Here is a 144,179-nt window from a genome sequence, read left to right on the forward strand (position 1 = left end):
AACTAGGCTAACAGGACTCTGGTAATCCGGGCTTTAGCAGACTACCATGGCTTAGTGGAAGCACTGGACCATATTTCCCCATAAGATAGGCTACCAAGGATAGACAACTAGGTTGTCGGATCCCACACATAGCAATACACGTCACACGTACGCATAACATGAAAGTGTGTGCTGTACAACATGGCATCACAACATAACTCAAACTCATATAGATAAAGGTCCAGAAGAGCCACATAGCATTTAATACAAACAGGGGTCACATGACCCATCATTCAGAGCATACAAGCAACGGAAGCATAACATGTCTGAGTACAGACAACTATAAATGAAAAAGGCTGAGAAGCCTGACTATCTACAAGACCCTCCCAAGGTACAAGATCGTAGCTGAGGTAACAAGCTACTCGTCGAAGTCCAAGCGGAACTACTAGTGAGACAGATGTCTCATCTGCAAAACATAAATTTAGCAAACATGAGTACAAAGGTACTCAGCAAGACTTACATCAGATCCTATCATACATGCATTAGTATCAAGAAGGCAATGTGGGGTTTAGTTGCAGCAAGCCAGTTTTGACTCAGTGGCTATCCTGTTCTACGACTACGAGTAAGTTCTTTGAGGTAGGAAAGTGCACACTTGTCCACTAATCACCACATCAATACACTACTATGGATTCATTCCCGTCTCCCTACGAGAAGGAAATTCATAGCACTCACACTTGCCTTGAGCATTTTAGAGTATCCACTTTAAGTTGTCTATGTACCACGTAAGCATCCAAGAAGTCCATAACCGCGGACCCGGATATTCAAATAGATCATGATAACCCTGTAGGGGTGTACTTCTTCACACACGCTCTCGCCACTTACCGCCATGTACACGTCATGTATCTCGGCAACCTTCAAGCGGAAGCCTGGCTAGGTTGTCGGCCACGACCTGACTAACCACGCAAGACTCTAGTCCAGGTTTATAGCCTATTCGGGTTCCATATGTAAGGAGATCCGTCCGGGGTTTCGCTCACTGCCCCAAACGATGTGAGTAGGGTTCCCAAGCCCACCATCCGGGTGCCACTTAGTACACTGTGCCACATGTGCCTAGTCTGTCCCAAGCCCACCCTGCCGGGTGCCACTTGGTATAAAAATAACACTACCTACAAACACCAAAAACTAGTTGTGACTCCTGGAAAGAGATCAAGTTGGTTAATAAGTCGAGAGAGCTTGGAGCGCCCGGAGCCCAATGTGTGGTAGTAGCTAGTCATTGGACAACTTACACAGAACTCAGTTCTTAAGGACGGTCCCAATGAGACAACCCACCATGTACTCCTACATGACCTCTCACCGCTACCTTTACCAAATCGCGTTCACACGCTTAACTCTAAGCATCAGAACATGGCATAACACTCCAATTCATTCCTAATGAATCAGACTTGACACAACTCTAAGCAATAGCAGGCATGGCACGGTTGGAACACAACATGGCTCAATCAACTCCTACACATGCTAGTGGGTTTCAACTATTTACTGTGGCAATGACAGGTCATGCAGAGGAATGGGTTCAACTACCGCAGCATAAAATACCAGTTGAATCATTGTTGTCCTAATGCAATAAAAGAGAGCAGGAGCGAGAGAGCGGGATTGTATCGAAATGAACAAGGGGGTTCTGCTTGCCTGGTAGATCAACAGGGGGGCACTGCTCCTCTGACAGGTACTCTGGAACACTCTCCGGAGCAGGACCTATCAAGGACGGTGTCGATAATCAATTCACAAGCATATGCAACAATATGATGCATGAACATGGCATGTAGATGTGATGTGGTTTGAGCTAATGCAGCTAGCATTCATTTGGATGAATTCCATTTGAACCAAGAATTCAAATGCAACTCCAAGTTAAGTCTTTATAAATGCTATTTATGTGTTTTCACATATACAGTAGGTATAAGTTCATGCATGAAACTAGTACAAATGGATAGTTTGAATGTTTTTGATAATTTTTCATATTTAAATTATTTCAATCTGAGGCACGCTTGAATTTCTATGAATTTTTGAAGTTTATGACAATTTTTGGAATTTCCTGATCCGTTTTAATACCAGAAAAGACAAATTGCGTTAGCATTGCGTCATGTCTGTGTCAACGGGTCAATGCCGCTGACAAGGTCAAACCTAGCGTGTGGGGTCCACACGTCAGTGTCACAATTAACTAACAGGGTTAGTTAACACTAATACTAACCTAACTACAAATTAGCTGGGCGGGGCCTGCACGTCAGTGTCAGGGGGAATTAGCTAAACGGTGATTAGCCCTAAGGTAATCACCTGACCCACGGGGCCCACCTGATGGGCCCGCAAGGTAAAACCGGTCAAACCTGCCGGCGTTTAACTGCCGGCGAGGCCGAACGCGGCGGAGGGGCATGGAAATCACCCTCCGGCGACCATTCGGGCGGCGGAGACCACCTATGCGAAGGCCAGGCTCGCGCCCATCCAATGGGTCACGCGAGAGACCATGGGGTGGTCGGAGCTCGTCGGAGCAGAGCTCACGGCGGCGGCCGGAGCACAACCAAGTGCGGGTGAGGTGCTGCGGTGCACGGGGAAGCGAGCAGAGAGACTCTACGGCCTCCTGGCATCACCAGGAACACGATGACGCGTGCGGTTGCGGGCTGCGATGGCTTGAGCGACGGCGGCAACATGGACGACGGCGAGAATCTACGGCCGTGGTGGGGATCGGGGCTACGGCGCGAGAACGGTGAAACGGAGAGAGGGGAATGGATCAGAGGCTCACATCGATGTTGATGGCGTTGTCAGTGAGCTCGGGGACGAACTGGAGGCGGCAGGGCAGCGAAGACGATCTCCGGTGGACGGAGATGAAGACGACGGCGATGGCGGCCCTCTAGGGAAACGCTGGACTCCCTCCACTTTCACCGTCACCAAGGTGGAACAATGACAACAATTAGGACGAGGGGACTAGGGGCTATCAGGATCCTCGCGCGATTGCCTGCATCCTCGGTGGTGCCCACGCACCCGCCTTAAATCGCATCTTCATGCAGTTTTCTCGTGAGGTGAATGCGGCCCTCCTGAGGCTTGAGGCTATGCGCCCCCTCAGGTGGTCGCAGTATGCCAGCACCTTCGACTCCAAGGATCTCCTTAGGTGCGAGGCCACTGCTGGAGCGCTCCCCATGCTCTGCATGCCCACCCTCAGCAACGCCTCCATCAGCAAGACTCTTATCAATGTCGGTGTTAGTCTCAATGTGCTCTCCGTAGAGACCTTCGAGACGCTTCTGGTGCCATATGATCAGCTCATGCCCACCAGGCCATTCTCTGGGGTGACTGACAACCCTACTGTCCCCCTGGGTCAAGTGAGCCTCCCTGTCACCTTCGGCAAGCGCAAAAACTACCACATCGAGCTCACCAACTTTGACGTGGCCCAAATTGGCCTCTCGTACAATGCCATCCTTGGATAACTTGCCCTCGCCAAGTTCATGGCAGCAACTCATCATGGCTATCACGTCCTCAAGATGCCAGGGTGCGGTGGCACCATCATAGTCGCCTGCGATGAGAAGAATGCAGTTTTCTCCCTTGAGCATGCCTACCGTACCGCAACGGCCAAAAACTCTGATGACGAGGGTGGCATCCAGCCTCCCGAGGCTACCCCCGCTGTCGGTGTCAAAACCGGCGGATCTCGGGTAGGAGGTCCAGAACTGTGCGTCTAAGACTGATGGTAACAGGAGGCGGGGGACACAATGTTTACCCAGGTTCGGGCCCTCTCGATGGAGGTAATACCCTACTTCCTGCTTGATTGATCTTGATGATATGAGTATTAAAGAGTTGATCTACCACGAGATCGTAGAGGCTAAACCCTAGAAGCTAGCCTATGATTATGATTGTTCTTCTCCTATGGACTAAACCCTCCGGTTTATATAGACACCAGAGGGGTCTAGGGTTACACAGAGTCGGTTACAAGGGAGGATATCTACATATCTGAATTGCCAAGCTTGCCTTCCACGCAAAGGAGAGTCCCACCCGGACACGGGACGAAGTCTTTAATCTTGTATCTTCATAGTCCAACAGTCCGGCCAAACTATATTGTCCGGCTGTCCGAGGACCCCCTAATCCATGACTCCCTCAATAGCCCCTGAACCAGGCTTCAATGACGATGAGTCCGGCGCACAGATCGTCTTCGGCATTGCAAGGCGGGTTCTCCTCCAAATCCCAAGTACCTGCCAAAACGAGTAGTGTACGGCTACCCATGAATGTTGTGCTCCTCGGCTTCTGTGCTTCAATAATGGTTATCTTCCACATGTCGAGCGAATGCAAGAAGTCGGGGCATTTTTACATTTGCCACCCTAACCATGTAAGTAAATCATCTATTTAAAGATACGGGGATCCTCAGATCCAGATCACACCATCCTCCCACAGCGAGTATCCATCGGAGCGCGCCCGAAAAAGTCCATCCCATCATGGCCGGTCATCACAGCTCCTCCTCTTGCTCCCGTAGCACTAAGCCAGGCAATTGGGAGAAGTGTTCTGTCCCCCACAGCCAATTAGTAGAATTACAGACCCAGGGGTTTCTCCCTCCTGTGTATATGGTCCCCGTCCGAGCCGGACTAGCCACATATAATGGCGGGGAGCAAGCGAAGAGCTTTCCCAACCCATCTAGGGGGAGCGGGTATGCCTTGTCCCTTACTTATTGAGGGGACTCGAATTTCCAATCCATCCGTTCCTCCATTGGCTCTTGGAGTTCTACGGCCTCCAGCTGCATAACTTTACTCCCGCCTCCATATTACACATCGCCGGCTATGTCGCCTTTTGCGAGCTGTTTCTATGCTGCGAAGCTCATTTCGAGCTATGGAAGAGGCTATTCTGCCTCGTACCCCATACATAGGAGGGGTCAATATATCAAGCGGGCGGAGCCGAAATATGGTGCGTCGCCGGGACCGGATACCTGTCCGGTACTCCGAAGAAGACATCCGAAGACTGGCCTTCAGAGTGGTTTTATATGGAGGACGTCCCCCATCAGGACCCCATTCAGATGGGGCTTCCTGAGTTTAATAATGCCCCTTTGAAGAAACTCCGCAGCTGGCGCCCTCGGAGCCCCTAGGAGGAAGATAATAGACAGGTCCTTTACCTGATGGGCAGGATAAAAACGCTGGCCAAATCAGGACTAACAATAGTCGAGGTTATGTCAAGATGTATAAGCGGGGGGGGGGGGGGGGGGGGGGGGGGGGTGCAGCCACTTCAGTATCGGCGGAAACCCATGTGGCACTTCAATGGAGAAGACGATGTCACCCGCTGCGGTCGTAAAGATCCGGACTCCGCCGTTGCTCTAGTGAAAATACTGTCTGATTTGTAGAAAGGAGAGGAAGAGGAGTTCATCCGCATTAAGCCACGGGATGGATTCTCCATGTACAACCCCCCAAACTGGGTGTGCTGCTACCTTTTACTCCAGACCTTCCCACATTATTCATCATAAATATTTACCTTGCTATTTCATAGCAGGAACTGCGAAAAGCTGTGAGGGAGGTCCACAGCCCGTCTGTACAGCCAAAGGACCCTGACCGGGCCCTCGACCCCGAACTTGAAGAAGATCCGGACATATTTGTGGAGCTCGTCGACAGGACGTTCTATCTGTTAAGCTGCAAGGGTGCCTTGGTGGCCATCATAGCTGATTATCCTGGCCTGCTCCCTGCATCGCGTGTAAGGAAAACCGGAGTCACAACTTCCGAGAAGGATCCCTTTTTTGCACCTCACCCACCGCACACGTATTGCCTCTTACAGGGAAGGCGCTCGGGGCGCCATGCCGAACCCGCGGTGACTCATCAACAAGGGGCACCGAAGCCGGGTAGGCTTAAAAGGAAGGCGGTCAGGACTGAAACGCGGTTGCAGAGGTATGAAAAAAACCCCTGCTCCGTGGTTGTTGTCTTTAAAATATAATAACGTCCATGGTTCCTGGCAGAAAAAACGCTCGCCGGACCTTGTCTAGAGAGCCTGCCCGCCACGCCTCCACCAGCCGGACTCCAGAGCCGGACATAGTGGCAGATGCTAACGTGCGGACAACACCGGATGTTCCTCCTACAGAGGATGCGGATAGGCTATCCGCTACAAATTCCGAAGTGGACAGTGCCATGAATCACAGGCGTCGCCGGGTCGTACTCCGCGACCCTGGTTTCTCCGAAGAGGCGTTCGATGCCTTCAACTCAGGAGATGCGTACATCTGAGCTGCTCAAAATGGCCTTGCCAGAGCCACGGACCAGTATGTAAAGGTTATATAACAAGAAAATCTGATAATTATGTATATCAGTAGCCCCTGATACTTGAAACAGTTGTCACAACTGATTTAAGGATCATTACATGCGTAGGTTCTTACGGAGAAGAATACCTAGTTGTCTCAAGATCTGGAGGAGTGCAAAGCCCAGCTACGGGTCGCAGTTGCCAGAATGGAGGAGTCCAAGAAGGCCCCATCTGGTAATACTTATCCTGATCGAAAAGAATGAAATGACATGTACCAGTTACTATTCGGCACGCATGCAAATCTAACAATAGATTCTGCAGATGATCCCTGAGTGAATCTGAAGATCGTGCGAGGGGATGAGCAACATGCTCAACGACAGCTAGAGGCTGGCGAGCGTGTGCTTACACATGTTAGGCGGGAAAAAAACGATCTCCAAGATGACAATACCCGGCTGGGCATTGAACTGAAAGATGTTCGGGCCCAGCTAGCTGACTCTGTAAAGGAGAATAAGAGGCTTCGACGCGGCATTTTAAGTAAGTGCTTGAACGAACTTGTATACAGTTCGACGAAGAAACCGGCTAACAGAGTTATATCTGTAGGTATGCTGACGGGTCGTCCTGAAGAGGAGATGCCCGGATCTACGGGCGATCTTCTGCAAGAGCTCTCACAACTGCACGGACAAGTTCGGCAGGTGATGCAGGGCATTGCCCAAGCCTTGTGGCCATCTGCCTCCCTGCCAAAAGGCATGGGGGAGCTCGTAGAGATGCTCAAGGGAGCGCGGCGACACTTCCGATTATGGAAGATATCTGCCTGCCGACAAGGTGCAAGGGAAGCCTGGGCCATGGTGAAGACGTGATATACCAAGGCTGACCCGAACCACATGGCCGAGGTCGGACCTGTAGGGTCTGATGGGAAAGTGATCCCCTTTAGTTTGGTATATGACCAGGTAAAATTAGCCGCAAAGTATTCCCAACAGGATTGTAGGCTAGATAGCCTGTTGGATGGTATTGAAGAAGAATTTAGTCGGTCTAAGTGACTATGTACTTCAAGTGACATATTTTGTCCCTAGCCGGATTGTAAATCACTTGTCATGGCGGACCTTTTCGCTTCGACCTCCGGACCCGATAGTCCGGAGTGAATCCGAATACCCGCTCAGTTATGTAAAAACCGGGGTACGCGTGGAAACCAGGCGTAGGGGTCATAAGTGCTTGAACAGACAAGTACGCAACTAGCTATGTTATATTACATGGATAGTAAGAAATATCTTCCAGGGAGAATAGTTCCGTTAAGGGTTCCTTTCCCTGGGTACGCATGCATTAATGTGCATGCCCGAACTGCGAAAAGAGACATAGGATATAAACATCTGGGCGCATTTATTGCAATAAGTAAAAGTCATCTTTTGTTCACCGACCGAATATTCCCTTAAGAACGCTAGCTTTCGGCTTCACCCAATCCGAGGTACACATCCGGCTGACCCGGCAGTGACAATCGTAGAGGTGCTCCACTTATGCCCTAGCCAAATTAATAGGAACATAGGGCATAAACACAAGAGCCAGGCAACCTAGCTTGGCCAAAACGTAAGTCATATTGATGCATATAATGGCGAAGAAAAGGTACATATGGAAAAACGCATATGTGGTAAGCTTGATGCTCAAAGGATAATAGCAAGCTTCTATACGAGAAGCCCCCAGGTATAATGAGGGAGGTGCTCGGGCACCACTTGGAGGCGTGCTTTGACGCGCACCCCCTCAAGCAAGGAGCAGGGCGCGAGGCGCCAGGAGCACGAGAATACAACACCAAGGTGATCGAGGAACTTCATGAAGCGTAAGCCATGCGCACTGAGCGTCACACCGCGAGTTCCGCTCGTGCAGCTGCCGCCCCTGACGCAGGTGGCGAGCTGCGCATCTGCGTCAACATCCCGGGCTTCAATAGGGCCGCTTCGCAGGACCTCTTCTAGCCTTCCTGTGTCGGCCGGAGTGGGAGCTGCCCCTGCAATTACATGTGCATGTCGTTCGGTCCGCTGAATGTCGGCGCCTCGTACAAGCGGCTCGCGTAGCGGGTGATGGATTCTAATGAGGCCCAACGCTCGACGGTGGCGTCTCACGAGGTCCCAGACCCTCGCAAGCCCCCTGGCCCTCATGAGCCTCTCAATCATCCGGAGCCGCCTGGCTCGTGATGGGCGAACCTCCACGACACGCTTCTTCAGCTTCCTCACTGCTTCTGCAACACCGGTGCTAGGTGACTTTTTGGTTTGTTCAATTGAGGGCGCCCCTTGGGCTGTGTTATCCCCAGGATGCATGGGCCCGACCCTGCAGTTGCGCCATTCCGTTCATGTACCCCGAACCAGTTATGCTTTCATAAGTTATTGTGGCTATTAACTCCGCGTCTGATATAACATCACTTCTGGAGTCGCCACCTTGCGGGGTCCCGTCTTGCCAGCTCTCCTCCTGGGCGTCCCATGAGAGGGGGCTACCGGCACGACGCTTGTGCTCGGGTCCATCCTTGCAGCGTCGATAAATCTAAGCGACCGAGCTTTGGCTCACGGGCCGCCCCATGCATGTCACCTCGTTCGGTCCTGATACGTCTCCAATGTATCTATAATTTTTTATTGTTCCATGCTATATTATATTCTGTTTTGGACATTATTGGGCTTTATTATACACTTTTATATTATTTTTGGGACTAACCTATTAACCGGAGGCCCAACCTAGAATTGCTGTTTTTTTTTGCCTATTTTAGGGTTTCACAGAAAAAGAATATCAAACGGAGTCCAAACGGAATGAAACCATCGGGAACGTGATTTTTGGAACGAACATGATCCAGAGGACTTGGACCCTACGTCAAGCAATCAACGAGGAAGGCACGAGGTAGGGGGGCGCGCCTAACCCCCCAGGCGCGCCCTCCACCCTCGTGGGCCCCCTGTTGCCCCACTGACGTACTCCTTCCTCCTATATATATACCTACGTACCCCCAAACTACAAGATATCGAGCCAAAACCCTAATTCCACCGCCGTAACTTTCTGTATCCATGATATCCCATCTTGGGGCCTTTTCCGGAGCTCCGCCGGAGGGGGCATCGTTCACGGAGGGCTTCTACATCAACACCATAGCCTCTCCGATGAAGTGTGAGTAGTTTACTTCAGACCTACGGGAACATAGTTATTAGCTAGATGGCTTATTCTCTCTTTTTGGATCTCAATACAAAGTTCTTGCCCTCTCTTGTGGAGATCTATTCAATGTAATCTTCTTTTGCGGTGTGTTTGTTGAGACCGATGAATTGTGGGTTTATGATCAAGTTTATCTATGAACAATATTTGATTCTTCTCTAAATTATTTTATGTATGATTGGTTATCTTTGCAAGTCTCTTCGAATTATCAGTTTGGTTTGGCCTACTAGATTGATTTTTCTTGCAATGGGAGAAGTGCTTAGCTTTGGGTTCAATCTTGCGGTGTCCTTTCCTAGTGAGAGCAGGGGCAGCAAGGCACGTATTGTATTGTTGCCATCGAGGATAACAAGATGGGGTTTATATCATATTGCATGAGTTTATCCCTCTACATCATGTCATCTTGCTTAAAGCGTTACTCTATTCTTATGAACTTAATACTCTAGATGCATGCTGGATAGCGGTCGATGTGTGGAGTAATAGTAGTAGATGCAGGCAGGAGTCGATCTACTTGTCTCGGACATGATGCCTATATACATGATCATAGCTAGATATTCTCATAACTATGCTCAATTCTGTCAATTGCTCAACAGTAATTTGTTCACCCCCCGTAAATACTTATGCTCTTGAGAGAAGCCACTAGTGAAACCTATGGCCCCTGGGTCTATTTTCCATCAGATTAATCTTCCAACACTTAGTTATTTTTATTGCTCTTTATTTTACTTTGCATATTTATCATAAAAAATACCAAAAATATTATCTTATCATATCTACCAGATCACACTCTCGTAAGTGACCGTGTAGGGATTGACAACCCCTTACCGCGTTGGTTGTGAGGATTTATTTGTTTGTGTGGGTGCGAGGGACTCGTGCGTGGCCTCCTACTGGATTGATACCTTGGTTCTCAAAAACTAAGGGAAATACTTACGCTACTTTGCTCCATCACCCTTTCCTCTTCAAGGGAAAACCAACGCAGTGGTCAAGAGGTAGCAAGAAGGATTTCTGGCACCGTTGCCAGGGAGGTTCGCGCAAGACAAGTCAAGATTTGACTCCCGACAATGAGTCACTTGTGGCACCATTGCAAGTCAAGACATACCAAGTACCCATCACAGACCCTTATCTCCCACATTACATTATTTGCCATTTTCCTCTCGTTTTCCTCTCCCCCACTTCACCCTTGCCGTTTTATTCGCCCTCTCTCTCTCTCTCCATCCTCCCTCTCTTTCTCTATTTGCCTCTTTTTGCCCCTTGCACTTTCTGCCATTATGTCTGAAATCGGGGAAATTATTGTCGATATGGACAATAATAATATCATGAAAAATTCTGATGCTCCTGCTGAAGAACCCCCTATCTTACATAAAAAAAATTCCGTATTGGTAGTGGTAATATTGTTGGAAAAGGAGTTAATCCAAGATTTCTTTACTTGTGTCAGTTCTATGGGTAGTTCTATCCTTCATGAGACAAAAAGGATTTCTATGGGTAGTTCTATCCTTCATAGAACTAGTTGTCTTGCGGACACTATCGCCTTACTTGTAGTTGAACTTGAGAGACAATTTATGCACATGCATCCTTGCATACAAGGGATTTTCTTAGAATCTTCTAATATTGAGCATTCTTCTGTTAAGCGTGCCGCTACTATCTTTTTGTCTCATGAGTTTAGATTCATAATAAAAGAGGACAAAGAAATCTTTGTGCATTATAGGGTGGATGCTTGCCGTCCTCCCATAGAGGCTATCCTTTTTGATCAAGAAGAAATAATGCGTTTTCAATCTCTAGACTATGTTGCTTTCAATGAAAATCTTAGAAAAAGGGTTCCTACCAATGTTCTAGTTGATAGAATTTCTGAACTTAATGATGATTTGGCTATTCGAAATAATGAACTAGGATATTCTCTTGAGTATAGGCTCACAAAGTTCTGTCAAAAGAATGCTTACAATGATGAATTGATTGTGCAATATGAAGGGCCAAAAGAGGAACCTATACCTCCCAAAGTTGATCTTGGGGACTTTTGTGCCATTAAATTTAGCCCTTTTGATTACTTTTGCTTGCCACAAAGAAAACTTGCTACCGAACTTAGAGAATATGAAATGAGTTTTAATGGTCTATCTTATTATTATTGCAATACCTAGATCTATCCTTGCTTTTATGCCTAGCTAGGGGCGTTAAACGATAGCGCTTGTTGGGAGGCAACTCAATTTTATTTTTATTCCTTGATTTTTGCTCCTGTTTAGTAATAAATAATTTATCTAGCCTCTGTTTTGGTTGTGTTTTTTGTGTTTACTTAGTGTTTGTGCCACGTAGAACTGTTGGGAAGACTTGGGGAAAGTCTTTTTAATATTGCTGTAAAAAACAGAAACTTTAGCGCTCACGAGAATTGCTGCCATTTTTATTTGGAAAGTGTTATTTAGTTAATTTTTTTGAAGATGATTCATAGATAAATTCCTCACGTCCAGCAATTTATTTTAGAATTTTTGGGGTTCCAGATATTGTGTTAGCTACAGATTACTACAGACTGTTCTGTTTTTGACAGATTCTGTTTTTCGTGTGTTGTTTGCTTATTTTGATGAATCTATGGATAGTAAAATATTTTATAAACCATAGAGAAGTTGGAATATAGTATGTTTAACACCAATATAAATAAAGAATAAGTTCATTACAGTACCTCGAAGTGGTGTTTTGTTTTCTTTCGCTAACGGAGCTCACGAGATTTTCTACTTTAAGTTTTGTGTTGCGAAGTTTTCAAGTTTTGGGTAAAAGATTTGATGGATGATGGAACAAGGAGTGGAAAGAGCCTAAGCTTGGGGATTCCCATGGCACCCCAAGATAATCTAAGGACACTGAAAAGCCAAAGCTTGGGGATGCCCCGGAAGGCATCCCCTCTTTCGTCTACTTCCATTGGTAACTTTACTTGGAGCTATATTTTTATTCACCACATGATATGTGTTTTTCTTGGAGCGTCTTGTATTATTTGAGTCTTTATTTGTTAGTTTTCCACAATCATCCTTTCTGTACACACATTTTGAGAGAGACACTCATGATTCGGAAATTGTTAGAATACTCTATGTGCTTCACTTATATCTTTTGAGTTATATAGTTTTTGCTCTAGTGCTTCACTTATATCTTTTAGAGCACGTTGGTGGATTTGTTTTATAGAAACTATTGTTCTCTCATGCTTCACTTAGATTATGTTGAGAGTCCTACAAAACAGCATGGTATTTTTCTTTAATTATGTTAGGCATTCAAGATTAATAAAAATTTCTTATGAGTGTTGAATACTATGAGGAGTTTGATACTTGATAATTGTTTTGAGATATGGAGATGGTAATATTAGAGTCATGCTAGTCGAGTAGTTGTGAATTTGAGAAATACTTGTGTTAATGTTTGTGATTCCTGTAGCATGCACGTATGGTGAACCGTTATGTGATGAAGTCGGAGCATGATTTATTTATTGATTGTCTTCCTTATGAGTGGCGGTCGGGGATGAGCGATGGTCTTTTCCAACCAATCTATCCCCCAGGAGCATGCGCGTAATACTTTGCTTTGATAACTTGTAGATTTTTTCAATAAGTATATGAGTTCTTTATGACTAAGGTTGAGTCCATGGATCATACAAACTTTTCTTCCTTCCACCATTGCTAGCCTCTCTAATACCGCGCACCTTTCGCCGGTATCATACACCCACCATATACCTTCCTCAAAACAGCCACCATACCTACCTATCATGGCATTTCCATAGCCATTCCGAGATATATTGCCATGCAACTTTCCACCGTTCCGTTTACTATGACACGCTCCATCATTGTCATACTGCTTTGCATGATCATGTAGTTGACATTGTATTTGTGGCAAAGCCACCGTTTATAATTCTTTCATACATGTCACTCTTGATTCATTGCATATCCCAGTACACCGCCGGAGGCATTCACATAGAGTCATATTTTGTTCTAAGTATTGAGTTGTAATTGTTGAGTTGTAAGTAAATAAAAGAGTGATGATCATCATTTTTAGAGCATTGGAAAGGATGATGGAGACTATGATTCCCCCACAAGTCGGGATGAGACTCCGGACGAAAATAAAGGAGGCCAGAAAAAGGCCCAAATAAAAAAATATGAGAGAAAAAGAGAGAATGCTACTATCCTTTTACCACACTTGTGCTTCAAAGTAGCACCATGATCTTCATGATGGAGAGTCTCCTATATTATCACTTCCATATACTAGTGGGAATTTTTCATTATAGAACTTGGCTTGTATATTCCAATTATGGTCTTCCTCAAAATGCCCTAGGTCTTCATGAGCAAGCGAGTTGGATGCACACCCACTTAGTTCCTTTTGTTGAGCTTTTCATATACATATGGCCCTAGTGCATCCGTTGCATGGCAATCCCTACTCACTCACATTCATATCTATTGATGGGCATCTCCATAGCCCGTTGATATGCCTAGTTGATGTGAGACTATCTTCCCCTTTTTTGTCTCCTCCACAACCACCATTCTATTCCACCTAAAGTGCTATGTCCATGTCTCACGCTCATGTATTGCGTGAAGATTGAAAAAGTTTGAGAACACCAAAAGTATGAAACGATTGCTTGGCTTGTCATCGGGGTTGTGCATGATTTAAATACATTGTGTGGTGAAGATAGAGCATAGCCAGACTATATGATTTTGTAGGGATAACTTTCTTTGGCCATGTTATTTTGAAGAGACATAATTTCTTAGTTAGTATGCTTGAAGTATTATTATTTCTATGTCAATATTGAACTTTTGTCTTGAATCTTTCGGATCTGAATATTCATACCACAATTAAGAAGAATTACATTGAAATTATGCCAAGTAGCATTCCACATCAAAAATTATATTTTTATCATTTACATACTCAAGGACGAGCAGGAATTAAGCTTGGGGATGCTTGATACGTCTCCAACGTATCTATAATTTTTGATTGTTCCATGCTATATTATATTCTGTTTTGGACATTATTGGGCTTTATTATACACTTTTATATTATTTTTGGGACTAACCTATTAATCGGAGGCCTAGCCCAGAATTACTGTTTTTGCCTATTTTAGGGTTTCGCAGAAAAAGAATATCAAACAAAGTCCAAACGGAATGAAACCTTCGGGAACGTGATTTTCGGATCGAACATGATACAGAGGACTTGGACCCTATGTCAAGCAATCAACGAGGAAGGCACGAGGTAGGGGGGCGCGCCTACCCCCCAAGCGCGCCCTCCACCCTCGTGGGCCCCCTGTTGCTCCATCGACGTACTCCTTCCTCCTATATATACCTACATACCCCCAAACTACCAGATATGGAGCCAAAACCCTAATTCCACCGCCGTAACTTTCTGTATCCACGAGATCCCATCTTGGGGCCTTTTCCGGAGCTCCGCCGGAGGGGGCATCGATCACGGAGGGCTTCTACATCAACACCATAGCCTCTTCGATGAAGTTTGAGTAGTTTACTTCAGACCTACGGGTCCATAGTTATTAGCTAGATGGCTTCTTCTCTCTCTTTTTGGATCTCAATACAAAATACTCCCCCTCTCTTGTGGAGATCTATTCGATGTAATCTTCTTTTGTGGTGTGTTTGTTGAGATCGATGAATTGTGGGTTTATGATCAAGTTTATCTATGAACAATATTTGATTCTTCTCTGAATTATTTTATGTATGATTGGTTATCTTTACAAGTCTCTTTGAATTATCAGTTTGGTTTGGCCTACTAGATTGATCTTTCTTGCAATGGGAGAAGTGCTTAGCTTTGGGTTCAATCTTGCGGTGTCCTTTCCTAGTGATAGTAGGGGCAGCAAGGAAAGTATTGTATTGTTGCCATCGAGGATAACAAGATGGGGTTTATATCATATTGCATGAGTTTATCCCTCTACATCATGTCATCTTGCTTAAAGCATTACTCTGTTCTTATGAACTTAATACTCTAGATGCATGCTGGATAGCGGTCGATGTGTGGAGTAATAGTAGTAGATGCAGGCAGGAGTCGATCTACTTGTCTCGGACGTGATGCCTATATACATGATAATACCTAGATATTCTCATAACTATGCTCAATTCTGTCAATTGCTCAACAGTAATTTGTTCACCCCCCGTAAATACTTATGCTCTTGAGAGAAACCACTAGTGAAACCTATGGCCCCGGGTCTATTTTCCATCATATTAATCTTCCAACACTTAGTTATTTTTATTGCCTTTTATTTTACTTTGCATGTTTATCATAAAAAATACCAAACATATTATCTTATCATATCTACCAGATCTCACTCTCGTAAGTGACCGTGTAGGGATTGACAACCCCTTATCGCGTTGGTTGCGAGGTTTTATTTGTTTGTGTAGGTGCAAGGGACTCGTGCGTGGCCTCCTACTGGATTGATACCTTGGTTCTCAAAAACTGAGGGAAATACTTACGCTACTTTGCTGCATCACCCTTTCCTCTTCAAGGGAAAACCAACACAGTGCTCAAGAGGTAGCATGTCCTTTGTGCCTAGTCTTCTCACGGAACAATCATGAGCGGATCAGCAGGCGCACACCGCCCTCATACCTAACGATCAATTAATGGCAGGAACTTCAGGAGATAGGCACTCGAGCGTGTCGCCCCGCTGCCTCAGGAAGGCTGACGTGGATCAGGCAGCGGCCTAATCTGCAGAGGCCTAAGTATAATTAGTTCGTACGCCGCATGTCACCGGACAAAGTCCCTTTCCTTTGCGCTGATACGTCTCCAACGTATCTATAATTTTTTATTGTTCCATGTTGTTACATTATCATTCTTGGTTGTTTTACAATCATTTTATGGCAACTTTATATCATTTTTGGGACTAACTTATTGACATAGTGCCCAATGCCAGTTGTTGTTTTTTGCTTGTTCTTACTTTGCAGAAAATCAATACCGAACGGAGTCCAAACACAACGAAACTTTTTGGATATTATTCTGGACCAGAAGACACCTGTTGGGACAAAGAAGTACGAGAGGAGGGCTCCGAGGGGATCACAACACACCCCAGGAGCGCCCAGGGGGGTTGTGCCCACCTCGATGGCCTCCAGCACCACCTCTTTGCTCTATAAATACACCAATATTCCGGAAATCCTAGGGCAGTCGACGAAAATCAATTTCAGCTGCCGCACGTTCCAGAAACCACAAATCCAATCTAGACTACATCACGGAGGGGTTCATCATCCTCATTGGTGCCTCTCGGATGATGCGTGAGTAGTTCATTGTAGACCTACTGGTCCGTTGTTAGTATCTAGATGGCTTACTCTCCCTCTTTTGATTCTCAATACAATGCTCTCTTGCAGACCTATTTGATGTAACTCTTTTTGTTGTGTGTTTGTTAGGATCCGGTGAACTTTGAGTTTATGACCAAATCTATGTTTTTATCCATGAAAGTTACTTGAGTCTTTTGATCTCTTATATGCATGATTACTTATAGGCTCGTATTTATTCTTTGAATCTTTGGTTTACTTAGGCCGACTAGATAAATTTTTCTTGCCATGGGAAGAGGGGCTTTGTGATGGGATCGATCTTACGATGCTTGATCCCAGTGACAGAAGGGGAACTGACACGTATGTATCGTTGCTATTAAGGATAACAAGATGGGCTCTATTTCTATATAAATAGATCTTGTCTACATCATGCCATCGTTCTTATTGCATTACTCTGTTTCTCCATTACCTTAATACACTAGATGCATGCTAGATAGCAGTGGATGTGTGGAGTAATAGTAGCAGATGCAGGCAGGAGTCGGTCTAATAATCTTGGATGGGATGCCTATATAACGATCATTGCCTGGATACCGTAATGATTATTTGAAGTTCTATTAATTGCCCAACAGTAATTTGTTTACCCACCGTATGCTATTTTTATCGAGAGAAGCCACTAGTGAAATCTACGCCCCCCGGGTCTCTTCTTTATTATATTTGCCTTCACGATCTATTTTTATTTGCTTTTATTATCAGATCTATTAATACAAACATACAAAAATACCTTGCTGCAATTTATTATTATTTATTTTATCTCGTGTTCCCGCGAGATCTATTTATCCAATCTACTACAATTTTACCTATCGTTTTTAGGGCAAATTTTGTTTTTGTCACTCTAGATTTTGCCAATTTTCCTTATACCATTCTAGATTTTGATATTTCACTTTTGCCACTCAGCTTTTGACAAATATCACAATTGCCATTTCGCGGGAAAAGCCAAATAATTTCATTTCATTTTTTGCCATTCTTAGCTTTTGAAATGTATCACAATTGCCACTCTAAAAAATTTCCTTTTGCCACGGGAATGACAGTTGTGATAATTGTCAAAAACTAAGAGCGGTAGAAGTTAAATATCAAAATCTAGAGTGCCATAAGAAAAATTGGCAAAATTTATAGTGGCTAAAACAATTTTGTCCCATCTTATTTACTCATGAGGGATTGACAACCCCTCTCTTACGTCGGGTTGCAAGTATTTGTTCTTTGTGTGCAGGAGCTATTTACATGGTGTTGCGTGGTTCTCCTACTGGTTTGATAAGCTTGGTCTCATCACTGAGGGAAATACCTACCGTAGTTCTGATGCATCATCCCTTCCTCTTTGGGTAAATACCGACGTAGTTCAAGCCGCATCAAAATGAATTTCTGGTGCCATTGCCGGGAAGACATCATCAACATCTACCATGTTCCTAATCACAAATCTCAACTCCTTGCAGCTTACATTATTTGCCATTTGCCTCTTGTTTTCCTCTCCCCCACTTCACAAAAATTTGCCGTTTTATTTGCCATCTTTCTCATTCGTGTTTCTCCTTGAATTTTTTTTCTTAGATTTGTCACCATGAGTGACTTTGGTATGGCAGAAATAGATGATGGCCTAACTCCTAAAATTGGATGATCTGGAATCTGGATGCCAAAACTTTTGTTTGGGGCAAGGGAATGTTATACGAAAAGAATGTATCCAAGAATTTTTTTAATTGTGTTGGAAATTTAAGTCTTCATTATATTCCTATACTTAAGAGGACTAAATCTTATGCGGAAGCTATTTCAGCACTAGTTCTGAAGATTGAAAATAAATTTATCCATACCCATCCTACCTTGCAAAGATTGTTTTTTGAGCTACCCAATATAAAGAATCCCAATGCTAAAAATTGGCTACCCTTGTTCTTATGAATGAATTTGATTACATAATACGAAAATCTACGGAAATTTTTTATTTCTATGGTATGAATCGTGAAAAACCAGTGATAGATGAAATTCTTCATAATAGTGATTATGTGCTAAGACATTTGCTTCAGGATAATCAAATCTTTGATGAGATTCATAAGAAGGAAGTCCTTGTTTTAGATATAATCCAACAAGTTTTCAATGATGTTGACCAACACTATTCTTGGATTATTGCCGCATGTCACCGGACAAAGTCCCTTTCCTTTGCGCTGATATGTCTCCAACGTATCTATAATTTTTTATTGTTCCATGTTGTTACATTATCATTCTTGGTTGTTTTACAATCATTTTATGGCAACTTTATATCATTTTTTGGGACTAACTTATTGACATAGTGCCCAATGCCAGTTGTTGTTTTTTGCTTGTTCTTACTTTGCAGAAAATCAATACCGAACGGAGTCCAAACACAACGAAACTTTTTGGATATTATTCTGGACCAGAAGACACCTGTTGGGACAAAGAAGTACGAGAGGAGGGCTCCGAGGGGATCACAACACACCCCAGGAGCACCCAGGGGGGTTGTGCCCACCTCGATGGCCTCCAGCACCACCTCTTTTCTCTATAAATACCCCAATCTTCCAGAAACCCTAGGGGAGTCGACGAAAATCAATCCCAGCCACCGCAAGTTCCAGAAACCACAGATCCAATCTAGACAACATCACAGAGGGGTTCATCATCCTCATTGGTGCCTCCCCGATGATGTGTGAGTAGTTCATTGTAGACCTAAGAGTCCGTAATTAGTATCTATATGGCTTCCTCTCTCACTTTTGATTCTCAATACAATTGTCTTCTCGAGATCTATTTGATGTAACTCTTTTTGTAGTGTGTTTGTTGGGATCTGATGAACTTTGAGTTTATGATCAGATCTATGTTTTTATCAATGAAAGTTATTTGAGTCTTTTGATCTCTTATATGCATGATTTTATAGCCTCATATTTCTTATCCTAATCTTTGGTTTAGTTAGGACGACTATATCGATGTTTCTAGCCATGGGAAGAGGTGCTTTGTGAAGGGTTCGATCTTACGGTGCTTTATCCATGCGATAGAAGGGGAACCGACATGTATGTATCGTTGAAATTAAGGACAACAAGATGGGGTATATTTCTACATAAATAGATCTTGTCTATATCATGTCATCATTCTTATTGTATTACTCTATTTCTCCATGAACTTAATACACTAGATGCATGCGAGATAGCGGTCGATGTGTGGAGTAATAGTAGTAGATGCAGGCAGGAGTCGGTCTACTAAGTTTGGACGTGATGCCTATATAATGATCATTGCCTGGATATCATCATTATTATTTGATGTTCTATGAATTGCCGAAAAGTAATTTGTTTACCCGCCGTATTCTATTTTTCTTGAGAGAAGCCACTAGTGAAATCTATGGCCCCCGGGTCTCTTCTTTATTATATTTGCCTTTGCGATATATTTTTATTTTCTTTTATTTTCAGATCTATTAATCTAGAAATAAAACAATACCTTGCTGAAATTTATTATTATCTATTTTATCTCGCGTTCCCGTGAGATCTATTTATCCAATCTACTACAAATTTACCTATCTTTTTACTTGTGAGGGATTGACAACCCCTGTCTTACATGGGTTGCAAGTATTTGTTATTTGTGTTCAGGAGCTATTTACGTGGTATTGCATGGTTCTCCTACTGGTTCAATAACCTTGGTCTCATCACTGAGGGAAATAGCTACGGTAGTTGTGCTGCATCATCCCTTCCTCTTTGGGGAAATACTGACATAGTTCAAGCCGCATCAGGCGCCCTCATGAGGCACACCACTCCTTTTTGGGCGAGCCGCTTGCACGTTAAAAGGGGGGCTGTTTAGCATGGCGCCTCGGGAGCCCCTACAGGCTGTCGGACCCTCATCCCCTGCCCTTGTCCTAGGCATCTCGACCTGACATACCAGCGGCGGCTGAGCTCGCTCGAGGGCCGGGTCCTAAGGACTTAGAGCACCTTGGCGAGCAAAGAAACGAGGGGCAAAACTTGCAAGAAAGAACGGGAAGAGGGGCGCAACCCAATCGCACATGCATCGCTTGAAATACTAAAGGACGCCAATCTATTTACGCACCCCTAGTGGGACTTGTCTTGATTCGTTTGAGTGCAAAAGCAGAAGACCAGGCTTCAGGGAAGCCCGCCCCTTGCGACGCAGCAATCTTTCGTGAGCCACAAGCACCCAGAGCTAAGTCATCATCTCCGCGCCGGATGCGAGCTTTACTATTTACACCACACCTCCCTTTTTCGCAATCTCGTCTGGGCGAAAAGCCCCATTTCCCCTCTCGAAGGCCGCTTGCACGTCAAGGGGGACCTTTTGAGCATCGCGCCTCAAGAGCTCTTCTAGACTTCGGGTTGCTCACCTCCTGGCCTTGCACACGGCATCGTGACCTGGCATACCAGTGACGGCAGAGGCTTACCTGGGGAATGGGTCCCGGGGACGCAGAGCACTAAGCTATCGCGAAGAAAAACAGGCTCGAGCCTAAACAAGAAACACAGACATGACATAAAAATAAAATAAGAAGTATTATGACAAGGGCACAAGCGCCACAGTTCCTTATGCGCTTCCACGGGGCCCCTCATGGTTTTGATGGAGGAGACAAAAGAACAAAAGAAACAACCTCCCGGAGGCCACGACTCCTGAGGCGTCGCGGCCATCTTGACGTCACGGCGTGGCAGCTCATCTTAGTCGTCGTCGCTCGAGCTCCCACCGGAGGAAGCATCATCGCCGTTGGAGGCGTCACGACCATCGCCAGGGGCAAGTTTGCCACCAAGGACGTTGCCGCTGCAGTGGCCATTGTCCTCGGAGTAGAGGTGGTCTCCTCCGCTGCTGTCGCTGTCCGGGAACATCCCAGATGTCCGTCGTCCTCCCCGAAGATCTTGACGAAGAGCATCGTCGCCCCGTCGTACTTGAAGTGGAGGGTGTGCCTCCCCTTTATGTCGTGGGTGCGGGCGAACGACTGCCACCCCTGGGTCAGGTGCACATAGCCACAGGGGGTGACCTTGACCTCCGCCCATGAGGACCTGTTGTAGTAGCTGTGAGGCTGCAACCATGGCCCGATGGGTCCTCCCGACGGGAGCTACTCCGCAAAGCATCCCAGGAGTTGGATCTAGGTGCAGGGTGGAATCTCCATCCACACTAAAACTCGCGGGCCATGTCGTCTGAATGGGCCCATGGACGAGGTAGCCGACTGGCCACCGCATGCCTCCCCCTCGGCCTCGGCCACCACAACTTCCGCGGCCGCTTCTGCGGGAGGGTTTCTTCCCACAGCTGCCGGAGTCAGTGCGGACCCACATCAGAGCGCGCTCGCACCCCTGACGAGCCGCCGCGGACGTTGCGGTGGAATTGTGGGTATGGCCGCGCCCCCTCTTGGGCGGCGGTAGGTCCGGCTCTTCCCGCGGCGCCTTGCCCTTCTCAGCGGCGGAGAACCTCCTTACTAGAGCCATGCCTGCCGCGACAGAAGTTTGGGGAAGGAGAAATGAGAAGACGAAGACGGGTTGGGGGCTCTGCTCCCTTAGCCCTCTTATGGGCGATTGAGAAGGCAAACCGGGGTCCCTTCACATTCGGGGCAATGATGGTCTCGCAGCATGCACAAGTAGGCTTTTTGTCAGCCTAGGTAGTTGCTGAGGCGACATGGGGGAGTCGGGGCGTCCGCATCCCGCCGCGTGCCACACGTCGAACCTGGCCCGCAGGCAGTGGGGCCCCGCATCACTTCGCACTCCCTTCGTTGCCTTCACCCCGAAGCCAGGCCGAGCGCGTCATGGGCCCGGGGGCTACTATTGGCATTCTGGGACCGGGGGTACCAATACCCTCTGTCTGTGGCCCAGTGCGTGGCTCCATCGACGACTCAGCTCCAAGGCTTCACGAGTAAGACCCTCGTGAGGGCCCCGCCTTGTGAGGCGAACGACGCCAAGTCCTCCTGAGGAGCAGCCCCTGAGGCTACCTCAAGAGGAGCGGATATCTCTAGGCAAGCATCCCACCTCACGGGGCGTGCGATGACGTGAGCCATGACGACCAAGGCCAATAGGGCACCGGCGGCCGCAGTCCAGGACTGTTTCCTCTTTGGTGCTAAGGAGGCAAGGACGTACGCATGCTCCCAAGAAATCCCCCAAATGTTTCCATTCCTGTGCAACAAGACCAAGACCATCAACTCGGCAAGACGAAGGTCATCACTGAGCCCACCACTGCGTCATGACCAGAAGCTTTGAAGGCGAAGACCACCTTCAGTCAGGATAGGATGTACTCCTATCCCCCTTCATATTGGTCGTTGTGGTATCCCTTCCCGCCTAAGATATGAGGGAAGAGGACCAAGGCCACTATAAATATAGACTAGTCTCCAGCGTGGAGAGGGGATCGGATCCTTGAGCCATTGAGCTATCTCGAGGCAGCTCACACTTGTACTAGTTAATACTCATCCTCCTCGCGAGGCAATCCAAGACAAAGCAGGAATAGGGTTTTACACTGTATGGTGGGTCGAACCTGGGTAAATCACAATGTCCACTTTTTCCCGTTTGCTCGAACCCGATGAGGCCAAGCCATGAGGCTGTGAGCAGGGAGCAGTAGCTTGGCTAGATCCTTCACACACGCCCCAGAGTTCGAACCTTGTTTGGGTCCGCAGAGCCCCGATTCCGATACCCCTGCTGAGCAAGGATGCGCCCCCACCTGCAGGGGAAGGTGCACCCCCAGAAAGGGCTCTCATGGAGGAGGAGGCACCAAAGTCACCCAGCACGAGGGGAGGCGATGCCCCGGAGAACCCGCGAAGCTAGGCCTCCCTAGAGGGCTCCACACCAACCAGGGCGCCGAGCACCGACAGAGCTACCGCGACAAGCACCGAGCACTCGCTGGTGTGCCAGGCGCCAGAAGGCAGCCGCATGTACGTAGACCCCCCGTATGAGGAGTAGCAGCAATCGGTGGCGGAGGGGAACGTCCAACACCCGACAGGGGAGGAGGCCCGTGCGGTCGGTAGTCCTGTCGGTCCTGGGGGGCACTACCCTTGGGCCCTCCCAGCTAGCAGTAATGGAGGAGAAACAGGGGCCAGACGTGTCTTGGGACTTAGCACTCGTGGGGCATAGCGGCCTGCTACGTCCTGGGACTCTGTGCCACACCAGGTCGGCCCTCCTCAACCTTGAGGATGATCTCATGGCTGAGGAGGAGAACCTCCGCCAAGAGCAGGCGCGCCTTGTCGAGGGCTGATGGCAACTGGGCGTGGCCGTCAGCCTGGGACGCCTGCTTGATGAGGAAGTCGCACGGAAGTCCAATGAGCTCATTAATAGAGCAATCCGGGATTCGGTAGAGGCAGCCCGGTGGATGGCGGAGGCGGAACCCACGGATGAGGCCTCCATGGAGTGAGTCGCAGCTCGCGAGGCCCGACTCACCCCTAATGAGGAGGATCTCTCCCGACTGAGAGCATGGTAGTGGTTTGGGCGCTGGACATGGAGATCCGGGAGCGCCAGCTCGTGTTTATGAACACCGAGTAGGAGAAGGAGCGCGAGTGACTGGAGAACCAGGAGCACACCATGGTGGGTGCAGAGCATGCCATGGCGGACACCGAGGCCTCCTACAACGGCCTACTTGATGAGAGCAAGGCGAAGTACAAGGTAGAGACCGACCGGAAGGCCCAAGAGGAAACTAAGCAGAAGACCAAGGCGCTCACCGCCACCCACTCGAAGAACCTAAGGAAACAGGAAGAACGCTTCACGCAAAGGCATGGTGAGCTCGATGCCAATGTCGCAATCCACAAACAGTAGCTTAGTGCATCAGAGGCGGCGATGCGGAACGAGGTGGAGCTCCAAGCTAAGAACCCCGTGAGCTGGAGGATCTCCAAGTGCAAGTGGTGGCGTCAGCGATATGGTGCATAAGGTCTAGGGCGAGGCCATTCGGAAGTATGAGGAGCAACACCAGCGCTCCAAGTGCTTATCGGTGATGTGCCAGGGGCTCCCTGATGACCTCCGTCATGCTGCACCACCGCCTTAGTCTTCTGTCACCAAAGGGGAACCCTTTTGGACTTGCTTTTGGGGCACGTAGGCACAACTATTCCCTTAGCAACGAAGGGGAAACTGTCCTGGCTGCTTAAGCTGGCGCCTGCCTGGACGACGACACTGATGTGATGGGTGGTACCTGCCCCACGTGGCTCCTCGGAAGGCCTCAAGAGAGGGAGCCTCGCGAGGCCTCGTGAGGGAGGCTGTCATGATGGAACACAATCACCTATGGGGCAGTGAGCCCCTTGTGGTTTGGCAAGGGGGAAAGTTACATTGCACAAAGAGTGGAAGCCATGAAGCAGCACAACAGGGGTGACACTAGTGGTTTTAACCCAGGTTTGGGCCACCATGAAGCGTAAAACCCTACTCCTGCTTTGGTGCATTGAGGGAGGAACCTTAGTAGCCATGCAGCGCTCAAGCCCGGGAAGGTCGCCTCGGGGATAGCAGCGACACGCGTACAAGTGTGAGAGGGTCTGAATCCCTTTCTAGTTTGACATGGCCCTCCTTTTATAGGTTAAGGGGTAACCATAGTGGCAAAACAATCATTATCTAGTGATTGGATAGCTATCAATGCTAACTCTGGCAATTAGGACAAAGTGCACTAAATGCACTGCTAGGTGTCATGCTTAGGATGCAGACCGGCAAGCCTGCCGCGCTGCTTAACCATCTCCTGCTTATCTGCCCGACACGTGCTTCACGCCTACACACTACACCCGTGATCTTTTCAAGAAGATGCATCTCCTCAAGCAAAGCACAAAGACGGTGGAATAATATTACCAAGAAATGAAGATTGCCATGATAAGAGCCAATGTCAAGGAAGATGACGAGCAAACTATTGCACGATCCTTGAATGGCCTCAACCACCCAATCAAGTGGATTGCCGACTTCCAACCCTACTCCAACCTCCTTGAGCTAGTTCACCAAGCGACCAAGGCCGAGTGACAAGTGCAAGATAAATTCAAATACGCCAAGTACTCTTCCAAGACCTACGGCTCCTACACTCAAGCTCCCACGACCTTGGCATCTCGTACCTCAACTAGGCCATCACCAAGTACCGGCGACAAGTCAAGTTCCAAGAAAATTATGCCTTCCTTGAATCGTCCTCCGACAAGCAACTACAAATCCCAAACTCCTCATCTTCGGCACCACTGGATGATCTCGTCAAGACAAGTTCTATCAAGTTCTTCACATGTGGTGGCTGAGGACACAAGTCCTTCCAATGCACTAACAAGTGCACAATGATTTTCAATGATCATGGCACATATGACTCCATGATTGAAGAAGAAATGGAAGCCCTTCAGTACATGGCCATGCACCGGCACGTGAATGAAGATGAAGATGATCATGTCTTTTGTGACAACGATTCAAGTCCCTCTCTCGTGGTCTCCAAGGTCTTGACGCTTCAACACCCGAAGAAGAAGACCAACACTGCCACATCTTCCACACCAAGGCCGGCATGAACGGGCATTCCATGGAAGTCATCATCGACGGAGGAAGCTGCCACAATTTTCCAAGTGAAGAGCTATGTTCCAAGCTACAATTGGTCAAGAAGAAGCATCCTCATCTCTACAAAGCCCAATGGCTTAGCAAATCCGGCACTATTCAAGTGGAGCACACACTACTGCAGGATGCTGCTAACGCGACACTACGATCAGAGACCCTTCGACGAAACTGTGTGCGATGCCATAATCGCAAACAGTGGTGTAAAAAACCCGTCAAAAAGGTGCAAAACGTTTGTGATGGAGGATGCATCAAACACGGTTAAGATTTTAGTTGCATGTGCGATGCAGGCCATATGATTCAACTCAATTAACTGTTTGTGACTAGGCAACACAAAAGAAACGGGCAGCCAGATGAAGGTGTGTGCGATGTATAGCATACGGTTCACTCGGATGAACTGTTTGCGATTAGGAAACACAAAAGAAACAGTCATCCATATCAAGGTTTGTGTGATATACGGCATATGGTTCACTCGGATGAACTATTTGCGTTGAGACATGAGAACAGAAACGGTTCAACTTAACAAGATGTCTGTGATACGCGGCAAACAGGTCTGTAATCGGAAACATGTGCGAAGACCGATAACATAACAGATTATTACTGCTAATAAGTTGCGTGTGTTGTGAGCAGATGATTGCTGGTATACAATTGTGAGTGACTGATGAAAACATCACCGACGGGTTCCATTGTTTAGTCCAGGTGCGACGTGATTTTCTTTGTCCGCACAACATCTACGCTTTCTCTACAGAGCATCAACATATATACTTCAAAAGACAGCATTGCATAACCAAATTAAGTATACAATTAGACAAGTGACTACACACATAACATTTCCACATACCAAAGTAAGGAATTACATGCATACTAAAGTAGGAGAAACGAGGATCTAATCATCTACTTATTGTTGCAACTACGCTTGCCATTGCTCTGCTTCTGGCTAGATCCCTGGCCGTTTGGGGGAAGGAGACACTTCCTCATGTCAACGATCTACCTGTACATGTCGTAGCTCGTGTACGCCTCCTTGGCCGCGTACATGATATGAGCTTTGTCGAGTTTCTCCATCCAAGCCGAGTGCCAGGCACGCTTGTCCTTGTTGCACGAATCCTTCATGTCTCTGTAGTAGGGGTCGATGATGGCCTGAGCGAGGTGAACCAGTGAGTCCGTCTCACGCTCCTTACTGCCCCAGATCTTGTACTGGCCCTGGATGTCGACAAGATTATCACAGGCGATGCCCGGATTCTCGAGCGCCTTTACATCGTTAGTGATGTCCACCGTAGAGAACATGTAGTGGGGGCTGTTGAAAAACCTAGCAAAACGCTCGCAAGGACTTGTGGCCAGGCAGTAGTGGTAGACGAGGACGTGGTGGCACATGCACATCTAGACGACGGCGACCTTGGGACAAGACCCGGGACGAATGCGGGTGTACTCGAGGTCAAACCCGACCACCTTTTACTTCTCCTCGGCAAGCAACAACTCCATGATGTGGATGGAGTGCTCCACCCAGACCGGGTCGTTGGTGTACACCACTGAGAGGTCCATGAACCTTCTGTGGGTGTCCATCACAGCACGCATGGTGAACTGCTACTCGTCATCGGCAGCCGCTCGGAGCACCATTGGAGCTACGCAGGATACCCTCTAATAATTTCTCGTGGTGGGTGTGCTTCTTGCAATGGTGTGGCATGATCGAAAGGTTGAAGATACACAAGGGTTAAAGGGACGCTGTAATAAATGAGGGCCGGTCGGCCTGTAATTGTCATGTCTTGTCACGGCGTTCATAGCGGAGGATTCTAGTGCACGCTTGACAACACCACACCGCACGCCTGGGCTCGAAGTGGCGCCAAAGTTATCGTTTGTGAGCCTGTTCCCATGCTACCACGCTATTTACCATGCAAGCTTCCCGCCCGGCTAGTTTGGCCACCCGTCGGCTAGGAGAGGGACAAATCGTGGGCATCTATTGGCAAAAAGCTTTGTAAAAACGAAGTGTGTGGAATGACTTCGGCCATAAGTTTACCCATGGGTGATGAGGTCAAAGTTACACAGAAGGGTGATGATGGACACTCGAATGCGACAATAAATTCTGTGCTCTAAAGTGCACATGGTGGAAGAAACCAACTGTGTGCAATAATGTCAAAGATCGTAGTCAAGTTAGCTATACAGATTGTGTGCTGTGAGATCGACAAGGTAAATAGATTCGAGAATGGTTAATAAAATCTAAGACCATTGCATATTAAGGTCAAAATAGTTCTAGGAATATACGAGTCTCATACGATGCCATTTCAACGATTGTACCACAAAAGCTCAAAATAATACAAGGTTCAAATTCCAGAGTTATATGGCTCAAATTCTAACATTACAACGTTCAAACTGATATTAGAAATGAAATTCAGCTCATCAGCTGCAAATGCTCGCGCTGATCCGCTGAACATGGATATCAGAGATGTTCATACTAATATCACTTCTTCTAAGTCTGGTTTTGAAAACTCACAAGTTTCCCAAAGGGGTCAGCCACTGAGAAGTCATCTATGGGGTTGACATGATGACTTCTGATTACTCTGTCATCTGAAGTTCCAAAATAAATTTCAGCATTTTTGGAGTGTACTCCATTCTGCTGCAGGTGCCGGCGCTGATGAACAAACCATTCATTTTTCCAGAATAAAGGGCAAACCTCATTTCCTTCAGCACCCTTGCTCTGAGAACAAAGAACCTGGCGAATATAATCTCCGGTAAGGTCCCTCGGTAGGAGTTCAAAGTAATTTTTCAGAGATACAGATCTAGGAATTTGACATGATTGTTATATTGTATCACATTATCCACCTCTGGGCCTAATTTTATCTGCAAAAGAAGAAAACATGTTAGTGCCTACATGCAGTTTTGAACATTACTACATGCCTATTTGGTTTGCAGGGTTTTTAAAATGCACTAACTTGCCATCTTCGATCTAACATGATTAACATGGGCATTTGATTAGATTTTAGAAAAATGTAGCCTTCTTCACAAGAGGTTGGAGTGGATGAAAAGTTCCCTAAGAAAAATAGTACACATGAATCCAAAGGAGAAATGCTTATTGATTGTAACCATATGGATCAAGCAACCAATATGGGGGGCATGTATGTACTAAAATCCTCCAAAAGAACCTTCAGCAATCATAGTACATTGTCATTATAAACTTGGAAAAAGGTGTCACAAATTGAACTCCATTATGGTTAACATTTAAGTGGAAAGGAACATCACCTTGATATATAGCTTCTCCAAGCACGGAAAGCATCTCAGGAAACTGACAACTTGCTCTAGATTGGGGCCTATAGATTCTAGTGCCAAGACCTTCACTGTGCGCAGTTTCAGGGTCAAGCTTGTCGGAATCATTTTCTGAATGACAGATGAACAAACATCTTCAAAATTAGAAATAATGTTAGTTTGTAGAAGGAGAGGTAGGAGGCAGTTGTTGTACCTGAACGGGTGTGGATCCAATAACATGTTCGGAGTATTTGTCACACGAGTAGCCCACCACTGTCAATTTCGGCGCAAAAATGACATTGATTCTTGTTGGACCTTCTTGATCAACTACATCTTGTGATGTCTTCCTGCCACACCAGCAACACACATAAATAGTCCGGAGAGTCATGGAGGTGATGTGGAAGGTACTCAACCCATTGATCGCCTGAAGATGAAGGTACTGAAGTGCAGTACAGCCACAGAGCAGGCGCTCCATGTCACCATTTGAGAGGCAGACGGCGACGAGCTCGAGGTGCTTCAGTCGTCGTAGAATAAGAGCGGGCGCGTCATTAAGGGGGGGGGGGGAATGGCAGTTCCTGAACTTGGCGACATGCAGCATGGGCGCGAGGCGGAGTGCGGACAGTGGTAGTGACCGCATATGCCTATCATCAAAAGTGAACTCCTCGAGCTGATCTAGGGCGGGGGATCGGAACCAGTCGTCAAGCTTGGCTCGGTCCTTGTCGTTAGAATGGAGCTTGCCCATTCTAAGGCCTTTGGTTGGGCTAAGGTGACTTCCAAGGATCTTGGAGGATGCATCCAAGCTTTTGCGATAGCCATGGCAGAGCTTGTGGGTGTCAATGATGTCGAGAGCGCTGGATATCCATAGGGGGCACCACCGCCCGGAAAGGACGGTTGTCCGCGCCCATATTTGATTGGGAGGAGGGAGATGATGACTCTCACCATATCATCCGGGAGGCTGCTGATGAAGTCTAGGCCTGCTGGACTCGCTTGGGGTCTAGCGCGCTATGCCTCCACTTGTTGGCAACCCCGTTCTCCACCTCTGGTGTCTCCTTGTCAGCGGCGCTTTCTGATAGAAATGGGAGTACAGGGAATATTTAGTTAAAACAGGGCAATAGAAAAGTTCATTTGTAACAAGAATTTATTAGGTGGGAATATAGTAAGAAAATAGAATAACTATTGGTTGCTTAAATACTACACAATTCATTTGACATTGATGGGGAAGTCAACATGCAGATAGTTGAAAAGAAAACTTACTTCGAACAAAGTCTGGATAGATGATTTTATCAGGTAAGTTAGCATATATCTCATGACCAAGCCCTGTTATGTGCAGTGCAATTTTAGTGCCAGCTTTCAGTACATAAAACTTAGAAATTTCTTTCGAAAAGCCAGTGCCAAAATATTAGTCACCACGTTCATCAAATCTTACACTAGCAACATTTGTAAATCTATGGTTTGTGTGCAGTATGACATCTGTGCAGCCTTGATCTATGTAAAGGGAAATTTTGTGCACTACATAATCCGTTGCATATCAAGGGATGTGCTGCAGAAACTGGTAGAATTGTTAAAGAAAATATGGTAACATTCAAATATGGGCCCAAATTGAAAGAATTGTACAGTAGTTGAAATCAAAGGACAAAAATCTATAATTAAACAGATAGGGTAAACATGATGTCATGGAAATATGAGAGTAATCGGAAGAACAATACATCATTAATCTGCCTAATATTGAAAGAAGAGGGGGGAAATCCCCTTTGACATATATGATGCATGTGGCACATTTTATCCAAATGTAGCAATATTTAGAATATGTTTACGAAAGTAGACCATGCCAACTGATTTAGGGTGAGATTGAACATACCGCACACGTCCTCAAGTTATCTGGTATGGTGAGATGGAATATCTGGTGGAGGTCACAAAGTCCTGGAGTGTCGGTGCACTGCAGATTCTATGAATGAAAGAAAACCCTCAAATCAGCTCGAATAAAAATGAATTCACGGCGATTTCCACCGGGTGAGTAAAGGAGGAAGATGAACTGGGATAAGAGATGAGATAATATCTCATTAAATTATTTACTTTGTCATCCATGAGAAAGAACCCTCAGGACAACAGATTCCCCAACCGAGCGGAGCTGGGCCGACTGCGAGCAGCGTCGAGAAAGTCGATGGCGATAGGTGGCGGCAAGCGGAAGTGGTGAAATGCGGCGGGCTTTGCTGGCAGCTTGGCGGCGGCAGGTGTCGAGCTAAGTGTTTACCACCACGATAGGCGGTGCCATGGCATAGACGCGGAGGAGCTTGTGCAGGTGTGAATGGGGAACATACCGAAGGGATGGCAGGAGGGGTGATGGTTTCTGTGACATGGGGAAGGTGAGGGTTTTCTTTTTTCTTTTTTGAAATGGGTGGTGAGGGTTTTCTGTCCCACAAAGAATTTTGTGGGCGACAGTTTGCTAGAGCGAACCGTTGTGATTGACGCAACAAGCAAAATGGAAGTCATTGCACATGGTTCGAATTTTGGGAACCGTGTGTGATTGACGTACTACCTCAGTCCTGGTTTATTGGTCCCCCTTTGTAATTTTTACCAAATTTTGATCAAATATTTAACATACTCAGACATGGATAATAAGCTTACATGTACATAAGCATAGTTCAACCATAAGTACATACTTCAACCGTCATTAAGCATACTCAAGCGTACATAGTTTGATCCATCCGACATCTCATCTCATATGCTGGCACGATCTTGAAGCTTCTCCAGGTACTCGGCGTACGTGTCGTGCGCCACCCTGCAAGAATACTTCTACTTGAAGGAGTGAACGACATGTCCTCTTGCATGCACCAGAACACTTAGATACGCGTCATGAAGCTTCTGGTTGCAAAATGGGCATCGATAGCCACCGTTCCAGGTCCTAATACGCCTGTTATGCATTCCCGCATAAAGCTCCCTCAATTTTTGCCTCTTGTACCTCCTCTAGACATCTTCATCCTCGCTGTCCACATCATCAGACATCACCTTTACAAATAGTAAAACAAATTTGGCATCAAATCAATGATTACATGCCGTGAAGTAGGATTAGGAATTTATGGCTATTTATTTATACATATCCAGAGATTAGGGTTCGATTTTTAAGCACAGTCGTCTATGTACAGACCAATCTCTAATCAAATAATGGCACAAACATATGCAGGTCATTCAAAATCAATTGTCAAGTCTTGGCTAGGAATTATAAGCATGAACACTAACCCTAGTCGGATTACTAGCAGAAATCATTTGCACAGATGAAACGACTAATCACTTATCACTTGTACCATTCAAACAATCAATACACTACACAGATCTAACGAAACTTACTTTGATTTCATGGATTGGGAGAACATAACCATACGATTTCTATTCCAAAAAGGGGGAGGGAGGAGTAACCAGAGAAACCCTATGATCTATTTCACACATAAATGGGTATAGATGACTAACAAGCTATCCGTCGTCCTCGGAGTCGTCGCCAGAGTGGTCGTCGGAGTCGTCGCCGGAGTGGTCGTCGGAGTCGTTGCCGGAGTGGTTGTCGGAGTTGTCGCCGGAGTCATCACCAGAGTCGGTGTGGAACTCCGCCTCCGGCCATGGAAGCTCGACAACGTCAGGTACACCGATAACTCGCTGGCTGTGACGGCAACGTCTGTCTCCATCTCCATGCCTTGCTCCGGTGCTTTAGCAGCCCCGGCATCGCCACTCCCTCCGATGGGGCACTTTGGTGGCATCCTCATACATTGAAGGCTTTGAGGACTGAGAGCGGCATCGAGGATGCAAGCGGAGTGAGAGGATTGTGTGTGTGTGGCGAGGATGGGGGGTGCGGCCGCTCGGGCACACCATTAATATGGAGTAGTGGGAGTTGCGGGAGAGAGGTGGGCGGCGGTCAAACCGATGGCTCGCCTCCCGGTGAGCCTGCGCACCGAACTGCTGGCATGCCTACCAAAGTTTCACACAGCTACTCGCATGCCTCCCGATGACACTGCACAACGAGCACCTCCGTCAATTCACACACCTGCATGCACGCCTCCCCATCTGCCTGCGTGGCGGACTGCTTGCATGCGTCTCGGCAACTCACACATGCTCACATGGCACACGGTCGCGTGGCGACACGTATATTGTTTTTGTATTTGGATGATTAATGATGCCTCTTTATTGCTTAACCTAAGCACGACACGTATCCATTGTTGGTCTAATGCTCACGGTTTGAATAAATAATCCATTTGGGATATTGGTACCCAATTATTAATAAACTCCTATTTGTTATTAGGTAAAGATTACATCAAAACTGGTCTCAAATTTGACCAAAAAAAGTACAATGCCACTTTGTATTACTGTCCATATGACAACACGATAAGTTTCATGAACTTCAAATAAGTTTTGGACGTACTAGAATTTAAAAATCAAGATTCTCAATGTTTGAAATTTGTTGCATGGGGAGTAAACATGCACCAAGTGAGACACATGTGTTTTTACAATCCATTTAGGTGCACTGTCACGTGTGCATGTAGCTGAAATTTGATTTTTGCACAGTATACCCATAGAAAATCAATCCATTAATGTACTAAAATGTCTTAATGATCTCTGTGATTTTTTGGAAATTAAACGTCCCTCCTTTGGTAACATATGTTTACCGCGGGATAATTAATTTAACATTCATCGTAGTTGCGGTGGATTCGAGGTGTGTGTGGGTGTGTGCGTCTGGGGGTGGCAGGTGGCTCGCAGTACACTACGAGTTGTGAGCCATCGTGTGGGTTAGCCGTTTTGTTAGGCAGGCCGGTGCCATATCAGAGTCGTGAAATCGTTATTTAAAACATTACACAACCCTTTCATACGTACATGTTTTGGCCACATGCAGTCGATGGTTGTCCTGCATGACACTCGATACACGCTGTCGGTGGGAACGACACCTATGGGATCACTGGGATCCCTTCTACGGTCGGCGGGGCACGGGGTCGTGAGAAGAGCGGGTTTAGGAGTTAGCACCCGGATCGTTTACCTAGGTTAGGGCCGCGAGGATACGTAAAACCTTAGTCTTCTGAACTAGCTACGGTGGCTGTGCCGTTCCAAAAAGCCGAATCCCTCTCCTGGTCGCCTCGGGCCTCCTTTTATAGGGAAAAGGGGTCGCCACAGTGGCACATAGGAGGTGGAAAGGCCTATAGTGCGCGAGCTTATGGCACGGCATTACAGGACAAAGCACATTAAATGCGCTATGTAGGTGTCCATTAGCTTTATCAGGGACGGGAACGAGGCCCGTCCCGTCCGTTGCCACTCCGCCTCGCTTCGACACGCGCCCAGGCTAGCGATGCATGCAGCACCATGTAGGCAGGCAAGTAGCTGAGGTGGCGCGGTGGTAGGGCCTTTATGAAGAACTGCATGCCGCCACGCAAGTGCTTGCTGATTTGGCCTGGAAGCTGCATGTTGCCACGCAGGTGCCTGCCCAGCTAGTTGGGCTGGCAGCTGCATGCAAACGCCGGCGGAGTCTTGGCTGGTGCGGGCCTGGCAGTGGCCCAGCTGATGCCCTTGGCAAGGGTCTTGCTGGGGGCCCAGCAAGGGTCTTGCCGTGGTGTTGCTGTCATCCCCGGCAATGGTCTTGCCAGGGGTCTTGTGGATTTCCTTGGCTAGGATCCTGCCGAGGGTCGTTGTCTTCTAATCCTCATCTGATCTTGTGGGTTTATGATCTTGACAAAGATCTGCATGCCACCACGTAGGTGCCTCCCGAGCCCTGGTCCCACGCAGTTGTTGGGCAAGGGTGGCTCGCTCCGCTGGCGTTGGACAAGTTGCCCCGGCAAGGCTCTTGCTGGGGCTGCGGGGGGCCGCCTCGGCAAGGACCTTGCCGAGGGAGTCCACCTCACCCTCTTGCCCTCCTGCGCTTCTGGTCTTGGCATCGCCTTGCTTGTCTTGTGCTTCGGCTTCTCTCCGGCTTCCCTCCTCTGCCCTTCTAAGTGTGGCCACGGCGCGTGGCTCTGACTGTCCGTGCACAAGTAAAGGGGTCAAAAGGAGAGCCCCTACTTTTGTACACCGACAGGAGCCCCCAGGCATGGGGCACACATAAGCGCGACTCATTGTTGGGCTAGTCCCAGAACGGTGCGCGGGTAGGTGGGGCGGATTTTACCGTAGCAACTTCTCGTCCACTATGCTTCCCCACGACCCGCGTTGAACGCGCGACGTGGATGGTCATGCGTGACGTGGGGGTCATGCATGGGGAGGTTCCCGCACGCATGCATCACATCATGGTAAAGAGGCGGCTCGCGCCTTCCCCATATAAGGAGGGAGGCGTAGAGGCACGGCCCATTTACTTGGGTGGACTCGGGTCGCAGTCTTCAAGGCGCCCACGCCCCACGATCACGGGGTGGGGAGCGGCTGCTTCGCCCGTCCCTTCAATGCTGCTTGCTCGACATCTGTCCCTCATGCAGGTGGCAGGAGGTGGAGGCAGGAAACCGGGCCCTCGCTGATTGGGGCAGTGGGCCGGTCTTGATTCCCTGCGCCCCCGATGACCGGATTGGTCGAGTGGGGCGGCCGAGCCTCGAATCCGCCCCTTTATAAGAAGGGGAGGGGCGAAATTCCACATTCTTCCATCATCCGTCTCCTTCCACCTCCGCTTCCTCCTTCCATACGCCATGGCGAGAGGAAGCGCTGGCCCTTCGATGGTGGCGGCGAGGGTTGCTGCTCGTCAGCGCGTTCCTCCTCCCCAAGAGCTCATGGCGGTGGAACCGGCCACGAGAGAAAGGGGGAGGGGCGAGGCCAAGGTCGCCGTGGCGCTCGGGGGAGAGGAGGACGGGCCGGCGCATGGGCCTCGCCTCCGCCAGCGACGCCTCCCCCGACGGAGCGCCATGTCGGGGACCTGCCCCGCGAGTTCTTCATCAGGCTGCACATATACTATGCACGCGTGCATGCATGAACCCCCGTCGTTGGCTTCAAGTGTGGTGTAACATACATATGCATCGTCAACCTAACACTCACTATGTGTGGGGATTTCTTGTTCGAAATCACGGTGCCTCATCAAAGTTGTTCCATTCTTACTCAAAAACACTCCTCTCCATACATATGTTTGGGCCACACGCATGCAGTGGTTGTCTTTGGGGACTAGCTTGCATGATTATTGGCGAGCTAGACCATCTCTGGGGTCACATGGACGGCCATCACTTTCACCAACAACAAGAGAGAGGTTGTACCACCAAGGTGGATTATTCTTGGTCCGCTTTACGATCCATCTTGGTGAGATATGCCTCTCTGGCCTGCCGACTGAAAGTGTGTGTGTGTGGGGGGGGGGGTTGCTACTTCGCACTTTGCTAGGTGAACATCGGTTTGGGGGGGGGATGCATTCATGGCTTAGGATTCCCTTCGTGGCGACACGAGGGGGGGGGCTGCTAGCTACTTCGCACTTTGCTAGGTGAACCTCGGTTGGGGGGCCATGCATTCATAGCTTAGGATTCCCTTCGTGCCGACACGAGGGAAGGAGGGCTGCTATCTACTTCGCACTTTGCTAGGTGAACCTCGGTTGGGGGGGGCATGCATTCCCAGCTTACGATTCCCTTCTTGCCAACACAAGGGAGGGGGCTGCTAGCTACTTCGCACTTTGCTAGGTGAACCTCAGTTGGGGGGAGGGGGCCTACATTCAAAGCTTACGATTCCCTTCCTGCTGACACGAGGGGGGGTGGGGGAAAACAATACCATGTGCTTTGTGCGAGAGGTGCCACATCGAAGTTGCATTTGGTATTTGAAAATCAAACCACCCTTCTGATAAATAAATTTGGGCCACATGCAAGTGTGTTTATGTTCTGACCCTCTCCCGCGACATTTTTTGCCAAATTTATAAAAATTAGACAAGTCGGATGATGCAACAGACACGGTTCACTCAAACTAACCGTGTGCGATGCTGGTGCCCTTGTCACGCACACATCCGCATAGTACATTGGGCTCCACGAGGCCCCCCTCTCAAAAATATTTGCCCGCCTCGAGGGTTTTTCTGTTTCATAACACACGGTTGTTTTCTCTGGACCGTCTGCGATGTTTCTTCTTCCCAATCCTGCCTGCATCCCTAGAAAATATCAACCCACCTCGAGGGTTTTACTGTTTCATAACACACGGTTGTTATCGCCGGACCTTGTGTGATGTTTCTTTCTCCCAATCCCGCATGCATCCCGCGTCATTTCCTCAAACACCCCGCCTCCACACACACACAACACACACACACCAAAACCTCCTTGAGCGTACGCACACACACACACACACACCACCTCCCTCGCTCGAAACCCTAGCAAGACCCCCGCCGCCGCTGCAAGGCCTCCATTCTCAACATCTGCCGGTTTGCCCATGCAGCTTACCCACCGATCTCCATACCCCGGCTGCCCTGAGTTTCTTAGATGACGCCTGCCAAATGCCCCTTTTCCCACAAATCCCAATCCCCATCCCCACACCACACTCTAGAGCGTCGCAGCCTAAACCCGGCTACGCTTCCCCTGGAGCTCGAGGAACGACTGGCCCAAAAGAGGTGTATAGCGGTCTCTTCGCCCGATGTCGCCGAGGAAGCTGACGACCATTACTGGTGGCAGGCACTCAAGAAGTGGGCTAGAGTATACGGGCATGTCTCGGCCACCGGCTACCACATCTAGGTCATCGATAGTGACAGCCTGAGGCAGGCTATATCACAGGTTAAGTGGCCCACCCGCAACCCGTGGAGTTCAACCGCCGTCGATCTCATCCATGGCCCGCCGCTCATCTCCTCTACCTCGCTGTCAACAATTTGCCATTATACATCACCATCGAGCCCCTTTTGTCATTTCTCAAGGACACGTTATGCGATGCTGGCTTGGGATCCACAGCTTACAAGTCAGACCTCATCGACGGCGACCATGAGGAGGGCACCCTCTCCAGCTCTTCCAAGGGGAAAGAGCCCATCTGCTCTACTAAGGGGAAAGAGCCCATCTGCTCTTCCAAGGGGAAAGTGCCTGTCTGCGACATCAGGGAGGGCACCCTACAGCCGTGCTCTTCCAAGGGGAAGGAGCCCATCTGCCACAACATGGAGTGGATTCAGGGTCTGTCCTCTTCCCACAGGAATGAGCCCATCTGTGAAAAGTGAGGAAACCCATGATTTTTTTTGTTGTGCCTTTTCACAGGGGAAACCCATGATTTGTTTTGTCGAGTCCCTTTTGTAGTGTAGTGAGAATATGTCCAGTTTTAATTGCTATATCTTGTTGTTTGCAGTATGACTTGTTTATTTAAGTTGTTCACAATGTTATGCTCTATATGTAAAATTATTTATTGTGCAGTACATTTCATCAATCCAGTTTTAAACATACAGATAGGAATGCATATATTTGCTTGTTGTTAAGCCTGTTATAGCTAGCATATGCCTCTTTTAACATTTTTTGATTGTTTGGTTGTTTGTAGTTAGCATATGTCCTGTTTCAAATGCTATCTTTGGTTGTTCGTAGTATGCCTTGTTTATTCCAGTTATTCACAACATGATGTTCTATATGTGCAAGTATGAACTGTGCAGTTCAATTTCATCAGTCCCTGTTTCAACAATACCACTATGAATGACTACATTTGGTTGCTGCATCTTGTAGTTAACATGCCTTTCCATTTTTATTTAACAATAACTAGTGTACTTACATCGACACAATACCGGTTTGAATGACTATGTTTGCTTCTTGTTAAATGTTAGCCATGTTGCAGTTAGCACAACTTTCCACTTGTTTTGCTTTACCAGCGTGCTTAAACCTGCACACTGAAGCTATCTTTTGGAGATTATTTTGTCTGCCTTGGATAATTTTGGTTGATGTTTGGCCTGTTGTGCTTAACATTCTTCTCGATGTACCTACACAGGACAATTTTGGGAACGACTGCTGTTTTCCATCGAGGTTAGTTTCTTCCCATGGCTTATATCTGCTCATTGTTCAAGATATCGGTAGCTGGTACCATATAGGCCGGCGGCTGATAAGGGACTAATTGGTGAATCGGATTTTTAACTGAATATATGTGCAAGCCATTTATCGTTAGGTTAACTAGGGCCATATGTAATATATCTGAGGCTACATAGCAACATGCACTGTACTTAATGTCTAAATATGCAATCCTAGGCTACATAGCAACAAGGAAGAGTGTGACATTAATGTTCTAATGATGTCTAGATATACGTAGAAGAGTAGCAGCAACAACAACATGGCCCTGTTTGGATACTCAACTTAGCTAGAGGTTAGAGTTAGTTTCTAGCTCATAACTAACCCTGAACTAACTCCATCCAAAGAGTTGTTTGGATGGCAGGGTTAGATTGACAATAAATGCACTAGGAGAACTAGCTCCAATTAGCACCTCTTGGGTTGGATAGTTTTTTGGGTGGGTTATAGATGCAACTAGCTCAAACTAGCCCTCATGTCTAGATATACTTTTGGGCTATTTGAGCCCGAACTTGCTCAAACTAACTGTAACCCATGGATACAGCAACAGTTAATCAGCCGATAATTTGTAAGAATGCACTAAACTCCTTCTGTCCCATAATATAAGATGTTAATTTATCTAATATGTGAGTATATTGGATGTTATAAGATACTCCCTCCGTTCCTAAATATTTATCTTTTTAGAGATTTCAAATGGACTACCACATATGGATGTATATGTACATATTATAAAAGAGTGTTATACTACATCATTATGCAATTGTTGTTTAGCTTCTAATATTAACTTGGTGCTTTTAGGTGCATATGCCATTAGTAAAGATCCATGCTTCGACCCTTTCTGCGTAGGAGGCAATGAGATATCGATGAACCAGCATCAAGTGAGGAAGCTGATAAAGATTGTTAGTAAAATGGGTCCAAAGATGGCTATTAAACTATTTATTTACACTTTATCCAAGACAAGAGCGAACTACAAGATGGTAAGTAAGAACACTGCAACCTTCTTTGTACTGCCCATAATGAGGTGTGTTAGATGACAATGTCTGAATCTTTTTTCCTTTTCAGTGGTTGCCAAAGCAGTTTACTCAAGATTACCTCTAAAACAACATGATTGGTGGGCATGCAAAGGTTAAAGTATTTCTACCAGTACGCGATGATTATCTAGATGTTTTCATGAAGACCGTGAAGGATGGGCAGTCAGCCATCACAATGGGTTGGACTAGAGTCGTGTGTGCCTTCTGCATGGCGGAGGGCACAACATGGGTATTCCGCTTCACCTTGTTCAGCAACCAGAATGTATTTCGCCTCTTTCTTTACCATCTTTAATAGTACAAGTATACAACTGTGGTTCATCATTCTTTATTTGGTTCTTCTGTAATTCTTGAACATATGTACCTATGAATCGAACAATGAATTGGTTGTTTGAACCTGATGGATATGAATAAAGGTGTAGCATACATTCGAATTCAAATTCCAATCCGGTACAATTTGAAATAGCAGCAATTAAATTACGGTGAAATTACGCTCTCTAGGTTGTTACGGCACACACAGTTGGTAAAACATAAACGTTTGCCATATACACCATAATCCGAGACGGTTCACAGAGAGGAAACGTGTGGAAGCATGCACATAGTTGCCGTTTGCAAAGCGTGTGCGATGTCGGACAATATCACAAATAGTGCGGGCAAACTAAACGTTTTTTTTAGTTGCCTTATCGTACACGATTCGCAACCATGAATTGTTTCTGATGAAGTATGCATCGTAAACATTGCACCACATAATAGCGTGTGCGATAGTTGTCGTGTACGATGATTTTATGATGGTCCGACATTTTGTAATCCTGTCCGACACTCGTACAACAATTAGCTAATCTTCTTAACAGTGAACCGTTTGTGATGGGCCGCGCATCATAGACGTACCACCACAGAATAGCGACTGCGATGGCAACGCGAGCAGAAACGAGTAGGAGTACTGTAGGGTCCCTATCCCCGACGGTTTCTGGGTCGTGCGAGAAGGACCTCTTACCTCCCACACTCACTTGGCATTGGTTCCAAATGTCATCGCGGAAAGGGGTTAAAAACCTTTTGTATAGCACCGACGCATACTAGTGACATGGTGCAAGTTTCCTTCAAGATTGGCACCTACGAGGCCACCTTGGAGTGTGATGTGGTTCCAATGTTCGTGTGTCATCTTCTCTTGGGAAGACCTTGGCAATTCAACCGCGACGTCATCCACAATAGAAAAACAAACCACTGTAGCTTCAAGATGAAGGGAAAAGAGTATGTGCTACGACCTATGTCACCAAGCCAAGTGATCACCGACAAGCAAGCATCCACCCATCGTGGATAGACTAGTGAGAAAGTGAACAACCACAAAGAAAATGAGTGCCACAAGCCCAAAATGAGCGAATCTTCACCAAGAGAGAAAAACATAGTCCTCCTAGCCACCAAAAGCTAGATGAGAGAAGTGTGTGAGAACCCATTGAGTGTCATACAATATGTCCTACTATGCAAAGATGAGGTGGCAAGATCTAACCCTTCTAATCCTCTCCCTCTAGTGCTCTCTAACTTGTTGCAGGAATTCACGGATGTCTTCCCCGATGAGCTACCTCTGGGACTACCTCCTCTACCTGGCATTGAACACCAGATCGAACTCATCCCTGGCGCACCTCTTCCGAACAAGGTCCCATACCACATCAACCCCGAAGAAACTAAGGAGATCCAATGGAAAGTACAAAAACTCATCGAAAACGAACATGTAGGTGAAAGCTTAAGCCTTCGTGCTGTCCCGGTCAGTCTTGTGCCAGAAAGAGACGGTAGTTTTCACATGTGTTCCAATTGTAGACTCATCAATTCTATCACCATTCGTTATAGGCATCCCATTCCATGCCTTGATGATATGCTAGATGAGCTTAGCGCCACCATTTTCTCAAAAATTGATCTTAAAAGTAGCTATTATCAAATATGCATACAAGAAGGTGATGAATGGAAAACCGCTTTAAAACTAAATTCTGCTTGTACGAATGGTTAGTTATGCCTATGGGTTTATCGGAAGCTCCCAGTACTTTCTTGTGTGTCATGCATTATGTGCTTCGCCCATCACTACAAAAAAATATACTTCCTTGATGATACGTGTTTGACACATTAGGTCACATTTTCTGTCATGCATGTACGTCCATGACGATTTATGACAGAATCAAGATAGTCATACTTGTGATGTCGTAGAAGTGTTCCATGACATTACCAAAATTATCATCACGGAAGTGTCACATCCATGACGATAAATCACGCGTCATAGAAGTGTTTCCGTCAAGGGTGAGCGACACGTGGCATCCACCGTAACAGGTCACCGTTAAGCTATCGGGTCCAATTTTGGATCCGATAACCCGTTAACAGCCATGACCAATGGGGATTTTCCACGTGTTAAATTCTCATTGGCCATAGGAAACATGTGTTGTTGTTTTTTTTGACACGTGGCTCAGCCCAATAGAGGCCCATTTCGGTGAAAAGGCCGACCAGTTTGACTTGGTCAAAAGGTAACGGGCTGGCCCATGGAAAGTGTCGTGGGTTTGTCACGGAAGATGTCCTCATGAATGGACTTAGTCGTGGAGCCATCGCTACGGGTTAACTTAAAGGGGTTAAACCGGACAAGGGGACATGAGGGATTTTATACTAGTTTGGCCCCTTCGCTGAAGGTAAAAGCCTACGTCTAGTTGTGATTGGTATTGCTAGGGTTTCGATGACCTGGGAGTGAATCCGCTTTTCCTGGCTCTCCAGTAGTTGTCTGTTGTCCCTAAACCGCGGCCGGGTCGTCCCTTTATATACATAGGTTGACGCCCGCCGGTTTACAGAGTCCTAAGGCCGGATCATAAATGTGTCCGGCCCGGTCTCTATTCCTTTAACTTACAATACAAGTTACATGAAAGAGTCGGTTTACATCTACAGGCCTTAACCGGCCTTTGGGCCTTGGCCTTCGTAAAGCACCTCCATTCTCATGTCTTCATGGGCATCTATCTTCATGGAGCTAACCAGGCCACTCCTAGCTGGTTTACCTCCAGTAATCATATCCCCAACATTAGGCCCCAGATTGATTTGAACTTGTTCATGTCAATCTTCAATACTTAGAAAAATTCTTGCCTTGTCACCTTCATATAGATCTGGTAAACCGCCGTGATGTCATCCGTCAGATCCATAATAAACCTTCATGACGTCATCTACCCGTTGAAGCTGAGGATACCCTTCATTAATGAATATCCATCCATCGAGGCGACATCCTTATTAACTATCCATTTTGAGCTCCTCGATTCACGCACTTGTCGCTTATCGCTTCGCCTTATAAATAGGAACACGGGCCCTTCTCTTTTTTTCCCTTCGTCTCCTTCACTTATTCTTCCTCCTTGCGACGCCTCTGCACCTGAGCACCGCCGTCGTCACCGAGCTTCGCCTCCGTCTCTCTGCCGGCCGCTGCATGAACCTGGTTGCACCAGAGAACCGCGGCATACCTCCGCTACTTCAACAGCCACTGTAAGTCCCTTCCTTTCTCCGTTGTAGATCTACCTAGGGTTTCCTCGTTCGTCGAAGTTCATCGAGGCTCGGGCGCTGTTCTTCCCTGTTTCTTCTTAGTCCAAGGATAAAAACTTTATACTTGATGTATTCCACGTAATGGCTTATCTTCTGTTACCAAACCAAACCTTTACGCGCATAAAAACACTGATCTAGTCCTTTGTGAACTGCTTCAGGATCAATCTTTTAGGTCTAAATCCTTTTATTTTCCTGTCTTCTGGTAGATCCAAAATTTCCCTGCAACCTTATGAAATCTGTTTTTACCTTACTTAGTCATTTTTGCCTTAGATCTGTATCCTCTTTACCACCTAGGCGGTTTACGTTTGTAAAAGCAATCTATCATATACCATTAGTCCCCTGGTGAACCGGACAAGACTTTTACCTCTGTTGTTATACTCCGGTTTAACAGCATGTGCATACCTTTGTTCTGATATTGCCTTGTCATTCATCATTGTATCAGCCTCCATTTTGCGCAACTTACATACCTGTATGTTTTTATTCCGTCGCATCTTATGTATCACCATGAATGATTTGTAAAACGGTATTTCCTTTCAGCTTTTTGCTTGCAATGGCCAAACAGTTTTATGCTTGCAACTGGGCTCCTTCCCGGGTTACCGAAGAACAGCTTAACGGAATGGTCAGGATTGGTACCTTGTCCAAAAAGAATGAGATCCGGTGGCGAGTTCCTGGATCGGAGAATCCTCCTACCCCTAAGTAGGGTGAGGTAGTGGTATTTGTTGACCACATAGGCCGTGGTTTCAAACCGCCCGGGTCAAAGTTTTTTCGGGATGTACTTGCTAGTTTCCATCTCCACCCTCAAGATATTGGACATAACTTAGTATCCAATATATGCAACTTCCAAGTCTTCTGTGAAGTGTACCTACAGGAAGAACCAACTGTTGAGTTGTTCCGAGATTATTTTCCATCTGAACCGGCGCACTGAATTTGTAGACGGACCCAACACTGAACTTGGGGGTGTCTCAATTCAAAAAAGAAAAGAGGCCAAATTTCCTCATGCCGAGCTACATAGGCACCCCAAAGATTGGAACCAAACTTGGTTCTACTGTAAAGATACCTCCCCTGAAGACGAGAACCCTATGCCGGGCTACCGTGCCCACCGGCTCTCCAACACTCATCCACTACCGCAACGTCTAAGAGGTACGGAAGTGGCCTCATATGCCCCCCAACTTGCCAAGATCCGAGCCTTTATGGCCAACAGTTTATCAGGCGTCGACTTTGTGTGTTGCTGGATATCCTGGAGCATCTTGCCATTAATGCGCCGCTCTGGTTTAATGTGTGAGTACACTGGTGAAGTAGAAGACTCCGAACGTCACATCAACATTCAGTTAACTGATGAAGAAGTTACTGAGGGTGTCAAGAAGATTTTGAACGAATCAGAATCTGTCTGCTGCCAAACTGGCTTAAACCCCTTGTACACAAAAAACAAACCGCCTGCTGTAAGTACTATCCTTCCTTTTTACCTTTGACATCTTTTAAAACTGTTCAACCTGTGAATATCCTTCTGCTTTATTTACAAACAGGGTGATGATCCATTCTAGAAGAAGAAACCTGCAAAGAAAGTGACAAAGCCCTCCCGCCCCAAAACTAAAACCATCAAGAAAACCTCAAAGCGGAAGGCAACTGAACGTATCAGCATGGAACTGGATGACGATACGGATGGACGGGAAGTTGAGGTAGAAGTTGATTCACTTGGTTCCCTATTTTTGCATCTCATTAACAATGATATTTATCAGGAGGGCGCGGAAGGCAGCCAAGCCGATGATGTAGAGGTAATTGTCCTTTCCTCCGGTTCAGACTCTCTGCCAATACAAAAAATCCGTCAAGCGATCCGGAAAGTAAGCTTTTCACATCCTCTTGCTCACTTGGATCCAACATTTATTTTGAAGAAGTAGCAGCACGAGGCTCGCCGTACAACCTGACATAGTGGCCAAAAGGTCACCTCGACCGGTTTACCTGACACCCTGATTCGAAAGCGCCGATCTGAGGTATCACCTCCTTCTGACAATTCTTACCCCAAGGTAGGTTATTTCCGACAACCTCTTAATCTGCCCAACTCAAATTATCAGGTGACACCTCCCTCATCATCTGGCGAGTCAACAGCAACCCAACTCCCTCCTCTCAAAACTATAGCTGGGTAAGTACTTAAACCCCTTCTTTGAATGTTTTCATACCTTGTATACTATGCTTAATTTTCACATCTTTTTTTGTTTTGTAGAGACAAAGCCAGACCTAGCAAAAAAGCTCGGGTGAACAATCCGTCTGAAGACCAGCTGGTTCTTGAACAGGAGCAAACAGGTGAACCGGACCAAACTAGTGAACCGGAGGGTCCCAATCCTGAAGTCACCTTTGATGAGCCACCCCCTCAAGATCACAATATCAGTGAACAACCAGAAGCTGATACTGCTGTGCCTGATACTGAATCGGCAGATCCAATCCAGGCTAGTCCAGTGAGAGCTACTAAAACTCCATCAACTCCAGACAAAGCAGCTGGAGATAAAGAAGGTGAGGTTACCATTACTGGTATTGGTCACACCTCTCCTGGCCATCCTATAATCTTGGCCCAACATAGCGCCAACGAAGAGCGTGCTGCCATGGAAAAAGGCAAATGGAGCACTGACTTGTCAAGCTATGCTCATTTCAGTGCTCGAGAACTCCACTCCGTTTTTCTAAAACGTCTGCACTCAAACCGTGACTATGAAGCCGATTTGGTGAACCTGATGAAAGAACGCTATGAGGTATTTTCATTACCTTTCCTTTCTTGATTTCAAAGTATAAACATCAGCCCAAGTAGCCCCCAAGGGCCGGTTTAGCTTTTTATGAGGTAAACCGGGTCTTTGTAATATCTTAATCCTTGCATGCTGATCCTCCATATGTGAAATCATCGTTTAGAAAAAAACCGGTACTTTATCATTGTACTCATGTAGTGTTCATCGGTGTAGCCCCCAAGGGCCGGTTTAGCTTTGCAAGGTAAACCGGGTCTTTAATCAACGCGTCAGATTTGAACAGATGTACATTAGCCCCCAAGTGTTAAGGATAATGCTTGCATTGTACTTGAGACTTGTGAAAAATATGTTGATGAGAAAGCAAATAGGCATTAGCCCCCAAGTACAAAGTGTATAACTTGTTATACGCTTGGTACTTAGAAAATTCACATCTCATTGTTGATATATCTTCGCCTTTGCAGGCCGAGCTGAGTAAAAGGGATGCTCAAACCGCTGATCTTCAAGAGAACGTAAAGTCTCAACAAGCAGAGGCTTCTAAAGCCAAAGTGGAGCTGACCAATGCCTTGGCAGCTATGGAGAAGTTGAAAGAGACCTTCAACAAGGAGCATGCTGACTGGGAAACAGAAAAGGCCAGTTTGATAAAAAAGGCCGAGGACGCAGATGCAGCCCTGAAACCTGTAGTGGAAGAACTGTCTGGCTTAAAGCGGCAGATTGACGCCATGACATCTGCTGTATTTGGTAAGTGCTCTCTCGTGCAGTTTGTCTAATCATAAGATTTTATCAATGGCCGGTTTACTGATGTTGTACCATGACTGGGACCCGCATTGCTCATCTGGGCTCTGACACGCGGATGAAGCTTAAAGCGGCGTACTCCTTGATGGAACAGCTATACTCTGGATCCCAGCATGCTATTTGCACTTCAGCGTATAACAAGCCGGCGCCATCATTGATAAAGGAAACACTTGAGAAGCTGGCCATGCTACCTGCCCGGATCACCAAACTGAAGAAATCAGCTGCAAGATCAGGAGCGCTGACCGTGCTAATCCGGGCCAAGGCATGGATTCCGGATCTTGAACCCGCAGATATCATCAAAGGATATCCTGGCGTGAAAGAGGACGGCTCAGACTTCAATAATGATGATCTGTGTAGGCTAACAAAGGAGATGCGGCCAATAGCAAGCAAACTGGCGGAGGACACTGATTTATCTCACTTCCAACCGGTTTACGATGCTGAGGGAAAGAGACAACCCGCTGTGATCCATGATGTTGAAGAGCTTGTGCCTTCAATCTGTAAGCATACTTACGCTCCTGACATTGACCCCTCCAGCCTTATCCATGAAGAGGCCATGTTTCAAGCTTTAACCGGAATCGATTGGTCAACGGTTGATTTCCAGCGTCTAGGGAGGGATGAAGAGGATGTGACTGCACACGATGACCCTCAATTGTCAAGCCGTCCCGATGAAGCATCCTAGACCGGCGACCAGTTTACCAGCTACAGTCTGCCACTGCTTGAAAACAATTATTCAATTTGGGCCGTTTTGAAGCTCCTTGCAATAGGATAGCCGAAACAGCTTTATCTGCCATGCCATCGAGCATGCTTGTGTTGCTTGATATTTTGAAAGCTTGTTCCACTTTTGGGATCTATTTATGCATATTCCATTATACTTTGTATTCTTACATATAAGAACTTGAAGGCGTCCTAGTGGTTTACCACTGGACGGGTCATGATGCCCAAAAAATATATACATAACTTGGATGGATAACCAAGATTTATATTAACTAGATAAAATAAATAATATCTATGACATACCTCGTTGGCTGACCAACTGCTTGTATGGTAAAGGTGAAAAAACACCAATCCGGAGTGTTGTTAACTCCTTGCCCTCTTGCCGGTTCATATAGAAACCATATTGGGCTATAATAGCCGCATAATGCTGGTGACATCTAGTCAAAAACCAGACCTAAAGAATATACTACCGATTTAAAACTGATAATGTACTGACAACTAAGCGTTGAAAGTCATGCCGGGTTGTAACGAACACCGGTTTATCAGAAAATATTTATAAATACCTTATCATAAAAAACATCAAAGACAAGAAATATGCAAGGCTTTTCATGGGCTGCCAGGCCCTAAATCGAGGCTTTTCATGGGCTGCCAGGCCACAGAGTTAATCCATTTTGCAAAGCCTTTGAAGATGGACCTCAATCTTTAACCAATCACCATTTTAACTTTGACAAGTTCAGGGTCCATGGGATTGACTTGTCAAACGTTCGATGGGTCATACCAGGTTTACCTGGACGGAGTGGCTTACTTAAAGAGGCAGGATAACCCGGGGTTTTAGGTGAATACACCTGGCTTCCAAGCCTGGCTTGATAGCCTATTACAAGGGTGCAAGCTCGTTGTTCTTTGAGAAGCAAGGAGCCCCCAGGTAATATTTGAGCTTGTGCTTAGTGGTTACCTATGTTTGAGCTGTGCTTAATGCAACAGAGTCTCTTTGGTTCCACATAATTTCTTTTTGGCTTGAAGCCTATCAAGAGGTGTAGCTATGGTGTAAAGACAACCAAGCCACCTAGTGATATCCCTTTTTGGTGTTAAACCAATCAAGAGGTGTAGCTATGGTTCGGATATGACCAAGCCCCTAGTGATTTTCTTTATATCTGTGTGGCCATATAGGCCGGGTTAATAAAACGCCGCTTTGTTAGTAGAAGCTCCTGTAGGCTCACACATGATGTAAAAAGAACAGAGACCCCGCTTTATTCGAGGCTTCGGTTTATTATATAATATATACATTGTCATAAGTATGTACATAAGAAGAGCCTGTGGCTCAAGTATAGTAAGGCCGAAGAAGAGCTATATTCCAAGGCCACTTGGTCTCCTCCTCTGATTTACGTGAGTCTTTGTGCTCTCGAACATCAATGAGGTAGTATGACCCGTTGTGCAGTTTTTGCTGACCACAAAAGGTCCTTCACAAGGTGGGGATAAATTGTGCATATCAGTTTGATCCTGAATGAGCCAGAGTACCAGATCGCCCTCTTGAAAAGTTCTGGTCTTAACCTGGCGGCTGTGATAACGTCGGAGATCTTGTTGATAAATCGCCGAACGTGCTGCTGCAAGATCACGCTCCTCATCTAGCAGGTCCAGTGAGTCCTGACGTGCCTTTTCATTGTCAGCTTCAACATAAGCCGCCACACGGGGCGAGTCGTGACGTATATCACTAGGAAGAACCGCCTTTGCTCCATAAACCATGAAGAAAGGCGTGTAACCCGTAGATCTGTTAGGTGTGGTGTTGATGCTCCATAACACAGAAGGTAACTCCTGCACCCAACAACCTGGTGTCCTCTTTAAAGGAACCATAAGTCGTGGTTTAATTCCTCTCAAAATTTCTTGATTTGCCCTCTCTGCCTGACCATTAGACTGGGGGTGAGCCACTGATGCTACATCAAGCCGGATGTGCTCTCGTAGGCAAAATTCCTCCATCTCACCCTTTGACAGATTAGTACCATTGTCAATTATAATACTATGTCTGAAACCAAACCGGAATATCACCTCTTTGAAGAATTGAACCGTCGTGGCTGCATCACACTTACTGACTGGCTCTGCTTCCACCCACTTGGTGAACTTGTCCACTTCCACTAATAGGTGAGTCTTTTTTGTCCTTGGATCTCTTAAAGGGTCCAACCATATCAAGCCCCCAAGTTGCAAATTGCCAAGTTATTGGAATCATCCTGAACTCCTGAGCCAGAACATAAGCGCCGTGCAAATTTTTGACAGCTGTCACACCTTTTGACTAAATCCTCAGCATCAGCATGGGCTGTCTACCAATAGAAACCGTGACGAAATGCCTTAGCCACCAAGGTTTTTGAACCGGCATGGTGACCACAATCTCCTTCGTGGATTTCTCGCAAAATCTCACAACCCTCTTGAGGATATACACAACGCTGAATTGCCCCTATGACGCTGTAACAATGTAACTCCCCATTGATTATGGTCATTGACTTGGAACGTTGGATTATCTGCTGGGCCAAGGTTTCATCCTCAGGTAACTCGCCCCGGTTCATGTAAACCAAGTACGGGACTGTCCAATCCGGTATAACATGCAAAGCTGCCACCAATTGGGGCTCCGGGTCAGGAATAGCCAACTCCTCCTCTATTGGTATCTTAACCGACGGATTGAGTAGGACGTCGAGGAAAACATTAGGTGGGACCGGTTTACGTTGGGAGCCAAGGCGACTTAAAGCGTCTGCCGCTTCATTCTTTCGCCAGTCTATATGGTCAACTTGATAACCCTTGAAATGACCAGCCACTATGTCCACCTCTCGTCGATACACAGCCATGAGTGGGTCCTTAGAATCCCAAGTGCCAGATACCTATTGAGCCACCAGGTGCGAGTCACCGAAGCACTTAACCCGGTTTAAGTTCATCTCCTTAGCCACCCGAAGACCGTGGAGTAAGGCCTCGTACTCAGCTGCATTGTTAGTACAAGGGAACATTAAGCGAAGAACATAACAAAACTTTTCACCTCGTGGGGAAGTTAATATAACTCCAGCCCCCGAGCCCTCCAATTGCTTGGACCCATCAAAGTGAATAGTCCAATACGTGTTATCTGGCTTTTCCTCCGGTGCCTGCAACTCTGCCCAATCATTGATGAAGTCCACAAGTGCTTGAGATTTGATTGCTGTGCGAGGTGTATACTTGAGCCCGTGAGGTCCAAGCTCGATAGCCCACTTGGCAATTTGGCCAGTTGCTTCTCTGTTTTGAATGATATCTCCCACAGGGGCTGAGCTGACTACTGTGATAGGATGACCCTAAAAGTAATGTTTGAGATTCTGGCTAGCCATAAACACCCCATACATCAGCTTCTGCCAATGTGGATACCTCTGCTTTGATTCGATAAGCACCTCACTAATATAATAAACCGGCCGTTGAACCAGATATTCCTTTCCAGCCTCCTTGTGCTCCACAACAATAGACACGCTAACAGCCCTGGCATTAGCAGCCACATACAACAGTAAGGGCTCTTTATCGACTGGAGCTGCAAGCACAGGCGGTTCAGCTAACTGCCTCTTCAGATCCTCAAACGCTTTATCAGCCGCATCGCTCCAGACAAAGTCATCTGTTTTCTTTAACATCTGGTATAAAGGTATAGCTTTCTCCCCGAGACGACTGATAAACCGGCTCAAAGCCGTAATCCGACCGGCTAAACGTTGGACGTCATTGATACATGCCGGTTTAGCCAAAGACGTGATTGCTGAATTTTTTTTCCGGATTAGCCTCAATGCCCCTGTTTGATACCAGAAAGCCCAAGAGTTTGCCTGTCGGGACACCAAAGACACATTTGTCCGGATTGAGCATCATGTTGTAAACCCGGAGGTTGTCAAAGGTTTCTCTCAAGTCATCTATCAATGTTTCCTCCTCCCTGGACTTTATCACGATATCATCCACATATGCATGAACATTGCGCCCAATCTTCTTATGAAGACAATTCTGAACACAATGTTGATAAGTCGCGTGGGCACTCTTGAGCCCGAAGGGCATGGAGACATAGTAGAAGGCTCCAAAGGGAGTTATAAAAGATGTCTTCTCCTGGTCCTTAACTGCCATTTTGATCTAATGATAACCAGAATAAGCATCCAAAACACACAAGCGGTCACAACCCGTCGTAGCATCAATAATCTGATCAATATGAGGGAGGGCAAAGGGATCTACTGGGCAAGTCTTGTTCAAGTTTGTGTAGTCCACACACATACGCCAAGTGTCGTTTTTCTTGAGAACCAGCACTGGATTAGCCAACCACTCCGGGTGAAATACCTCCACGATAAACCCTGCGGCCAACAACTGAGCTACCTCTTCACCAATAGCCTTGCGCCTTTCTTCGTTGAAGCGGCGGAGAAACTGTCTGACCGGTTTACACTTAGGATCTATGTTAAGTGTGTGCTCAGCGAGTTCCCTCGGTACACCTGGCATGTAAGAAGGCTTCCATGCAAAGATGTCCCGGTTCTCACGGATGAACTCGATGAGCATGCTTTCCTATTTGGGATCCAGGTTATCGCTGATGCTGAACTGCTTCGACGAATTGCCAGGAACAAAATCAACCATTTTAGTGTCTATGGTCGATTTAAACTTCAACACCGGATCATGCTCCATAGTTGGCTTTTTCAAAGAAGTCATGTCTGCCGGATCAACCTTGTCTTTGTAAAACTTCAGCTCTTCCATGGCATAAACCGACTCAGCGTATGCCGCATCACCTTCCTCACATTCCAAAGCGATCTTCCTGCTCCCATGTACTGTGATGGTCCCCTTATGACCTGGCATCTTAAGCTGCAGATAAACATAACACGGCCTCGCCATGAACTTGGCATAAGCCGGACGCCCAAACAGAGCGTGATACGGACTCTTGATTTTCACCACCTCAAAATTCAATGTTTCTGACCTTGAATCATGATCATCTCAAAAGGCCACCTCTAGGGCTATCTTGCCCACTGGATATGCAGATTTACTGGGCACCACACCATGAAAAACGGTGTTTGACAGTTTAAGATTCTTATCTGTCAACCCCATACGGCAGAAGGTGTCATAGTAGAGAATATTGATACTGCTTCCCCCATCCATGAGCACTTTGGAGAACTTATACCCCCCAACTTGAGGTGCCACCATTAAAGCCAGATGACCCGGATTATCAACCCAGGGTGGGTGATCCTCTCTACTCCATAAAATGGGTTGCTCAGACCAGCGCAAATATTGAGGCACTGCCGGTTCAATAGAGTTCACGGCCCTCTTGTGAAGCTTCTGATCGCGCTTACACAAGCTAGTGGTGAAGACAGGATACTGCCCACTATTCAACTGCTTCGGATTGCTCTGATAACCCGACTGCCGCTGCTGCTGATTCCCTTGATGGTTATAACCTCCCTAGTTGCCCTGGTTCCCTTGGTTGCTATATCCGGTTTGATTGCCTTGAAATCCTGAATCAGAGCTACCGCCTCCATAACCTGGCCCATGAAAACCACCTCCTGAACCGCTGAATGGGCCATTGTTGTACTGAAACATATTGGAGTTCTTGAATTCTCGCATGATATAACAATCCTTCCAAAGATGTGAAGCTGGCCTCTCCTTTGATCCATGCTTTGGACAAGGTTGATTTAGCAGGCGCTCCAGATTGGGGCCTGAACCTCCACCCTTCTGGGGTTGTTTACCCTTACGATGCTGACCGCTATCCTGAGCATTGGTGTTAGCCACAAAGTCCAAACTATTGTCTGCCTTGCGCTTACCATTGTTCCCATGACCTGCCGGTTATGCTGTTGTCCCTTGGTGTTGCCGTTCTTCTTCCTTTTCCCCGGTTTGTCCTCCTCTGACTCAGGGTCCTTAGTATTATCTGAATCGACATATTTAACCAAAGAGGCCATAAGCGTTGCCATATCATTGCAGTGCCATTTGAGCCTTCCTAACTTCTGTTTTAGCGGTAGAAACCGGCAATTGCCCTCCAACGTTAACACTGCTGTGTCCGCATTGATGCGATCTGATGAATGCAGAATAGCTGAGACCCGCTTCACCCAATGGGTTGTAGACTCCCCATCATCTTGAACACAAGCGGCGAGGTCCACAATGACATAGGCTGCTTACAAGTATCCTTAAAATTTTGGATAGATTGGTGTTTTAACTCGGCCCATGATCCGACAGAGTTAACTGGTAAGCTCTTTAACCAAGTATGAGATGTTCCCTCCAACATCATGGTGAAATATTTAGTGCACACTGCTTCATCCACATCTAACATCTCCATTGCCATCTCATAACTTTCAACCCATGACTCTGGTTGCAAATCTGCGGTGTAATTGGGCACCTTACGAGGGCCTTTAAAATCCTTGGGCAGTCGCACATTACGTAAAGCGGGGGTGAGACACAGCACCCGTAAGGAACTGAAGACCACACCTGGCTCCACTGAAGCGGTAGGGCGAACCGGAGTAGGTTGGCGAGCTGCATGCAAAGCTGCTAACTCGGCCTCTCGACGTGCACGACCATGATCCACCACATCCTGCGCATTAGCACCTCCACCTGCCGGGTTGTGCCCCCGCGGCGAGTTATGGTGACGTGCACTGCTTGATACAGCCGATTCATCCTCAACGTGCCTACTGTAGCTCTGGCTTGGACGGGGGGTGGAATGAATCCTCTCGCGACTATGCGAATAAGCCTGCTGCTGGTTTAAAGTTGTTTGAAGGAGCTCTCTGACTCGCCATGTCTCAATCGCAACTGGTGACTCACCGTCGGTCGGGAGGGCTGCCAATCGTGAAGCGGCAGCCACAATGTTGTCCAACGGGTTGGAGTAATGCCCCGGGGGCGTCGGAACATACTGTGGCACAATGTTGTTCTGACGAGGCGGGTCCATCGTGCGTGGCTGAACCGGTGCTCCTGTTCCCGGCGCCTCCCTCCGGTTTAGCACTGGCTGGTTACTGCTTCTCGCTCCTGGCGTGTTGAAGTGATTTCTTAGCTCATAACTCGGCGGGAGGTGCGACCAATATCTTCTCCTCATGACATCATCTGAAGCATTCTGGTCCAACCTAAGTCGGTAGGCCTGAGCTTCCAACTCGGCCTATTCTGTAGCCATCCTGGCGTTCTCTGCCGCCAAGTCCGCTTTAGCCTGAGTTATCTGGTCTTTCACCTTTGCAATCTCCGCATTGTGCTGATCCCGGGCTGCGGCGTCGACCTCTGCTGCCATCAACATTGCCAAAGCGTCGAACAAATCAGACAAAACATGAGCTGGAGGCGGCGCAGAGCCCCCTGCCCTTGCTGGCGTTGCTGTTGCTGAACCGGAGAGTATTGCCGCGGCGGTAGAGGAGTGATGCACTGGTTATGTACTGGCCATGAAAACAGTGACCAGGTTTGGTAGATCGAGGGGGTCCGGAATACTGTTGCCGTCGGAACCTCCGCTAATCTGGCCATCCTGCAACTAATACAATGATTCGGTCTTTCCAGTTGAAGAATCATCATCAGAACAAACAACAGTTTCTCCATCAGATGCCGGTCCGTCCTCATATTCCGCCCCATGGATGACACCTACGAAAACATGCCTCGCTGCGGACTGAACCGGAGAAGGGCTTGCACGCTGAGCCATCTCGATGATGTCGGTGCAGGTGTCCGGCTCAGGGCCCAGTTCGCCGATCTTGCCGATGAAGACGTGAATCCCACCAAAGGGGACCCGGTACCCGTATTCAATCGAACCAGCCTCGCGACCCCATCCTGCGTCATCGATGTAGAGCTTGCCACGACGACTCTTCTCATCCGGCCCACAACGTATCCCTTGAGTCCATCAAAGCTGCCCTTCAAGAACTCGAAACCATCGTGCGATAGCCCCACGGTGGGCGCCAACCGTCGTGGGTTTGTCACGGTAGATGTCCTCGTGAAAGGACTTAGTCATGGAGCCATCGCTACGGGTTAACTTAAAGGGGTTAAATCGGACAAGGGGACAAGAGGGATTTTATACTAGTTCGGCCCCTTCGTTGAAGGTAAAAGCCTACGTGTAGTTGTGATTGGTATTGCTAGGGTTTCGATGACCAGGGAGTGAATCCGCTTTGCCAGGCTCTCTAGTAGTTGTCTGTTGTCCCTAAACCGCGGCCGGGGTGTCCCTTTATATACATAGATTGACGCCTGCCGGTTTACAGAGTACTGAGGCCGGATCATAAATGTGTCCTGCTCGGTCTTTATTCCTTTAACTTACAGTACAAGTTACATGAAAGAGTCGGTTTACATCTACAGGCCTTAACCCGCCTTTGGGCCTTCGTAAGGCACCACCATCCTCACGTCTTCATGGGCTTCTATCTTCATGGAGCTAACCCGGCCACTCCTGGACGGTTTACCTCTAGTAATCATATCCCCAACAGAAAGCCTATTAACGGCCTGTTCGTATATCGCCCATGTACGGCCCGCTACGTCTTGGCCCATTACAGCCTATCGGAATTAAGCCTAGTATCTTCATCTGGGCCGTCCTATGTGATTCCAGCCCGTTATTACTTCCGGCCCATGTATGGCCCATGATGTCTTTCGGCCCATATGAGGCCCTTCGTAACTCCAGGCCCAATAAAGGCCCGAGATGAAACTGGCCCATAATTAACAGTGTATCGCTTAATACCCATTAACGGCCCATTATTCCGTCGGCCGTTTCCAGCCCATGTTAACTTCCAGCCTTCTAAGGGCCCATTTATTCTTGGGACCATTTCTAGAATTCAGTTAGTTACGCTTTGTTACTGGCCTATTCCGTTTGTGGACCAAATTTAGCCCATGGTTACATTCGGCCCATTTGTGGCCCATTAACCCATTGAGCTATTTTCATAGCGTTATCAAATATGGCCTATTAACGGCCCATTATGGTCAACGAATAGTACGACGCATGTTTAGTGAAATTATTATATGCCCTGTACAAGGCCCATGGATCCTACAGCCCGTAGAAGACCAATGGACCATACGGCCCGTAGAAGTCCCATGGATCATATGGTCCGTAGAAAGTTTATGGATCCTATGGCCCGTAGAAGGCCCGTGGATCCTATGGCCCGTAGTTGTCCCATGGCTACAACAGTCCGTGTGTTGGCATGATTATTGTGGCCTAGTTACCAAAAATAGTTTATTGTGGCCACTAGAAAAACACGGAAAAAGAACTGCAGTGACTACAGGCAAACAACTAAACAAGACAATAAGGAAATAAATAAGCAAGCAACTAACGCTAGCCTATTACAGCTATTACACATATTACATCCACATCAAAGTTCGCCACCCGTGCAAATATAGGGAACAAAGCAACATATTACATACACTGGCCGTCAAAATTGGCCACCAGTGTAAATAAACGCGGCAGCAAAACAAGAGCATAACTGAAACAACTTCAGAAAAGCTCCAGAAACATTATCTTGGGTATCCACCATGCTGGCAATAAGCTTAGCAAGCTTATTAGCTTTGTCCTATTTGGCACTAAAATCCTCCAACGCTTGCTGTTGCACCAGAAAGTATGCATCCGAATGATCCAGGGACTTCCCCAGTCCTTCGACTTCTTGTCGCAGCACAACTGATCGATGTCTTTCGGCTTGTAGTTGAGACTGAAGAAACCGAACTTATTCAAACAGTGAGTTTGAATAGCTTGTGCAAGCGGTAGTGGCCAGTAACTTGAACACTAAACCAAGACAGGACTTTGCGGTTGTCTCACTGTCTTCAAGATAGTCCATAGCTGTTTTATCAGCTTTGTTGGAGACCAACAAGGATATCTCACTATCCTGAACCTTATCTGCATTACTTCCTTTACCATTGCTTAATAAGGCACTCTTCCCCAATATTCTGTCAGCATTCTAAAAGAAGAAACAAGCAGAGACATAACATGTTTAGCATGTACTAGTATATGAAACTTATTTCGGTGAACCAGTTCATTAGTAAGGTGGACAGGATTAAACTACCAAGTCTTCTATTGCCAAGTAATAGTACGTAATAAAGGCATCAAACAAACATATATCTATGTCCGATGGTCACTGCATTGTCGTGCCAAATCACAATAGAGACATGGTTCAAATCATATCAGTTCAAGACAAAGCAGAAGTGAAAGAATACAAAGCGTGGGAAACTACATGGCACAACAAGATTTTAGATGGGTACCACGGGTCTACATGTACAACAACACTATTGTCTCTGTTGTGATGCTAGTAATGTGCATGATATGAGAAGTCAACTGTATACACAATTGAAATTGAAATCAACAGAGTTATTGATAAGAGCAAACCTATTAAAGAAACATGCGTGAATATACCTGTTGTGCCATAGGAGTTTCTATTGGGTCCTTCAATTTAAAAATAAGTTTCTGTGAGTAAATACAGTGATACAAGAGCAAAGAAGTATGCACGATAGTAATGGAATCTTAAATTAGAACAGTTGTTCTTCATGTTTAAGCACTTGTTCTACACGAATAGAGTATAGTAAGACACAAGAAACAGTACTTAAAAATGAGCTCATAGACCTTACCACATTCTTGGTTCGGGACCAGTACAGAACAAGGTGTTCCCAGTCATCGTACAGTAAATGTGTCTCAGGAGAACGTAAGGGAATTTGATGAGTTCCTTTTCCAGTGAAGTATGTTTTCTTTAGGTAATTCCGATACTGCCACCAAGCATTCTTGAAGATAGCAGAGGTATTAGCACAGGTTACCTCATCCTGAGTTTCCAAATTGGTCCTTCTTTATAGAGAAAAATGAGAAAATTTGCTGTATTATAACCATCATGGAGGTAGAATGTATGGGACAAAGCAAAGTAATTGCCATGAATAACACATTACTTACACATAACTCCTGGACAAACACCTGCAACTGGCATTTTCCTTCATCTTAAGTATAATATTTATAAGATGGGTAGATACGCACATAGGATTTAACAACATGAGATGCGATAGATGCTAAACTACGATTGGCTGGTTGTGCTTCCTCCACAGGAATAGGCGTACTAACTAGTGGAGTTGGGGTTCGCCGTGGTAGTACGGGCCCTTTGGCACTGCAGCTGCCTTACTAACTGCTCTTGCTTGGGAGCTCTATGCTGGAGATGGTGTTGTGTCAACAGGAACTGGGTTACTATCTGCTGGGTTGGGGTTAGATTGGGTGAAGTGGGTTCTTTGACTATCACAGTAGGGGTACAATCTGCGAGAGTCTGGGTTATGTGTGGTAGGGCTGGTTCTCGTCCATGTACTGTTGGGGAACATAGTAATTTCAAAAAAATTCCTACGCACACGCAAGATCATGGTGATGCATAGCAACGAGAGGGAAGAGTATCATCCACGTACCCTCGTAGACCTTAAGCGGAAGCGTTATGAGAACGCGGTTGATGTAGTCGAACGTCTTCATGATCCGATCGATCCAAGTACCGAACGCACGGCACCACCGAGTTCAGCGCACGTTTAGCTCAATGAAGTCCCACGAACTCCGATCCAGCAGAGCTTCACGGGAGAGTTCCGTCAGCATGATGGTGTGTTGACGGTGATGATGTTGCTGCCGACGCAGGGCTTCACCTAAGCACCGCTACGATATGATCGAGGTGGATTATGGTGGAGGGGGGCACCGCACACAGCTAAGGGATCAATGCTCAACTTGTGTGTCTAGAGGTGCCCCCTGCCCCCGTATATAAAGGAGCAAGGGGGAGGCCGGCCAGCCCTCTATGGCACGCCAGGAGGAGGAGTCCTCCTCCTAGTAGGAGTAGGACTCCCCTCTTTCCTACTCCTACTAGGAGGGGGAAAGGAAGAGGGAGAGGGAGAAGGAAAGGGGGGCGTTGCCCCCCCTCTCCTAGTCCAATCCGGACCAGAGGGGGAGGGGTGTGCGGCCTGCCCTAGGCCAGCCCTCTCTCTATCCACTAAGGCCCATAAGGACCATTATTTCTCCCGGGCGGGTTCCGGTAACCCTCCGGCACTCTGGTTTTCTCTGAAATCACCCGGAACACTTCCGGTGTCTGAATATAGCCATCCAATATATCGATCTTTACGTCTCAACCATTTCGAGACTCCTCGTCATGTCCGCGATCATATCCGGGACTCTGAACTACCTTCGGTACATCAAAACACAAACACTTATAATACCGATCGTCACCGAACTTTAAGCGTGCGGACCCTACGGGTTCGAGAACTATGTGGACATGACCGAGACACGTCTCCGGTCAATAACCAATAGGGGAACCTAGATGTTCATATTGGCTCCCACAAATTCTACGAAGATCTTTATCGGTCAAACCGCATAACAGCATACATTGTTCCCTTTGTCATCGGTATGTTACTTGTCCCAGATTCGATCGTCGGTATCTCAATACCTCGTTCAATCTCATTACCGGCAAGTCTCTTTACTCGTTCTGTAATGCATCATCCCGCAACTAACTCATTAGTTACAATGCTTGCAAGGGTTATAATGATGTGTATTACCGAGTGGGCCCAGAGATACTTCTTCGACAATCGGAGTGACAAATCCTAATCTTGATCTATGTCAACTCAACAAGCACCATCAGAGACACCTATAGAGCACCTTTTATAATCACCCAGTTACGTTGTGAAGTTTGGTAGCACACAAAGTGTTCCTCCGGTAATCGGGAGTTACATAATCTCATAGTCATAGGAACATGTATAAGTCATGAAGAAAGCAATAGCAGTAAACTAAAACGATCAAGTGCTAAGCTGACGAAATGGGTCAAGTCAATCACATCATTCTCCTAATGATGTGATCCCGTTTATCAAATGACAACTCATGTCTATGGTTAGGAAACATAACCATCTTTGATCAACAAGCTAGTCAAGTAGAGGCATACTAGTGACAATCTGTTTGTCTATGTATTCACACATGTATCATGTTTCCGGTTAATACAATTCTAGCATGAATAATAAACATTTATCATGATATAAGCAAATAAATAATAACTTTATTATTGCCTCTAGGGCATATTTCCTTTATGTACAACCGGGGTGCTATCTCCACCAAGAGGTAGCACTGTTTTATTTGAAGACCCTGTTTTTACTCCCATAGATACTGGCATCACCCACTCCAATTCAAATGGCTGATAAACAGGAAACATAGATGAATGTACAGACATTGTATGAGAGACATATGCAATAGATAGTGTGCAAAAAGAGGGCATGAAATAGTTGACATGTATATTGTTTAACTTAAATGGATAGCATGACATAATTTCACATATATGATGTCTATCTAAACTGGATAGCATAGCATAACATAATTCAAAGATATGATGAATAACTAAACAGGATCGCATGACATAATTCACATACATGTTATCGAAGTAATTAGGATCGCATGATTTAATTCACATATGTGATTTATATGCTAAACAGAGGGCATTCGATATGATGTCTGAACTAAGAACATGGTGTTGAATATTGTGTATATGATGTCTAAACTATGCAATGCAAGACACCATATGCATGATATGAGTAGTATAACTACGCCAAGTTAGAGCATACACTTCGGTGGGGGAATAGGACTGGTCATCTGTCTCTGATTCCATCTCTGAGGAGCTATCGGGACCCAACAAGAGATCTACTTCAACAGGTAGCACTGTCTGCTCTGACGGCCTTGCTTTCACTCCAGAGTTTTCCATCTCCCACCCAAATGGCCGATTCACAGGAAGAGTAGTTTATTGTACAAACATTGTCGACAAATGGAAATGTAATGAAGAAAAGGATGGGCAAGATATCATTCAAATATATGATGCCTGGTTAAACAGGATGGCATTGCACATTTCACATATATTATGGCTGGCTAAAAGACATGAGACCGCATAATTCCCATATATGATATAGAAACTAAACAGGTGGCATTACAGAACATGTCTAAACTAAGCAGATGACGTATGTGATGTCAAAACTAGGCACGACAAGGCAACATATGCATGATATGACTAACTTCATCATGCCAAGGTAGAGCAAACACCTTGGGGGGTAAATTGGAGTGGTCAGCTTCATCTGAATCCACCGAAGAACATATATCTTCCTCTGGATTACAATCTGGAGAGGGGGAGTGTTTGCCATTGAACCCACCATGGAGCAATGTCTGCATGACATTGTATGGCCACACAAAACTCTTCTCTTTTTCTCAACATGTTCAGCATGACTGTGTACAATATCTGATATGCATACGAAAAAAATATGTTGAGATTATGTAAGGAGAGCATGCATAAATCTAGAGTAATGGTAACAACCAGTGGATGGATCCAAAAATAATGATAGTAGGCTGATTATTGCTTTAATTTAATAAAAAGACAGATGATGATTGCTTTACTATTTGTTTCCCACCCAAGATGAACAACATAGGCATACCCTAGGTGAACCAGATATTAGATAGAGATACTATTCATTGCTGCCTCGATATGTGCCCCAGAACTAATATAGAACTCAAGTTTGAACATTAATTTGGACCTGACTTGGAGTCTAAGATGTGAACAGGACGATAAAGTAGCGGGTAATTTTAAGAAATGCATAACATAAGAATAAACAAAAGAGTGTGACCTCTCTTGTGGACCCGTTGAGGGAGTCCTGGACTAAGGGGTCCTCGGGTGTCCGATCTATTGGATATGAGCCAGATTGATGGGCCGTAAGGATACAAAGACCGAAGACTCCACCCGTGTCTGGATAGGACTCTCCTTGGCGTGGAAGGCAAGCTTGGCGACCAACTATGAAGATTCCTTTCTTTGTAACCGACCTTGTGTAACCCTAGATCCCTCCCGTGTCTATATAAACTGGAGGGCTTGGTCCGTAGATAGGCCGAATCCTCATAATCATAGACAGACTAGACTTTTAGGGTTTAGTCATTATGATCTCGTGGTAGATCAACTCTTGTAATACTCATATTCATCAAGATCAATCAAGCAGGACGTAGGGTATTACCTCCATAGAGAGGGCCCGAACCTGGGTAAAACATTGTGTCCCCTGTCTCCCGTTACCATCGATCCTAGATGCACAGTTCGGGACCCCCTATCCGAGATTCACCGGTTTTGACACCGTCATTGGTGCTTTCATTGAGAGTTCCACTGTGCCATCCCCAAAACGTTTGATGGCCCCTTCAATCGTCAACAACGTTGCTGTCCAAGGTGAGACCTTTCTCCCTGGATAGATCTCCGTGTTCGGCGGCTTCGCACTGCGGGCCAACTCGTTTGGCCATCTGGAGCAGATCAATAGCTACGCCCCTAGCCCCCAGGTTAGATTTGGGAGCTTGAACTACGTTGCAGATGTCCGTGGAGACTTGATCTTCGCCAGATTTGAGACCGAGGCAACCACTCCTGGTCACCCCAATGGACATGACCTAAATCTGTCATCGGACCACATCCAGGAGATAGCTCCTATAACCGCCCTGGCCCTAGATCCGGAGCATACTGCGCCATCCAAGGACCGGAGGCTCAACCCCACGACAGAGGCCACAGATTCCCCGGTGTTGGAGTCGCACATGGAATTAACCTCACACGATACATGTTTCACCGGAACTCCAGACTCGTCTCCGGCAATAAGTTCCCAACAGTGTGAGTCCGCGGACGCCGAACTTGATCGTTTATTGATCTTCGAATTCAGCACCACAACCATCTTCCAGTGCTCACCTTTGGGCGATGTGCTAAACTCATTAAAAAATCTATCCTTAGCGGAGGTTCACAGCTGAACTATGTTCGGTTCGAACTAGAAGCTGATGACAGTGAATTTCGCTACCCACCCGCCACCCACTTCATAGCCACTATCGAAGAATTAATTGACATGCTTGATTACGACTCTAAAGACATCGACGGTATGGACGACGATGCTGATGAGGTGCAAAATGAAAATCCACCATTTACTGGACTCTGGACAACCACTTCTTCATACGATGTGTACATGGTGGACACACCCAAAACAACCAACGACGATGACAAAGGAAATCCATTCAAGAATATACATCCTGAGATACAGCAAAAACATTGGTGTCCTCGGCGCCGCTCTAAGTCACGTCATTCAAAAGATAGCAACACCGGCATGGGAGAAGATAATACTCCGGACGGTGCCGACGATAATGAAGACCCCGTTGAAGCAACTTCTGAACAAGAAGAACGGGAAGATGTGCAAGTTAGCCCCGACGAACAGGCCATAAAAGAAGATTGAGAGGAAAGTAATTATCTTCCACTCTTCAAAGATGAGGTGAGCCTCGGCAACGAAGATCTTATCGTACCTACAGAACCCCTCGAGCAGGAGCGCTTTAAGCGCCGGCTAATAGCCACTACAAGGAGCCTAAAAAAGAAGCAGCAGCCGCTTCAAGATGACCAAGATCTGCTCAATGATAGATGGACCGATGTCCTAGCAGCCGAAGAATACGGCCTCAAGCGCCCAGCCAAAAGCTACCCGAAGCGCAAATTGCTACCTCAGTTTGATGATGAGGCACTGGAGCCCACACCATCGTCACGCAATGAGGCTGACCGACCACCATGAGGTCGGGATAAAACAGCAACTCAAGCCGAGTACCAGCCCGCTCCGCCTCATTATAAAGGCAGAGATAAAACACCTCGTGGCCATACATATGACCTTCGGTAGGACCTGAATAATAGAGCATGACATACCAGATTGATCTACGGATCACGAGGACGTACCTCGACACGTGACGACAGCTATCTATTCGTCCATGACAAACCTAGTCATACACGGGCCGACCACCGCGGACGGACTCCATCCGAGCTACGTCCAGATGCGGCCCGATATAGAGGAGCCGCACACCCTCTTTGATTCACTAATGAAGTAATGGATCACAAATTCCTTGAAGGGTTTAAACCCGTAAATATCGAATCATACAATGGAACAACTGACGCCGCGGTGTGGATCGAGGAATTTATTCTCCACATTCATATGGCTCATGGAGATGACCTCGACGGCATCAAATACCTACCTTTAAAACTCAAAGGGCCAGCTCGGCACTGGCTAAACAGTCTTCCTGAAAATGCTATTGGCAGCTGGGAGGACTTGGACGAGGCCTTCCTTGACAACTTCCAAGGTACATATGTCCGGCCACCAGATGCTGACGACTTAAGTCACATTGTCCAGCAACCCGGAGTGTCATCCAGGAAGCTCTGGACTAGGTTCTTTGTTAAAAAGAACCAAATCATCGACTGTCTGGATGCGGAAGCCCTAGCGGCCTTCAAGCACAGTGTCCGGGACGAGTGGCTCTCTCGCCATCTCGGTCAAGAAAAACCAACATCTATGCCATCCCTTACCGCTCTGATGACCTGTTTTTGCACGGGCAAAGACAATTGGCTCGCTCGTAGAAGCCATAGCGCTAGCGACCCGGGCACTTCCGAAGTCCGGGACAGCAATGGTAAACCACGATGCAACAAAAATAAATGCCGCAATGCTAATGAAAGAACGCATGACATGGTGGTTAACGCCGGATTCAGCGGCCCCAAATCCATTCAATGGAAGAAGCCATTTAAGGCAAATAGAGATGGACCATCCAATTTGGGCAAGATATTGGACCGGCCCTACTAGATTCATGGCCACCCCAACAAACCAGCTAATCATACCAACAGAAGCTATTGGGTCTTCAAGCAGGTCGGCAAGCTCAATGCTGAACACAAGGGGAGGAGGCCACCGGGCGATAGCGATGACGAAGATGCTCACCAACCAAATACCGGGGGTCAGAAGCAATTTCCCCCTGAAGTGAAAATAGTGAATATGGTATACATGACATACGACTCTACAGGGGAATAGGATAAACACTCCCTCCGGACTGAGGATCACACTACAGCTCCCTTAACCAAAGCACAAAGCGGTCTCATTAAACCGCATACCTCGTCGGCCATTAAGCCACCAGTGTCCATTCAACAGGATCGACCAAGTTCAGAGCAGGACTAGCAGTTCGGCTTCCGCCGTCCACCGCATATACCTGCAAAATTTGTACCGCGCATACATAACTATGCACTTCAAATAGCCTGGACATTGGCAGAAGCATAACACGGACGGATCCATAAGTACTCCCATAAACTACTCCTTTTTCCCCTTTTTTCTAAATTACTCTTTCTTTTTCCATTATCCTTTTCCACAAGTAGCGCACAAGCTGGCCATATCATGGACTGTATCAGAGTCTGGGTTCATAAATCCACCCAAAGGATACTCCTGTTAAGGAGGCCCTCCACCGAGGGAAGGCGGCGCAGACGTGCGAGAGGAGGTCCAAAATAGCTTTTTGTAGACCGCACTCTCTATTTCGAGCCTGTAAAGTGCCTTTTTCCTCCGCCTTCGACCCTTGGCATGTAAATAGTCGGGGTTGCGGCTTTGTTTTCTATATAAACGATTGGCACATCACTCAGATCCCAGTAAAATAATCCACTCTTTTCTAAAGAACCAAGTTTTACCCCTACGGTGGTCTCAAACATACACCTCGGCAGAACTTGCCAGGGGCTCGATATGGGAACAAATGAATTGCCGACAAAGTCCAAACAAGTCTATAGCATACTTTGGCATCGCGAGTTTTTGCCTTATATGCATCAGCTCCGAATCATGTCTTGGGTCAAAAGTTGGGTTGCCAGGCTCCTATGTTTGCTACCTTATGTTCCGCTCTATCGGCTAGGGTAGTAAAGGGAGAACTACTGAGATTGTGCCTCAAGTTCACCTGGTTAAGCACCTCAATAGAGAAAGCCAAAAACTGACTGTCATGATGCGGCGGGAGCTGGTCAACCACTCGATGACTTATTGGAATCTTTCGCTATTCCTATCGTGTCACACGAAGGACCTATTTTAGGTCAAATATGTAAACACATTATATGAGAATATGCCGCGTACATACCAGGGGCTATATCATAGACCCAACATAAAACTCCCATGGCTAAGTGAAAGTGTTAACGCCCTATAGTCCGGTTACCTGGTTCCCCGCACTGACACCTCCTTCACGGACCAAGACGTTGGGTCAAGAGTGATCAGATGCTTTTCCGAACACCCCCGTATTTCCCACGAGGGGCTGAAGCCGACGACTGGAAAACTTTCAGATCACATACAAACGGACGCACAGGAGGAATGAAAGCCTTTATGCAAAACTAAAATATAGACTGATTATAAAAATTGTCTTTTACAATTCATAAAGAGTTCACTCGAATATTATGCCTTTCGAACATTTACCCTCTATTAAGCGGGCAGCCTCTAAGACGTCCTCAAAGTAATGCTCTCGTGTGTGATGGTCCTTGCCCTTCGGTGGACCCTTCGCTGCAACATCGATGGCCTTCATCTTCCCCCAGTATGTCTTGACTCGGGCAAAGGCCATCCGTGCACCTTCAATGCACGCCGACCGCTTCACAACGTCGACACATGGCACTGCATCAGGAAGCCGCTGCACTAAAGCGAAGTAGCTATTTGGAATAGGCTCAGTCGGCCACAATCAGAGTATGACATTCTTCATGGCAGCATAGGACATCCTGTGAAACTCGGTCCATTGGGACATCTATTCATTCAGCAATAGGGCGTTTTGATGCACCAAATTGTGACCAGAAAAGCTTCTCCGTTGCATATCCCTCTTGCGCTTGGTAAAACTGCGCTGCATCGGAAGAACTCTTTGGCTGGTGCAAAAACACCTCTGGAGAGATCCACACTTGGTTAAGCTGAGCATAATTCGGATTGCCGAACTTAGTTTGCAATAAAAAGGGCTTACCAGCCGTGATCTTCCCAGCTTGCCGGATCTCTTCCCGGGCCGCTCTAGATTCCGACCGGGTTTCTCTTGCCTCTCGTAAGGCCTTGTTAAGATCAACCGTTTTGGCTTTATTATCCCTCTCGAGAAATGTGCAGCGGCTAGCGGCCTCCTTTAGTTCAAGCGTCATCAAGGATATTTTCTCCTCATATTGGTGTCGAGCAGCCCGTTCGGCCTTTAACTCGGCAGATGCCTTCTCGGCAGCCGCATTACTAGTCCAGGCCTGCTCCTTGGCCCGGGCAAGTTCAGCTCGAAGGATCTCGACCGCGGCAGCACCATCTGCAGATATGTACATCTTATTACACAAATCTTTGCATCATGCTTATATTGTAAACACGTGCATAGTATGGCTGCCCCAAAAACATACCTTACGCCTCGTCAAGTCGCCTATTGATAAGCACGATATCATTATCTGCCTCATAAATCTTGTGTTCCAACTCTGCAACCTCTATAGTTCGGACAGTTTCTGAGGAGGTCACAGCCTGTGTTCCAATTAATCATATTATTTCCTGGGCATATCTTTTGATCTTCTGATCGCCTCCCTCAGGAAGCCAATCAGAGTCTCAAGGGCTACTATCTATACACAGGTGTAGTCTGTGAATAAAACATAATCGAACATATTATAGTACAAACCTCGAAGCCTCTTAGCAGGCCCATGAAGGCCTCATTCAATCCGCTTTTCACGGACATGACCTTTTCGAACACCATGCCCATCAAGGTACGATGTTCCTTTGAGACGGACGCCTGCCACAGCATGTTCGTCAATATATCCGGTGCCTCTAGGTCTCCGAAAGCTACTGTAGGAGTATGGCCTCCCTTTGAAGGGATCCATTTATTCATGTCCGGCTGCAGACCGGACTGTTCGGGACCTCCATTGTTGGTCTCCGGGCCCTGGGCCACCGAAGTATCACCTTCGGGTACCATCTTCGTCATACCTTGCACCACTTGTTGATCGGGGGAGACCCTCCGCGACGACACCTCGAAGTCGTTCACCCTATTGGGCGAGGAGACCGGTGGAGGCGTCTCGCTTTTCATCATCTCCGGGAGAAGCTCCCCCGAGGAAGAGGGTTGTTGGAGAAGACTGTGTGCCGAACTGCAAAAACAAATATATGTATTCTAGACGTTACAAGAAAGGAATGGGACATATTTAAAACACCCTTGTTCACTTACTATTTGGCATGAGGCTTGTCCTCATCGTGGGACTGCGCGATAACGTCGTCCTCCAAGCCCGGGCCACCCGCCAGAGGCACTTGCCTCGCTTGGGAGCCTTTTCCTCCCAATCTTCGGAGGTGGCCCTTTTCTTTACATGGGGGGAAGAGACGTTGACTTCCCCTTCATTTTTTCTTCAGATGATGGAATCTTGATTCCCCTAGACACAATGTCTAATATACCTTCGGAATGGAGGCCATCTTTGGGCCTCCCACTCTCTGCTTTGCTCTCCTTCATAGGCATTTGGTATAGTGCCGGGGCCAGCATCATTGTTATCACGGGATCCGCTGAACCTTCGGGAAGGGGGGCCGAACACCTAATTAATTCCGCTTTCTTTATCCATCCCTGAAAGAGGATATTTTTCTCAGTAACGTATTACGGCATACTTAACTACAAAGTGTTCGGAAGTCAAGTGCTTACCGGGGTATCTGGACATTTGCAGTCGAGGCCGACGTCCTCAGTGGTGTCCGGCCAATGTTTTTATTTTCCGAAAAACAACTTCCACTTCCCTTTGTGCGTAATGCTGAAGAAGTGTTAGAGGGTTCGTGGTCCTTCCGGATTAAACTCCCACATGCCGAGAGGCCTACGCTGGCATAGCAGAGCTCGGCGGACTAGCATTACTTTAATCACGTCGACAAGATCTATGTCCTTCTCAACGAGGGTTCGGATGCCGCTCTGTAGAGTCTGCACTTCATCAACTGATCCCCAGTCCAGCCCCTTATTGATCCATGATGCAAGCTGTAATAGAGGACCAGTACGGAATGCAGGTATAGCTGCCCACTTGGTGCTACAGGGTTCCGTGATGTAAAACCACTCTCGCTGCCATTGGTTGGAAGTCTCTGTGAAGGAGCCTTTTGGCCAGAGAGTGTTGGTAAGCTTGCTTACTACAACACCGCCACAGTCTGCTTGTTCCCCGTCGACTATCTTCGGCTTCACACTAAAGGTCTTGAGCCATAGGCCTAAGTGTGGGAGGATTCGGAGGAAGGTCTCACATGTGATGATAAACGCTGAGATGTGGAGGAAAGAATCCGGAGCTAGATCGTGAAAATCTAGTCCGTAATAAAACATTAGCCCCCGGACAAAGGGGTGGAGAGCGGACCCTAGCCCTCGGAGGAAGTGAGAGATGAATACGACCCGCTCGCCGGATCTGGGGGTCGGAATAACCTATCCTCGAGCAGGAAGCCCATGGGGGATCTCCGCGGTCAGGTATCTGGCCGCCCGAAGCTTTGCGATATCCTCCCCTGTAAGCAGGAGGCCACCCATCGACCTTGAGGGCTGGGTCCGGACATGATGGTAAGCTTGGAGCGATGGAGTCGAACCTTGGGTGCTAGAACTTGAGGTTGGAAAGGCTGAGGAGAGGTTTGGAGTAAAAAGACGGCCCTTGGTTCCTTTATAAAGGCACCGGGTATTGAACGCCTCCTCCTGAGCCCGAGGACTTACCTATTCCTAAGGAATATTTCCAACAGAACGGTTGGGTTACCCACACTCGTATTAATGAGAATCTCGCAATAAGGGGACACGATCTCTGTTTCGACAGGACGTGCCAATAACAACCATGCCTTGAAATGCGGAACGGTGGGATAGGAAACGGTTTGAAATAAATAACTGGGCGAGCGTGATGTCACGTTATAAAAATTATCAGCAGATTGGACTCGTAAAATACTATGCTCTACGGCTGTGGTAGTTATGTTACAGGTGCGGACACGATCATTACATCCAAGGACTATCTTGGATTTCGGAAGGAGGAACCCGCCTTGCAATGCCGAAGATAGATCCGCATGCCGGACACGTCTTCATTGAAGCCTGGTTCAGGGGCTACTGAGGTAGTCCTGGACTAAGGGGTCCTCAGGTGTCCGATCTATTGGATATTGGCCGGACTGATGGGCCGTAAGGATACAAAGACCGAAGACTCCACCCGTGTCCGGATAGGACTCTCCTTGGCGTGGAAGGCAAGCTTGGCGACCAACTATGAAGATTCCTTTCTTTGTAATCGACCTTGTGTAACCCTATATCCCTCGCGTGTCTATATATACCGGAGGGCTAGGTCCGTAGATAGGCCGAATCCACATAATCATAGCCACACTAGACTTTTAGGGTTTAGTCATTACGTTCTCGTGGTAGATCAACTCTTGTAATACTCATATTCATCAAGATCAATCAAGCAGGACATAGGGTATTACCTCCATAGAGAGGGCCCGAACTTGGGTAAAACATTGTGTCCTCTGTCTCCTGTTACCATCGATCCTAGACACACAGTTCGGGACCCCCTACTCGAGATCTGCCGGTTTTGACACCGACACCCGTGTATTCCTCAGGTTCATCTGCTGAGTCGATGATGGTGATGCCGTTGCTATGGGTGCCGGTGGCAGGAAAGGAGATCTGAGGTGGCGAAAGATGGTCAAGAGTCGTGATGTCCGGTTCAGTGGATGCTTTTGTCGATGGAGTAGCTCAGGTGAGGTGGACGACGTCGCGGCAAGAGCAGGACAAACCACACAAAGTTTCCTTCGACACCTACCTGTAACTGATGTAATTCTGTAAGGGCTCATTTGGCTTGCATGATTTTAAAAATGCAGGGATAGGAAAAACACGATATAGGATAGGAATGCACATGGTAAACAGAGCATTTGTAAACACAAGATTTCTGTCAACTTGGGCGTTTGGTTCACAGGAATTGGAAGAGCAGAGGAATGCAAAGAAACATGGCCAAAATAAAGTGAAACCATATGAAAATGTGTACATTTAGAATGTTATTCTGCCACTAATGCACTTGGTCTTGCTTTCATGCATATGATTTTGGAAAGTAGGTCCAGGTGGATGTTTTGCTCCATTCCTTTCAACAAAATACATAATTAATTGAATAGTAGAGTTCCATAGGAAAATTTCCTCTTGCTATGTTTTTCTATTGAACCAAAATAGCCCTAATGGATCTACATGAATGTAGAGTAATAAGTGATGCAACAAGTGTACAACCTCTTTGCCGTAGCCGTGTTGACCTCAGCATCATTGGGTTGGTCGCTGAAGAAGTTGGGGCAGTGGTGGCTGTCAGAGGTGTGGAGGAAGATCTGAGGAATCTGTGGACGGCATCCAGGGCACTGCTCTGTTGTGATGGATCGTTCTGTCATTGGAGCAGCTCCGGTGAGCCGTAAGACGTCAAGGCTGAAGCAGCACAAGATAGACATCGTTAATCTCAAGTGGGATTCTAATAGCATCTCCAATAGATGATGTAAAATAGATGTAAAATTTACATCACCAAAAACCACCTAACTACAATAGATGAGGTAAAAACTGTTGACTCTGAACTTAACTGTCGAAACTGAAACTTATTGTGGAATCTGAATGTTATTGTTGAAACTGAACGCAATGGTAGCAGAGAGGCACTTGACATGGGATAGTTTAGGGAGGGACTGCAGTTCATCTTCAACCTGCACCCCCCTGAGCCGCTAGCCACAACTGACCGAACCGCCGGCCCTCGCGCCGCCTTGCCGCCCCGAAACAACTCCCCACCACCGGTCCACCGCCGCCCCGCCACCCCGAAACAACTCCCCACCGACGGTCTGCCGCCGCCCCGGCCAGCCCTATAGCCCCCCCCCACGCCAAGCATTTTCTCCGAAGATCCCCATGCCACCGCCCCACCACCACGCCCCCACTGCCGGCTACCACTGCCCCCACCCTGAACCCTAAGATAGATAGTGGGGTACCTCTCTGGTGAGCCCCCCTCCCCACTGCGGGTGATTCTTCCTTAACTCCGGTGAGCACCCCCACCCCCTGAAAATCGAATGACCCAAAAGTCGATTCAGTCGACTAAAGTGTAGCTAAATCAGAGCAAAGAAGCAACAAGGGCGAGGGGGAGAGCAGCAGCAGCGCGAGCGAGTGAGCCAGAGCCAGAGCAGCAGCAGCTAGGCGAGCGAGCGAGAGCCGGAGCAGCAGCAGCAGCACGAGCGAGTGAGAGCCAGTGTAGGAGCAGCAGATCTGGCTGGCATGGATGCTGCCGCCGAAGGGGCCTTGCACTGGGGGAGAGCAGTCGTGGAGATGTCGCCTGCCATGCCGGCTTCGAGGTAGCCGCTCCATGGGGGTGCGGGATGCAGCACTGTCGGCGCCAGGAGGTCGAGTTAAGGAGAAGGTGCGATGGGATGAGTGTACAACCTCTTTGGTGGTGCCGAGTAGGCCTCGACTTCGTATAAGGAGTCGGTGAGGATGTTGCGGTTCCGGTGGAGCTGGTTAAGGCAGCGCTGTAGGGTTGGAGCAGCCGCGATAGACGAGGCGATCATCGGAGTAGCTCCTTGGAGGCGGAGGACGAGGCGGCTGAACTGGCAGGACACCGAGATGGACGACGGATCCTCGTGTGGGGAGGTGGATGAGGCATGTCGAGCTATTGCGGTGGACTACGTCGTCGGGGAAGAGGCTCTGGCTGGGCAGCGGTGATGTGGCGGACGGAGGAGGGTGGGGTTTCGCGGCTGGAGCGGAGAGGTTATGGCAGCCTGGGATTTCGAATGGCGAAAAGGAGGCGATGGGAGGGGGGAACCATGACTTAGGGACGCGCTTGTCCAAAATGTATGGTGTGTTACAAAAGTACCCCCATCGATTCCCACTAGCGGCCCATTCAGCTCAGGGTTAGAAGGGGGATTTCACGTGTCAGGATTTGGCAGCTAGATGGAGTTTTCGGGCGCGTTGTAAATTCTGGATAGCAAGGCGCCAGTTTTGGGAGCACGATTTCTAAATTTTCAGGATATAACAAGGCGCGGGTTGAATTTTAGGGACAAGCCTAACGTGTAACATTGTACTTGTACGTACAAAATCAATTCGCACTTCCCTCAACGAAAAAAACGAAAAAATAAAACTATTCACACCACACAAAGGGAGAGTCTTGTCCCATTTTACTATACAAATGCTATTCAAAGCTACTCATACGAACATGTTATGTCCAATTAAATTTTTTTCGTTGGCTGTATAATGCATGTAACCTACTCATACCAACATTTTAGTGCATTCCAAATGTCTATACTACCTCTGCAATTCGAACTAAATTCGAATTTGTTTCTCTATTTCAACAAGAATCTACAATCATGATTGTTGCCAACTTCAACCATCATTTGTGTATTACCTTAACAACAGACCACGTGATTACTATAGAGATAGATATGAACTATGTGTACTATATGAACTCAAATTCAATATTATGTATTCAATTGATGTTGCTTCCAAATAATAGTACATTTGATGTACTAACTATATATTCATAATCTAAACCATGGTCCATATGTACACCGTGTTTATCACACAAAGTATAGTGCCCCGCCACCAACATTATGACAAGTATTTAGCCCTGAGCTGCAAAAGCCACACATTAGCCCAAATTATAATTAGTGTTCTACATTATGATATCTTCTTCAAGTATTCGTATCCACTTTTCATAATGAATTATGATCTTTGTTCGTCTTTTACACCTTCACGATCCTCTGCTCTTTGTATCTAGCTAGCGCTTACTTTCTATCGTGCAAGCACACTCCCTCCCCCTCTCACCCTCCCTCAGCGTCCCCTCCATCGTGCACGTTTGTTATTTCTCTTTAGGTCATTCACCGGTGGTGTGTGTAGGCCCCCCGGCTCCTTCTTTCCGGCACACATTGGTCGATATACCTCTCTAGCCAAGTGTGCCTAGAAAAAACACATACTTCCCCTCTTCTCTTCTCACCATCCATGGCCCCTATGTCCAATAAGGTTCCACGCAGGTGCACACTCCCGCCCCTCTTTTCATCGATCTCATACTCACACACTCCTCCCCCCTCGACATGGTAGGCCTCTCGCACCACCTCCTAGCCGCACTCCTCTCCCCCTGTCTGTTTCTCCGGACCTTATTTTCTTCTAACACATGCATGCATGTATATGTATCGATCTCCCTACATATAGCCAGGTCGACTATAATTCGTTTTCCCCACGCACCGATAGACTTACCTCACTAGTTATGTCTCCCCCTTTCTCGGACACACGACGGTTGATCTTCCTATGTAGTTATGTACGCTTACCACAACCATATCGTCTCCCCTAATCATCCTTGCTTACCGCCCGACTCGTCGCTCACACACATGTGCATAGACAGGCAGACATCCCCTGCACTCTCTTATTGATATTGCACTCATACCCTCCGTTTGTCTAGCAGGCCTCTCCAACCATTTGTGAGACGCCACTCCACCACGAACCCTCTGACGCTCTACCTTTATCTTTCTCCCAACCTTATTCTTCTCCTAGACATATCCATGGATGCCGATCAATCTCCCTAAATACATAGCTAGGTCCCTCTCCTTCCCCGCACATATACTAGTCGATCGGTCCCTGCCCCCTCCCCCACACACTGATAGTTGAACGTTGTTGGTAGGTATCCATGCCACAGAGAAAAACTGCACCTCTGCCCTGTATCTTTGACGTGGGCAAACACAAATTCAATGGCACTTTTTGTCGATCACGCAGCAACACACTTCGTCCCTGTTTTCGATTCTATCGATATCTCACGTCCATGACTCCGTTTCACACACATTGCATATGTTACATTTTTTTCTTTGAGATATAATCGACAAATTGCCTTTGTTTTGCACAAACCATCTCTCACACACCCACCCACGTATGTACCTGCACCTAAAGAAGAGGTGCACGACCTGCACCTAAAGAAGAGGTGCACGCAGGACACACGTACTCACATCTTGTTCCCGGCCACACCCGCGCGGGTACATGGTGGAGTTCGTTCCCGTACGAAAAGGCAGCCCACATGATAATTTGACACGTGTAGCGGTTGTTTACTCGAAGGAGGGTCGTGTACCACGCCTAGACAGAACAAATATTGACTTGATGCGTTAATATTAAATAAAGTTATATATTCCTCAATGGCATGTACAGAATGTAAAACGATTGTCGTGGGGAAAATGGAAAAATCAGCTCCGCTATATAGAATGGAGCCTACATGCCGGGGTTTGTCTCTTGTCACACCATATCACACAAGGCGGCGGTGGCCTCTCTCTCTCACCGTTGGTCAGTGATCCGGCCGTATCTCATCCGCCGGCGGAAAGGGAGGATGTGCATCGTTTCTCTGTTCTACGGCGTTGAGGCAGCCCGTCCCGATCTGCGGTACCTGCCGTTCTCTTTGACCAAGCTCCAGCGTGGTAGGGCCTTCGCCACTTGCTCGCTGCCACAGTATGGGCAGATCCCGGCCGCCGGCGCCCTCCTAGTAACATCTTGACGACCCTCAGGTACAGCTTCCTCTGACCTTGCTCCACTACCTATCTTCCCACGTTGCTGCATGTGGATCTTCTTTAGTTGTTTCCTTAAAACATATCTCGGCCAGCGTACTTTCGATCTTGCAATCTCGTCCTCAAACCATTTTTGATAAACCACCATGCTGCTATCTTTCCTTTTTACATGGAATATGCTTATTTTTTGTCGACATATGTGTCTTCAACTCATGTTATTGGGCAGTAATTGTTTCCTTTCTACATCCATTTGCAAATAGGGCTATCCATTTTCACCTTGTTGCTATTGTGACCCTTTGGTCAACTACACAAATCACTTTTTTCTTAAGAGTGTTTTGTGTAGTTCCGCCAAAATTTCACACGAGCAAATTTTTACATTTCGGTGGGACTGCAGAAAGGGAGATTGGTTTTGCTATCCTCCTCATCCATCTCCGTGCCTAATCTTCTCCAACAAGTAGCTAGTCCTGAAGAGAGATCGCAGAGGTGATTGGCTTCTATTTGTGTGTGTTATGTTTCATCATTTAGTTCCACTATTATTGTAATCACACTGACTGGATATCTTTGCAAATAGGGATGGTCCGCTCGATTTTAGTGGAGCTGCACAAAATGACCAGATTGTGGTGTCCTCCATAAACCTCTTATTTGGCTACAGAGTTTGGTGAAACTAGCTGCGAAGCAATGAACACTGTGCCCAATAAATGGAGCCATGCCTACGAACAACATCAATCAGTTATATATTTTTCTTTATTTGTACACCTTCTCACAACTTTGTCTTCAATTGTGATGTGAATATTGGCACTGCTCAGCGAACCATTGAGATGCATTAGCAGCCATGGTTGTTTCATTTGTATTTGATGGAATGTTGTATCGAGATAATCTTGAGGCAAGAGGACAACATCAATCAGTTATATATTTTTCTTTATTTGTACACCTTCTCACAACTTTGTCTTCAATTGTGATGTGAATATTGGCACTTCTCAGCGAACCATTGAGATGCATTAGCAGCCATGGTTGTTTCATTTGTATTTGATGGAATGTTGTAACGAGATAATCTTGAGGCAAGAGGACACATGAATCCTAAGTTTAAACCTTTTTTTCCTGCGGGAACCAAAGTTGAAACCTTCATAGCATCACAGTACAATTTCATTCAAATTATGAGTACATATAAACAACTCTTGAAGGATTGATAGCAATGCCAGAATCAATTCAAGAGTCGGTAACATGTGATGTGTTAACCGACCTCAATAGACGGCGAAAACGCCAGCCCGCCGCACTTTGTTCATCCTTTTGCCAACACGCGGGACTTTTAGCATCAAGGTGCATGTGTCATGCAAGAAAATGGAGATAACCAGTGCGTAAGTGAGTCGTGCTACGATGGCACCTAGTGCTATGCAATATTTTTCCTCCTCGATGGCACGTGAATAGTGCATGTACTCAATGACCGAGCACGGGATGGTAGCCATGGACATGGTCAGCCCTTTTGGAGAGAGTACTAAATAGTACTACATATTAACTTTGATGTGTCCCGTCAACTCACAGAACAATGAGAAGCACACACTGAGACTACCCCACAGTGGGAGTAACATCTACACTCTTATAGAATACATAGTTGGTGATGATGGTGTGCCTGCCATCCTGCAATATAGGCCGTCCAATTTATATCTGACGGATAGGAAATAAACTATGGCAATTTTGCAAAAAGGTACCCACACACCACTCCACATTTGCAAATAAGGCCTTCCTTCATTCATCCTTTTCTCTCACAAGATAAACTAGTCATTCAAATGCATCTTGATGTTACGTGAAATGAAACCGTATGGAATTAAATGAAGAAAGAGAGAGTTGAGTATCATATTATGATACCGTATGGAATTAAGACCTCTTCCAATGCAAATGTGCTTAGATGAGGTGCTAAGTGCACTAAATGGCTTAGCAACTCAAGTCTCCTATGCATAGGTGCTTAGTTTGTTGCTGCTAAGCTTGCTTCATTTAATTAGCTATAGACTCAAAACTATCTCTCCACCATTTCTAGCTGGGGTCACCAAATTGTCTCTCTCGTCTTAATTAACCTGCCACATCATATTTTATGCCTATGTGGCAGGCTTAGCAGCTATACATGGTGGTGCACTAGGAGAGGCCAAGGCTGGTCATAGTGCGGAGTAACTTATACTGTAACATATTACTATGTTACTCTAAAGATCTCTCTTCTCATAAACTACATGCCACATAAGCAAAATTTTCTTGGAGTGCGCTATGTTACTAGTACCTAAGTTACTCCCACTATGAGGCGGATGATGAGCCGACGAGGTACCTGACGACCCCTTGAGCTTGAAAGGCACCCGCATGACCTCCTCTTATCGTAGGGAAAGTCAGGGTCCATTGGGTACATCTCCGACGACATCCGCGGCTTCTGATGTCGTCGTTGCCATTTTATTGGTGTAAATAATTAGTCAATTCCTTGTCAACAACCAAAACCGCCTAAACTCTAACATGTGAACACTAAAACGGCTTGAGGGAGTCCTAGATTAGGGGGTATCCGGACAGCCGGATTATATCCTTTGGCCTGGCTGTTGGACTTTGAAGATACAAGATTGAAGACTTCGTCCCATGTCCGGATGGGACTCTCCTTGGCGTGGAAGGCAAGCTTGGCAATACAGATATACAAATCTCCTTCCTTGTAACCGACTCTGTGTAACCCTAGCCCCCTCCGGTGTCTATATAAATCGGAGGGTTTAGTCCGTAGGACCAAGAACAACAATCATACCATAGGCTAGCTTCTAGGGTTTAGCCTCTTCGATCTCATGGTAGATCAACTCTTATAATACTCATATCATCAAGATCAATCAAGCAGGAGTAGGGTTTTACCTCCATCGAGAGGGCCAGAACCTGGGTAAAAACATCGTGTCCCCCGTCTCCTATTACCATCCGCCTAGACGCACAGTTCGGGACCCCCTACCCGAGATCCGGCGGTTTTGACACCGACATTGGTGCTTTCATTGAGAGTTCCTCTGTGTCGTCATCGTCAGGCTTGATGGCTCCTTCGATCATCGATAGCAATGCAGTCCAGGGTGAGACTTTTCTCCCCGGACAGATCTTTGTATTCGGCGGCTTCGCATTGCAGGCCAACTCGCTTGGCCATCTGGAGTAGATCGAGAGTTACGCCCCTAGCCACCAGGTCAGGTTTGGAAGCTTAAACTACACGACCGACATCCGCGGAGACTTGATCTTTGACGCATTCGAACCCCTGCCGAGTGCGCCGCACGGTCCCGATGAGCATGGTTTAGCTCTACCATCGGACAGTGTTCAGGAGACCGCACCAGCAGCCGCTCCGACCCTCAATTCGGAGCCAATTGCGCCATCCATGGACGGGTGGATAGACCCCACCACAGAGGCCGCATTCTCAGCTGGGATCGAGCCGAGTATCGACCTTACCCTTCACGAGAGCCGTGATGCCAAACTGCCATATTTTTTCCCTGGCCACGGAATCCGAACTGCCTGCGCCCATGCCTATCGAATCCGACTGGGCGCCGATCATGGAGTTCACCTCCATGGATATCTTTCAGCACTCGCCCTTCGGCGACATACTGAACTCATTAAGGTCTCTCTCCTTGTCAGGAGAGTCCTGGCCGAACTATGTCCAGCAGGATTGGGATGCGGATGACGAAGAAATTCGCTGCCCACCCACCACCCACTTAGTAGCCACTGTCGACAATTTGACCGACATGCTCGACTTCGATGTCACATCCCTAGTTCTGGTATGCTCAAGGCTAGCTAGTCATGTGTGCATTATGTTTACATTCCATGTAAATTTGAATTGGGAATTTTTGAAACCCTCAGAAATCATTTCTGGAAATGACCCAGATAAAAATTGCTCCAAAGGGGTCCAAGAAAATGTTCATGTTGCTCCCTGAAAATATTGGTTAGAGGTAAAATTCAAACCAAGATTTTATTGAGCTCATAAATATTTGTTTTGGCCATTTGGAATTAATGCAATACTTATTTGCATTTGATATATAAGTGTTATATACTTTATATATGTCCAAAAATTATGCTAGTTGATGAGGAGCTCTGGAATAATATCACTAGCTCCTACAAAAATTGGCATAAGTAGATAAATTAGTTTGGTATTATTTTTAAATCAAACAAATGTCAGAAAAATTAGAAAAGAAAACAAAAGAAAGGGAATTACTTACCTGGGCCTCCTACCTGGCAGCCCAGGGGCCCAGCAGGCTAGCCCAGCCAGCTGGCCGCGCCAGTCACCCCCTACCTCTCGCTAGGAGGCCAGGGGCGCGTGGTCGCCGCGCGCACACACGCGCTGCGCCACCTCCTGCTTCTGCTGACATCTCGATGAGGGGATAAGCTCCCCCTTGCGTTTGGATCGCGCCCACCTCCTCTGTTCTTCTTCCCCTCCTCTCTCTCGCTCTCTCCCTCGACAGCCGAAGCGCTGCTGTCGCCGCAGCTCCCCGCCGACGCGCTCCCCGCCGTCCCCTCGCCCATCCGTCGAGTCCACAAGCTCCGCCACGTCTTCGTCTACCTCTCCGCCGAGCCACGTGCCTCGGGAGGCCTGGAACGCTGTCACTACCGTCTTCTTCATCGCCGGCCGCCAGAGATCGCCATCGCCATTCCGCCCGCGTTGGACCTCCCCCGAGCTCGCTGACGCCTCCGCAGGATCCGCTGTGAGCCCCGCCGTCAAACCCCCCTCTCCCCTGCTCTTTCGGCGCCCTCTAGCCCCGTCTGCCACCACGGCCGCAGCTCCTCGCCGCCGTTCATGCCGCCGCCGTCGCCCTGGCCACCACAGCTCGCAGTCGCGCATGCCAATGTGCTCAGCGTCCCTCCACGAGCACGTAGCCACCAACGGTTTCCCTACTCGAGCTCCGTAGCACTAAACCCGCGCGTGTCCAAACTCCGGCCGCCGCGGATGACCTCGCCACGGTCGTCTCCGGCCACCCCAGCTTCCGTCGTCTGCGCCATCAGCTGCGCGCGAGTAGCAGCTCCTCGTAGAGCCTCCCCACGCCCAAAACCATCGCCTGTAGGCGATTTCCGAAGCCCTCCGCCATCTCTGTCATCGCCGGCGACGAGCCGTGGACCAGGTCCGGCGGGTTTGACCCCGCTGACCGGGGTTTGACCTTCCCCCTTGTGTCACTGACGCGTGGGCCACCCCCTGACATTTCTAGTTAGTATTAGTTTAACACTAATTAACCTAGGTTAGTTAGCTAGTTAGTCGCTGACCAGTGGGCCCGACGCCCACTAATCCTAATTAGACTAAATAAACCCCCTGTTAACTAACTGAGTGTCACACCCTGCATTTTGTAACTTGTCATTTGCATTAATAAAGCATGCAAATTTGGACCAACAAAAACTTCTGCATTATTTGGCTTTTATTTTGGAGTTGGATTTCTTTGTGTGGTTTTTCAAGTGCTCTTTAAAGCCAACTACTCCACCTTATGTACTTCATCTCCTTGCCCCAAACTTCTGCCCAATGATCATGCCATGTGCATAGTGCAGTATAGTATTTTCTTACAAAAATAATTTGGCCAAATAGTATTTTCAAAAATTAGTTTTCCAAAAAACCCTGGATTGAGGTTAGCACTGCAAGTACCTGATTTGGGGTATGAAAAATATTTCAAAGAGTATATTTGAAACCTATTAGATATAGGATTCCCATAAACCACAAAAAGATAATTTTAAAAGTTATTTTCCTATTTTATTTAAAAGTTTTTTCTTAAGGCCAGAAATGGTCTTTAATAGGGAAAAATTATTTTATTATTTTAAAAATATTTGACAAAAATCAGGGGAACTCAGTGGGCACATATTTCCCATATATAAAAGTTTCAACATATGGCCATGATCAAAATATTGGACAAAACCTCCCAAAACCATTTCTGCCCATTCCAAGGATTTGAAATATTTCTACAGGAAATATTTTCATAAAAATCCAAGGGAAATCCAGCAAGTCGCAAATGCATATTGTTATCACCTTGCAAAGCCTCATGTCAATCAAGGTCATTTTGGTTCACCAAAATGCCCCAAAACCCTCTCTGACCAGAATCAAATTTGAACAAGTTTGTACTACCAACTTTCTCTCCTTGATCCCTACTTTTGTGAGCATGTTCACATGACCAAATGAGGCCACTACACCAAGTGGTCCATCAAGGGGTAGTGATTTGTTCAACTAGATCTACGCAAGTCCATTTCTGCTAATTTCTAGGGTTTACAAAAGTTGCATTGGCAACTTTGCCCAAATAAGCTCCAAATTGGTGGAAGGCTCTAATTATATGTGTCATTTCACCCTGTGGAGTCTCATGGCAATTGGAAATCTTTTGCTTACCAAAACCATTATCGAACACCTTCTGCCACTTTTCAAAAATCACCATTTTGACCACTAAAACTATTCTCCTTGAGCTCAACTTTTTACCACAGCTCCTCCTAGTCCTCTGCTACCTCCAGTAACTCTTCCCTGGCCTCGGCTCAATGATTGAGGGGTAAAATGCCCCCATTTACCTCACTGGACAGCCCCTCTCTCCCTCTTCTTCTACCTCTCTCCTCTCCTACTGGCCACCCAGGGCATCCAGGGCCATCTCCTACTTCTTTACTCCTCCCTGGAGCTACCAGACATGCTTGGCCGTGCCCACTTTACCAAAAAAATGGCATGCCGGCCATTTGCATGCTCTGGAGAGTGCTACAGTGCACTCCCGCACTGTAGCCGCCCCCTTCCAACCGCCTCCGGCCACCTCGGGCCTCCCCAGCGCGCCCGATGATGCGCCTCGACGTCTGCGACACGCCACGCCTCTGTCCCCCTCCTCCTTCTCCCTCCTCTCGCCCCAGCCCGCACGCGCGCCGGCCGCCCGAGCGCACCAGTGAGCGCGCTCACACGCGTAGTGCCCTGGCCCCCCTGCTTTCCCTCTCTTCTCACCCCTCACCCTAGACCAACCCCACAAACGCCTCAGACACGCCCCGACGAGCCCCCGTGACCCGCTTCGACCGCAACAGGCTCGCGGGCGTACGGGTCCTCGGTGGACCGTCGCCCGCCTATTTAAGGGCCTCCCCGAGCCCTCCTATCCCCACCACTCGCTCTCTCACTCCCCTAATCATCCCCCTGCACCCCAGTTCCTTTCCAGAGCCTCCCGAGCTCGAGATCGAGCTCAAGCACGGCCGCTTCGGCTCCCCGGAGTTCGCGAGGTGCAGGCCGTCCCCGCCCCCTTTCCTCTCGATCTGGAACCCCTGCAGCTCTCTGATCCTTTCCCCCTTGTTTCCTCTCTTTGTAGCTGCCGGAAACGGCCGGAACCGCCACCGCCGAAGCCCCTCCGTCACGTGACCTCGTCGCCGGCAAATCAGGCCACCCCGGCGACCGGTTCCACCTCCACCCGAACGGCGATGCCACGCTGAGTCCGTCCCTGCCCTTGTCCAAGCTCGCCGTGCCCTGCATCATCGCCGGTAAGCCTCGCCGCCGTCGGACGAGGGTTGATGACGACCCTGACAAGGGGCCCCGCCCATCAGCCTCTCTGTCCTCTCCCTCTCCCGCGCCCTCTCTCACTGACGCCGGGCCCCTCCTGTCAGGTTTAAAAATCTGGCGTGCACGCGTCGGCTTGGCTGGGCCGCGTCGCTGGCTGGGCCGCTGCCCTGCGGCTGTTCTAGCCCAGCAGGCATAGTGCCCCTTCCCCTTTTTCTTTTTTGTCAAACCTGTAAAAATTCCACAGGATTAAATATTCACCCAAATGCAATAATTCCAACTCCTAAATCCTCGTAATCATCCCACCTATTTATTGGTGCAGTTTTCAAATTTAAATTTGAATTTGAGCATTTATGCTCCTAGCACTGTTTCCATGACTCCAAATCCAAAACTAGGAATTTTCCCCTTCTTAGTTTTCACCCTAGTATTTAACAAAAATGAGTTGACATTTTTCTGAGCACTTTGGTTTTTCTGTTTTATTATTGCCTTATTTTTCTCGCTATTATTTTAGCGACGATAGATTGCATTGCTGACGAAGGAGTTGGACCAAAAGACTTTGAAGACCTAGAAGACTTTGTTGAGCCAGGCAAGCAGCCCTTTGACCATGTCTATGAAACCCTTTTTATGCATGTCATATAGCACTTTTATTGCTTGCATCGGAGACATGATACTGTGGTGACCACATGGGGTGGTTTGCCACCGTTACTTCCTCGTTGATACTTGCATTGTGCATCACCCTACCTTCTTATGAGGGTTATGCCGGCGGGAGTAGATAGGATGCTAAAGTAGTTGCTACGCAAAAGGGACGGGAATATGCATGGTGATGGAGACAAAGTATTTTCAAAAGACTTTTCGAAAACCCCGTCGGGTGCCACTTATGCCCGAGGGAGATAATGAGATGGGTAACCACTTGATGACGAAGTGGTGTACCGAGGCAAGTGTGTGTGTTGTTTTCGAAAACGGATTAGATTTATGATTTGTCGACTGTCCCAACCTTACATGCGCAACCACTCTACCCTTGTATGGGAAAGGGCATTATTGATTACCTAGGCCGATACTAGCTTGGAGCCCACATTACTAGTGATGGGGGAGAGTTGGTGCTCTCTCTCGGGACGGGGTCGTGCCAGGTAGGGCGGCCATGACTGTTTTCACAGGGCACCGGATACACCGTTGTGTCCCCTCTTGGATGTTACGATCTTGAGTGAGTCTCGTATGATGTACATCATGAGGATATGGAACAACGAGTGGACACCTTGTTAGTGTCATCTAGGGAAAGATAGTGATCGGGTGCTTACCCCGGGTACTTGAGGTACCGCGGATCGTGGATGACACAGAAGTTCCCCGGATCTTGTGGGTAAAGTGTGCAACCTTTGCAGAGTGTAAAACTATTCGAATAGCCGTGTCCATGGTCAAGGACAGTTGGGCGGTGCTGCTTAAACTACGTCCAGAATTTTACAAACCACGCGCGCGCGTGTGTGTGGGTGTGTTGATGAAGCTAAATGGGTTAAGTCAGATGACTTGACACGATGATCAAGTTGGATTGGTGTCCAACTATGATAACTGTTACTTGTTCATACGGATGTCTGTACTCTCATGATGCATACTTTACATGTTGATAGATCATGACATTGCACTCAAAACTAGCTTTCTGCAAACTACCTACTTAGTGTTATATCATTGCATCATTGTGCCCTATTCCAATCGTGGGTTGCTTGCAAGTACATTCAAAGTACTCATTGGCTTGCCACTGGTTATTTAATTGGCCAGGCATGGAAGAACAGTAGTTCGAAGAAGAGTTCTTTGGAGACGAACATGCGAACTAGGGCGTTTACCAGTCAGAATGCATGTAGGGTTAAGGCAGATGGCATGGGTTCTACTTATCAACGAAGATTTCCGCTACTTAAGTTTATTTGGTATTCAGCTCTTGTGGCTTTATCTATGTAAGACTTGACCATAATGGTCATAATTTGTGTAAGACGATATGTATGGATGTAAGACTCTTGTTATTCAGCTTCTGTGTGTTCAGTGAGCATTGATCTCTGGGATCACTGTACACGTGCATTCGGTGATCTCGACTTATGAGTCGGGGTCCCCACACTGAGTCACTGACATGTGGACCCCACACGTCAGGTTTGACTTGGTCAGTGCCATTGACCTGCTGACGTAAGCATGACACTATGCTGACGCAATATATCATTTTCTGGTTTAAAAATAAATCAGGAAATTCCAGAAAATGATATAAACTTCAAAAATTCATAGAAATTCAACCGCAGCTCAGATTGAAATAATTTATATATGAAAAATTATCAGAAAAATTCAATCTATCCATCTGTACCATTTTCATGCATGACAAACCAACCTATACATGCTGTATATATGAAAACACACTTATGGCATTTAAAGGGATTTAAATTAGAGTTGCATTTGAACCTTTGGTTCAAATGGACCTCTTCCAAGTTGAATGCTAAATGCATTAGCTCAAAACACATCACATATTCATGCCTTATTCATGCATCATATTGTTGCATATGCTTGTGTTTGATTGTCGACACCATTCCTTCTCGATAGGTCCTGCTCCGGAGACGGATCCAGAGTACCTGTCAGAGGAGCAGTGCCCCCTTTGTTGATCTACCAGGCAAGCACCACCCCTTGTTCATTCCGATACAATCCTACTCTCTCACTCCTACTCTGATTTATTGCATTAGGACAACAACGATTCAACTGCTACTTTATGCTGCGGTAGTTGAACCCATTCCTCTGCATGACCTGTCATTGCCACAGTAAATAGTGAAAACCCACTAGCATGTGTAGGAGTTGATTGAGCCATGTTGTGTTCCTACCATGCATTGCCTGCTATTGCTTAGAGTATGTCAGGTCTGATTCATTGGGAATGAATTGGAGTGCAGTGCTATGTTCTGATGTTGAGAGTTAAGTGTGTGAACACGATTTGGTAAAGGTAGCGGTGAGAGGCCATGTAGGAGTACATGGTGGGTTGTCTCATTGGAACCGTCCTTAAGCACCGAGTTCAGTGTATGTTGTCCAATGACTAGCTACTACCACACATTTGAATGCTTAAGTGCCCCTCTCAACTTATTAACCAACTTGATCCCTGTCCAGGAGTTGCAAATAGTTTCTGGTGTTTGTAGGTAGTGTTAGTAGTCTACCAAGTGGCACCCGGCCAGGTGGGCTTGGGACAGACTAGGCACAGTGGCACGGTGTACCAAGTGGCACCCGGATGGTGGGCTTGGAAACCCTGCTCACATCGTTTGTGGCCGTGAGCGACACCCCGGTCGGATCTCCTTGCGGATGGAACCCGAATAGGTGATAAACCTGGATGAGAGACTTGTGTGGTTAGTCAGGTCATGGCCGACACCCTTGCCAGGCTTCCGCTTGAAGGTGGCCGAGGTACATGACATGTACATGGAGGTAAGTGGCGAGAGCGTGTGTGAAGAAGTACACCCCTGCAGGGTTATCATGATCTATTCGAATAGCCGTGTCCTCGGTTATGGACTTCTTGGATGCTTAAGTGGTACATAGACAACTTAAAGTGGATACTCTAAAATGCTCAAGACAAGTGTGAGTGCTATGGATGGCCTTCTCGTAGAGAGACGGGGATGAATCCATAGTAGTGTATTGATGTGGTGATTAGTGGACTCGTGTGCGCTGCCTCACCTCAAAGAAGTTTCTCGTAGTCGTAGAACAGGATAGCCACTGATTCAAAGCTGGCTTGTTGCAACTAAACCCCACACTACCCTCTTGATACAAATGCATGTATGATAGGATCTGATGTAAGTCTTGTTGAGTACCTTTGTACTCACATTTGCTTTATTTATGTTTTGCAGGTGAGACCTCTATCTCACTAGTAGTACCGCTTGGACTTTGACGAGTAGCTTGTTACCTCAGCTACGGTCTTGTACCCATGGGAGGGACTTGTAGATAGTCAGGCTTCTCAGCCTTTTGCTTTTGTAGTTGTCTGTACTCAGACATGTAATGCTTCCATTGCGTGTATGCTCTGAATGATGGGTCATGTGACCCCTGTTTGTAGTTAATGCTATGTGCCTCTTCTGGGCCTTTATCTATATGAGTTTGCATTATGTTGTGATGCCATGTTGTACATCACATACTTGCATGTTATGTGTACGCGTAACGTGTATTACTATGTGTGGGATCTGACAACCTAGTTGTCTATCCTTGGTGGCCTCTCTTATGGGGAAATGTAGTCTAGTGCTTCCACCGAGCCATGGTAGTCTGCTACAGCCCGGTTTACCGAAGTCCTGCTAGCCTAGCACTACTGCTCCGGAACACTTAGGCTAGCCGGCATGTGATTCACTTTGTTCCTGTGTCTGTCCCTTCGAGGAAACGTCGCGCGGTGACATCCGGAGTCCTGCCTAGCCTGCTACAGCCCGGGTTCCCGGAGTCCTGTTAGCCCAGTTGCTACAGCCCGGATGCACACGTTGTTGACCGCCATGCTCGATGTTGTTTCATGTATGCATGTCCCCATAAGTTAGTGCCACTTTGGGTTCACAACTAGTCATGTCGGCCTGGGTTCGCTGTCATATGGATGCTAGCGACACTATCATATACGTGAGCCAAAAGGCGCAAACAGTCCCGGGCCTTGGTAAGGCGACACCCGTGGGAATACCTTGCGTGAGGCCGCAAAGTGATATGAGGTGTTACATGCTAGATCGGTGTGACTTAGAATCGGGGTCCCAACATTTGACTCCAAAGACATCGACGGTATGGACGACGATGCAGGAGACGAACAAGAACCACTGCCCACAGGGCACTGGATTGCCACCTCATCATATGATATATATATATGGTGGACACACCCAAAGAAGGCAATGGCGACGAGACAGCGGAGGATGACCCCTCCAAGAAGCAACCCAAGCGCCAACGTCAGCGGCGCCACTCTAAGTCTCGCCAAGGCAAAAGCGGTGATACCGGCACAGGAGATAATAGCACTCCGGACAGTGCTGAAGATGATGACAATCCCCTCCAGCAAGATTTAGAGCAGGAGGATGGAGAAGAAAGCCCTCCAGAGAGAGCGGCATATGGAGAGGCGGAGGATGGTAATTACATGCCTCCCTTCGAAGATGAGGCAAGCCTCGATGATGACGAATTTGTTGTGCCTGAGGATCCCGTCGAGCAAGAGCGCTTCAAGCGCCGGCTTATAGCCATGGCAAATAGCCTTAAGAAAAAGCAACAGTAGCTTTGAGCTGATCAAGATTTGCTAGCTGACAGATGGACTGAAGTCCTTGCGGCCGAGGAAAATGAACTCGAACGCCCCTCCAAGAGTTACCCAAAGCGCAGGTTGCTACCCGGACTAGAGGAGGAAGCATTAAAACCTACATCTCCAGCGTATGACGTGGCTGATCGGCCACCTCGTGGCCGCGATAGAGAGGCATTTCAGCCAAAAGCTCAGCCTGCACCCCGACGCCACTCAAATAAAAATGTCAAGGCATGGGGAAACACGCTAGACCTGCGAGACGTATTGGAGGACAAATCGAAACACGCAAGATCGAGCTACGGATCACGAGGGAAAGCCACTATGCGAGATGATAACCGTCACGCCGGATATAGTAAAAGTAAATCCGGCCAGGCCGAACACAGCGGAGAGGACTCATTTGAGCTGCGTTGTGATATAGCCCAGTACAGAGACACCGCACACCCCCTATGCTTCACAGACGAAGTAATGGATCACCAAATCCCAGAGGGTTTCAAACCCGTAAATAAAGAATCATATGACGGTACAATAGATCCTGCGGTATGGATCGAGGACTTCCTCCTGCACATCCACATGGCCCGCGGTGATGATCTACACACCATCAAATACCTCCCACTCAAACTCCAAGGACCAGCTTGGCATTGGCTCAACAGCCTGCCAACAGAATCCATTGGCTGTTGGGAAGATCTGGAAGCTGCATTCCTCGACAACTTCCAGCGCACTTATGTGAGACCACCAGATGCCGATGACTTGAGCCACATAATTCAGCAGCCAGAGGAATCGGCCAAAAAATTCTGGACACGGTTCCTGACAAAGAAAAATAAAATCATCGACTGTCCGGATGCAGAGGCCCTAGCAGCTTTTAAGCACAACATCCGCGATGAGTGGCTCGCCCGGCACCTTGGCCAGGAAAGGCCGAAATCTATGGCATCCCTCACGACACTCATGACCCACTTTTGCGCGGGAGAGGACAACTGGCTGGCTCGCAGCAATAACATATCAAAGAACCATGGTACTTCAGATACCAAGGATAGCAATGGCAAGTCACATCGCAACAAACACAAGCGCCGCATCAATAGAGACAATACCGAGGATACGGCAGTCAAGGCCTGATTCAGAGGCTCTAAAACCTGGTCAGCGGAAAAAGCCATTCAAAAGAAGCACTCCGGGACCGTCTAGTTTGAACCTTATACTCGATCGCTCGTCTCAAATACATGGCACCCCCGACAAGCCAGCCAACCACACCAACAGGGAATGTTGGGTGTTCAAGCAGTCCGGCAAGTTAAATGCCGAAAACAAAGATAAGGGGTTACATAGCGATGACGAGGAGGAGCCCCGGCCGCCGAACACCGGAGGACAGAAGAGGTTCCCCCACAAGTGCGCACGGTGAACATGATATACGCAACCCACATCCCCAAGAGGGAGTGGAAGCGTGCGCTAAGGGACGTATATGCATTGGAGCCAGTCGCCCCAAAGTTCAACCCATGGTCCTCCTATTCGATCACCTTCGATCGCAGGGACCACCCCACTAGTATCCGTCATGGAGTATTCGTCGCACTGGTCCTAGACCCAATCATCGATGGATTTCACCTCACTCGAGTCCTTATGGACGGCGCCAGCAGCCTGAACCTGCTTTATCAGGACACAGTGCGCAAAATGGGTATAGACCCCTCAAGAATCAAACCCACAAAAACGACCTTCAAAGGCGTCATACCAGGTGTAGAGGCCCATTGCACAACCTCAGTCACACTGGAAGTGGTCTTTGGATCCCTGGATAACTTCCGAAGCGAGGATTTAATCTTCGATTTAGTCCCATTCTGCAGTGGCTATCATGCACTGCTCAGGCGAACCGCATTTGCGAGATTCAATGCGGTACCGCATTATGCATACCTCAAGCTCAAGATGCCAGGACCTCGGGGGGGTCATCACATTCAATGTAAAGAAAGAGCGCTCTCTCCGCACGGAGGAGCACACTCCGGCCCTCGCAGAAGAAGCACAAAGCAGCCTCTTCACGCAATCCACCAGTTCGGTGATTAAACATCGGTACACCGTCAAGAGCGCCCGCAGTCATCTGCAACAAGACCGCCTGGCACGTTCCGAACTCGCATAGCAATGCGGCCCCCACCCCAGTCCCAGCCAAACGGAGAAATCTGTGCCATCCATACATAATTACGCATTGAAAATACCATGGGCATAAGTGGGGGGCACGACTACGACACGCCCCAAAACGCGGCTCAACCGCACTAGGGGCTTCCCGCTTTGTTATTTCTTCTCTCTTTCAGGACTTTACTCTCTGGAAACCCCGTCCGGCAGTACGATTGCCGGACACATGATACAACAACCAAGGAGGTAGAAAGCTACGTCGCACCATGGAACTCCCAGGTGGTCTCTGATAATGAGTGAAATACCTGCTTTAAATACCATTCCTCAGCTTGCCCTTGGAGGGGACATGTCAAATAGTACTACTTTTTGCTTATCGCACTACTTGTATCATTCTGCTTCGACGCACCATTTTGAATGAACAATGCATAGCACTAGACTATTACTGCATTCTCTATTCTTATATATATATATGTTCCTTCATGACATTCAGCACCCGTACAGTCTGGTACGGCCAATACGCCAGGGGCTTAAGCGTACCCCATAATACGGCGTGAGAAGTCTGAACACTTTTGACAGTGCGGCACCCCATGCATCAGCTCCGAATCATGTCTTGGGTCAATAGTTGGGTTTGCCCGGCTCCCATGTTTTGGTTCCTTACGTTCCGCTATATCGGCTAAGGTAGCACAGGGAGAACTACTGCGATTGTGCCCCGGTTCATCTGGGCAAGCACCTCAGTAGAGAAAGCTAAAACTGACTGTCATGATAAGGCGAGAGCTGGTCGCTGTTCGAGAGAGTCCCTAAAGACTTACGCCGCTTAGGGCGAGGAGTCGGCCTTGTCCGGCTTAGGCGTGTATAGTGCCCCGAATTCGGCCTTCCGAATACTGGGGGCTTCGCCAAAATTTAAAATTGTAGACTTCTATGGCTAAGTGAGAGTGATAAAGCATTATAGTCTGATTTCCTTGTTCATTGTGCTGAGCACCTCCCTCGAAGGACCCAACAATGGGAAAAAGAGTTCTCAGATTTATCCCGAACACCCCAGCACTCGTGGCATGGGGTCAGAAGCCGATGACTAGCCATCTCTCAGATTTGATAAAGAGCCGCACAGAAGGTAATATTTTAAATTCAAACAAGCGTTGCATAGCGCACATGAACAAGTTTTCATAATAAAGGATCACACGAGCAAGTTCATTCAAAAATTACATCCTTCGCACACTCGTCCGCCACAAGACGGGCACCCTTCAGGACACCCTCATTATACATTTCAGTGTGGCGATGCTCCTTGCCCTGCGGCGGCCCCTCCTTCACCAGTTTCTCGCGCGTCCATCTTGGCCCAGTGCACCTTCACACGGGCAAAAGCCCGGCGTGCACCTTCGATGCAGACGGACCGCTTTATGACTTCCAGCCGTGGGTAGGCATCCACAAGCCGACTCACCAGTCCGAAGTAGCTGTTGGGAAGGGAGTCGCCAGGCCACATCCGGACTATAAGGCCCCTCATGGCCTGTTCCGCCGCCTTGTGCTGCTCAACCAGTTGCTTCAGCTGGTCGCTCACAGGCATCGGGTGTTTAGTCCCAGTATACCGATACCAGAACAACTTCTCCGTCAAGCTTCCCTCCTCGGCCTGGTAGTACTTTGCGGCATCCGACACACTGCGGGGCAAATCTGCGAATGCTCCTGGAGAGCTCCGGACTCGGGTAAGTAACAAGTAATTTACTTTCACATGCTTTCTTTGCATAATGAATGCCTTACCCGCCGCTATCTTCCTCATCGCCTCAATTTCCTGGAGGGCCTTTTGGGCTTCAGCCTTGGCATGCTTTGTGCTCTCGAGGGCCGCGGCAAGCTCGGACTCTCACGTCTTCGAGTCAAGCTCCAAAGTCTCGTGCTTCTTCACGAGAGCCTGGAGCTCTTGCTGCACCTCGCCCACCCGTGCCTCTTGTTTCTCCCGCTCGGTGCGCTCCTCGGCCGCTTTGTTTTCTGCCTCGTACATCGCTCGCTTCAGGGTCGCCACTTCGGTCGTGGCCCCTGGCACATCCATGATGATCCTATCATTTTGCAACCACATCTTTATATATATATACAAGGTATTACTTACCTTTGTTATCGTCGAGCTGCCTCTTGGCAAGGCCGAGTTCTTTTTCGGACCGCTCGAGGTTCTGCTTCAGTCCGGCAACCTCTGCAGTCAGTGCGGCAGAGGTCAGCAGCGAAGCCTGCATATGCATATAGACATACTTGTATTAGACTTCTGTAGATATTATTTGATCCTCTATTTGGCTTATCTTTGTGAACAACAAACAGAGCATTAGGGGCTACTGTCTATGCGGTAATATTTTCCTATATTTTAATACTTATCTCGAAGCCTGTTAGAAGGCTGACACAGGCTTCAGTCAATCCGCTCTTGGCGGACTGAACCTACTTGATCACCGCACTCATAATAGTGCGGTGCTCTTCATCGATGGAAGCGCCGTGAAACGCTCCCAGCAGGTTGTCCGGTGCCTCTGGATAGACAGAGGTCACCGGCACGGGTGGCTTGCCCCTCTTGGTAGGGGGCCGCCTACTGGAGTCCGGAACCACTGGGGGTTCCGGTGCGGTGTTCGGCTAAGGGCTGAACTTGGAGCCCTTGGGAGTCTTGCTCCCTTTGCGCCTGGAGTCCGGAAGGTTGCCTTGAGGCGCCTCCAGGACTACCTCCCCTCGGTTCGGTGCCCCTTGAGACAATACCTCGACATTGTCCGTTGGGCAAGGAGAGGAGGCGGTTGGAAGTGACTCGCTATTCATATTTGACGAGTCCAAGGAACCTTCCAACAAGGATAAGTCAATGCGGGCTCGGGGGCGGACTGCATGATCATATTCGACGTTAGGAGAAGTAGTGCAATAAAAGTATGCTATGAGTAACTCTGGTATCCGAATACTTATGACTTTGCCAGGGGCTTGGCCTTGAGTAACCACTTGTCTTCGCTGTCAGCGGCGGTGGTGGAACAGTCCGGAAGGAGAGTCCTTCCCTTCTTGGACCCTCCGGCCTCCCCGGTTGGGGCGGCCTTCCTTTTCTTGTCTCCCCCGGCTGGAGGGGGAGAACCGTCATCTTCCTCCTCATTTTCATGGGAGGAGTGCGTCTCGGAGTTAGCGGACGATGAGTCCGATACCACATGGCGCCAGGAATTCTTTCGGGTTCCCGTGGCCTTCTTCTTGATCTTCTTCTCCGGCACCTCATAAGGAGCCGGAGTCCGCATCTCCGTTAGGAGAGCGCCTGCAGGGTCTTCGGGCAGAGGGGCCGGATAGTCAATCTGCTCTGATGTCTCCACCCAGTCCTGTCAAAGGCACGGGAGCTCAGACCCCGCACATGGTTAAACTATGGAAAATAAATACCCTATGAGATGTACAGAACTTACGGGATTCGCAGGGCGCATCGCGCTTAGCCCGCGGTCCTCGATAAGGGGAGGGCGGACCTCGGTCGCCCTTGAACAGCACCTTCCAGACGTCCTTATGCGTCGTGTCGAAGAGCTCACGTAGAGTCTGGTGCTGGGCCGGGTCAAACTCCCATAAGTAGAAAGCCCGTTGTGGACACGAGAGGATCCGACGGAAGAGCATGACCTGGACTATGTTGACAAGCTTGAGTTTCTTTCCTATCATGTTCCAGATACACTTCTGGAGCCCGTCCAGCTCCACCGATGAGCCCCAGGACAGGCCCTTCTCCTTCCAGGAAGTGAGCCGCGTGGGGATTCTGGATCGAAACTCGAAGGCCGCCACCCAGTTGGTGTCGTGCGGCTCGGTGATGTAGAACCACCCCGATTGCCACCCCTTTATGGTCTCCACGTAGGAGCCCTCGAGCCATGTAACATTAGGCATTTTGCCCACCATGGCTCCGTCGCATTCCGCTTGTTAGCTGCCTACTACCTTCGGTTTGACATTGAAGGTCTTCAGCCACAGGCCGAAGTGGGGCCAGACGCGAAGGAAAGCCTCGCACATGACGATGAATGCCGAGATGTTGAGGATGAAATTCGGAGCTAGATCATGGAAGTCCAGCCCATAATAGAACATAAGGCCGCGGACGAATGGATGGAGGGGAAACCCCAGTCCGTGGATGAAGTGGGTGAGGAAAACCACCCTTTCGTAAGGTTCCAGGGTAGGGACGATCTGCCCCGCGGCTGGAAGCCGGTGCGCAATATCCACGGCTAAGTATCCGGCCCTATGCAGCTTTTTGATGTCTCCCTCCATAACGGAGGAGACCATCCACTTTCCTCCCGCTCCGGACATGTTTGGAAAGGGTTGAGGAGAAGGATGTGGACTTGGGCGCTGGAGCTCGAGTGCGCGAGAATGGATGAGCAAGGAGGAAGAAGGCGTGGGTAGAAAAAGGTGAACCCTTATCCCTTTATAAGGGCAGACGAAACTATGAGCCCCCACCAGCCTGGTAAAACTCGCTTATCCCCCAAGCATCGTAATTGATGGCGCGGTTGGGTTACCCACGTCCGGATTGATGGGAATCCCGTAATAAGGGGACACGATCTCTGCTTCGACAAGACGTGCCAAGGAAACTGCCTCGCGAAACACGTTGAGGTTGGTTGTGAAAAACGATTCGAATGGTGACCTAGCTGTGGTGTGATGTCACACTACGGAATGCGTCGGCAAATTAGATTTGTGAAAATATTATTCTCTCTACGGTTGTATGTGGAACTTGTTTTGCAGAGTCGGACACAATCCTCGTGTTCAAAATCTTCTATGAAGTATTCGGAGGAGGAACCCACCTTGCAATGCCAAAGACAATCTGCCCGCCGGACTCACCATCATTGAAGCCTGGTTCAGGGGCTACTGAGGGAGTCCTAGATTAGGGGGTATCCGGACAGCCGGATTATATCCTTTGGCCGGACTGTTGGACTATGAAGATACAAGATTGAAGACTTCGTGTATCCTTTGGCTGTGTCCGGATGGGACTCTCCTTGGCATGGAAGGCAAGCTTGGCAATACGGATATATAGATCTCCTTCCTTGTAACCGACTCTGTGTAACCCTAGCCCCCTCAAGTGTCTATATAAACTGGAGGGTTTAGTCCGTAGGACCAAGAACAACAATCATACCATAGGCTAGCTTCTAGGGTTTAGCCTCTTCGATCTCGTGGTAGATCAACTCTTGTAATACTCATATCATCAAGATCAATCAAGCAGGAGTAGGGTTTTACCTCCATCGGGAGGGCCCGAACCTGGGTAAAAACATCGTGTCCCCCGTCTCCCGTTACCATCCGCCTAGACGCACAGTTCGGGACCCCCTACCTGAGATCCGCCGGTTTTGACACCGACACCGCTCAAGGGGGTGATATGCCCAGTTTTAGATATTTGATGATAAAAATCATAAATAAATTGACTTTGGGGGGTTATTTGTCCATCAACTTACATTTGAGGGTGAAAATATTCTTCTTTCAATGGTTTGCCGGTCAGAGTATTCTTTTTAGATTTACAACATGTGGGACCGAGTGTGAGCGAATGGACCTCAATTGACGGCAAAATCGCCTTCCAGACGCACTTTGAGAGAGATGAGGAGCAAGAAGCAACACAGGTTGGTCGTGTCATGCAAGAAAATGGCTGATCTCATGTTTAAAACTTGCTGCACTATACTAGAGGTATATGTAGATGTATATGTAGTGTAGACGTAGATGCAGATGTAGATGTGCATGTTGAGATGTAGAGATAAGTGAGACTCACCAACGGTCACCAACGTAGGCCGAGTACTTGCACGAATCACCCACAAAAAAGGAGTACATGCAATAAGAGAAAAATTGCAGGCACGGATGCACGTACTCTGTGCCTCATTCCCTAACACACTGTAATGCCCTCGATTCGGCTATATCTCCTACGTCTCGAAGCACGACTTAGAGGCATAACCGCATTGAAAGCAATGTCACAAGTAAGGTAATCTTCACAACAACCCATGTAAATAGATAAAAGGGGTAAAGGTACATAGTTGGCTTACACTAGCCACGTCACACAAATACATGAATAACATTACAATCATTCAATACACTCATGGTCCGACTACGGTACCAAAATAAAAGATCAACCCCAACATGCGACACGGTCCTCGATCGCCCCAACTGGGCACCACTACTGATCATCTGGGAAAGACACATAGTAACGACGAGAGTCTTCATCGAACTCCCACTTGAGCTGAAGCGCATCATCTGGAATGGTATCATCGGTCCCTGCATCTGGTTTTCAAAGTAAACTGTGAGTCACGGGGACTCAGCAATCTCGCACCCTTACGATCAAGACTATTTAAGCTTATAGGTAAGTCAAGGTAATATGTGGAGCTGCAGCAAGCGACTAGCATATATGGTGGCTATCCTGTTCGCAAAAGAGAGCGAGAAGAGAAGGCAAAGCACGAAGGAAGAACTATGATCAAGAAGTGATCCTAGAACAACCTACGTCAAACATTACTCCGACACCGTGTTCACTTCCCGGACTCCGCCGAGAAGAGACCGTCACGGTTACACACGAGGTTGATTCATTTTAATTAAGTTAAGGTTCATGTTATCTACAACCGGACATTAGCAAATTCCCATCTGCCCATAACCGCGGGCACGGCTTTCGAAAGTTCAAATCCCTGCAGGGGAGTCCCAACTTAGCCCATCACAAGCTCTCATGGTCAACGAAGGATATTCCTTCTCCCGAGACATTCCGATCAGACTCGGCATCCCGGTTCTACAAGACATCCTCGACAATGGTAAAACAAGTCCAGCAACACCGCCCGAATGTGCCGACAAATCCCGATAGGAGCTGCACATATCTCGTTCTCAGGGCTCACTCAGATTGTCCAAACTTTCATTAGGCCAGCCCAGAGTTGCCCCTGGTGGCCACCGGCGGCTGACGAGGTGGACCAACACTCGGAGGAGCACTGGCCCGGGGGGCTTTAAATAAAGATGACCCTTGGGCTCCGGAAACCCAAGGGAAAAAGAGGCTAGGTGGAAAATGGTAAAACCAAGGTTGGGCATTGCTGGAGGAATTTTATTCAAGGCGAACTGTCAAGGGGTTCCCATTATCACCCAATCGCGTAAGGAACGCAAATTCCGGGAACATAACACCGATATGACGGAAACTAGGGCGGCAAGAGTGGAACAAAACACTAGGCATAGGGCCGAGCCTTCCACCCTTTACCAAGTATATAGGTGCATTAATGTAACAAGATAATATAGTGATATCCCAACAATAAACAATGTTCCAACAAGGAACGATCTCCAATCTTCACCTGCAACTATTAACGCTATAAGAGGGGCTGAGCAAAATGGTAACATAGCCAATCAACGGTTTGCTAGGACATGGTGGGTTAGTGGTTTGACATGGCAATTTGGGAGGCATGATAAGCAAGTGGTAGGCATCGAAGCATAGGCATAGCAAAAGAGCGAGCATCTAGCAAGCAAAGATAGAAGTGATTACGAGGGTATGATCATCTTGCCTGCAAAGTTGTCAGAGTTGACTTGATCCTTGTAAGAAAACTCAACGGGCTCCTCGTTAGCAAACTCGTATCCCGGCTCTACCCAAACAAGACAAACAAGCAAAAGGAACACAATCAACCACGTGCGGTGCTCAAACAACATGATGCGAACATGGTATGCTATGCGGGATGCGATATGTGATGCATATGCAAGATTTGACAAGGAATGATCGAACCTGGACTCAACTTGGAAATCCAAGAGTGCCACTGGAAAGGTGAGGTGATTTCGGTTGAAACCGATATAAAGATCACCGGAATCGGATGCACGGTTTGGAAATGGCAAGCAAAACAAATATGGCACCGGTCTGCGATAATCAGCAAGTAGCCATCTAAAAGCATCAAGATAATTATGCTACAGCACTCAAAAATGACAAAAAAATACATGGCAGGGATCCACTCATGATGCTTGACAAAAGATGAACACTGAGCTACGGACAATTCATCCATTAACAGATTCAAACAAGCACAAATGATAACAAGTTTCAGACTTTGTGAAATTAACACAAGTCTGGAATTTTAACATCAGGTAGCACACTTTAGAGCATGAAAACTACATGCTACAGGAACTTAACATGACAAAGCAAGGCATGGCATGAAGCTACTCAAAGCACTTAACAAAAGTCCCTTAGTGACCTTGAGCCAAAAGGGATCAGAAAATACAATTGCAAGCATGTGAACATGGCAAAAACATAATCAGATCTCAGACTTTGTGAAAAACTGGAGCATGCAAATCAGTTAGCGAGTAGGCATGTTTACGAGCTTGATGCACTCACTACAGATCATGGCATGACAAACTAAGCATACACCCATCAAGAATACATGGCATAGAAGCTAGACATGGCAATAACAACAACATATCACGCACGGATCAATAGCAACATCCTCGGCAAAATTGCTAACAAGTCAACAATCTGCCAGGATTCACGAAATAGCAAAAGTAGAGCTTGATTGAATCAAGCTAGGATGCTCCACAAATGCAAATAAACAAATGGATGGATAGAGCACCACAATGTTAACAAATTATCCTTACTGATCATCCTCAAAAGAGGCACGGATCACTAGGAAACAACCTGAACATATGGCATAATGACAAAATCAGGACAAGGACTGTGAAATTCTAAGTCCCTGAAATCAGCATTACCGATTGCACTACTTTTCAAGCTTGTGCTAGTCACCACACATATCAAAAAAAATACATGGTAAGCACCTCTGTAAAAATGGCATGACATATAACAAAACTCATGTAGAGCTCAGGAGCATATCATGCACACATTAAACATGGCAAAAATGACAAATAGCTATTTGATGAAACAGAACTGACAATTTTATCAAATAGCCCTCTTCCAACAGCATTTCGGTCATCAAGATGAGCTCCAATGAAAATGATAAAATGAGATGAAATGATGTACTCTTTGGGACGAACATTTTGATATGCTACACGTACAAATCGGAGCTACGGATGCGGAGTTATAGCATGATGAATAATGCAAATTAGCTAGGGTTTCTCGGGGAAGAAGTCAACCGATCCAGATCTGGAGATGTACTGTAGCAACACTGTAGCAGGGCGCGGAAAATGAGGATTGTCGGCGTGGACGAACAGCGCGGCGGCCGGAGCTGAGGAAGCTCGCCGGGGCGGCTCGCCGGCCGGAGAGGAAGGCGGCGGAGGGCGGCGGACGTCGGTGGCGGGGCGGCGGCCGGTCGGCGAAGTCGGCGGCGGGGCTGGAGCGGCGTCGGGCGCGGGAGGGCGCGGCCCAGTGGTGCGGCGAGGAGGGCCGACCTCAGGCCCGGTGGGCCGAAGGAGAGAGACGGCGGCGGAGGGATGGGTGGCGGGCTCCTATTGGCGGCGGCGGTGCGTCCGGGCGGCGACGGACATGTCCGGCCGCGCGGAGAGGAGCGGGACTAGGGTTAGGGTAGGATGATCCATGAATTTCGGGAGATGAACTATATATAGGGGTAGAAGATGCTAGGAAGCTCCAAATGGAGTGTGGTTTTCGGCCAAGCGATCGTGATCGAACGCTCTAGATGATGGAAAGGTTTTTGGTGGGTTTTGGGCCAAATTTGAGGGGTGTTGGGCTGCAACACAAACGAGGCATTCTCGGTCCCTCGATTAACCGTTGGAGTATCAAACGAAGTCCAAATGACACGAAACCTGACAGGCGATCTACCGGTAGTAAACCAAGGACGCTTGACAAGTCTCGGTCCAATCCGGAAATGTTTAACCCCCACACATGAAAAGAGGTAGAAAGGGGCACCGGAGGAGATAGGAGCACCGGAATGCAAAACGGACAACGGGGAAAATGCTCGGATGCATGAGACAAACACGTATGCAAATGCAATGCACATGATGACATGATATGAGATGCATGACAAAGGCAACAACACACGGAGACAAAAACCCGAACCCGAGGAAAATAAAATAACTTAGGCCGGAAACGGAAAGAGTTGGGATACATATAAGGTAAATTACATCCGGGGGTGTTACACACACGTGCGCGGGTACACGGTGGAGCTCATTTCTGGACGAAGAGGCAGCTCACGTGATAATTTGATGCGTTTGGTAGTTCTTCAGTTAGTGGAGGGTTGGGAACCACGCATGGACAAATCAAAGTTCGACCATAACGCGGTGGCGTGTTTGTTTTTAATTTGTTTCTTGAATGGAACGTACGCAGTTTTTTTCTTGAATGGCACGTGAATCGTGCACATACTCAATGACGGAGCATGTGATGGGATGGTAGCCATGCAAATGGTCGACCCTTTTTGGAGACTACTACACTGGTACTTTGATGTACATTTTAAAAAAACTACTACATTGATGTGTCATGTCAACTCGCAGAATGATGAGAAGCTTGCTTACTACGCCCTCTACATAGCCCACACTTTGTACAACTAGTTATAGTGGGAGTCACTTAGCGCACTCCAAGAAAATTTTGCTTATGTGGCAACTAGTTAATGGGAAGTGGTAACATAATATGTTACTGTAACATAGTGTTTGCCAAGACAAGATGAGTCTACAAGGTAATAAATGAAGCCATCATAACATTACGGTACTACTCCCTCCTTTCCAGTTTATAGGGCTCAATTCGAAAATCTCACCAACCAAGGTAGATGATGAGTGGTGGAATACTTTTTGTATTTGCACAAGCACCAAATTAATGCTCTTGTTTTCCTCAAAAAAAATTATGTTTACCATTGTATTAATTGTAATGCATGCAGGAATAAAGTACATGCATTGGTCAATTTTCTCTTAATACTTGCATGCAATTATTTAATGCACCTTGAAATATAAACTTGTGATGGGGAACAACCAAATTGATCCTTATAAAGTGGAAAAACTAAGATTTTGAGATAAGCCCTATAAACCGGAAAGGAGGGAGTAGTAACATAGACTAGTCTCATTGCATGAAAGTACTAGTGAGTATGGGAGCACATGATATTTCCCCGTCCAGACCAATCTCAAGGTGGCTTCTCACCTTCTTGGCCCAACAAACCCCCCCCTCCCGTGCGCGCTTCTTGCCCGGCGCCAGCTGAGCCCGCCACTCCACATTGATGGGAAGTTAGGGCAACGCGGCCTCTCACTGCTTCTGCCGTTGAAGCGATGCGCCGACCGAGAGCACCGCCTGCTGCACGCCTGGCATTTCAGACTACACAGTGGAGAGTAACTTTAGATCAAGTACTACAATTAGATGACATAAGGATTTAAATATAGTATTTGTTCTTAGTTCAAGGAGAGAGAAGAGGAGAGAGAAGAGGAGAGAGAAGAGGAGAGAGAAGAGAAGTGGTTTGTAAACTTGTAGCCAGTTGTAGCAGGAGCTCCAACATACTTTGTGAGACAAAAGGTGGGGCCATTATTAATGATATAGTATTATACTAAAGGGACTAACTATTGTACTAGCAGGCTATTAGGTTGGTTCTAGATGATGAGTCAACTTCATATAGCCAGATGTTGGCTATACTATTAACCATGCTCTAAGTGTTTTGTGAGTGGGACTAAAGTTTAGTCCCACACTCCTAGGTGAGTGTGAGTTGCACCACTTTATAATGTGATCTATTCTAGCATTTGCATGAGCATGATAATAGGAAACCTACACGCACACTCTTCGGGAATGAGCCTGTCCAAGGACAAAATCTATCCATGTGGTCTACATTTTTGTTGGTCGGAAAATTTATTAAGTCATTAATTAATAATTAACAGACACCTTAATTACTGATCTATTTCTTATTCTTATGGATAGTGGGGCTATTATTGACTTGGTCGTGGGGTTTGGGCCGAAGGCCTACTATTATACTTGGTCTTACTTGCACGGCCAACCTGACAGGCTCTACCCTAGCCGCCGTTGTATCATATCGTTTCGCACCGTTCCAGATCTTAGCACCGCCATGCAATTCTTCTCCATCCCTCCTTCCAGCGTGCACCGCGAGAAGGGAGAACAATCCTCTGAACCCCGCCTTTCATGATCATGTATGGGAGAGGGACGATCACTTTTTTGGGGGGCACACTCCTGTGACTGCTGCCAACGACGACTTCATCAACGATAGCCTTCTCCCCCAACCTCGGTAACCTCTTCATCAACGACATGAGTGACAACATCAACCACAACAGTTCTGCTCCCGCTATACAGTATGTGATTCTGTCCTCCTGGTTTAGTCCTCATCATTACATTGATCTTTGCAATTGTTGTCATGATCTATTTACTCTTGATTCATATTAAATCTCATAGTAAATTTCTCATATATTCAACAATCCAATCCAAAAATCTGATTATAGGCAATTTACTCCGAGTGGTTTTGTTGCGCTTTTGAAGCCGCCTACTTTTAAGGGGTGCAATATAAAAGGTGGCGCACAAGACTAGTGTATTGGTTTCACATCATGTACTGATATGACGCCACTAATGGTTAGCCTAAGGGCGATCTTAATCCGACACAGCAGGAAGCTTTTGAGAACATGGATACCCTCTTCAAAGCCGCCCTGCTGAGTGTTCTTGACGATTCCATTGTAGATTCATATATGTCGTTTGACAGCGCCAAAGAGACATGAGCTCCGCTCGAGGCAACGTTTGGGGCCTCGGGCTCTGGCAACGAGTTGTACGTCATGGAGCAATTCTATGACTACAAGATGACTGATGACCGCTCTGTTGTTCAGCAGACTCTTGAGATACAGTCACTCGCTAAGGAACTTGAGTACTTTAAGTGTGTGTTGCCGGACAAATTTGTTGCTGGGACCATCATTGCCAAGCTTCCACCTTCGTGGAATGATTTTGCTACTTCTTCGAAAAACAAGAGACATGATTTTTCCGTTTCGGATCTCATTCGCACTCTTGAATTCGAAGAGAAGGCAAGAGCAAAATTTATATGGCTGCATCTACTTGCTGTCAGCTCACCTCATGGTGCTCCAGGTATTCCTACATTCGTAACTAGGTACAATGACAACCGCAAGATGAAATAAGCTCATTCATACGTTGACTTGCTGATTGCAGTGCGGAATGATCCTGTCATGTGTGGAGTAGCAGACAAGTAGTGCAGCCGAAGGTGGAAATCAACCAAGGACTTATGAAATTATATATAATCTTCCTTAGGCTGGTCAGTATCCCCTTCGTCCAGATGATCGTGTTTTGTCATTCCGAGCTATTGATATGTGCTACTATTTTGCAACACTGAAGGATAGCTATTGTTTTCCTATCTTTTCAGATTCAGGACAATGAAGATGATTTCAGGGGAACTACACAATATGGACTCATGTTGAGTCATCTCTATTGCCTCATGTGTTTGCTGCAAATGTGTCAGCATCAATTGCAAGATGAGGCAGCTAGCTAGCTGTGGAGTTGCCAACATGCTCAAAGTGCTCGCAACATTGGGAAGAAACAAGCATGCCCAGGAAATTAATGCATGCGCAGAGAGGCCTTTTGCTCAGAGAAGCATCGACCAATTTTCTTTATTTCCACACCTTCTCATAGCTTTGTATTGGTTATAGTATGGTGAATTATTGAGACGCATAAACATGTTGAACTTTTGTTCTTCTGAATGTTAGTATGCATACCGTATCTTCTGAAGCTTAGTTTAATGTGAATGTTGACTAGACTGTGAACCTTTACAATCTAGTAAGTATATTGTAGGCCTGTTATTTGACACCTCACTTTGCCGCGCTACGCGATCAGTGTGAGTGTCTGCATCCAGTACCGCGTCCTCTAATTTGGTTGATGCCAAGTTGAAAAAGGTTACCGATGAGTAGCCATAAGCTGGAGGCGTCTATTTTTTTCGATTGGGCAATAAGCTGGAGAGTGTCTCGGGCTGCCTCTAGTGTTAAGGCCCTCTAGCTGACTGGGCCGATACAAAAGCCTGTCCATCTTAGAGCCCATTTGTTTTTGTTTTTCACGAGGCGAAGCCCATATTTCTTGAAGAGGGGGTGATCCACTTATACTTCAGCTCGCTGGACTCTCCCGCTTCCGTCGCCCCCCAATTCCCCCTGCTCCCTATCTTCCTCACTCGTCCAGAAAACCCCCGCTCACCTTCTTCCTCACTCATATAGAAAATGCCTCTCTTTTTCTTCCACACCTACAGACAACCCTAGCCCTCCTTCTTCCCCACTCGCACTGCCACTAGGCTTGTCTCTGGCTACTCTGCTCAAACCTGTGAGCTCGGCGCGACACCCACAAGGAAAATGGAGTCGACTGGCCCCAGCGCCCAGAAGATGAGGCTCCCGCCAGCGGCGATGCTAGTTGTAGATCCCGCACCCGGTAGCGCGGGGAGAAGCGGCGAGCCCCCCCCCCCTCCACCACCCGGATCTGAGTAACCGGTAGAATCTATGGTGGACCACATCAACGATCTCCCGGACGTCATCCTTGAGGAGATCATCTCGCTTCTCCCCACCAAGGATTGCTGCCGCACACAAGTCCTCTCAACTCGGTGGCGCCCTCTATGGTGCACCGCGCCCCACAATCTCGACTATTGTTAGATATCTGTTCTTCCTGAATTTGATCTCCTCAGAGCCATCGTCTCCTCTCACCAGCAGGGCCCCGTTCAATGCCTCAGCATCCCGACACACTACCTACTGTCCATACCCGGCATGGTGGATGCTTGGCTGACATCCCCTGAATTTGGAAAACTCCAGCAATTTGAGTTCTACCATTACCACGAAAGTTACATACCACAAACACGCCTCACCTTAAAAGCATTGGAATTTGTTTTGAACGACAATAGTGGTTCGTGGTATGTAACTTTCGTGCCCACACCACTGTTGTCCATCTCGTTGTTTTCCTCCTCTCTCCACACCACCACCTTTCCCCGATGCCATCTACCAGATGATCTGGTACAAATGCTTCGACTCCCACTGCTAAAAAACTTTCGCTTGTGGTGGTTTATCTGTCGGAGGCCTCACTACACAGCATCATCCACTCCAGTTGCCTTGCCCTAGAGCGCTTGCTGATTGTTTTGGGAATATAAATCCCTATCAGTTGTCTCCAAATAAATTTGCCTCACCTTAAAAGCATTGGAATTTGTTTTGAAGGACAACAGCTCATCATCGAAGATGTACCTTCACTTCAAAGGTTGCTCCTTGATAATTGTTATAGACCTTCGCAAATAACTATCGTCTCTGCACCCAAACTAGAGACCTTGGGTCTAATTAGTGCTCCGTTTGATGATCACAACAAGTTGGTGTTTGGGTCCTCACTTTTTCATGTACCGTATATTATCATCTACACATTTGTAATTATAAGCTATATTTTTCATTTGTGCACATAACTTTTATATCATCTTGGAGTACACTTTGGCTACTAATATTATGTTATATGCTGAATGAAGAGTTTGTCCATGGATAGCCTATCAATGTTGTTGGATTCTATCAAGATCTTATATACCGGAATGTATAGTTATGATCTGAACATAATTATTGGCTTGCTGTGATGCTTTCGGTCTCTTGAGATTATATATATAAAGGTGATGATTTCATGCACATTGAAAGACCGTATATATTGTACTAGAATTAACCGTTCAGCAGTCGCTCTTTCGACATACTGTATTTTCAGACATTAACTGTTTTCAATCTTCGTGTCTACTTAGGGGCTGCGACCACATGGAGAAAAACGTATAACCAATCAGTGGTGTAATAACCACCAGGATTTTCTCACTTCTCATGACATTCATTTGAGGACAATAACGATTGAAGGATATGCATCCAACCAGGAAAACATAAGCTTTATCACACTCTTCCTGTTGAATGTGAGGTTACAATTGTCGATGAGGATTAAGTTTTACCACAAGAGATTTCTCATGGAAGGACACATTGAACATCAAAAAAGAAGTTTCAGGTGGACAAATAGGCTTCTAAACGTGCTCGACTTCTATTTACAACAAGTTGTAGTCATCTTGAAATAATTTTTTTTGCACATGATGTTGATTTTATGGATAAGACTGATCCATTTGTTTGTGACTGCGAAAAAGAGTGGTTGGGTTAGATGTTACTACCGTGTTCAATCTGTGTTTTGTCTAAAAAATTGATTGACAATTAATCCTTGGGCTTTTTGTACTATTTGTAAGCTTGAGTTGCATGTTGTTGCCCTCATACTCCCCTCCACCTGCCACTACACTGTCGCATCTTCCACGGCTGCTGTTTGTTCCCGTCCGAGGCCTCGCCGTCGTTCTCCGCCTTGGTTTGCTCGTTGTGCCCGCCACCGTCTGGCATTGTCAACATGGTCAACAACCAAGAGGAATCAGGAGATGACTATATGTGGAGAGGCTGACAGTAGGGACCCACCAAGGTCATTGCATTACGCAAGCAGGTGCATCGTTATTACAAGACAAAAAAATACTTCCTCCAAATTGTTTGAGAACTAGGTCCCACGCCATTGTCAATGTAGTCAATAAACGAGAAAATTACACAACGAGCGGATAACACCAGGGACCCAGCAGCTTGCCTAGTTGTTTTTTAGTTTCATAGACGGAGCTCAACTGCGCGCTGTGCGGGGGCTGTGGCCCATCTAGCCCATGCTTATGCTTTTATTTAAGCACATGACGAGCCTAGTTGATATCTTTTTTCTTTATGAAAATTTCTAGCCCGGTTCTTTTTTGGAGAATTCCAAAACCGAGGCCTACTTGCTTTTCTCAGCCCTGCTGGGCTGCAAATCTTTCAAGACGAGGATGGATGTACGTAGTAAGAAATGGGCTTCCCCAGAAAATGGTCTATAAGTTGTAAGAAATGGGCTGTAAAGTTTTAAACCAAAGCCAACCGGCAATTAAATTAAAATATCATTTTTTTTCTGGATTTCTCTACTCTCTACTCTTATAAAAACCAAAGCCAACTGGCAATTACATTAAAATATTGTCTTTTCTCCCACAAGATAAACTACTCATACAAATGCATCTTCATGTTCCGTGCAACGCACGGGCATCTTGCTAGTTAAGATTTTAAATTTCATTCATTTTTTTTTGTGGAGAATTGTTTTTTGAATATTATTTTGATATAATTTTTTTAAAAATATTTTTAACGTGACTGGAAATTTCATGATTAAAAGAGTTGTGACGCCACCGAAATATGCAAAATTTCGTTGAATTTTTTAGCAGTGCCCAGAATATATGGTCTGTAGTGCTAATAAAAATTAATATGGGCTTTAAATATCCTCAAGAATTAGAAAATGGGCTGTAAATTATTGAAAATAATGGCAAATGGGTTGTATGCTATTTTCCACATATTTGGAGGCTGACTTCTGGGCCTACTAGTTTGACGATGACGCTGTCCTAATTTTTTTTGACGAGTACGCAAGGCTTTGTCAACTTAGTTAACATAGAGTAGTGACTGTTGGATGTCCATCCAACGGCCGCCGTGCTTCTTCATTCTCTGATCTTCCTGCTCCAGCCGCCCAAACCAGCACCGGCAGGACTGCCTGCTCCCTCCTCCGTGGCTGGCTGTGCTGCCGCCAGGCCATCCCTCTACCCACCCGCACATCTTGTTATTTTCTGGTGACGTCAGCCTCTCCCCGCAGCCGACCAGTCAACGCTCGTACTCCCCTCAGCGTGGGCATCCGCTCTGGTGGCTTCGCCAACTCCGGGTCGTTCCCTTCCTGGGCCTCTCCCTCGTCCACCGCGTTTGTGCTCTCTGCGCGGTGAGGTCAACATGGTCAACATACAACAACCATCAGAAGAGGCTGACAGTAGGAGACCACACAAGGAAATGCCTCCTTATTACGCACAAAATAATGATTCCTCCACCTAATAGCTGGGACCCACCGGAAGGGCCTCTGTATTTCACGAAAAAAATGTCCCCCCTCCCCGCTGACAGGTCCGACCCACTAGCTATATCTTCGCATGCAAGGAAGTGCCTCGTTATTATGCACAAAAATGAATACTCCCCCTGCTATATAGTACCCACCATAGTGGGAGGCTGACTTGTGGGCCTACTAAGATGACGGGGACGGAGGGCTTTGTCAACTTAGTCAATATGGACGATTCTAGCTCCAGTGACCGTACAATGTCCATCCAACATCCGTAGTGCTTCTTTAAGATCCGTCTTCTTGCTCCAGCCGCCCAAACAAGCGTCGGCCGTGCCGCCTGCTCCTGCCTCCCGTGTCTGGCTGTGCTACCACCGTTGGCCATGCCATCCCTATATACTCACCCACACCTCCTGTTATTCTCCGGCGACGGCTGCCTCACACCGCAGTCGAAGCAGTCAACCAACGTAGACCCCTCCGCGTGGGCATCCACTATCGCGTCTTCCCCGGCTCTCGGCGTGGCGTGGTTAATGTGGCAACAAACGACTTCCGTCGGAAGAGTGCTATACATGGAGAGGCTGACAACTGGGTCCACGGCCGCAGCAAGGAAGTGCCTCCTTATTACATGCAAAATAATTATTCCTCCACCTGACAGCAGGGACCCACCGGATGGGCCATCGTATATCACAAAAAAATATTTCCCCCCTGACTGTTGGGACACACCAGCTACATCTTCGCACACAAGGAAGTGTCTGACAGTCAGGACCCACCTGTTCGAAGCGTATGTAGCGTTGTTACTCTGGTGGCGAACGTGTACGTACATACTGGTCGATCGGTCTGTCTGCAGGCTGTAGCGATGAAACATGGACGAGTAAGCAAGGGCACATGTCGTAGTAGAGGCGCGCACGTAGCATGTACACGTACGTACAGTGACCAGGGTGCAAGAAAGAAAATATGGCCACGTACATACATACGGGCGGGGTCTTGAATGCCCACTCGCGCATATGTACGGCCAGAGCTTGTGTACATGGCTGGGTCGGAACGGAGAAACTGCGTCGTCGTCGTGTTCATGGGGAGGCAACGGAATGTGTGCTATTCATCGGGAGCCAACCGGCTTGGATGGAACAACCGATGGAAGCGAGGTCTGATGTACCGCAGAACGGAGGAAACGGCCTTGTGTTCGACCGACCACGGTCGAAACGGGATCCTGTTCATCGGGAGGGGTCTGGCGTACCGCAAAACAGAGGAAACGGACATCCTACGGTGGATCGAGAGGGGTGTGGCGTACCGCAAAACAGGACTCCATAGGATACTGTTCATCTCCACCGTCGACCTCCTCCATCCTCCACGGGCTACTGTTCATCCACCGTAAACCTCCTCCAGCCTCCACCTGCGATTGTTCATCCACGGGCTCCTGTTCATCCAGCCTCCATCGCACGCTCCTCCACCGGCTACTGTTCAACGAGCCCTCTCCACGGGGTCCTGTTCAACCACACCTCCATGGGCTACTGTTCATCCAGCCCTCCACCGGATACTGTTCAATCAGCCCTCCACGGGGTCCTGTTCATCCAGCCCTCCACGGGGTCATGTTCATCCACCGGCTCAATCGACGGGGGTACTGTTCAACCACGGGTTCCTGTTCATCCGACCCCCACCGGGAATTGTTCATCCAAACCCCCCCAACAATGCTCACTGTTCATCCAGAGGTAGGATTGATTGGCTTCAGTTCGCAGCAGTAGCAAAGGAATCACTCGCGTTCAATTAACAGGAAGGGATCGATTGATCAGTCGGTTCAGTAATGCACAACCGGTAGTGCAATTGCTTGGGTTCAGTTAGAGCCGAACGCCTCGCTCGGGTTCAGTTTGAACCCAACGCCTCGCACAGACGTGCGTACGTACGAGAGAAATGTGCATCCCCGACCACCCACCGTAAAGAATGTCATTCAGCTACTTCTCCGGCCGTCCCAGGACGAAAAGCCCATTTTATGTCATGATTTTTTGTCATAGAAGTAGGAGCCACCACATCTATGATGATACCGGGTTTTGTCACAATTATCGTCATAGAAGTGTCATAGGTATGACCGAAAAAAAATTTGTTCGGCCGAAAATGTCACGGATGTGTCTTTTTTTCTAGTGCATACATTGGCATATTTGTTGTGGTCTACTTTGACTACATACTCATGTTTAGTAAGTCTCTAAAAGATGGGCGCTGCTACGAGTCCACCGGCCGATTAGCGCGATATGTCCGCCACCTAGATGGCCGTTCGATCTAGGCGCGCAGCCGTCCGATCGATCTCCTACCACGCGGCTCGGTCGCCTCCCCCACTAATTAATTCCTGAAACAATGGTCCAGTTGCAGAAACTAAGCCTCTGTCCCGGCCCCGACCGACCCGCGCCTAGCGCGGCGCCACCCCCAAACCACAACAAAATCAGCCGCCGCCAGCATGGGGGACCTCCATGGCACACCACATCACGCACCAGATGGTGGGATCGGATGCCAATCTAGCTCACCGAGGACTGCTTGCAGAATGGACGCATCCATCTTTGTCAGCTCCAAGCGCTGCACGGGGCCTTCTGCCGCGGGCTAGATCTTTGACTTGGTTCACAAATCCCCCGGTGGTGTTTCTTGAAGCTCCATCGAGTAGATCCCATCAACAATCTTCGGTGAGATCATGTTTCTAAAACACTAGCTCTGTTCCACTCTGAAAAAACATGAACACCTGTGTGAAAAAATAGTGCAATGAGCTTCCCAAATTTTAGTTACACATTAGCCTCCATATTTTCTGAAACATTAACTCTATTCAACGTGTCCTAACTGTTTGTATCCATGCAACATGAGACTCAGAAAAATTTAGTTGCATTGGCTGATGCCTCTGGTTTCATTGGTTAGTTTCCCCCTGCTCTAAATTTTATGAAACTTGTTAATGCCTTCGCTTTCATTTCACTGTGTATGTTTTTTTTAGAAAAAACACATTGCATGTTTCTGTTAATGCCCTGCTCCAACTGTGTGATTTGAATGTGCATGTTGCGTGTTCATGGGACACCCTTGCACATGTAGAATTTATGTTGGTTTGATTATGTTGCATGTTTTTGTTGGGTACATGAATTTCTGAAATAGGATTCTTTTTTTATTGATTCCATGGGGAGATGAAAATGGCTGTTGTGCAACAACTCTGATGCAGGACCATGGGACTAAAGGGGAAGGGAGTTGTCTCCAAGGCAATTTTTCTGTTTGTGATGGACAGTGACTTGTACACATCCATTGGTGGAACAGCCGGAGCATGTTAGGTACTACCAGTCGCACCGCAGTATACCTGCCGAGGATTACCAGCTCTTGTTGATGTTGCATGATGTGAACCTATCAATTTCAGATTGCATGGATGTCCTTGGTAGGTTCCATGGAGGTGACACCAAGATACTCCCATATGTGAAGAGAGCTGTTCTGAATGAATGTGCAAAGCTCCAAAGAGGGCTAACATTCCGAGACATGGATATGATAGTCAAGTACTTTGAGGGGAGAAAGGTTGAGAATCCAGAGTTTTTCTATGCAAAGCAAAAGGATCCTGCAACAAACTCTGTGACTGCCTTATTTTGGGTTGATGGGAGAACAAGGGCATTTTACCCGAAATATAAAGATTGTGTGTTCTTCGATACAACCTTCTGCACCAACAGATGCAACATGCCATTTGCTCCTATAGTTTGGGTCAACAACCACCTCCAGATGATTGCACTCGGGTGTGCCTTGTTACCTGATTAAACTATTGAAACATTTAAGTGGGTCTTCTAGCAGTGGATGGTTGTGATGGATAACGAGCATCCCACAAACATCATGACCGACCAGGACCAAGTGATGGCACCAACTATTGAGCATGTGTTGCCAAACACCTGCCATAGGTGTTGCAAGTTTCATGTGTTTAGCAATGCACGTTCCAAGTTGGGAAGGCTGTTGAGCAGAGATGAAGTGTTTACAGATGTGGTCTACACTTGTATCAATCAATCGGAAAACGTTGAGGAGTTTGAGGAAACATGGCAACAAATGTTGCATTGTTTTGAAGTGGCTGAGAACAAACACCTGAAGAACATGTGGCGAACAAGGCACATTTGGGCTCCAGCGTACATCAAGAACAAATTCTTCTCATTCACAAGCACAACGGGAAGGTCTAAGGGTCTCAACTCATATTTGAAGACACTGATTCGTCATGCTGATTCCGTTTGGAGGTTTGTCCAGCAATATGAAATGTGCCAAGAAACTATGCTTGATTGTGAAGACAATGTTGGATTCATTGGTGAAACAACAGCTCCGCCACTAAACTCTCGGTACTCACACTTTTTCTCTTTACCAAAAAAGAAAAAAATTGTTGTTGGGCCAAGTTTTTGTGTGATGTGGTTTGTGACCTGTTTCTTGTGATGTTGCAGGTACAACATTGAGCGCCAACCTGCTGCTTACTACACCATAGCGTCTTTGGCAAGTTCTAGAAGTAGGTGATCACGTCTACCGGCTTTGTTATCAACCAAGACACTGAGTATCAAGGGGAAGGCCTGATGTTTGAGCTAAAGGCAAGCTCCTATGAGAACTCAAAAATCCATTATGTGCATGTTATGATGGATGATGGGTTGTTTGATTATAGTTGCCACTACTTTGAGATGAATGGCCTGATTTGTGCACATATAATAAGGGCAATGGTGCATCTGAATGTTGAAGAAATTCTGCGGCAATACTTGTTGGAGAGGTGGTCTAAAGCAGCCACAACAAGCATGGGCAGGACTGGCCGATTGCTGGACTTCGGGCATCCCTCACCGAACACGCTGAAATACAACTCCTTGTGTCGAAGGTTGACATGGCTTTCCTCTAGTGCATGTTGCAATGATGATGCCTACAAGATATTAGATGAAGCAATAATTCTTCTTGACCCTGCCATAGTAGCGGCAAAGAGAGGAGCACTGCTAGGACAACAAGCAACACAGCACAGTGAACCCTCAACACCACTCACTGCCGCAAAGGGAACATTGAATGCCGACCTACCACAGGCTCAAAGCTCAGAGATGCTACAAAACGTAGCTCGTGTCCCTAAGAAAGGTCGGCCAACTGAAAGAGAGAAGAGAAAGAAAACACTGGTAGAGCAACGAGACAATGAGCAAAAAAAGAAGGTGAAGCTACAAGAGAAGAAGCCTACGGCAGCAGGAAAGCCAAGAGCTGGAAAAAGGATTGTCCACTACAAGTACTGCCATGAATAAGGACACAATATTCAGACATGTGGGCCACTAAAAGCTGCAATGGAGGCGGCAACACCCCCTAAATGCCAGTTCTGCTCTGAGGTTGGACATGCAGTCCCAGCTTGTCAATACATGAGAGACGTGAAGGCAAGTGACCCAAACATTTCCCAAGCAACGCAACTAAAGCTCTAGAAAAAGAGATGAGAGAAATAGGGGGGAAGATCCTCCTAAGAAAAATGTTTTTCATTTGGGAGAAGATCCCCCATCAGCCAGCTTTGGGTGTTTCGTTTTCATCTCCTAAGGAAGCTGTACTTGCTCCCTGTGTTTGAGCTACATTTCTAACTTCTTTTTTGCAAAAATTGATGATGTGCAAGCTTTAATTTCAATTTGAAACATGTGTTATGTTTATTCCATGTAGTTGCTTGGGTTTGGGATATACAACCTCACTGTTTCTATGCATATACATCCCATATTAATCCATATTACATGAAAAAAAGCTTGTGTGGTCTCACCGGTTGGAAAAAAAGATAATGTTTTCCTGTTAGATGAAAACATGATATTCACACGAAGGGCACTTTTCATTTTGGTTATGTTACAAGATGTATTCATGTTACAGGAACATGAGCACTTCTCATTTTATGTTATAGGGACATGATATTGTGATGAGAAAATGCCTTGAGTTCATCATTTTGCTAGTGTAACTAAAAAAATGTTATGGAGATGATGATCATTATAGAAAATTTTGACATTTTTCTAGTAAAAGATTTCTAATGCAACAAATGGCTCGAATACAACACCAGTGTGCAGAAAAAAGAACACACTTTCAGGAAAAGGTAACAACTGCCATTGGAATCATGTCTACATTATATATAGGTGTGCAAAAACACCAAATCAGTAGTGAAACATCATGTCTCCACCATACAAAATTGAGGGATAAACTTTCGAAGAACTTTCGTTTCGTAGACTACTAGAGAGCTCGATTACAAACATGTCGCACACACATGCACCGCAAAAAAGAGGTCAAAACTACTAGAGAAGTCTTGTTGCGGTTACCATCAATCTATGAGTTTTTCTGCAATGCTTGAACCTCATCCTCTGAGTTAAGGGTGTTTTGAGGGCGCTTGAAAAACTTCGCTGCAATGTACTTCCAGAAATTGAGCAACGATTTTGCATACTAAGCATACACAACAAGAGAAAAAACACATTGTGAGACACTACTAGCAGGGGATGAAAATAAAGGTGGGTAATAACATAAAATTTCATAAATATATGATAGCAGTCAACTACTAGAATTTATTTACTAATAGTGTTTCATAGGTTGCAAAAGAAGAAAAATAAAATAAATGATTCTGAGTCGTACTGTATTGAATGGCTTCATCCCCCTCGCAGTTAAATTCTCCAAGTATAGAATAGCAAAGATGTCGCAATCAAATCTGCCATGGAAATAGGATGAAGAGGAAACATGAGATCACAAATAAGAGATGAAAATACTTCCTAAACAGGTTGTAAAGTTCCAAAAATCCACAAATGAATAAAATAGAAAAAAAATTGTACAATGTTGATTGCTGCTGGTAGCTTGGTGGACTGAACATCTCAAATGTGCCAAAATCTTGCTTCCATGGGTTAAATTCTCTGACTAGTGCTTTGAAGTTTGTTATCTGGAAATGTCGAATTGATTGGAACTGCAACATTGATTTGAAAAAACAAAAAGGGAAAATAACATAAAAAAGATGTGTTCAACTCCATACTAGATTGCCACAAGGCTTCTCAAGGATGCTGACATAGTCAGGGTCTAAGCTCCTGGAGTCAAAGACATTAAACTGTTTTTTCATGAAATTTACAACAACAATTTCCCAATGATCTCTTTGGACCATGGTGAAGAACAGCTACAAAAATTAAAAAAATTAGATAAATAAAACGGAAACATTGTTGCGCTACAAGAAAAAGTTTACTTGATCAAATTCCATGATGTCATTATTCTCGCAGACCCTGGTCAAATCTCAAATGCAGGAACTTGTGTTGAATGAACTTGGATCAACACAGAGCTTGGTCTGTATGAAAAGCAAAAAAATGGTCACAACAAAAAGGTGAAAACTTAGTAACTATCATGTAAAAATCTACTATGTTGCGGGTGGAAAACTCAAGTGACAAAAAAGCAAACAAAAACATGTTAGTTAACTCACAGCAACATGTTGTGAGAACGCAAATTTCCTTGGCTTGGTTGAGTTGCACGTTTGCTGAATGTTGAAACTTTCAATGTAAAGTGACATCACCGCATTATTCAAATGTGCGTGCTTTTTGAGCTCATTACTGAAATGTTTGAAGGAAATATCAAAACCACCTATCCTGATAAATGCAGGGCTATTTGTTGCAAAAAGAAACAATATCTCGGTTAGGAGGTGTCGATAAAAATGGATGGATTTTTTCTCTCAACACACATATAAAAAGTGCAAAAAAACACTTACAGAGGCTCGCCTTCGAGTGGGTCCTTATATGATAATTAGTACAATAGTAGCTTTGGTATATGACATCTTCTATTGCATCAACTCTTATCTTCTTCATCTTTTGCAACTTGCGTGCGCTTGGTGCGGGCGGTGCAACTCCCTTAAGTGTAGGCTTCTTCCCATCATGGCTTTGACTGCTGCTGACTTCAACCACCTCCTCCTTCTCTCTTGTCTCATCAACACCTGCTTCTGCAACAAAAAAGGAAGAGAAAGCAATAAGAACTTGTGAGTAACAAATTGGAGCATTGATGTACTGAAGTTCCAAAAACAGATGATGATATGTTGCGTAACAAAAAGTTGCGGGGATGACTTGTAAAAACCTGCAGGGCTAGTCGATAACGGGGGATATGTTGCGAGGGAGGTCACATCATAAACTGGACCAGTTGAACTGCCAGTAGAACTATCAAATAAAGGACTTCTCGCTCGAATCTCCAAGAAAGAGTCCACATTAAAAAGACCAGATGATCATGCAGGTGAATTACTAACTTGTCATGGATCTTGAAAAAGTAAATCGTCGCCACTTCCAGGTTCAAATAAGCCAAATGAAGGCCCATCTTCAAGTGTCCCTTGCCTCCTTGTCAAATTCACAAATGGGGAGCTTGGGCTGCGAGGCGACTTCTGTTCAATGTTTACCTTGCTACAAGAATCTTCTCCCTTTGCATTGCTATGAACACTTCCATTGTTGTGTTCACTCTTCTGGCCTAGGACAACGTTTGTGTGATCCACTTCAGCTACTGGATCCCCACTCTTTGTGCCTTCTGGTGGCTTAGGCTGCTGCGGAAAAAATTCAGTGGCACTGCATGTAGGGGTTGTGGTAGTCCCATGCACGCCATCTTGTTTCTTAGCCTTCCGCGAAGAAGGTTTGGTGGCAACGGCTATAGAGGTTATTGTATTCCCGTGCACGCCATCTGGTTTCTGAGGCTGTTGCGGAGAAGATTCGGTGGCAGTAGCGGTTGCTGTAGTCCCATGAACGCCATCTGGTTTCTTAGGCTGCTGCGGAAACAATTTAGTGGCATCACACATGCCTGTAGTGGGAGCTCCTGATACACTGAAATTGACATCTGCCACTTCGTCTTTGTCCTCATCCCTCCTGGATCCAGCTTCGACTGCCTCAAAAACATTAGGCCCATGCGTTTGCAATACATGACCTGCAACACCCTCCCAAATGAGCTTAACGCGGCATTAAGTTCTGTAGCATGTAGCTCTTTGTGCTTGTTGTATATGTCACGAAGATGTGGGGGCAGCTGTGAATGAACAAAAATGAACAAAAACAAAAAAAGATGAGTGCAGGAAAAGGACATTAGTTGTTTGTAAGTAGTTTTGACATGGCACTCATGCAAGATATGGATACAAGAAATGTTGTATGGCTCTCACCTCTAACTCATCGAATGTAGGCAATGCAGGTAGCCAATCCTCCAAAGATCTGCGCACATCATCACCATCCCCCATGTTATCCAGAGGTGGCTCGTGCACAGTCTCTTCTCTGCCATCAGTACCCTCCATACCACCCTTAGGTTTTTCTTGAGAGCCCACATTAGCTCCCCCTTTGGATTGGCTTGTGTGTGCAAGCTCTCCGGCACATCCATAATGGGTTTTGCGGAAGCAACATCTCCGCCTTGGGTATTTGTTTCCGGCATATCCTCTGTGACAATGCCTTGTATTGATCTTTGGGCAAGCTGATCTACATATGACATAAACTTGGGTGTTGCATACGGTGTACTAGAGTTGAACTGCATTTGAAAAAGTGAAACAAGGATTAAGAAATTTGCAAAGAAAACAAAAGGTCATGTTTCCAAAAAATCAAAAAAATAAGTTACTTACAAGGCGCTTCCCAAATCCATCATCTAGTGTGTCGACTGCAACAACAGCGGTGAAGTCCATTTCATGAACAAAACAAGCTCGTCGCAATGAGTAGTCGATGTTATGATCAACTATGCATGCTCTTGGAATGTAGAGGTGGTCCATGTAAATTACCTGCAAACACAAACAAAAAGAAAAACGGAACATGAGCGCCTGTAAAAGATTGTTGTCCCAGAAAAGAATATAGAATTGTTATGGGAATGATGGTCTGTATCGGAAGCATCGGTAGACAGCCGCCAATCAGGAATTTCCCTTTACCTTTAGACCTCTTACCCTGGTACTTTTTAACTTCCTTCATCACATCGGACAGAATATGCTCATCCCATTCTAACTCATGGACAACACTCATGTCTCGTAAGGTGTGGAGATAATCAAGACGGACCATGTTTCCTATCCCGGGAGTTAGGACCAATGATAAGCACACTAAAACCCATGACCTACTAATGGTATCCTCATCGTCATCATCCCCTTTTGATAGAACAACTTTTGTGGTGGCTATCGGAGCCCTATGAACACCCAAATACACATTTCGGAAATCTGATTTGCCTCTCTTGCCGAATCCTAATGGCCTACTACCAGAAGGGACATTGAAAATCTTCTTAACCATGTCTTTTGTGAAGTGTATTTCCTTGCGATCATTAATCCTACGTAGAAACATGAAAAGGAAATTAGTAGATGTTGCAAAAAAGAGAAAAATGCTATCAACAGACTAAAAATAGAAAAAACACATGGTTAAATGAAGATGCTCAAAAGAAACATACTTGAGTAGATGCTCCTTGGGGTCGATACTCATAACTATGAAATCCAGAAGCCCTTCTGGCGGAGGAGGCATAGGAGATATGTGCAACAAATCCCCAAAGCTGCACTTGCTTAGTACATCTCTCTTCTTCCCTTGGATGGAATTACCTATGTCGCGCAACCACTTTGCTGACCATCGGGTTTGGTAGATGGCCATGCTGCGAAACAAAAACAAAAATAAGTCGAGCTTTGATGCTATGAAGCTACAAGAAACACAACTACAAGAATAAGAAAAAATAAAATAAAATAAATGAGCTGTCCATTTTAGCTCCAGGAAATAAAACAATAAGCTCCAGGAAAACCAATTACTGCCTTCATTCGTGCAACTCGCATAGCTTGTGCATCCATTTTAGCTATAAAAGCAGAATGGACAGGAAACCCCAGCAACCTCTCACAAGTCTCACCCGCTTCATTTGAACAATAATGAACTATAGTGAACTCCAAAAATGCAACACTAGCAAGCTCTCACAACTCTCAGCATTTTTCATAGACTGTTGCAGAAAAAATGTGGTTCTGTCAAATCTGAAACATAATCTATGATGCTACACGCAATCCACTGCTACAAAAAATTCACATAACACATGAAGGGATACAGGGAGAAATCAACTGCATAAATCAAAAACTTTGCTATGGCCTACACAGAATTTTCCCTATGAAAGAGATAAGTAAGTTCAACAATGTTATGAGATGCAAAAATTCTGAAACTCTACAACCCCAGCAAAAAAATGTTATGAGCTCCTGCAACGCCGGCAATTTCCGGCCTCCCACTACGCTGGCGACCACCTCTTCCTACTACACCGGCGACCTCCTCCTCCTAGTACAAAACTACCACCCATGTAATCCTAGAACAACAGCGGAGCACCACAAATCTCCACCGCACCAAAAAAAGCCGCCGCGACGGCTCACTGCCACCAGCGCCCACCACCGCAACGGGTGCACAAACCCACCGCCGTCCCTATAACCTTATCCCTCGATCACACGACGGCCAGACAAAATGGAAGGAAATATTGAAATCACGGGGATCCGAGGGAGATTTCTTACCTACTTGGGTTGTCAACGACCGCCGCTGCTCCCAAAGATGCCGTCATCGTCACGGCAGTAGGTTAGCCCCGGCCGCGCCGCCGCCCTCCTAGATCCAGACCTCGTTGCCTCTCCCAAACCCGTGAGCACACGCTGTGGCTTCAGCTGCAGGGGCGTTTTCTTGAAACAATGGCTCTGTTTCAGGGGCACATTCCAACAATGACAGTGTTGTAGTGCACAATATTAGGCGAGACCCCACGGCCTCGCATGAGGCACAGCAATCGGTAGGCCTCCCGGAGCTGCTTCTTGCGGCAAAGGGTGTTGAGTATGGTGGTGTATGGCAGAGGATCGGCAGGGATGCCCGTGTGCAGCATTTAATCGAGCAGGGTAGTGGTAGTGTGGACCTGGCCGCAGCGGCAGAGCGACTGGGTAAGCATGTGGAAGGTGTGGGCGTCTGGCGACACGTGGAGGGAGCATGGGCGGTGGAAGAGCGATAGCAACACGGCGAGGTGGCTGGAGCGGGCGGCGGCCTCGATGAGAAGGTTGTGAGAGGCGAGGACGAGCGACGCCGGCATGGGGAGGCGGGATGAGACGAGCCGGAGGAGATTGAGCGTGAACGATAAGTAGGCGGCATGGAGGAGAGGAGGCAGAGGAGAAGCTGCGGGTGGAGCGACAGGGGGCTGGGGCCGGCGACGAAGAGTGTGTTGAAGGTGGACAGGAAGAAGTGGGGCAGGCGGCGGAAGCGGAGGACGGAGAGGCGTAGTGGGAGGAGGAGCCGCAGGGAGGGCCGGGATGGGAGGCGGCGGAGCAGGGCGAGCGCGTGGGAAATGTGGTCGCGGCAGCCAGAAAAAATGGGGGAAAGGAGGAGAAATCACCGGGGGAGATCCGTACCTGCTTGGGTTATCGGCGGCCGCCATTGCTCCCGAAGATGAAGTCGTCATCATGGAGGTAGGTTAGCCCCGGCCACGCCGCCGCCCTCCCAGATCTAGACCTCATCGCCTCTCCCAACCTAGCAAGAACACGCTGCGGCTTCAGCTACAGGGGCGTTTTCCCAAAACAATGGCTTTGTTTCAGGAAATGGTTGGGGTGAATTGGTCGGTTTCAGAAAACGAACGCGCGTGACGTGGGAGCAGGGACGCTCTCGTCCGTACGATTAAAGAGATGACCTGACGTACGCGGAGCCGGCGGATGCGGCACACATGATCGGTCGGTTGCATGTTAGCTTTTCCCCTAAAAGATCATGTTAACCATCTTAGAGTTGTTTTGCAAACTCTTAGGAAAGAACGTCTTTATGCTAATATGGACAAATGCATTTTCGGTGTTGACAAACTTTTTTTCTTGGGCTTCGTTGTGTACTAACAGGGTGTTCATATTCATGATTAAAACTTGGCCTCAACCCACTAACTTGCAACAAGTGCGTAGTTTCCTTGGTCTAGCGTGTTTTTATTGTCACTTTGTGAAAGACTTTAGCACTATTGGCACGCTGTTGCATGCCTTGAGTAAGAAAAATGCACCCTTTTTTGGGGACCTTTGCAATCTACCGCATTTGATGAGCTCAAATCTTTGCTTACACATGCTTCGATTCTTGCTTTGCCTAATTTTGACAACAATTTTAAGGTTCATTGGGATGCTAGTGGTAATGGAATTGGTGTAGTGTTGATGCAAAAAAGTTACCCATTGCATACTTTAGTGAAAAACTTTTTGGTGCTCAACTTAACTATCCCATTTATGACAAAGAATTGTATGCTTTAGTGCGTGTCTTGCATGTTTGGGAGCATTATCTTCGCCCACATGAATTTGACATACATACCGATCATGCGACACTTAAGTACCTTACAGGTCAAACCAACTTGAATAAACGGCATGCTAAATGGAGTGAAGTTATTGAATCTTTCCCTTAGGTGATCAAGTACATTAAGGGCAAAGAAAATGTTGTGGTGGATGCTCTTTCCCGCAAATGCATGTTAGTTACTCAACTTGAATTGAATGTTGTTGGACTCGAACATATCAAAGACTTATATGAGCACGATGTTACTTTTGCTACTCCTTATGCTAAGCGTATGACACATACATCTTGGGAGCGATATTATATCAAAAATGGTTATCTAATGAAAGCTAACAAACTATGTATCTCTGAGTCTTCTCTTTGTTTGTTAATTTTTCAAGAGGCTCATGGAGGAGGACTTATGTGACATTTTGGACGAGAGAAGATATTTGCCACGCTCTCCAAGAACTACTTTTGGCCCAAGATGTTCCGCGATGTCTCATGCTTCACCAACCGATCCTCTACATGCCGCAAAGCTAAGTCACAATCTCAATCCCATGGTTCACATAGGCCACTTCCTATCCCACATCAACCGTGGAAAGATATTAGCATGGATTTTGTGCTCGGATTACCTAGGACTCAAAATGGCAAGGATTCCGTACTTGCTGTTGTGGACCGCTATAAAATGGCACATTTCATCCCTTGAAATAAGATAGACGATGCTTCATATGTTGAAAATCTATTTTGTAGGGAAATCTTGAGGTTACATGGAGGGACAAAGACAACCTTATCGTACCGCGACGTCAAGTTCCTTAGCTACTTTTGGAAGACGCTATGTGCCAAGCTCGGTATCAAGCTACTATTCTCGACGGCTTATCATCCTCAAACCGATGGCCAAATGGAAGTTATCAACTGGACGCTCTCCACTCTCCTACGCCTATTGACCAAGAAGAATATCTAGGAGTGGGAGGAATGCTTACCCATCGATGAGTACACCTACAATCACGCAAGACACTCTACTACCGGCAAGTCCCCTTTCGAAGTTGTCTACAGCTTCAACCCTTTGTCTCCCTTGGACATCCTTCCTCTAGCACTCCAAGAACGAGTGAACATGGATGCTAGCGCAAGAGCCACCTACCTGAAGAAGATGCATGAAGAAACAAGGTCCATGATCCAGCGTCAAATACACTGCCTCGCCTCCAAGCTCAACATCAACATGTCACCGATGGTGTTTCAACCAGGTGATCTCGTATAGTTACATCTCCGCTAGGACCGCTTCCCCAAGGAGCGCTAGTCCAATCTACTTCCGAGAGCCGATGGACCCTTCAAGGTGCTCGCGCGCTACAATGACAATGCCTACAACATCGACATTCCACGCGACAAGTACAACGTAAGCGACATCTTCAACGTCAAGGACTTGGCCAAGTACCATGGTGATGAAGATCATGATGCGCGGACGGATCTCTCCCAAGGGGGAGGGGGAGATGATGCGGAGCATCCTTCGACCATCCCCATGGTCATCCCCTTGCAACCACAAGCACTAAGAGGACCAATGGCGAGAGATCGTGCACGTGCCATTGAAATCGAAGTTAACTCTTTTCTCTTTGATCTTTGTTCGGATTCACATGGGAAATGGGTTCTACCTCAAACGGAAATGTTGTGCATTCTTAGGTACAAAGAACAATCCCATGAAGAAGCTAGGAGGGAGACCCAAGCATCTGGGAAGGAGAAGAAGGAAGAGGGAAACGTGAAGAAGGAGGACGTGGAGGTCCTGGAGACTCTGGGGGGCCGGCCATCCATGGCCTCGGGTGGCCGACCGCTGGCTGGGGAACGCCCCTGGATACCCCGAGTGCCCGACCTAGAGGCCCCAGGTGCCCCGCCCCTCTTCCTGGCCCTGGCTGTGGCCGCCCAGGTGCCCAGCCAAATGGACCCAGGTGAATGGACCCATCAGCCACCAGTTCGCACACGAACATCTCACCGTGTACCCTCGCAGCCGGGGGTGATGCACCGCGGCTCACGTCGAAGGAGACCCGGTCGGAAGCGCGGTACACAGGCAATCCGGCGGGTGCTTTTGAGGACCCGAAACCCCACACGTCTGGGAGGGACCCTGTTAGGGCGCGCGGTGGCTATGGGCTGCCCTAAGTCGACTTGATCTCCCCTAGGGCCTCGAGATTCGCTGCCCTGCAACAAGAAGAACAGACGAAGAACGAGGAAGAAGAACAACTAGGGTTAAGGAGAAAAGATAAAAGATAAAAAGTGGTAGATGCTTTGTTCGATTATGTGTTGTTCAATCGGCCGTCACCCCTTAGGTATATAAGAGGCGGGTGGAATTCCTATGCAAGGAAAAGGCTTGGATTCACGTCCAAAACTCTAGTCAAATTCGGATTGGTTTTGTCCGAACTTTCCAAAATTATTCGTTTTAAACTGGCTGCACCTCGCGGATCTTTTTTGTGGCAGTAATCTACCTCGGATGAAAACGCACCCAAAAGAATATTTACTAGTTTCGACGAGATGAACAACTTCGATGTTGAACATTTTTCTATTTGATGTCATCTTCTGGGCCAAAACCGTCACGCAAAACATCTGTTTGCTCGCGCTACCCATTAGACATGTGTGTGGTGGGGCGCGACATATTTCGCCTCCCGACAGGGCTGCCTTCCGATGGCTCTAACTTTTGCATATGAATTCGGATTGGGACATTTTTATATCAAAATCGATCGTTTCGATGAGAAGAAGACAACTCGTGTAGATCGTTTTTCTATATGAGGCCGTCTTGTTGGCGTAATCAGCCGAATAGTGTTCTGAATACAAAATTTCAGTACTTTGAACACAACTTCGGCCTTAGAGATGAGATCGAATGGCTATGGCCCAAATATCAAAGTTTCTCCTTCTGACAGTATAGAACTTTCTCACTTTCAGCACTTTTGCATTTGAGGCCATCTTAATTGTGTTCTTGACCATGCCAAAATCTGGTGTCAACACGTGCCCCTCTGTTTTTCAGCAAAGCTTTTGTGTCGAAAAATAATTTACACATAGCTTGTTCTGAGGACGATGTCAACACTCCATCGGCCATTTTTCCTGTTCTTAGGACGATAAGTATATATCAGCCATTGCTTGTTTGAACCTATTGATGCAAACTTGGGTGAAAACTTCTCAACTTCTCAACTTCTATAACAATCCGGTGATAAGGTTCCATCGATCAAAGTCATCCTCCGAACCATATTGTTCACCCTTTCGCTAGGGTTTTGGAGATAATAAAGAATGAACTTCCTCCAATCCTTACTTCATCTGCATAAAACTTTCATTAGTGGCCGAGGTGGTGAGCTCCAACTCGACCTTACCTATGTTGGCAAGAACAAGCATCGGCTAATGAGATAGACGTGCAATACACCATGACCAACATGGTAGCCGTATGTTTGCTATGCCAACACTCTCCAATTTTCATGCCTAGATATATGATGAATATTAAAACAACCCCAGGCAATTTTTACGTCTAGACATACCTCAAGATAAACTAAAGGTGATTCGTCAAAACATTGATAACCATTGGATATTTGTTGCACTACTAATAACGAATTACCGGAAGCCTCAATATGTATAGTATCTATAGCAAGGAAAAGCTCCAATCCGAATAACAATGTGTATTGGGCTTTGATCATTTGTGCCTAAATATTTTAAGCGGCATGAGGCTTCACAAAATTGCACCATAAGAAGATATATAAACAACACCCGCACCTTGGTCATTGCTACAAATTTAACTGCCAATATAAAACCTCCATGGTACTAGAGAGATAAAGCTAAAACCAATACTATCCATGATGTCAATATGATGATCGGTAATAAAATCAACCATGATTTGGCCTTACGTAAATTCTGAAAACTAGTAAGCCAAAGCACACCCAATAAAACCATAATTACACTTTGCAATTTTGGTGAATTGGTCTATGCATAATATCTTCAATGGCATCAATTTGACAAATTTCTATGCAAGCACTTATCTTAATCTCAACTCAAACTAAGGACGATGTTAGAATACCACATCGGCCATTCTTAGATATATTCTTAGGGCGATTGATAAATATTGGCCATTACCCTGAGGTCCATGTAGAATTCACCCACCAAAGTATGTATAGCCAAAATATACAAATGAAATAGCAATAAAATATTTCGGCCCTTTGTATTAGCAAAAAAAATGTAACTAACCAAATGTATAGTGATTTGGTAATACCATGTCATCATATAGAAAATTATGTTGCATCCATGGATCAAAATAAAATCCATGAAGGGTAATTGATCATACTTATGGATGAATTCCATGGCAAAGGCATCAATGGCATTGTTGAAGAAAATGGATGATGTGCTAACCGAAGATTTTGATGTTGTGATGCACACCTTCGGCTTAAGTGTTTGTTGCTTCCATTCTTCTCTTTCTTCTCTTTTATTTTACTTTTTGCAATAGAAGTATGCACATCATTTTTGTTATGATTGATCGTCTTGTGAACCCATGCCATGTTCTTCTGTCTCAGCTCTTGTGCGCTAAGATTTTGTAATTTCTTCTTTTGCCAATATGATAAGCCGAGTGGGCATCTTGGCTATGATTCTGTCTTGACCAATGGCAATTCCTTTTTGGACTTGTGTAGTCAACTTCTTTTCTTCAGATTTGGCACTTTGACTCTCAATAAGTGGTTGCTTCATCTCATTGCCTTTAGTAGCCAAAGTCAACACTATAATTGGCTCTTTTTCATTTCAGATCAAATCTGAAGTTGCACTATTATGACCATCTCTGTTAACACGGTAAACTTGCTTGACGACCTCTTTCTCATTCCTTGAGCTTCAGACTGATTCCTTATGATTGAAACAGTCTTTAACATGTGATTGTTCAAATGTTGATCTTCTCGGAGCTGCATAATACTGGTGAGATGGTCTAAAATAACAAGGAGAATGTGCCCTTGTATCTGATAACCCACAAGTATTGGGGATCGCAACAGTTTTCGAGGGTAAGTATTCAACCCAAATTTATTGATTCGACACAAGGGGAGCCAAAGAATATTCTCAAGTATTAGCAGCTGAGTTTTCAATTCAAACACACCTGGAAACTTAATATCCACAGAAAGGTATTTAGTAGCAAAGTAATATGATAGTAGTGGTAATGGTAGTAAAAGGTAACGTTAGCAAAAGTAATATTTTTTTGGTGTTTTGTAGTGATGATAACAGTAGCAATAGAAAAGTAAATAAGCGAAGAACAATATATGGAAAGCTCATAGGCAATGCATCGGTGATAGAGAATTATGCCGTATGCGGTTCATCATGTAATAGTCATAACCTAGGGTAACACAGAACTAGCTCCAGTTCATCAATGTAATGTAGGCATGTATTTGGAATATAGTCATACGTGCTTATGGAAAAGAACTTGCATGACATCTTTTGTCCTACCCTCCCGTGGCAGCGGGGTCCTATTGGAAACTAAGGGATATTAAGGTCTCCTTTTAATAGAGTGCCGGACCAAAGCATTAACACAAACTGAATACATGAACTCCTCAAACTACGATCATCACCGGGAGTGGTCCTGATTATTGTCACTTCGGGGTTGCCGGATCATAACACATAGTAGGTGACTATAAACTTGCAAGATAGGATCAAGAACTCTCATATATTGATGAAAACATAATAGGTTCAGATCTGAAATCATGGCACTCGGGCCCTAGTGACAAGCATTAAGCATAGCGAAGTCATAGCAACATCAATCTGAGAACATGGTGGATACTAGGGATCAAACCCTAACAAAACTAACTCAATTACATGATAAATCTCATCCAAACCATCACTGTCCAGCATGCCTACGATGGAATTACTCACGCACAGTGGTGAGCATCATGCAATTGGTGATGGAGGATGGTTGATGATGACGATGGCGACGGATTCCCCCTGGGCGCACCCCCCTGGCCTTCTGAAGGCCATTCACAAGCCCGCACTTGAGCTTCCCTCGGTGGTTCATCGTCGGCATCGCGTATTGCGAGCCTGGGTCCTTGCTTCCTTGAAGGACCACCTTGGTACATTTTCCTAAACATATTTCTTCCTCTGATTTTTTTTGAAATTTTAGTAACTTCAAAATAAAAGTGAACCAAACTCAACAATATTGATAGCAACTACTCCTACAAGTGCCTAGAGGCAATATCATGCATCAAAACTACTTTTAACCACATAAATTTGTCATGCAAGATCAAGAACATGGTCACCTAATAAGCAAAAATATGCAATGAATAAAGCACTAGAACAAAAACTAATTGGACCATTGGAGGAGTCACATACCAAGGAACAATCCTCCAAAGCAGTTCTTTGAATGGAGCTTTGAGCAAGGAGATCGAAAATGGCAGCAAAATGAGCTTGGACTCGGGTTTGAGCTGGTTAGTGATGTTTGTGGGAGGAAGGAGTGTGTGGTAGCTGGAATAAGTGGAGGGGAGCCATCGTGGGCCCACAAGGCCAGATATTGTAAAATATTCTAGAAAAAATCATATTTAATTTTCAGGGCATTTGGAGAACTTTTATTTTTGGGGTATTTTTTATTGCATGGATAATTCAGAAAACAGACATAATATACTTATTTTGCTTTATTTCAACTAAATAACAGAAAGTAAAAAGAGGGTACAGAGAGTTCTGTTTTATAAATTTATCAATCTCATGCTCATCAAAAGGAATCCACTAACAAGGTTGATCAAGTCTTGTTAACAAACTCATTCCGAATAACATGAAACCGGAGAATTTTCGAATAACACTAGGTTACCTCAATGGGGCTATGCACATCCCCAACAATAAGAATATCATATTTCTTCTTGACAGTAGGAAGAGGAAATTCAAAACCTCCAAAAATAATCGATGGAAATTTTCCAATAGAGTTTATACTATGAACTTGAGGTAGTTTCCTCGGAAAGTGTACCGTATGCTCATTACCATTAACATGAAAAGTGACATTGCCTTTGGTGCAATCAATAACCGCCCCTGCAGTATTCAAAAAGAGTCTTCCCAGAATAATAGACATACTATCGTCCTCGGGAATATCAAGGATAACAAAGTCCGTTAAAATAGTAACGTTTGCAACCACAACAGGCACATCCTCACAAATACCGACAGGTATAGCAGTTGATTTATGAGCAATTTGCAAAGATATTTCAGTAGGTGTCAACTTACTCAAATCAAGTCTACGATATAAAGAGAGAGGCATAACACTAACACCGGCTCCAAGATCACATAAAGTAGTTTTAACACAGTTTCTTATAATGGAGCATGGTATAGTTGGTACTCCTGGATCTCCAAGTTTCTTAGGTATTCCACCCTTAAAAGTATAATTAGCAAGCATGGTGGAAATTTCAGCTTCCGGTATCTTTCTTTTATTTTTAACAATTTCTTTCATATACTTAGCATAAGGATTCATTTTGAGCATATCAGTCAAACGCATACGCAAGAAGATAGGTCTAATCATTTCAGCAAAGCACTCAAAATCCTCATCATCCTTTTTCTTGGATGGTTTAGGAGGAAAAGGCATGGGTTTCTGAACCCATGGTTCTCTTTCCTTACCGTGCTTCCTAGTAACAAAGTCTCTCCTATCATAACGTTGATTCTTTGATTGTGGGTTATCAAGATCAACAGCAGGTTCAGTTTCTACTTCATTGTCATTAGTAGGTTGAGCATCAACATGAACATCATCATTAACATTATCACTAGGTTCATGCTCATTACCAAATTGTGTTTCAGCATCAGAAATAGAAATATCATTGGGATTCTCAGGTGTCTCATCAACAGGTTCACTAGAAGCATGCAAACTCCTATCATTTTTCTTTTTCTTCCTTTTAGAAGGACCGGGTGCATCAATATTAGTTCTCTGAGAATCTTGCTCAATTCTCTTAGGATGGCCCTCAGGATACAAAGGTTCCTGAGTCATTTTACCAACTCTAGTCATAACTCTAACAGCATTATCATTTTTCTTACTATTTAATTCATTGAGCAAATCATTCGGAGCTTTGAGTACTTGTTCTACTTGAGTGGTAACCATAGAATCATGTTTACTAATAAGTTTTAGTTCAACTTTAACATTAGCCATATAATCACTCAAGTGTTCAATCATATAAGCATTATGTTTCAATTGTTTACCAACATAAGCAGTAAAATCTTCTTGCTTAACCAGAAAGTTATCAAACTCATCTAACCATTGGCTAGCAAACTTAGTAGGAGGGATTTCAGCTTTATCATATCTATAAAGAGATTTTACCTTTACTACCTGTGTCGGGTTATCAAGACCATGTATTTCCTCAACAGGCGCCAATTAAGACCATGTATTTCTTCAATAGGAGGTAAATTCTTAACATCTTCAGCTTTAATACCTTTTTCTTTCATAGATTTCTTTGCCTCTTGCATATCTTCAGGACTGAGAAATAGAACACCCCTTTTCTTCGGAGTTGGCTTAGGAGTTGGTTCAGGAATTGGATCAGGAAGTGTCAAATTATTTTCATTAGTCAACATATTATTCAATAGAATTTCAGCTTCATCTGGTGTTCTTCCCCTGAAAACACAACCATCACAACTATTCTTTCCCTGAAAACACAACCATCACAACTGTTCTTTCCCTGAAAACACAACCATCACAACTATCCAGGTGGTCTCTGGAAGCATCGGTTAGTCCATTATAAAAGATATCAAGTATTTTATTTTTCTTAAGAGAATGATCAGGCAAAGCATTAAGTAATTGGAGAAGCCTCCACCAAGCTTGTGGCAGACTCTCTTCTTCAATTTGCACAAAATTATATATTTCCCTTAAAGCAGCTTGTTTCTTATGAGTAGGGAAATATTTAGCACAGAAGTAATAAATCATATCCTGGGGACTACGCACACAACCAGGATCAAGAGAATTAAACCATATCTTAGCATCACCCTTTAATGAGAACGGAAATAATTTGAGGATGTAATAGTCACGAGTTTTCTCATCATTAGTAAACAGGGTAGCTATATCATTTAATTTAGTAAGATGTGCCACAACAGTTTCAGATTCATAGCCATAGAAAGGATCAGATTCAACCAAAGTAATTATATCTGGGTCGACAGAGAATTCATAATCCTTATTAGTAACAAAGATAGGTGAAGTAGCATAAGCAGGATCATATTTCATTCTAGCATTCAGAGTTTTTTGTTTCAGCTTAGCTAATAATTTCTTAAGATCACTCCTATCATTGCAAGCAAGAAAATCTCTAGCAGTTTCTTCATGCATAACATAGCCCTCAGGCACAACAGGTAATTCATATCTAGGGGGAGAATCTTCATCATCACTTTCATCAATATTATCAGTTTCAATAATTTCATTCTCTCTATCCCTAGCAAGTTGTTCATCAAGAAATTCACCAAGTGGCACAGTAGTATCAAGCATAGAAGTAGTTTCATCATAAGTATCATGCATAGCAGAAGTGGCATCATCAATAACATGCGACATATCAGAATTAATAGCAGAAGCAGGTTTAGGTGTCGTAAGTTTACTCAAAACAGAAGGTGAATCAAGTGCAGAGCTAGATGGCAGTTCCTTACCTCCCCTCGTAGTTGAGGGATAAATCCTGGTTCATGGATCTTTCAAGTTCTTCATAATGATAAGCTGATATAAATCCTAAGTGACTCAAAGAATAGAGCTATGCTCCCCGGCAATAGTGCTAGAAAATAGTCTTGATAACCCACAAGTATAGGGGATCGCAACAGTTTTCGAGGGTATAGTATTCAACCCAAATTTATTGATTAGACACAAGGGGAGCCAAAGAATATTCTCAAGTATTAGCAGCTGAGTTGTCAATTCAAACACACCTGGAAACATAATATCTATAGCAAGGTATTTAGTAGCAAAGTAATATGATAGTAGTGGTAACGGTACTAAAAGGTAACGGTAGCAAAACTAATATTTTTTTGGTGTTTTGTCGTGATGATAACAATAGCAACTGAAAAGAAAATAAGCGAAGAACAATATATGGAAAGCTCGTAGGCAATGGATCGGCGATAGAGAATTATGCTGGATGCGGTTCATCATGTAACAGTCATAACCTAGGGTGACATAGAACTAGCTCTAGTTCATCAATGTAATGTAGGCATGTATTTGGAATATAGTCATACGTGCTTATGGAAAAGAACTTGCATGACATCTTTTGTCCTACCCTCCCATGGCAGTGGGGTCCTATTGGACACTAAGGTATATTAAGGCCTCCTTTTAATAGAGTACCAGACCAAAGCATTAACACAGAGTGAATACATGAACTCCTCAAACTACGGTCATCACCGGGAGTGGTCCTGATTATTGTCACTTCGGGGTTGTCGGATCATAACACATAGTAGGTGACTATAAACTTACAAGATAGGATCAAGAAATCTCATATATTGATGAAAACATAATAGGTTCAGATCTGAAATCATGGCATTCGGGCCCTAGTGACAAGCATTAAGCATAGCAAAGTCATAGCAACATCAATCTCAGAACATTGTGGATAGTAGGGATCAAATCCTAACAAAACTAACTCGATTACATGATAAATCTCATCCAACCCATCACCGTCCAGCAAGCCTACGATGCAATTACTCACGCACGATGGTGAGCATCATGAAATTGATGATGGAGGATGGATGATGATGATGATGGCGATGGATTCCCCTCTCCGAAGCCCCGAACAGACTCCAGATCAGCCCTCCCGAGAGAGTTTAGGGCTTGGCGGCGGCTCCTTATCGTAAAACGAGATGAATCCTTCTCCCTGGTTTTTTTCTCCCTGAAAGTGAATATATGGAGTCAGGGTTGAGGTTGGTGGAGCGTCAGGGGGCCCACGAGGCAGGGGGCGCGCCCCCCTCCCTCGTGGACAGGTGGAGGCCCCCCTGACGTGGTTCTTCCTTCCAGTATTTTTTATATATTCCAAAATAATTCTCCGTTCATTTTTAGGTCATTCCGAGAACTTTTATTTCTACACAGAAATAACACCATGGCAATTCTGCTGAAAACAGCTTCAGTCCGGGTTAGTTCCATTCAAATCATGCAATTTAGAGTCCAAAATGAGGGCAAAAGTGTTTTGAAAAGTAGATACGATGGAGACGTATCAGTATCATACCTATCCCATGATTGATATGGATCTACATGAGCATAGCGAGGCATCCACGGCTATGGCATTGGCGGCCCAAAATAAGGATATGAATATGTTGCATGAAGATTCTCACTTTGCCAATACCGATCCTCATATTCGCGCCTTGGGGGTGATCTTGGTTTCTTTGCATGATTTGGCCGATAAGCATTCTTCTCTTCACTCTTCTTTTGATATTTATCCAATAGTTTAGCGAAATTTATTTTTGATTTCTTACACTTGCTCTTATTCCGGCCTCTATATTCTTTTGGTTTTGTTTCGTCGATCATTGGATTTGCTTGTTGCCCCCAGTCCTTGGCATCTTCATTGTAGCTTCATTGGAATTCTCACCCTCAAGTTTAGGTTCATTGTGCTCCTCAACAAATTCTTTACTTGAAAGCTTGATCCCATCACCTATAGTTTTTACCTTCTCTTTAGATGGATTGGCTTGAAGTAACCGGTTCAAAAACTTTTTGCCATCAAGACCAATCGGAATAGACTAGTCATCCTTTGGTGTTTCAACAATTCTCAATCGGCCCTTATCAATGGTCGATTTGACTATTTGGTGAAAAATGTTGCAATCCTCGAAATTATGTTTGAATGAATGATGCAACCTACAATACATTCTTCCTTGAATCGATGGCTTGACATGGTGATCAAGAATTATTATGTAATTATTCTTCAGCCACAAATCAAATATTTGATCACACATGCTTGAATTGAAGGTATACTTCTTATTTTCTAGCCGATCTTGGTGTGAGAACGGCTTTGGAGGTAAGCAAACGAATGGTTCAAATTTGGAATATCTCCATCTGGCTATGCAATGTGTTTTGCACTCTATATCCGATGTGTTCTGATGAGATATTATAATAGCATCGGTTTTCTCAAAAGAATTTAACCTTGGCTTTGAATGTTTGATACGAAGATAGTTAGAATATACATGTCTCAATTGAGAACAAATGCAAGCCAAGTAATAAATAAGCAAAGCTACCCAAATAGATATGAACTTTAGATAAAGCAATGAGGAAAGCCTTGTCTGCAAAAATAAGTCACTATCGGTCTTTATAAATGGCGCAATGGGTTGACCGATATGCTCAATAACAATTTTATTCCTAACAAGTAAATTACCCTTCTTCATTGGTCTTTCAAAATTACTTATGAGGATTTTTCTAATAGATGCATCAACAATAAAGTTGTGACCAAATCTGAAATCAGGTAAATTACTTGCAAGCAATACCTCCTCAAGTATGTTGGGAGAGCATGATGGTGGTGTGACTTGAAGAACATCTTGCTCTGTCTTTGGATGGCTCCCCAATGCCGTGTCATCATATTATTCTTGATTCCGTGCATCATTTCTTTGAAGATTCTTGTCAGTTGAACATTGTTCGGCTACTTGCTCTTGTCATTGAGGCTTGTCAATTTCTACGGCACGAAATTCATAGGGCAGGAAGTAGGTTCAATTAACTTCAGAAAAATCAAGCACGGCTATTTTCCTATGCTTGCCATTCCCTTTCTCAATGATGCTTGCCTCTTTGGATTTGATGGATTCGAAATATATACTACTTCATTCAGCTTTTTCAACTGAAGCACTTTCTTGTTCCGAATCATCCTTCTTTTTATTGATTCTACAAATTGGCCAGACTTGTTTTATTTGGGCCAATTCCCTGTTAATTCTCTCTTGGCAAAGCACTTGTACCCTATCGCGCAAAGCTTTAAATCCCTTCTCAATTTCAGCCCGCTCTAGATCAGTTGCCACCGCCAATGCTTTTAGGATATTTTGAGAATGAATTGTTAGTGTTGCCAAAATTTTGCAATTGTGTAGGGGGTGTATAATATGTTGCGGTACAAGATGCATGTGTATGCACTGCTATATAACCATATGATCTTTCGCCAATTCTATCAATTGATGAAGTTTCATCTTCTTGCAAAACTCCAGCCTTTATTCCAGCATAATCAGGAAATAATCACTTTTCATATTGTTCAAGGAAAAGAGCATTAATCCTCTTGTTTTATGACAAGCTCTTTTTAATGTAGCCACAACTACCTCTAGAAGGGATTGCTCTGCAATACTTTCAGATTCTTTCAGCAATGATTCGTGAGTGTTGCCGAAATTCTTGAATTGCATAGAGCATGCATTATATGCTACAGTATTAGATGATGACACGTTTCTTCCTACCAAATTTTCACTTATTCATCTATCACCATGAAGGTGCGGAGCCGAATTACGAACTTCTACAGTTGCAGACGGTGCTAACAAATTTCTGACATGAGCTGTAGCATATGATGGTTGAGAGTAACTGGCCAAATAGCTACTAGTAGCATGGCCAACTCTCCCATCCACCGGCAAAGTTGGATTCACATATTGCAAATTTGTTGCCGATGAATAAAAGGGTGAAACACTTTCACGTATGCTATTGGAAATTTTCACATAGGGTGTTTCAAATTGATTAGACAAACCCATCATGTTGTTCATCGGCATATGGATTTGTGGGGTTGCCGATGCATTGGAGTTTGGATACATATGTTGTACGTTGCTAAAATCATAAAAATTTGAAGCATGAAGATTGTTTTCAATTAGCCCTTGCGCATAATTAGATGCATGATTGATAAAAATAGGGCTAGCAGATACATTATGCTCATTAGGTGATCTAGCAACAACATATGGATTATTTGCTTCTACAAAGGGGAATTGGGTATTCATATTACCTTTGTAGATTGCAGAAACTTGATGACGATCTCTTTGTAGCAAGAATGGGCCGGAGATCGTTCAAAGCTTCATTCCTAGCAGAGTCACCAAAAAGTGTGTTTGCACATGAACACGTCACCATGTACTCTCGACGCCGGAGGTGATGCACCGCAGCTCACATCAAAGGAGACCCGACCAGAACCGCGATATGCAGGTAATTTGGCAGGTGTTTTTGAGGACCTGAAATCCCACATGCTCGGGAAGGACCCCGTCAAGCCGCGCGGCGTCTATGGGCTGCCCTAGGTTGACCTGATCGCCCCAAGGTCCTTGAGGTGTGCCGCCCTGCAACAAGAAGAACAGACGAAGAACAAGGGAGAAGAAGAACTAGGGTTAAGGAGAACTAAGATAAGAGATAAAAAGTGGTAGATGCTTTGTTCGATTGTGTGTTGTTCAATCGCCCGTCACCCCTTAGGTATATAAGAGGTGGCTAGACTTCTCGTGCAAGGAGAATACTTGGATTCACGACCAAAACCCTAGTCAAATTCTGATTGGTTTTGTCCGAACTTCCCAAAATTGTTCGGTTTAATCTGGCTGCACCTCACGGGTCTCTTTTGCTTGTAGTAAACGACCTCAGAAGAAAAGGCACCCAAAAGCATATTTAGTCGTTTCGACGAGATGAAAAACTTTCATGTTGAAAGTTTTTCGATTCGAAGTTATCTTGCAAGGCAAAACGGTCACGCAAAACATCTGTTTGCTCGCGCTACCCATCAGACATGTGTTTGGTGGGGCGCGCCATATTTTGCCTCATGACAGGGCTGCATTCCGATAGCTCTAATTTTTGCATACAAACTCGGATTCGGACGATTCTTGTACCAAAATTAATTTTTTCAATGAGACGAAGACAATTCATGTAGATCGTTTTTCCGTATGAGGCCGTCTTGGGGGCCTAATCAGCCGAATAGCGTCCTGAATACAAAATCTTAGTACTTCGAACACAACTTCAGCCTTACAGATGAGATCGGATGGCTATGGCCCAAATATCAAAGTTTCGCCTTTTGACAATACAGAACTTTATCACTTTGAGCACTTTTCCATTTGAGTTCATCTTAATTGTGTTTTTGACCATGCCAAAATCGGGTGTCAACACCACCCGACCTCCTGGACGCCCCGGGAGCTCAGGCTTCACACCCCCAGGTGCTCGGCCCTCCTCCCTAGGTGCGCCCCGGGTGCCTGGCCCCTTAACCCTGGGTGCCTGTGTTTTTGAGTATAAATTACCCATGAACCATTGTTTTACCCCCAATTCGTCCCTATCCTATAAGTACTCCCCATCTAGCTCATTTGTGAGGTCAGCGAAGTATTGGATAAACATTCAAGACCCCTCTTTGGGAAGAATCCTTGGGGATTACGAAGGCTTTATCTTGGAGAATATCAACATCAAGACCTCATCTCCTTGGAGTGGGAAGAACTCTACCCTAGTGCTATTTTCCTTGAATTATTCTTGTATGCTTGTGGATCTCATGTATGCTATCTAGTGGATGTGTGATTTGGGTTTATTTGCATTGTTTACCCCTTGTGTTCTTGTGTGTTCATAACTTCCCCCCTCCAAGTGTGGAAAGATCCCTCCTAGGGTTTCACCCTACAACAAGACTAGGGCGGGGTGACGATGTGTGTTGGAAGTAATCACCATCGCACACTCCCTCTACCATCGGGATTAGTGTTCAACCTAAATAAATGTTATTTGGTGTTTGTGTTGAGCATGAATATGATTATATCATGTTTATTGCAATACAGTTATTCATTTAAGTCAAAGAATAATTGTTGTTCTGTTTACATGAATAAAAACCTTCTGTGGTCATACACCCAATGTGAATGGTTTACTGAATCTCGATCATAGTGATACACATTTTCATAATATAGATGCTAAAAGATGCAAAGTTGATAATGATAGTGCAACATACTTGTGGCACTGCTATTTAGGTCATATTGGTATAAGGCGCATCAAGAAACTCCATGTATATGGACTTTTGGAATCACTTGATTATGAATCATTTGATACTTGTGAACCATGCCTCATGGGCGAGATGAATAAAAACTTTTCGTTCTCCGAAACAATGGAGCGAGCTAATGACTTGTTGGAAATAATACATATCGATGTATGCGGTCTGATGAGTGTTGAGGCACACGGTGGGTATCGTTATTTTCTAACCTTCACAGATGATTTGAGTAGGTATAGATATATCTACTTGATGAAACACAACTCTAAAACATTTGAAAAGTTCAAAGAATTTCAGAGTGAAGAAGAGAATCATCGCAACAAGAAAATAAAGTTTCTACGATCTGATCACGGAGGCGAATATTTGAGTTATGAGTTTGGCCTATATTTAAAACAATGTGGAATTGTTTCACAACTCGCACCACCTAGAACACCACAGTGTAATGCGTGTCCGAACGTCGTAACCATACTTTATTAGATATGATGCATTCTATAATGTCTCTTACCGATTTACCACTATCATTTTGGGGTTATGCATTAGAGACAACCGCATTCATGTTAAATAGGGAACCGTCTAAATACGTTGAGATAACACCATATGAACTATGGTTTGGCAAGAAACCTAAGCTATTGTTTCTCAAATTTGGAGATGCGACACTTATGTCAAAAGGCTTTAGCCTAATAAGATCAAACCCAAATCGGAGAAGTGCATCTTTATAGGATACCCTAAGGAATCTATTGGGTACACCTTCTACCACACATCCGAAGGCAAGATCTTTGTTGCCAACAATGGATCCTTTCTAGAGAAGGAGTTTCTCTCGAAATAAGTGAGTGGGAGGAAAGTAGAACATGATGAGGTAATTATACTTTCTCTCGAATTGGAAAGTAGGACATCAGAGAAAATCGTTCCCATGATGCCTACACCAACTAGAGAGGAAGCTAATGATGATGATCATGAAACTTTGGATCAAGTTACTACTGGACGTCGTTGGTCGACCAGAGAACTTTCCGCACCAGAGTGGCATGGTAATCTTGTCTTGGAAGTCATGTTGTTAGACCATGGCGAACCTACGAACTATGAAGAAGCTATGATGAGCCTAGATTACGATAAATTGCTTGAGGCCATGAAATCTGAAATAGGATCCATGTATGAGGACAAAGTATAGTCTTTGGTGGACTTGCCCGATGATCCGGAAGCCATTGAGATTAAACGGAACTTCAAGAAGAAGACAGACGCTGATGGTAATGTCACTATCTACAAAGCTTGACTTGTTGCAAAAGGTTTTCAACAAGTTCAAGGGGTTGACTACAATGAGACTTTGTCACTTGTAGCGATTTTGAAGTCGGTCCAAATCAGGTTAGCAATTGCCGCATTTTATAATTATGAAATCTGGCAAATGGACATCAAAATTGCATTCCTTCATGGATTTCTTAAAGACGAGTTGTATCTGACGCAATCAGAAGGTTTTTTCGATCCTAAAGGTGCTAACAAAGTGTGTAAGCTCCAGTGATCCATCTATGGAATGGTACAAGCATCTTGGAGTTGGAATATATGATTTGATGAGGTGATCAAAGCATATGGTTTTATGCAGACTTATGGTAAAGCATGTGTTTACAAGAAAGTGACTGGGAGTGCTGTAGCATTTTTGATATTATATGTGGATGACATATTGTTGATTGGAAATGATATAGAATTTCTGGATAGCATAAAAGAATACTTGAATAAGAATTTTTCAATGAAAAACCACGGCGAACCTACTTACATATTGGGCATCAAGATCTATAGGGATAGATCGAGACGCTTACTAGGACATCCACAAAGCACATACCTTGGAAAAAGTTTTGAAGAAGTTCAAAATGGATCAGTCAAAGAAAGGGTTCTTGCCTGAATTGCATGGTACGAAGTTGAGTAAGACTCAAAGCCCGACCATGGCAGAAGATAGAGAGAGAATGAAAGTCATTCCCTATGCCTCAACCATAGGTTCTATAAAGTATGCCATGCTTTGTACCTGACCAGTTGTGTCCCTTGCCATGAGTTTGGCAAGGGGGCACAATAGAGATCCAGGAGAGGATCACTAGACAATGGTCAAAATTATCCTTAGGTACCTAAACAGGACAAATGAAATGTTTCTCGGTTATGGAGGTGATAAAGAGTTCATCTTAAAGAGTTACGTCGATACAAGCCTTGACACCAATCCGGATGACTCTGAGTCTCAATCTTGATACATATTGAAAATGGGAGCAATTAGCTAGAGCATCTCCATGCAGAGCATTGTATACATAGAAATTTGCAAAATACATATGGATCTGAATATAGCAGACCCATTGACTAAACCTCTCTCAGAAGCAAAACATGATCACACCTTAGTACTCTTTGGGTATTAATCACATGGCAATGTGAACTAGATTACTGACTCTAGTAAACTCATTGGGTATTAGTCATGGCAATGTGAACTATTGGTGTTAAATTACATGGCTATGTGAACTAGATTATTGACTCTAGTGCAAGTGCGAGACTGATGGAAATGTGCCCTAGAGGCAATAATAAAATGGTTATTATTATATTTACTTAATCATGATAAAAGTTTATTATTCATGCTAGAATTGTATTTACCGGAAACTTAAATACATGTGTGGATAGATAAACAAATACCATGTCCCTAGTGAGCTAGACTAGCTCGTTGATCAAAGATGGTAAATGTTTCCTAACCATAGAAATGAGTTGTCATTTGATAACGGATCACATCATTAGGAGAATGATGTGATGGACAAGACCCATCCATTAGCTTAGCATATGATCATCCAATTTATTGCTATTGCTTTCTTAATGTCAAATACATATTCCTTTGACTATGAGATCATGCAACTCCTGGATACCGGAGGAATACCTTGTATGCTATCAAACATCACAACATAACTAGGTGATCATAAAGATGTTCTACAAGTATCTCCAAAGGTGTCTGTTGAGTTGGCATGAATCGAGATTGGGATTTGTCACTCCGTGTATCGGAGAGGTATCTCTGGGCCCTCTCGGTAATACACATCACAAGAAGCTTGCAAGCAAAGTGACTAAGGAGTTAGTTATGAGATGATTTACATAATGAGTAAAGAGAATTGCCGGTAACGAGATTGAACTAGGTATGAGGATACCGATGATCGAATCTCGGGCAAGTAACATACCGACAGACAAAAGGAATTACGTATGTTGTCATAAGGTTCGACCGATAAAGGTCTTGGTAGAATATGTAGGAACAAATATTGGTTATTGACCGGAGAGGTGTCTCAGTCATGTCTACATAGTTCTCGAACACGTAGGGTCCACACGCTTAACGTTCGTTAACGATATAGTATTATCTGAGCTATATATTTTGGTGACTGAATGTTGTTCGGAGTCCCACATGAGATCATAAAAATGACAAGGAGCTCTAGAATGGCCCGGAGGTAAAGATTAATATATAGGACGATGCAATTTGGACATCTGACGAGTTTCGGGAGGTATCGGGTATTCATTGGATCACCGGAAGGGGTACCGGGAGGCCCTGGGAGGTTAATGAGCTATATGGGCCAAATGAGTGGAGCACACTAGCCCACAAGGGGCTGGAGCACCCCACTTCTAGGTCGGCCGGACCTGTGGAAGGAAAAGGGGGAGTGGTGCCCCCTCCTGCCTTTCCTCCAGACAAGAGAAAAGAAAGGGGGCGCCACCCCCTCCTGCCTTCTCCCCGCAAGCCAACGAAGGAAGGGGGGTGGGCAGGGCAGGAGCCATAGGGCGGCCACGGGCCCCCTTTGGGCGCCCCTGGCTACCTCCCCTCTCCCCCCCCACACACACACACACACACACACACATATATATATATATATATATATATATATATATATATATATGAGAGGGAGGGGCGCCACACAACCACGACAATCTCTTAGCCGTTTGCAGCGCCCCTCTCCACAGTTTCATCCCTCATTCATATTTCTGAAGTGCTTAGGCGAAGCCTAGCGGAGATAGAATTAGCACCACCGTCACCACGCCGTCGTGCTACCGGAACTCATCAACTACTTCGCCCGTCTTGCTAGATCAAGAAGGCGATGACAGCACTGAGCTGAACGTGTGCTGAACGCGGAGGTGCTGTAGATTCGGTACTTGATCGGTTGGATCGCGAAGAAGTTCGACTACATCAACCGTGTTAATAAACACATCCGCTTACGATCTATGAGGGTACGTAGGCATACTCTCCCCTCTCATATCTATGCGTCTCCATGGATTGATCTTGCGTGTGCGTAGATTTTTTTTGTTCTCCACGCTACGTTTCCCAACAGCTCGGCAGCCCGGTATCACATACACCACCACTGTTTTTCTCCACTCCAGTTACCAAACGGTGATTAAGGGTAAACAGTTCCCGATGTACACTACTGCAGTTTTTTAACGTCCCGGATGTAACGTTCCATAATTGTAACTCCAACTCTTGCCTTTTCTGGCAATGTTATATGTCATATCCTCCGTGGTTGGGTTTTGTCTTCGTTTTGCATTTTTGTTCATGTCTTGCATTTCATATTATGTCATCATGTGCATCTCATTTGCATTCGTGTTCGTCTCATGCATCCGGTCATTTTCCCTGTTTTCCATTTCGGAATCCCACACTCACACATGCACTGTTGCACCTCTCAGATCTCATTTCGTGAGCAGGAGGAAAACGTCTCGGAATGGGCCGAGATTTTTCGAGTGGCCTTGGTATATCATCAGTAGACCGCCTGTCAAATTTCGTTACATTTGGAGGTCGTTGGAATCCCCAATGGTTAACCGTGTAACCGCCGAAATCCCTCTCTCTTTGCATCCTAACACCCCTCTACAACAGCCCACTAGCCCATCTAAACCGCCTCCAGGCTCTCCGTCGTTGGATCACGATCGCGTGGGCGAAAACCGCACCTCTTTTGGACTCTCCTAGCTCCCTCTACCTATAAATAGGCCTCCCCCATCCAAATCCCGGAGCAAACCCTAGCCTTTCCTTCATCCGCGCGCCGGACACGTCCGCCTGGCATCGGACGCGTCCAGCCGCCGCCCCGGGGCTACCGCGTCGCGCCACGTGTCCCCCAACTGCTTCCACCGCCGCCGGCCCGCCAGGCCCGCGTGGGTCCCTCCCGACCCGCGCGCCCGAGCCGCCCCCCCCCCCACCACTAGCGCCGCCTCGCCCGAGTCGCCGCCCTCCGCTTCGGCCGCTGCCCATCGCCCTCCGCTCCAGTCGTGCCCGCCTACACCACCCGCTACCAGCACCGGCTTGCGCCTGAGTCGTCGGCTGCTGCCGCCCAGAGCCGGACCCCGCAGGCCTCCGCGGCCTCTCGCGCTCGCCGCCTGCCGGATCCGGCGAGATCCGGCCCGGAGGAGCCTTGCCGCCGCATCCTGACCTCGCTGGCGTGCTTGCGCCGCCACCTCTGTTCGCGTGCGCCCGGATGAACCCTAGATCCGGAGGTCAATATTTCCCCAAATTCCTTTTTCTCTGACATTATGTGTGCCCCTTCATCATCCCATATCTTCGTGTCCGTAGCTCAGATTTGTGCATATGTTATATCGAAATGTTCATCTCGTGATGATATACATGCTAGTGTCATTTTCATACATGTTACTCTCCGCATTCATGCCCTAATCTTTGATGCAAAAGTGATAAATGATGTTGTCTGTTGGAATCCATCATAACTTGTTGATTTGTCTTTTTCATAGCACTTTGTGTGTTCATCCTTTGAGCATCATGTCTACATGTTTTAGGAGCATCTTCATGCCATATTTACAGTGGTGCAATCCTTGTATTTTTATGTGCCCTGTGGTGACTAGCACAAGCATGCCAAGTAGGCCACATGATGTTGCCGATTTGGCGATTTCAGCTACTTAGTTTTTCCGCTAAGTCTTTTCCTGTTACATTGTGTTGCTATGTTGACTTGTTGCCACAAGTAAATCCATGCACATTTTGATGAAGTTCATTAAGGGTGTTTTGAAGATATGGTTATGCTCTATCCATTCATTCCTCTGGTTGTAATTATGGGGTAGAGTAGCTTGTCATTACCATGCTCTCCTTTTGTAAAATATTGTTGCTTTCAGTTTGTGATACATGCACCCTATGACTATGCTATTGCCATTCCTAGCTTCATAAATGTGTCTTCTTACTGTTGGTTACCTTGTGATGCCATGAAATACTTTGTGGGGAGTTGCATGAGCTTGCGAAGTTGCTATCATGAATCTGTTTCTGCCATGCCATGTTTTTTCTACTAAGTCTGAATCTGTTCATATCACTTGCCATGTTTGCATTGATGATACCATGTTTTCTGTGCATTTTTGGCTCAATTTCGGTAAGGGATTTTTGTTCTTTGACTTTAGTACTAGCTTGTCGTGCTCTTTATTGCCATGATATGTTCCTATAGCATGTAGTTTACTAGCTCTAAACATTGCTACCTGATGCTGTTTATGTCATGTTTAGTATTTTCACTAAGTCTGTGAACTGTTGTCATTTGCATTTTTGCCATGCTGGTTTAGACTTGTTCTACTGAGTTATAGCAGGAACTCAGTGTTCATGTTTTGTAGCGCTTCACCTGTACTTCACTGCCATGTGTTTTTGTTGCTATGTTGGAGTGTTGTAGCATAGTTTCACGA

At 46.2% G+C, this 144,179-nt stretch overlaps 2 pseudogenes; one reads left to right on the forward strand and one right to left on the reverse strand.

Moving 5' to 3' along the window:
* The first annotated feature begins 35,931 nt into the window (after positions 1 to 35,931).
* LOC125554714 lies at positions 35,932 to 113,820 on the forward strand (annotated as a pseudogene).
* Positions 113,821 to 120,181: 6,361 nt separating this feature from the next.
* LOC125554715 lies at positions 120,182 to 120,898 on the reverse strand (annotated as a pseudogene).
* Positions 120,899 to 144,179: the final 23,281 nt, after the last annotated feature.

Source organism: Triticum urartu, chromosome 4 (assembly GCF_003073215.2).
Source record: "Triticum urartu cultivar G1812 chromosome 4, Tu2.1, whole genome shotgun sequence".
Taxonomy (NCBI): Eukaryota; Viridiplantae; Streptophyta; class Magnoliopsida; order Poales; family Poaceae; genus Triticum; species Triticum urartu.